Genomic DNA, 144,179 nt, shown 5'->3' with positions numbered 1-144,179 from the left:
AACATGTTTCTTGCTGTTTTATGGAACAGATGAAGCAGGAAACAATCTTAGCGTCATGCCATTGGCAGTTTCAGAAGCAGCCACAACAGAAAATGTCTGAATAGCTAATACTTTGGGGATGATTCAAAACTGCCATTAAAGTCTGCTTTGCATTACGGTGTGACAACAGTAGGCATGCTATCCCATGCAAAGGGGAAAAAAAAAGGTGGGGGATGAGAGTGGATTTATCTTGTGTTATAAAAACTGACACCTTCTTTATATGCTGGGTTCCTTCATCAAGGCATTCCAGAATTGCTTCTGCCATGCCAAACCTTCTTCTATTTTGTTATAATTAAAATATACACAGACTTAAAGAATGTAAACCTGCTATTAATAGTATGACTTTGGGAAGTGTTCTCTCCTTCCTAAGCAGCATTTAGTAGGAAAGAATTGACATGAAGGAACAGCCAATAAATGTTACAGCATGTTGATTCAGAAAGGTTTATATAAAACATTTTAAAGGTCAGAGAAAGGCATGAGTACATTTCACCGCACAAGTTATGTACCAGGTAATATTTAGTGTCAATCATCATTAAGCTCATACAAAAGAATCAAAATGAACAGTCACCCTCGCCAGACACCCCAAAGTGGAGGGTAGGGCAGAGGTCCCCCAGGTGAGGGAAATCTGTCTGTGAGCCACCTTGTCCCACTGTCTCATTGTGGTTGATGGAGGCTGTGACTCAGTTCAGCCTTCTGGCATTCATAAGCTGCCTGCTTTCCCTGTCTGCTTATCCATCTGTGCAAATGGGATTCAGTGTGACTTTAAATCTGTCTGAAAATGAAATTCAGTTGCAAGGTAAGAACTGTTAATAGAAGTGAGCAAATGGAATAAAAAGGTGTTGATACGGTAAATTGTAAGTTGACTTCACACAAATATCTCATTTTAATGTGAAATTAACCTACAGCCACAATAACTCTCCTATAATAGGTGCTTTCCCATCACTAGTTTACCTGTGACTCTGGAAACTGCTTATATCTTATGCAAAACCAGATGCACCTCAGGTCACAGTCAAGGTGACGGAAGTTTTAGTAGCTGTTAGGCCACGTATCTTTGCCTTTTTCAACGTAAGGAACATACTGTACCATACTGTTTTCCCTCTCGTATAAGATCACCTTGATTTCAAGCACAAAAAGCAGCTACCTTTATTTTGCTGTAATTTCTTAAGTTGTACATTAGGCTGCCCTGGTTGCAGTTGAGTTTAATTTCATCTGTGTATCTGCCGCCACCTCTGTTGAATTAGATTAGAGGATCTTTTTCAAAACGATCTTGGGGAGTTGCTGTGCAATTTTCACACAGAAACTGGTAAGGTTAAAGACCCATCCCTTTTATTTGTGGAGGGGAAAAAGGAGAGAAAAAAGTTTACATATCTGACAGGCTGCCTAAATAAAACTTGTATTAGTTTAAATAAATTAAACCATTTAGAAGCTAACTACTTATGAGATCTTTGCAAAGAGTCACACCACAAAGTTATCTGAAGCCAACTAACTTTTATCCACTTTGCTGGCATAGCAAACATCTCCAGGAGCCTAACTTAATTTGGTTTTTTTAAAGTGCCCGATTTTTTCGATCTTATAAATAAAATGAATATTAATGTTTATAGCAGCAGGAGCTATATCTGATTGTGCAGAGGAGCACCACAATGAATATTTAATATGGTGTCCACTTAGGGTACCTAAATATAATTACTGGCATCTGTCCAGCTGAAGAAAAAAGAAGTGGGGGAGGAAACTACATACTGCTTATTTTAATTAGGTGAAATTATGTGGTTCAATAAAGCATGACAGCCTGCATAATGAGAGGAGAGACCCATGTTTATGGGAGAATTATTGGTGACAAAAATGTTGGCAGTATGCATGTTTTACTGAGGCAGTTGAAAGCCACTGTTTTATCTTCTCACTCATAATTTCCTGTAATGCCTTTTAAAAATAAACTGATATTAAGCAAGAGAAAAAATATAGGGATGTATGGTTTTTCTTGTTTGTTTTCTCTGTTTAACAAAGGTGAAGATAGTATGTTTGGAGTATTTCTGAAGATGATCTAAAAGTTGCCAATGACTCTCTGTCTCTGTCTCTCTCAATCTCATCTCACTGCCTCTCTCTCTGATTGTTTCATATGTATTACATATACATATGTATTATATATATATATACACATAGATAAGTATATATATAGTTGTTTTTCCTTTCTTAGAAAAAAAATCTTTAGGAAGGATTTGAAACAGAAAAAAATGAAGTAATAGGATGTATTATAAAATAACAATGATTATTGCTCCATTTTTTTTCTTCTTTCCCAATCATTATTTAGAGAGATACTCAAAATGGTTAGTTCATATTTATCACTCTATAATTTTGATTAAAATTATATTTAATTTAAAGCATATTTTATAAAGGTAGCTTTATTTGGTAGTATTGAGACTGTGTGGGAATAAAGCACTTTTTTCCCAATGGCTAGCTTGTAATCTTGCTTTAAAATGTTACTCTCTCTCTCTCTATATATATATATAAACACAATATCATAGGCTAAAATATGAATATTGATAAATACTGCTGTTTAAAAAAATTCTGTCTGGAAAAAACATCATAATCAACAGTTTAAAAAGCATTAAACAAACTGAAGAAGAACAGAAGAAATATGAAACTATTTCTTTATTTGGTTAATGTGTAAAATTTTGTAAATCATTAAGAAGAAAGCAAGTATGTTCATAGAAATTGTATAATGAGAGCATATGAATCACAAAAAAAAGACAAGGCTCAGTAACCAACTGATACGAAGAGTTATATCTAATTACTCAAGAAATACAAATTATAGGAGGCGATCAAGATGGCTGAGTAGGAGGATGTGGAATACACCTCCCCCAAAAAACACATCAAAAATACGACTACATGTGGAACAGCTCTCACTGAAAACTAACTGTAAATTGGCAGAAAGGCTCTTGTCCAAGCAAGTCTGTAAGAAAGGGCCACATAGAATCAGGTAGGAAGGGAAGAGAAGTGATGAGGTCAGTACCTGTGCCCATGGACGGGACTCAGAAAAGAAGGGAAGTAACACGCACAGAGCTCCTCCCTCGGGAGTGAGGAGTTTGAGCCACAGGCTGGGTGCCCCAGCTCTGACCCAACAGTGATGAAGGGCATGGAAGATGATACAAAGGAATAGAAAGATACCCTGTGCTCTTGGATTGGAAGAATTAATATTGTTAAAATGGCCATACTACCCAAAGCAATCTGCAGATTTAATGCAATCACTATCAAAATACCAGTGATATTTTCCACAGAACTGGAACAAATAATCCCCAAATTTGTACAGAACCATAAAAAAACCAAAACTTCCAAAGCAATCTTGAGGAAAAAAGAACAAAACTGGACATATCTTGCTCCCTGACATCAGACTATACTGCAAAGCTGCAGTAATCAGAGCGGCATGGTGCTGGCATGGAAACAGACAGGTAGATCAGTGGAACAGAACAGAGGGTCCAGAAATGTAAAATCTGAAGAACCACCTTGAATAAAATTTGAAAATTAAAAGGAAATAGGACAAAAAAATGAAGAAATTGGTTTATTGAACGCTAAAGAAATACATAAGAAAGATAAAATTATCTCATCACTGACTAGATTTCAAGACACTTGAAAGAAATATCCAAAAGCCAATTCAAAAATAATCATTGAAGAAAAGTAGGAAGCCAATCAAGAGAAAAAGAATGTGTTTTAAAAAAATCAAAACTCTAAGGAGAAAGTGGTGAAAATAGAAGAAAGCCAAAGGAGGGGTATCACTCCTGTAATCTGGCATCCTTAGGAAACAGGAACAAAACAATGGAGAGGAACAAATATTTAAATCATTAGCTAAGAAAACTTTCTAGAAATAAAAGAAGACCTAAATCATTATAGTGAATGACCCATAAGGTACATGGAAAATTTAACTCTGGTAAGGAATCTCTGAGACAAATTTTTATGTAACTATTTGATTTCAAAGATAAAGCAAAACATCCTTAAGACTTTGTAAGGGTAAAATTTTAATGTGAAATCACAAGTCAAAAGGGAAAGTTCTAAGGAAAAAGATTAACAACAGGAAAACACAAACTCATTTTCTTGCGCTTGTAAATCCAGATTCTTCCCTTCAAGCTTCTATGTCTTCTCAATGTATTACACTTCAATGTTGGTAGGATAAGGGTGTGTTCAATAGACTGTTTAAATGACTTTTCCATATTAATAACTTCTGATTTTTTTATTCATTCATTCGTTTTCTTCTTTTTCGTCTAAGAAATACCTATAACTGATATTAAAGGGTATTAAAAAGATAAAAATAATTCTGCATAAACATCAAGTTACCAGTTTTAATACCTCTATCTAAATTTGTGATTCATATGTAATATTGTGTGAAGTACATAATTCTTGAGGGGGGGCTTAAAATTTGAGGTATCCAGAGATCTCTATAAGATTTGTTGTATTAAAACTATCTGTTTTCTGTGTAAGTAAGATGGTATCCAAGGTTATTATTTCTGACGGAGGTGGGAGGGAACTATATAAGCGATCCTAATGACCTCAGAAGGTCACCATGACAGGGTGATCTTAAATACAATTCGCCCCAAATCTATCCTTGCTAAGATTATACATTCTGCTTTTTCTCTAGTATCTGAAAGATCTGATGTCTAAGTTGAAAATCATGCTTTTTCAGCTGGTACTTAATTTTAATCGTAATCATGATTAAAGATCAATATAGGAGACTCATAATAAATGACAGCAAATAAATCATCCCTTAACTCTGCTACAATTAACTCCACAAAACATGGATGAGGGACAGAGTTTGTAAATAATGATAATTTAGACTGGCCATTTGGGATCCCATTGCAGTTTCTGTGCAATATTTAATTTTCTTATTATATTATTAGTTACAAAATTTGAATTTTAACTTAAAAGAGAAAAGTAAACAAAAAATTTTAATTGTCCAAATTTACTGTGCATGGTGTTATTTAAAAGTCACAACCTAGGTGATTTACATTATCTTACATTTTCTCTAAACAATATTACAACAAATTCCATACTGTCCGCCTCCCTACACATCACTTACCCTCTTCACCTACTCACCTACCTACCTACACACACGCATACATTTACTTAATTTCAAAATATTAGAACTGTCTTCAATGGTAATTTGGCATTCTAATTAAAAATTCATGTTGAAAGAAAGTGAATCACTCACTGGACAATGTAACACCCATAAAGGATTTTCAACCAACTCGGTTAACCTGACCCCTAGATGCATTCTGTTTCATACTAGCTGCTTCTTGACTGTTAGAAGCACCAACTATTTTAACATACTTAATAAAAATGCATTAAAAACTCTGTGTCCTATTTTGAGCTCAGCTTTAATTTACACTCACATAAACTCTACGAGTTCTTCTCCAGAATTTTATAAGAAAATGTTAGATTTTATAAAGCTTTTCTAGCGAGTCACGTATACAGGTTATCAAAGAAACTCAGTTAATGCATGTGCTCCTTGACATCGAAAGTATCAAGAGAGAAGAGAAGCTAGAAATACTAGTGACTGACACTTCTCCTTTTTAAAAAGATCCCCCTGTAAGGAGCACGAATGACCTTGCTGATTGGGAAGTTGTCTAAAGCGTCTAAAACTCCTCAAAAGGGAATTGGAACACAGCTTGTTATTCCTCTTTTCGTGTAAAAATTCTTTATTGTTGGTAGGTGTCAACGCCTCAGATCTCGAAAGCCTACAAAGTAACCTTTCACATTTCACTGTATTTAGGTTCAGCCAGACAATGAGCAGAACGTGACTGTACTGTACCATAAGGGCACTGACTGTTTCTGGTCTTCCCTGAGCACCGTCTCTTTATCCCCTACCAGACTGCCCAGAACACTGTAGAAGCACCATACATATTCATTGAATGATTTCAATGATTTCCTTCTTTTTTCACTGCGCACACACGTATTCACATTTTAATTTAAAACAGTAAAGCAATCACCTGCCAGATAATTACAAAATGTTTACTCTTCATTTGTAAAAAAAAAAAAAAGTAAAAAGATTACTTTCCCTATTCTAGCTATGTAGGGTTTATATCATACTTAAGGGCAAACATATTTATTTAATCTTGACCTTTAAAATCTACTGAGCTATCAATAGTTTTCCTTCCCTGTAATTGTTGTTACTAATTTTAAACAATGTTTTATTCCATCAATCACAGGTAATAGCACGACTAATTGACGAGAGATGCTTTTCTGAAAATGCTGTTGTTCAACTTCTTTGATTGGGCTAATTATCCTTATTTTCCTTGACCGCGTCCTTGTTAATTCTCAGCTGACAGTAATGACCACTAACAGTGAGAGACGGATGGGCTGGTAGTGGATCTTGTGCCTGACTCAGCCATTAGAATGCTGGCGATTTTAGCAGATGCTTCACTTCCTTGCACCAGTGAAATCCATACCAGCAAACACCCCCTTGCTTTTAATGATGGGGTGGCTGAAAATCAGCATGAGAAAGTTTCCACGTGACACCCAGGTTAAAGTGCTAACAGATTTCAGTTCCTGTGCTTATTTTTGGTGCTGAGTAGAGCACCCAGCAAAGCAAGGCAAAGAACCGGACTCCAGCCCAGCGTGTTAGTCTGCGGCGTCCCCTCCGTCCCATCCTTAACATTTGTTTCTTGACCTGACCTCGCCTAGCCCAGGGCTGGGGTTCTGAGCAGTTCAGTGGTGGAGGGGGTCTGCCCTTCTCAAAGGACCTGCTGGGTCCCTCTGGGAGAGGCGTTCATTCAAGAGTTCTGAGAACAAGAGCCTTTTCATAACCTCAATTACCACAGGGTCAGTATGCAACCGGGCGTTTCCAGCGGTACTTGGCCTGCCTGGCAAGCAGCTGTGGCCCAAAAGCTACTCTGAAACCAAGTTAAACTGTCATCAGCGTCTGTCTCTTAATGACAGCAGCAACAGAGGATATTTTCTGATAATTGGCTTTTTGAGCAACCAGACCCGGGATCTGACTCTTGAACAAATAAAGCCTTGTCAGGATTAAACCCCCATTAGTAATTCATAAGAAATTTCTGTCAAGTTTGTGTGTGTGGTTTTGATAGAACAAAAGAACATTAATTTCCTGGCTACAAGACCTCATATGCTTTACATTTATTCATGCACTTTACCAAAAAAGGTATATTGCATCTTTCTAATAAATATATTTATGGTCTGCCATGAGATTCATGCATAAGAATGGAAAATTAGCCTGAAGCTGATGGCATCTTGTCAATTGACTGAGGATCGTTCGATCTCCCCAGTGCGTGTGCATTCAGTGAGGTCTTGCTGTAGGTCAAAACTGCGGTATGAAAAGTTCATGAGGATGAAACGAATCAAGGCATCCGGTTAGATTAAAAACAATGTTCAGCTTGGCAAACACTGGGTTGGACTGTTTCAAATCAAAAGTGAAAACTTAACCAAATGGTTTAACTTAAGGTCTACTATATAGCCTTATTAAAGAACTGAATGTGTTGTAGTCACATCCATTTGGATGTTTACGATATCTCATAAACATACATGTTTTATGCATTATGAAAGCCTCCTTTGATCTCTCCCGAAAACCACAGCCTCACTGACGATTGCTTTAGCTTGACAGTGTTTTGGAGAAAATCCATTAAGGCACACAGAAAATCACATGCTATCACTTTGAGATAATTTATTCTGGAAAAAAATTGAGTTTTGCCTAAGATAGACAATTTAAATAGTGAATTTTTATAATGCTATTATTGCTAATAATTGTACATGTGTGTCAAATTTAAACAAAATGTTTAGTGATATTACCAAACATTTAAAACTCCAGTAGCACACATACAAAATACCAGTCCATTCCTGTTTTTAGTATACTGGCATTTCTGCACAGTGAGAAGTATGTCTTAGTATATAAAACTCCCCAGGATTTTCCATCCTTCTTTCCCATCTCGCTTATAGGTTGTATCTTGTTCTTTCAATTATTTTTTGTAATTGAAGACCTCCTCATAGGCCAGGCTTACTCCCAGGGGTCCAGGCACCACTTTAGGCTGTGCTATGTCTCTAGTGCCTAGAACAGTGCCTAATACAGACAGACAGATGCTCAGTGCTTGTTAGAAAGTGAACGCGTAACCTGGCGGATTAACAAGACAATGACAAAGTACTGGTCAGTGTCGATGGCAATGGAAAGGCTGAAGAACTCCTGGGAATACTTGGAAAAGTTATAACAAGATTGTTACCCTTGTAAGTCTACAGAATTTATAGTGTAGGATTATGTTTATCTAGTCATATATATGAAAAATATTTCCAGGAAGAATTGTATAGGCATAAACCATTTCTTAATTTCAAGCAAATTTTTAGGTTTTTCAGCTGCATAAATAAATGCAGTTTGGACCAAAACATGAATGTGCGTGCAAGTAAATTTATCAATTTATTTCACATAAATGAGCTTTAATCTTAGATTAGGGTCAAGCTCATATGTCTCTATCCCAAAAATAATCCATAATAGGACCTTGCCATAGCAGAACTTCAATGACCATCACATAATTAATTAATTCCACCAGTTAGTTAGCATATATCATTTTGATGTCAATGAAAAAAAAGCAAAAATTGAGAGTTTCCTATGTAGTAATTAACCATCACATGGATTATTTAGTTTAATTCTCACAACTACCCATGAGGAATGAACTGAGAAAGGAAAATCACCTTTATTGATCACATTATAAGGGCAAGCACCCTGTTCTAGAAATTATATAAATGGACATATGCAGAGGGAGGGAGAGGGAAGGAAACAGGGAAAAGGGAGTGAGAAGATAAAGGGAGGAAAAGAGGGAGGGAAAGGAGCAGAGAAGGATAAGGTGCTCGGAGAGGGGGTCCTCATGAACCACAAGACTGGAGATTAGAAGCAAAGGGACAAGAGATGACCTTGACCTCCTGCCGTTAAGCTGGGATGGTGAGCACAAAGCGATGAATTCAGATGGCATGTGCCAGCAGATACTGGTGAAGCAGCTCAGCGTGTAAGCAGAGAAAGAGCATTCGAGGTGTCACCAGGACCACTCCAGACGCTGCAGCTGTCTCCTCTGTTGGCCACTAGTGGTGGAGAATCTCCGCCAGGGACTCGCATCCTGAGCAGGTAGAGCTCTGCCCCACCCCATCGCTGGCTCACCGCAAGGCTGCAGGGTAGATCTGTCTTCATTTTGCAGATGAGAAAACTAAGGCTTTACAAGATTAAAGCCAGGCTAGCCTATGACCCGTCCTCGGGCAAGCCGTACACATTGATGCAAGATCCAGGCTCATGAGGAGCGCTGACTAGTGCAGGCCCAGGGCACACGTGCGTGTGCGTGCGCGTGTGTGTGTGTGCTGGCAGTTTCCGTGACCAGAATACAGCTTCAAAATGCAACTTACATAAGCAGGTATTGTGATGTTTGTGTTCATTTTCTATTGCTGGATAACAAGTTACCACTAGCTGAGTGATTGTAACAACAGACATTTATTGTCTCGTTTCTGTAGGTCAGTGTCAGGGCGTGATTCAGTTGCGTTTACAGCCTGTGGTTTCAGGAGGTGCAGTCGAGGCGGTGGCTGAGACTAGGTGTCCTCTTCGTGCTCACTGGCGATTGGCAGAATTGGGTTTCTTGTGGTTGTAGGACTGCGAGCCTCATCTTCTGGGGACTACCCGCTGTTCCCTGCCATGTGGCCTCTCTACACCATGCAGTTTGCTTCTTTGAGGCCAACAGGAGAGTTTCTCTCTCTTCTTTGATCTCTGACCTCTTGACCCTGTTTTGAAGGGCTCACCTGATTAAGTCAGACCCACCCAGGATAATCTCCCATTTGATTAACATAAAGCTCATTGACCAAAGACCTTATATCTGCAAAACCCCTTTGTCTTTGTCATACAGGAAATATAATCAGGAAAGACAGTTCATCCCATTTTTGCCATATTCGCTTAGGTGGAAGCAAGTTAAAGCTCAAAAATAGGGACTAACAAGGGCACGCCACATCCAGAGCTCTCTTAGAACTCCATCTTGGACAAAGTATGAAATACAAACAGCTTGGGGCTTATCTTCCTACATTAGCCTCTGTCACGCGTCCATGTCTCCTGCCTACTTCATGGATGCATTTGAGTTTGTAGAAACCTAGTCACTAGTTTAATACAATAAAAGTACAGCTAGGACCTGCATCTCTTAAAATTGAAAGGTATTGAAGAAAAATAAGCGATTTTTAAATACATCCGTAAAGAGTTGTTTATTCTTATTATAACAAAGTAGCAATCTGTGTAGCAGTGGAAGAAGGCATTTACTTTGTCTGAATGAATACTTGCCTCACATCTCATAGCTGTATTTGGCTCTCAAAATATAGCAGAGATCAGGCAATTCCCTCAAATGCTTCTAGTGGATGAGTGGACCTCCCATCACCTGCATCCCCTGGAAGCTTGTTTGAAATGCAAAACTGTGGGCTTCATGCCAGACCTACTCCTTCAGAGTATTTTTTGTAACAAGACCTATGTGATTTTTTTTTTTTTGCATGTTAATGTTTGAGAAGTGCTATCTGGAAAATCTTACATTAAGTTTACAAATTCTTTCATCTGTCTGTGCCTTTAAATAGTCTTTACTTGTTGATTTAAAATAGAATATATAGGAAAAATTTAAAGTCCCTTTTAGATATTTAGTGGTTTCCACATAAACATGCTGGACAAAGTTTGGAATCATAACGTTGGGGAAATTAGGAGAACAGAGAGATGAACGTGTCTCTTGTTTCTTCTTTTTCTCTTTATTCTCCTATTTTTCTCTTTATCTTCCTATTTTTGCTGTCCCCACAGAAGCCACAGACCTCACTTCCTCTTTTCTACTTCATGTAGAGAGAGAGAAAATTTAGATTAAGCAGTAACATCAAACTGGAAATGCCAGACTGGCCAGAGGTAAATGGGATGAATTAAGGGATATTTTGAGCTTGCCAAGTGAGTCTTTTTAACTTCATTACTCATTAAAAGAAAAAGAAGCAAATATCATGCCATAATACATATATCTTCTTTACTATTGCAAGGGAGTGTGCACTTCACAGAGCTCAGCAGGAGCTATGAGTCATCTGGGATGTGGCACACTGCAATTACTTAAAGTTAGAATTCAAAACATAGTTTTGCATTAAAAATTCCTCTAAAGCTACAGAAAAATTATATAATAAGTTCCCCAAAGATCCAGAATCTCTGATCTTATGAACCATTAAGTTCAATAAAATTTCTGAACAATAAAAGAAGGAGGGGGAACCTTAAATTTAAAATACTTTCTTCCCACTTTTGATACTTGTCGAAGAGATGGTTTTTGCTTTATTATCTTCTACATAAATTATATTCAAAATTAGGAAGGATTCAACACAATAATATTGTTTTCATTTTCGCATTCTAGAAGATAAATGTATTCAAAATCAACTGTGTTTTACAAAAACGTACTTGGCTTCGTCAGAAATCCTCAATGGTCTGCTTTGCTTGAAGTTAGCAGATGAAAGTCAGAACACCTTCGAAATCCGCCACTGGTGGGCTTTTTCCTTCGGGAAATTACTCTGACTGCCTCCACCTTAGTTTCACGGGGTAAAACATCAGTAAACCTTTACCTGGTTATGATAACGGAATGGCTGATCAATGTGAAGCATTTAATGCGGTGCCTGACAAATAGTAAACGCTCAATTAACGTAACTGTTGTTGTTAGATACTGATGAATGCACACCTCAAAACCTCATCTTCAGTGACTATTAAGATAACTAAAACCATGGGTAATCTGAGTTTTTTCTTTGTGAGCAGCTGTGACAATAATCCAGGTTAAGACTTAGATGCATATTATCAAATCCCCCGATGCTGACGTACTGAAAGGAGCTCACTCAATTCCCGCTTTCGCATTTTGTATGCGTTGACTAGCATTGAAGTTATCATATGGCAGCCTCTGTATACCATCATTCTCCTATTTCACTTTATTAAGATTGTCTAAAAGAATAGAAATAACTAACTGTATTATTGAATTATACTTATTTTGTGAGCTGTGAGCAATGATTTTTATTTTGTGAGCAGTGAGAATAACTTAGAAAAATTATGATTTCACCAATGATTTTCATATCTCTATTCCCATTAAAGTGAGAAAATACAGTTTTCCTATTTAGTTTGCTCTGGTTTTGACCAACAAGGGTGTATTGTACATAGTCTGCAATCTTAGTTCTGTAATAGATTGCAAGGAGCAGTAATAGAAGTTTAAACATGATCTCTACCCTAAGATATGTAACGCCCCATAAAGAGCAAATTAACACACATCAAACAACAAGGAGTCAACAGAATATCTTAAAAAAACTCATTTTAATAAACCACATCATTGTGTGCCAAGTTTTATGGAGTAGACAGAAAAATTTGTGGAAACACAGAAATGAAAACTTAATGGAAAGTGGCATGATTCTGGTGTTATTCATTCATCCGTCTACTCACTTGTTAAGTATCATCCAGGCTTGGTTAGCCACTTCAGAAGACCTTTGCAAGCTTGCAGAATTAAGGGAGGAGGAAGGTGTTACTTGTTGTTTAAAAACTGGGTACTGGGAACAAATACAATGAGGAAGGGTAGAAAGTGTTTGGTTCCTGGTTATGGGTTGAGACACCACTGAAGAGCGTAGAGTGTGTTCTGGAAACTTTTACTGGATTCTTCACTGTGCCCACCACTGTCATAATCATTTGTAGAGGTTCTGTTAGCAGTCATTGTCTGAAGAGCCCACTGTGTCTACCTGCCACCTCCCCAACTCTGCCAGTTCTTCAGCTGACAGGACCAGAGGTAGATGTCGAGTTCAAATCTGGTTTACTTCTCTGAAAGATGCAGAGGCTGTAGCTGGTTGTTGGGAATGGGTGAACCCATAGAATCATGTTGGCTTGAGCTGGTGGTTATGCATTGCCATTCTCAAGCAGAAGGGCTTCTGAAACAGAGAAGGTGGGAGGTACGTGACAAAGATGCATGATCCTCAGCTGCTTCCCAGCAACATTCCAATTGAATGTGACGGTTTAGCTCTTGTGTTCACCACAAGGGCTATTGCGCTATGAAAATTGTTATTCCTACCACCCTTACTTGGAATTTCTCAAGCGGTTTTGTGTGTTTTGTAACCAAAGACTCTGGACTAGCCCTGATGTGTAGGATGAAGCCAAGTCATGGTGAGTCATGAAAGCTGAGCAGAGAAATTGTGTTTAGGTATAATTGGGAATGACACCATCAAAGCTTTTGTACAGGAACCTGAAGTGATCAAAGTCATTTTAAGAAATAGGGATCTGGCAGCAGTATTCAGGGTTGATTAGATGATCCTAGAATCACGCGAGCCAGCTCATACCTTCATGCAGTATGTGGAGAATCAGATTTGTAAATTCGTATTTAGATACATCTAAATATAATTAATATTATTACAGAAATAATGGCTACCATATGATGAAAATTTATTAAGCATCAAGCACTGTACTTGCTAAGAACTTTATACATATTAATACATTCTGTTTTTACAGCCAATGCAACCCTTTTAGTTTATAACAATTAAAGTGTAGCAAGAACAAACATCTGGCTTAGTTCTTCAGCTAGGACTTAAACCCAGTTCTATCTGATACCAAGAACCATTCCCCTTTGTTTTCCATCATTATTGTAGCATACATCTTGTACCACATTCCAGGACCTGAGTTAGATGTGAGGCATGTAAATGTGAACAACCTTAGTACTCTGAGAAGTTCATACCAACTGCAATATTTTTGCAAAGAACATTACCAAAAAATCTTTTTGTATAAAGTTTTAGTCATTTAAAGTAAAACAATAGAATGTCTTGTGATAATTGTCACAAAGAACTTCGAGTGTAATTATCACGTGTAATTATTACATCTCCAAGGGAGAAGAGCATTTACAAAGAGAAACACTTAAATACCCTTATTTAAAAGATTTTCTTGAAATAAGAGCAAGATTACAAAGTGAAAACAACACTGTGCGAAAGCAGGTTATCAGGATGAAGTCAGGAGTCCAGCTCTGGAGAAGGTGGCAAACCCAAAAGCGGTTCTCGAGTTTTCTCTGGAATGGTTACAAACATGAAAGGAGGCAGGGATGAGTCTCAGAATCTCATATGAAATTCTACGAAGAGGCCCTTAAAAGCCGAAGGTGAAAGGGTTCCAGAGTGTTCTGTGGGTGTGGTGGGTGGGAGACAGGAGTGTAATTAAGTTGGGGAATGGAGCTATGAGCACAACAGTGTCCAATGACATAGGTCACAGTGTCCCTTCACATTGACCTGAGAGGAAGTTTTCCAGCCCTGTCACCTTCAGGGTAGGAATATATAGTCCAAAGCCAGTGTCAAAAAGAAATGGCATCATAATTTGATATGGAAACCCATTTGGATGAAAAATGGATAGAATAAGAGATAACATATACGTTCCTTCTTTCCTAAACTGCAAGAAGCATCTCTTTAAAAAGAGAATTTTCCAATACAGAGATTAGTTAATATTATCCCAATATGTGTGTATGTGGGGAGAGTCCTTGATGTCACACCAGAAAACCTCTTGCACAAAGTACATTTCCACACCTCCAATCTGCCAGAGTCAATACTTAGGTCCTGGGATTTGATCTCTCCTGAAAGTGTTCCAAACACAAAATGACAGGAGATGCTAAAAAAGAATACGTGTTTAAAATAAAAATATTGAGATAGATATGGAATATATGCAACATGAAAAAGAAACCAAAAATGGACAACCTATAGAAGAAGAGGCACAACTAATAGACCAGAGAGATTACAAACTAATACAACCCTATAATAACAAATGCCTTTTAGTGAACAGACTTAGACATTAAAAAATGAAACAAGAACAAATATTCATGAAGAATAGAAACAGATATTCACAAAGAAGATTTCAAGTATAGTAAAGACTCAATAGATAAGATAAACAACATAAACCAATGAATGAATGAATAAGCATTGAAAGAATAAGTTGAAGAAAACTCCCAGAAGGTATGAACTGTGAGAATTAAAACCCAATGGGGTGCAGTGGGCAAAAGAAGATGTGTTGACAGTTGTATCATAAAATCGTGGAAGGAAAGAAAGTACTAGTCCTCAGAAGAAGAAATATTTTAAGAACTGAGCAAAGTTTTCTTACTTGTAATTTAAATAATCAATTACAAGCTCATACTGAATGGGTCCATACCAGGATATGTGAATAACAAAGAAAAATACAGCTCAACCCATTTGAATAAATTTTGAAAAGATCAGAAACAAAGAATTAAATCTAGAATCTTCCAGAATGAAATAGAATGTATTTAAAGAACTAGGAATGAGATTGACATTGGTCATGTTAATAGCAGCACTATATGCAAGATAGAGATATTCTCAAAAGATGAAGAAAGAGCATGTGAAGCCCAACATTTTATAACAAGCTAAATTTCTACTTAAATGAAAAGGTAAAACAAAGGCATCTTTCAACATAGAAGACCCAGAGTTAGACACTATTATTCTAGGGAATACAAATGAGTCATTAACAAAAATTTTCAGATAAAGAATTTACAGTTTAACAGAGATAAATCTGAATACTTATCATTAAAATTGCAAAACACACATGTGCCCTACTTTAAAGAGCACTTAAAAGATGCGAAACCTGGGTACCTCAGTATCAACTGAAGAACTTAAATTGATACAGGTTCTCAGGCTCTGCTTCTAGTCATTAAGATGCTAGAGACCCCTAGTAATTATGGAGAAAGACAGATTAAGACAGGCTTTCTCAACAATGACACTATTGCCGTTTTGGGCTGGATTGTCAACGTTTTGTTGTGGAGCTAACTTGTGCACTGCAGACTCTTCAGCAGCATCTCTGTCCAATATACCCTAGTTGATGGTACCATCCCCTCTTCCTGTCCCCTCTCCCCCAAGCTGTGAGAATCAAAATGTTTTTAGGTATTGCCAATTTGTCTCTGGGACAAAACTACCCCCAGGTGAGAACCACTGGATTTAAAAGTGATGTCCTCTCTTCTGGACACTCTACATGATTATGGCAGGTCAGCATTTCCTATTTCATAACTCCTGCCTTCCTAATGTGGAAGTCATATACTCAATTTCCTGTCATCCCTCAAAACAGCCATGTGCATGTGACCTAGCCTGCTCCGGTAAGAGGATCCACCATAGGACTTGGGGTCTGCAGCGGGCAAGGCTGGGAGGTAGCCTTCAGTAAGGATCCACAGTCCATCAAGGGTGACGGGGGCAGGGATGGTGCACACGTGCTGTGCTGCCTGGTGTCTGACTTCCTGGTGCAGCTGCCCTGCCGGCAGCAGCAGTGTGGGGGTGACGGAGGCATCTTGTCTCCTACGTAGGGTGTGGCTTGGGGATCTAGATACTCCAAGCACTGCTTTAACTGGGTCCCTCAACCAAACCATACCATGTAAAAATGACTTGAGTGATTATTTTCTCAACTGCCCCAAAGACGATCCATAATAGGACCGTTCCACACGCACAGGAGGGAAGTTCGTGCACTACGTACAATGGCGGCCTTAGCAGATTAGAGCTCAATCATCACAAGGAAAATGGGTTGAGGGGGAAAAAAAATCCCCATTCTGCTAAAACCAGTTATTTTGATTCTGCTTTTCAAAACTTAATCGCTTACTGCTAACAGCATTCAACTGGAGAATCATAAACAACCTTAAAATGGAGGTGATTTTCTTTAGCTAGACCTTGAAATATGGTTTAATAAGGAAGAATTCGCCTATTCCTTGTGTGTTAGCATTTCCCTAAGTGCTTTTACGAGGACAATACAAGAGATCGTATTCTAGGGTTTTGGTGTATTGCATATTATATTGTGTTGTTCACTCTTTATGACTCCTTATCCAGGCCTGGCTGAGTAATCTGCAGGGTCCAGTGAAAACTCAAATACAGGGCTCTTTGTTCAAACACTGACAATGTAAGATGGCAACAGCGGAACATTGAAACAAACACGCGGTCCTTCTCAGCCCAAGACTGTGTGGCTGCTCCGGTCACATGCTCATGAAGCCAGCTGAGCCCTTGTGAGACCGACAAGTCACATGACATCTACCAGTTTACACGGGAAGAGACCAAGGCTCCATGGTCCCCATTGTGGTCTTGTGGCAGTTTATGAAACAAATCCTGACAGCTTATTGTTGGACACGTCAAAAATAGCCCTGGAAGTGCCACTGAGCCAGCATCTTTGCACCCAAAAGATCGTGGTGCTGACTTACGAGATGTCTGTGGTGTGACACAGACAGTATTTTATTAAATATATACAAATGCCTTAAGAAACAGAAAAGGTTATGCACACACACACACACATATATTTATAACCAAAACTTGAATTATGCTAGTGTTAAGCCACTGATTGCATAATAAAATTTGTTGACATCATTACAACTAACGATCAATATAATATTACTTATTACAAAAGTGATAAATCTTCTTGGCATAAGGAGTGGATGCCGTAAACTGAATGCACTGGGTAGACTCAGTGAAGCAGCAGTTCATCAGAGCAGGCTGCACTCGGTCCTGAGTATTTTTCCAGGCTATAGTCCCTTCAAGCATGACTCTCCCTTCTCAGTGGGATGCTTCAACTGAACCACACAGTATTTATCACAACACCCATGGTTCAGCTTTCATTCTCCACACTTCTATCCTAATTTGAAAGAAAACAATCATTAAGTTAATTTGGATGAGCCCAGCCTTGTATGTCACTGTACTCTAACAGTATATTGATATGGTAATTGTGCAGTTATTGACAATTTTAAGTTAACTTTTTCAAGGAGTAGGGAAAGTTTTTAACACTAAAAGCTGTATGGTGATTTTTCAACTTTTGGATGGCACAATAATTATGAAATAACCTCTATGCACACAGTGATTTCTTCTATTAAATCAGGAAGGGAATTGCCTTAAATTACAATTTTAACTGTTTCTTTGAACACGGGGTTCTAATTCAGAAGCAATGACCTATGTTGTTTTCCAGTGACAAATACATTTCAAAAATCATCACTTGAGCATTAGTAAATACATGACAAAATAGTGTAGTTTTTAAATTATTGATGCATTAGAGTATTTTCTAATACACTAATTAAAACATGATGCAATGCTCATGGTTTACTTGTATTTTATTTATTTTTGATCTGAAATACTGTATTTAATATATAATAAAATATTTAAATACTGTACCAGCCTCACGCTTGAGATATTAGGATGTCTTAGGCATCTGTAGAGTAATATGGAAGGGTAAGAATGATGTCAATTTATAGATGTTTATTATGATAAGTGATTAACCTGCTACTGCAACTCTTCATCTAATAGATTTTCCCCTATTCCACTCCCCAAACACACAATTGTATGCCCATAATGATCACAAGAGAAATATGTAAGAGTTTGTTGTACTGAATCAGGCATGACTATGAAAAAGTCAATAAAGCCAAGGATTTTTTTAACTATGATTTCAATTGGGTTTGGAAAAAAAAGTCATCTGGGACATCTTCAATTCTAAAGTAATTCCTCCCCTGGAAGGACTGCTATGCTGACACACCAAACATTTGCTTTCTGTATCGATTGGCCTGTGATGGCCCAACTTTGATTTATGGTCTTCCATCTGAACTGTTTGTCCTTTGAAATAGGTGTTGGTCATTTTCATTGGTACAGACGCTTTTTTAAAAAAGATGTAACTGACATGTAACATTGGATTCGTTTTAGACATACAACATAATGATCTGATGTGTGTACACATTATGAAATGATTACCACAGAAAGCTGAACTGACATCTATCACCACCTATGGTTACAGATTTTTGTTGTTGTTGTGATAAAAGCTTTTAAGGTTTACTCTCTTAGCAAGAATAAAACCATGAATCTTGATATACTCACCAATCGTCTAAACTATTTCATTCAAAACGATGGAATTTGGGTGTCTATTTAAAATGTTCCTTCTAGGGTTCTCACCAGTGATCCTGATTCAGTCATTTGGATGAGTGTAGAGAAATTTTCATTTTTATCAAGAACCCAGGGAGACTCTAACTTGTTCAAACCCAACACAGAAAGGATGGCTGAGATTAACTGGATGTGAAGGCAGTTGTAAAAAAAAAAAATCAAACCAAAACCAAAAACAAACAAACAAAAATGAGCAAATATTAGAGGCAAGGGGCAGGCAGGAGCAGGTGGAAGTGGGCGGAGAGGCAGGGCTCGAGCGCAGAGGAACCGCGTTCACTGCCGGCCGCCTAGCAGGAGTCTACACGCTGGTCTAAAACATGTTCTATTGATGATTCCTCTACATTGTTGCCTCCACAGTGAAAGTGTCTAGAAAAAAAAAATCCTCAGATATTTAATAACATTTCCTTCAGGTTAGAGAAACAACAGTGCAAGATAAAATAAAACATCTTATCATGTCAAGAAAGCCATCCGATAAGAAATCACAAGGTATGTGAATTGATTACAAAACCAGAATATGTTTTTCTTGGGTACTTTCCTTGATTATTTTAAAGTGTATAGCTTTGGTTTTAGTTTAAAAGTACACGATGCAACATTCTTTTGCTTATCACTCGCAAAGGATAAGAACTTTCAAAAGAATAATACGGCGTTTTGTTGTTGTTGTTGTTGTTAACTGGCAATTCCCCCCCCCCCCGCCTTGGTTACCAGTTTTCAAGATGGAGAGACACAGAAAAGACAATTGATAACCACGAGCTGGATAAATTGTGATAGCCGACTCAAAATTCTACTAAATATAAATAACTCAATCTTTACTTTCCCCGCTTATGACATCAGCAGATCCCCTTGAGTGAATTATTACTTGATATCTGACTCTCAGTCATTTTTCACTGTATCTATTGCATTTATTTTGCACTTTGTCATTACCATTTTGGTATTTGGGGACAGAAGTATTGGAAAACCAGGGTACCCAGAATGCTTCTTGTTAGCTCAGTGGAAACTTGGAATGTGTATTAAAGCATTTCTAAATAAAGCGATGAAGAAAATGTTGAAATGAATTACCTCATTCTTTTAGTTTCTTCTAATGCTGCTTGGATTTGCTATTAGATTCTTAAAGAAACGCATTTGGTTATCAAGTGTCGCCCTGGGAGGCAGGCTATGCAGGTGCTGCTTATTTCTGCAGCAGTTTAACTACATATTCAGTAAGTGCTTGGCGTAGCCGGCCTGGCTGCTGAGGGCACCGGAATACAAGTGGAGCCCCAGGGCATCGCTGAGAATATTGAAGGACACCTGATACTTTTCACTCGTCATTTGTCTTCTTTAGTGTCTAAAATCTGTGAATCTCGGAGAAACATGGGGAAACAAAAGTTAAGCAGTTGTTGTCAGGGTCCTAGGGTTTTCCACTTCTTTTTGTCACAAGTCAGTAGAGGCATATTTTTAAGCCCAGCTATGGCTGTTTTACTTGATTTTCATCCTTTATGTGGATTAGTTGGCCTCCTTTTCTTTTTAGAGTTAGCCATACCTAGAATCTCCCGAAAAAGAAACTGCCACATGTATGTCTCAGAAGGCAAAAAGTATAGGGGGTTAAAAAGCCTCAGTGTCTGAGACCTTAAATAAAAGGAGGTCATGAGCACAGTCTTGCCATGCACAACCCCCCCACCCCTGATGAAGCAGAAATAGTCATAGAGACATTGGTCAACATCACTCTGTGGACAACGAAAAGAGATGCTCTGCTGTCTGTATCTGCTCACCCAGGGCTGCTGTCGGCTTTGATAATTTGCGTATTTTCCAAATGCCAATGGAAATGTTGTCAATAATTCACTTTTCTCTACAAATTCTGTAACTCAGCAATGTTTTGCATGCAAACGATTATGATTTATGGTTGCATATGTGGTTAAAAGGTGATAATTAGATCTCCCAGGGTAGGAGGTAGCTCAGAATCTTTTGGCATCAAAGCCCTCAGAACCCAAAGGGTCCACGTACAAATGGATAGATGTATAAATACAGTGATTAGGAACCTGAGACCAGAGTGTCCCCAGCTTACCTCTGTGGCAGGAGGATTCATGACGTTTGTTGTTATCTCAGATGACAATTTGTGTGCGAAAGTGTATGTGGGCTCACAGTGTTTGTGAAGCATCATGGTACTGATTTGTCAGTCCCTCTGCAGTCAGCTGATGATGGTTGAGACGAGTCTTGATAATCCTCAAGTCTGCATTGTGTTCCCTTCATTTCCTAGACATCGAGTTGCAATTTTCCCTAAGGAAGCAGTTTCCTTTCCCATAAGTTAACTATTTTTTTCAGAAGTGGGGGGAGTTTCAGAAAGGAATGGACAAGGGAAGGACTTTCCTTCTCAGTGGAGCGAATTCAAAGATTTTTGTTGTCTCTCCTCCTCCAACTCTTCTTATTGCTAAATATAATATCTAATTATGTTTAACTAGTTTCCAGTCAGATGTAACTTGAGATAAAAAATATGTTAAAACTTTAGCCCCTGAAAAAATGATTTCCAAACTTTTAAGAGAACACACTTTAAATCTATCCTTGACATTATCCAGTCTGAATGATGGATAACTTTATTTAATAAGAACAACCAAAGAAAAAATATTCTTCACAAAATAACTTTTAAAATATTTCAAGTAAAGTTAATTTTTTCCAAGTGAGTGCTTCAAAAATACTTGTTAGTGAAGATAAATTATTTATAAATTCTTCTTACCTCTTATTCTGTTGGTGAGTGCATAAAGTACTTTAGTAGTTCTAGAGGGCAATTTGACAGTATGACCAAAAGACCTCAGAGTATGAACACCTTTGCTTTTTAATTATCTAGCATCTTTAAACTGGAACATATTAATACTTTTTGATAAAACAATCATATTTGTGGGATTTAATGATGACAATTTACATAGAACCCTTCAAAGATAGATATATACATAGATGGACATGGGTGTTCAGCCAAATATAATTTATAGTGATTAATTAATGAGGAAAACCACATATTCAATACAGAGGAATTCAAATAAATTTTGAAATCACTGTATCATAAAGTCTTGGCTGCCATTAAAATTACATTTCACAGATTGGCTTGTTACTAAGAAAAAAAATGCTCATAAAAATTAACATTAAGAGCAAGTTAAAAAATATAAAATGCATGTATGTATATAAAACATACTTGTAGGACATGCCACAATGTTAAGGGTAATTATTTCTGAAGAGTGGAGTTGCTTGTGAGTTCAATATTCTGAGTGCTTTTTTCTTTCCAAGACTTTTTGCAGTGCAGTTAATATTTTTGTAAAGCATTGTGTATATATATATATATATATATATATATATAAACCAAAGTCTAAAGTAATGTTTTAGATTTTCTGTTATATTTTCTTCAGTTTGTATAAATGGGCATAGTAAATAATATAAAAATACTAGATTTTTTCACTGAAAAATCCTAACTTTAATTTTTTCCTCCTTGTGGTAAATAATTTCTTACTTGGACGTTCACTTCCTCTATCCTTTAATTTCAATATGAACAATTAATCAAATTGCTCTGTGTGTTTTAATGAGACACCTGTGAACAATGCAGTGGCTTTTGGTTGTTGGTCTGGCATTTGTCTCCCCCAAATGGATCATCACACCTTTGACTGTTTCTTTCAGGAACTAACAATTGTTTAGTATGTTTTAGAAATCTTATTTCTAAGGAAGAATATATCATATACATAAAACTGCAAATTCTCAAGGATGGTGTGAAGATGTGTTAGGAGGTACATGGTGAGAATGACTCATGAAAACTTTAGGCAAAGGAAATCCTTTCTAGAGAACTAAATCATAAAAATGCTTCTTGGTGAGAGCCGTCAAAATATTCCACAGTCTTGAGACAGAATGCTGGACTGTTAAATTTTAATTATTTTAATCTAGATGGAAAGTATTGTGGTAGAAGCCAATGCTGCCCCAAGCCAAGGAATGGTCATGGTTCAGTAATAAGATGTTTTGATCTCTAATCTCAAAAAGTCTCAACATTTTGGGCTTGATCCAGCAAAGTGGTACGTTGTGGTAAGGAGACAATGGAAAAGGTTTGATGATGAATCATTTCTCTTTAATGAGTAAGATAAGGGTAAAATGTCTCAGATGCTAGTTATGTAAAGGCTGAAAAACAGCTAAAACAATAGTTTCTTAATTATCATTCCATATGCCTCCTAGCATTTCATCTCCACCATAGCCCCTGAGGAGGAGGATGCATATAAATATATAAATATACTAAATGGGGCAACACAGCAGTCATCCTTTCTTCCTCCTTCCTCCTTCCCTCCCTCCCTCTTCTCCTCTCCCTCTCTCTGCTCCCTCCTTCCCTCCTTTTCTCTCTCTCTCAGCATTTAGTTACTCATTTTTAAGACTGAAATTTGTCAGCTCAAAACATGTCAATTCATTCATTTTGAAAAGTTTGCAATAAAATTACCACTCAGATATCATGTCAGTGAAACAATATTCAGTTTTATTGAAAACTGCTGTCTTCATACAACAACAAAGGGCAAAAGGAAACATGGACCCACAATTTAATAAGGAGTAATATAATGAAATATTCCACTGAGTGAGGTGGTTGGCTGATGTGTCTTGCACTTTGAACATATAACCTTGTTCATATTTATTCCGTACATTAATGAGCTACTTATTTTTCATATTACTTGTTGAAAATGGGGGGGAAAGCCTTCTTCTTTAATCCTCCTATGACCTCTCTTCCATCGTAATGTTAGAGGGCAACGGAGTGTTAAAAATTGCGTTGTCTCTGCTAGTAAATTGTGACAGCAAGATGTATGACCAGAAGCAGGGTCCCTCATGTTAGTTAAAGAATATTTTTACAGTAAAATCACAGCTCTTATATAAGTATGTGATAAGGACATATCAAAGATTGGATTTAATTAATTAATGAGGAAATCTGTAAGCTGTTAGAACTAAAGGAAAATTTGTAAAACACATACTTATACAGGCCATTAGGAATGCTGAAATGAATGTGTAAGTTGGTTAAAGTTGATTATTGTCCTAAGACAATAATCAATTGAATATCCACCTTAAATATTTGCATTTTTATAGGTGAGAATTGCTTGCATTACTATCAGTGTTTTATGAAGATAAACTGATAATATATAGTAAATAGCACAGTGTTTATACAGAGTTTTAAGAAACTGAAGGACAATGAAAGACGAGTTGACTTGGAAAGTTGTGCTAGGCAGGACATCCAAGATCTTTTTTATCCCTTTCAAAATCTTTTAAAATCTTTAGTGACACCTTCTACATCTTAACAGCAGTGACTTGTATAACTGAGACCACATTAAGTTTTTAGATATGTTGCTCTTATGCATTGCATTATTCAGGATGAAATAACCATGAGCAAGTAGTCACAGGATTATGGAACTTAGTTGTCAAGGAAATCCAGGACATCACTGGAGCCGACAAACTCTGTATTGATAATTTGTGATCATCGTCATTCAGAGGAAAAGAATAGCGCTCAGGGATTTTGCTCCAAGGACCGAAAGTCAAAAGGAAACTCACAGAGGTGTGGATTCAGATGGGACTGCCTCCATGTTTACGTGAGTACTGTCCCCAGCTGTACCTTAGAGAAGTCTTGGAAGTCCTAAGTGTGATGTGGACACAAACACTCGTACCAACAACACGCTTCCCAAATTCTCCCAGAGCACTTGTGATAACGCCCCCTGCCAACCTGTCTCTGACAGCCACCACATGTTCCCGCTTACCTAGAAAGGAGGGGAACATGAGGCATTGAAAGTGAATGGGAAGAAAAAAATGAAGGAAAGATATCAAGAATAACTCACCACCCGCTGCTCCCCCCCAAACCCCAGTTTCCCCTGACGCCACATCCAGCTATTTGCCCGACTCCACTCCTCAAACCTACACAAGACCTACTCTCCACATTCTCAGGCTGGGACTTGCATTTTAATCTCGCATTTACTATCTTGCTATAGTTCCTTGGAATGTTTTCTCCCTCCTGTCTGCCTGTCACTTTCTTAGCCAGCCCTCAAGATTCATTTAAAATTCCATCTGCTCCATGATCCCATGTTCCGACCTCTCAGATGTCCCCTTGCTGTAGTGTGACTGTCAGTGCTTTGCAGTAAGGGTTTATTCAAATTTGTCTCACTCTGCATGTTTGCAACAGAGTACTTGGAATACAGAAGATTGCTAATGGCTAAGAATATTAAAATAACTAGCAGTATAATGAGTACAGAATACATAAATAAATATGTGCCTGAATATGTGAAACTTTCCAAACTGCCTTCTCAACTTGCTGATGCACGCTCACGTTCTCAGCAGAGTGGTTTACAGTATAAAATATATTATAATTTTAGTAAATGAATAGTATGACTTCAAATGTAGGCAAGCGCCCCTTTTCTTCCTCAGGTACGTGAGTCCTGGGCTCTGTTGGTAGCTCACCCTCAGACTAGGGACAACGAGGAAATCATCCAATTCATCTTTCCCCCCAGTTCAAGCCCCAGTCTAGCCTGCCTTCTGAACTGAGGCATATTCAGTCTTTTAAAGTACTTTAGGGATGAAATTCTGTCATGCTCCTCAAAACATTGAATCCTTGAAAAGTAGAGCTCTTAATAAAGAGTAATTGCTAGAAATTCTCAGATTCTCAAAAATTCAGCCATGGGCTGAAAACAAAAAACAAAAAACACTCCCTCAGAAGATTACTATCTTAGTGTCAATTGTTACTACTTCATTAGGTACAAGAGAAGAGCACAGGAAATTCTTTAGTCTTTTTTTTATCACTATCATCAAAATAAATTCTGGCAGGTGCATGCCTTAGCAGTTTCTTACTTGCATGCTATGGGATAAATGGAGACTTTGTATTAGAGCCTTGAAGTTTAGCTTCATTCTAGTAATTGAAAGTGAATAGTCTCTGGTTTCATAGGTGAACCCCAGACCCCACAGCTCTACCAGTGGGTGCTGAGTTAATGTGAAGCGATTCTGAGGTATTTGTTTTAGGGATGACAATGGGAACTGAGTGGGTAGATGCCTTCAAGCTCTGTTCGGAAATGAGGCTCCACGCTCTGCAAGCACTGATAAGTTAACTTCCAAATATTCAGCTGCTTATCCAAAACTTGCCAAGCTGCCTTCTCAACTTGCCGGCGCACGCTCACGTTCTCAGCCGAATGGTTTACAATATACCTTTTGTTCCTCATCTTTACCCAACGATTCTCCCCAAATGACAGTATTGGCTACTCTTTGGAAACTGTGTTCCTATTTTGACGTTTTGGTATTCTGTGTGTGGGGGTGATGGACTATAAATTTAGAAACTGTGATCCTAATTCCAAATATACATTAATGTATAAATAACTTTCACATATGCTTTAACACCTCTGGGTGAATGTTTTAGTGTAAACTGAACATTATAATATCATCTTGATTACAGAAGCACTATGAAAACAAAACAAAGAAAAAAGTGAGAAATATGCCAAATCCTAAAAACAAACAGCTCACAAACTGCGTCTAGGAGGGTTTTTTTTTCTTTTTTTGAATGAAATTTTGCAAACTATGCCCTTTATAAAACAGTCTTATATGTGAAAAATGGAGACAAGAACTCAGTGGGAGGGTCAGTTCTAGAAATGAGAGCCAGGACATGGTTGAAGCTAAATGCATTAGAAATTATAGCGAGGCAAGGCGTTGAGAAAGGTGATTGATTTGAACTAAGCTGAAATATGGACGTGTCCAGGCACTTATAAAAAGGGATTGGATTTTGATTTACTGGTGGCTCAGACTTCACATAGTTTACATGAAGTGGCAATCAGGCAAGTTCGACTTAGGATCACTAAGCATATAGAATACATTTCAAACCCATAAAAAGTTCTAACAATAAAGAAGCTGTTACTGGATAAAAGTTTTGTGGGAACTATAGACTTTAGCGGTAGACTGGGGCCAAGTATTCATAACTCAACACTAATAACAAAATTTTGCCTCTAACAAGTATGCTTTTCTTGTAAGTTACTGATTTATTTTGAAATTTTCTTTTTGGTATAAAAAATTATATTTGATTTTTTTTTTAACTGGGCAATACTGTGACTTCTGTTTCCTTCTTTTTCCCTGCCTCTTAAAATTAATTCCTTTGGGAAAGAAATCATCTGAGATTCCGTACTGTCCAAGAATGAAGAGGGGAGGTTTTCAATTAACTGCCCTGGGGCCTGTCATTGCAAGATGGGAGTACTTAGCTCAAGTGCTGTGAAGAGCTCTTAAATTATCCTAGCAAGTGAGTTTCCATCCTTTTTGTTCTATTTTCTAAAATCCTCTAATGGCTAAACACACCCAAGAACTTGGACTTTAGACTCTATGAACAGCAGGGGGGAGACGTGTAACTGATGTAATGCTCACTCCCATGTGGGCAGAATCTTTAGACTTCCTGGGATTCCTGCATATTCTAAAAGGCTGAGTGCGAGTTAATCAGAATGGCTGTACTCAGGGAGGCCAAGCTCTTTTAGTTCTCAGAAAGAACGCGGGCGGGGGTGGGGTGGGGAGAGACAGGATTAAGAAATTGAAAGCTGAGATAAAACAGAATCAGGCAATCCTCTAAGTTCTTGCACACTAAATGAGGCCAAATGACAATAGTTTGATTTACAATTATCCGCAGCAAGTTACTGTAGAGACAAGGAAATGTGTCTGACGTGGCAGGGGCAGATGGATGGTCACCTGACCTCAGTGGCCATTCATCACTGAGCCGGGGGAGTTGGTTCACTTCTCTGCACTTCAGTTAACAGCCCCTAAAAGGATGAAAGTCAAGACTTGAGATTGAATGTCAAGGTCATTCTAGTTGTCAGGCCAAATCCTGAAACTTTGACCAGTTTACTCTCTGACAATACACGTCACTTAACCTCTCTGTATATTTAAGCTTATTGTATTTCATTTTTTTAAATGAGAAATCAGAAGTCTTGAAACAACACACTGTCAGAATTCTTTTCCTTTGGCGTGGGTGACAGGTATTATGAAAGTAACATTCACCCTACACTGAGGTTCCTGGGTACCCTTCAATGTATCTCAGAAATGTGATTCATAGGAATTTTTAAGGCCATGCTACACTAATATCTTTCACAGACTGGCAGAAGATTGTTGGAAATAACAAGATCTCAGGTGCTGTCCTGGACCTACTGACTCAGAATCTCTATTGTCACCTAACCCCAGATAATTTAAATGCATATGAAAGTGTGAGAAGCACTGTTGTAACCATTACTTATGTATGAACCACAGCAAAGCAATGTTTAAAATGCTGCAATGTTCATCCTTAGAACATTACCGGCTATTTTTTTTTTTTACAAGGATGCAATATTTTAAATTTCAGCTTCTGAGCTCTGTGAGGGGGTGGAGGAATGGGGAATGACAATCTTATTTAATTATCTCCACATATCTAGAATGTTCTGAGTAACTATAACATAGCAGGAATTCAAGAAATGTGAGTGGAATTTGTTTAGGATATAAATTTGTTTAGGACAGAAACCTAAGTTTTGGTAACTTCCTTTTATTTTATTTTTTTTAAATACATTAACATTATGAAGCTGAAAATATAATGTTAGAAGCCTTAACCTGCATTTGGGTAATTTATGGGTAATTCAGAGGTTATAAAATCCAATCTTCTCTGCATAGCACTCTGGGTGTGTGTGGGGAACAGCAACAACAGTAACTTCCTGCTTCCAGGTAGATCAGTGGAACGTGACAAAGAGAGTCACTCCCAAAAGTGCAGCTAAGAGGCCAGCCTCCGCCCTCTACGGAAGGAGAGAGAGGTTTCATTGCTTCCCTTGCTCTAAAGCTAAGGGTAAGTGAAGGGGCATCAAATGCCATAGGAAGAGCGAAAAACCAGCCAAACCGAAAGGTGGGGTTGCATTATCTGATGAGACGCCTGCTTGTATTAACTACTGACCTGTGATGCGGAAACACTCAGCACTGATTCTGGACTCTCCCTGCCTCCCCACTCTCCCCTGTCTCCACCCTGTTCCCCCCAGTCCCTGCCACACACATTACATGTTTTTATGATTTTTCAGAGTTCTGGAAGATGCATCTGTACAAAGCTGTAGGTCTGATTTAGCCAAATAGAGGAGATGAGATCATGGGCTTGTTACTAAACCAGATAGGTCCACTCACCCACACCCAGTGAAGCCAATCTACTGACCCTGGGTTTTGGTGAAAGAAGGTACAACACTTAGTGCAGGGCACCTAGCAAGGAGAACGGGCAGCTCCTGCTCAGAAGACCCCCAACGCCCCCCTGGCTTTCAGGGAAGGGGTTTTAAAGGCAGTGTTGGGAGGGGCGACTGCAGAGTGCTCGACGGCTTGTGTTCAGGTTTCCAATTGGTCGGCATCAATGTGAAGTCTCACGCATCATCAACATTCTGGTTTCAACTAGTCAGGAGTCTGTGTGATTGTGGTCAGCAGTTTTCATCTTGTGGGGATTTGCTTCCTGTAAAAGTAATTTAGGAATGTTTGTCAGACCTGTATCTATATCTTTCAGGGAACTGGGCATTCAGTGATTCTGCTAGTTTATAGTCTTAAGTTGTTACCAATTTCCCTGCCCAACAAGTGTCCTTTGTTCCTGCATCTTCACACTTCCTAATCTTTAACTCTTGAGCCGGTCTTTTCAGATTCAAGAGATGCCTGGGAGACAAAAGCAGAAATCTTTTACTTCAAAGGACAGAGACACAGGGGCTTGTACAAGGTTTAAAACCTGATTTTCTCTGATACTTCTTCATCTTGAGGGAACAGTTTCAGGACAAGAAAGGGAATAAGGTTTTGAACAGAGAGATTAATCACAAACTTGACAAAGGAACTTGGTTTTAGGGGGACGCAGTTTCAGGCCATAGATTTTTCTAGACCCCTGGGACCTGGAAGTGGAATAGGTACACATTTTAGGAATATGTCTTGCGCCGTCAGCAAGGAAGTACCTCGAAGACATAGTTTATGCTGGATGAAAGGAGGAGAACTTGGCCTGGAGAATGAAAGAGACTCTTTAGAATGAACAGGGCAGATCTTGAACACAAAGATGAAACTGATCTAATAGCTTAAAGTGGCTGAAAAGTTAAGAGATTGTTCAGGAAGTTAAAGTAGCTGCTATGTAGCCTGAAAGGTAATTCTGCGTAGCACAGAGGAGGAACAGTCACTGGAAATAAAACCGTTCCACATTTCCATTTCAACAAGTGGATATCCATTACAAAGTCTGCTTATAACAATATATTCATAAGAATATATTCTGCAAACTGATATTCTGGTTTCTGTATGAAATCAACATTTATTGTGCCTGCCAATATTAAATAGTTTCATAGCAATCGTGTTGTTTTGTGTGTGTGTGTGTGTGTGTGGAACTATGTGGTCAGATTTATCAGGGAAAAAATTTTTTTTGACCTAATAAAAGTTTCTAACACCAAAAAAACTTGATATGAGAGCAGGCAATAATTTTTTAGTCCATCTGAGCCCCAGAAACTCTTCTGTAAATACTGGGATATGGTCTCTATTATGAGAGTGCTAAAAGTTGTATTTTTAATATTTGTAAAGAGTTCATAGCATCTAGTAATGGTCAGTAAAGATGTTGAAAGGAAACAATATATGTTCTGTAACACCACAAGATAAGGACAAGGGAGTCCCTAAGATTTAGGTGTGTGTATATATATATATATACTCATTTTAAACTATGAGAAAGAAAAAGTGGTTATAGAATTCCTTTCCGTATCCTAACTTCTGATGAGAATCAAAATTAAAGTCCCTCCTTTAATTTTCCAAGAAGAGGGGACTAGCATAGTTTTTAGCCTAGAAATGGCCGGACGCACAGATAATCCCGTCTTTGCATGGGAATGTTCTCCATCAATAGTAAAATCACTTTCATTTGCTTCTGTGAAACCACTTAATTCACAGCCTATTTAAAATAGCACCATCTCTGATAGCTGTAATTAGTTTCATAACAACTCTTCCTGCTGCCACTTTGCAAATCAGGCTGTGAGTCCAACTTTTAACACAGACATGTCACTAATTAGCACGGCCCAAAACCAAGTCCAATAGGGCCATAATGAATGCACGACAATTGGAGAACTGAGTTCATTTCTCCATTTGAATCTTGGAAGCAATCCATTTTAATCTGTATGCAGAGGTCGACTTTTGAAGGAATAATTGTACTTTGTTTTGGTCCATCTGGATTGGGCTATAAATATGCCTTCCAGGTTTTATAACAGTAAGTTGCACAGGCAGCACTCAATGTTAGAGTATCGTCCATGAAGTCCTATACGGGCGATTCACTTGAGAACATTCATCAAATCAGTGCCCTGATCTTAGGAGAAAACATGCATTTCTAAGCTAGAAGCAATTTCTGGGCTTTTGGTTTTGGTGAATGAGATGAATTCACTAAGGAAAAAGGTTCCCAGTGTTTTTCGTTCTCCCTTACAATCAAACCTAAAAAAAAAGAAAAGCAGATTTTTCTTCTTTCTTTAACATTTGCGTGTTTTTCTAGGCCAGAAATTATGTTGAAGTACTAGAGAATCAATAATAAAAAATCCCTTCCTGAACCCCTCGGCTTAAAGCCTGTATACCAACCCCCCATGATGATAGTGTCCATTACACTCCTGCACATGGTTTTGCAGGATTTTACAACACACTTCAAAAGCATTTGAGGTTTGGGATTTCCTCTTGTTACTATTTATGGTTTCAATGTTCACATCCCATTGTTTTTTTTTCTTTCTCTCCCTCTCCAAACCTAAATGTCAATTGTAATCTAAATTAATTTGCACTTGAAGCTGGCAAGGTGATAACTTCAGTCCACGTAGAGAAACCACAAAGCAGAGCAGGAGACTCTAACTGCAGTTCTTGATCCATCTTCCTGATACTTCTGACATCCCTCTTCAGTTACCCTAGAGCCAATTAGATGCTTGTCATTGTCATCTGGGAAGCAGATTTGCGAGAACTGATAACGTAAGTACGTAAGTTGATTTTGGGTTTAGAAATTTTATGTCCAGATTTCTCATAGAAGAAAAATTATGATGAATTTCCCATTGGTAAACATGCATAAAACCAATTTTGGGAAGCAAAATATATACTTTTACTATGAAAAAAAATGGACATTGAAAGTTACAGGAATTTATTGGGCACCTGGATCTTGTGCTTTTGGCATCTTGAATCTCAAGCACATGGCAGAGTTCCTGAAGCACTGAAGATACTTGGTAAACAAGTTGTAGACTATGTGAAAAAAAATAATAATAGATGGAAATAAAAGGTGTCTGTCTCTTCAAATCCGAATGTGCAGTACCCAAACAGACACTGTGAAATGGTATCACACGATCTCTTCAGAGACCAGGGGAGATACTGGAGACCAGGAGAGGGTCTTTGGACTTGAGACACTTCGCTGTGAGACAATGACTAACAAGGGAAGATTTATAATAAGCTCCAAAGCATGTAATATAAAATATAAAGAGGCTAGGATGAATAAATTCACAAACAAATGAGATTGAGGAATGCAAATGAAAGTAATATGAACTCTTGAGGCAAATGAGATGAGGATGATGACGTAGAAAACTAGGAATATCACATCCCTGTGTGTGTTGTCCTTGATTTTAGATATTTTAACAGAGCATGAAATGTTCACCTTGGTTTGCAATTTTTCCCGATGCCGCCTAGACACACTCACAACTGGTAAACTTAACATTTCAGCGGGGGCTTGCAGCTTAACCACTTCCTTGGGGAAGAGAGTGGAGCTGGTGAAGGCCACTGGGACAGAAGAGGGGAAGAGGGTAAAATAAAGAGGGAGAGAGAAGAACATGAGAGTGGGCTCCCTGAGAAGATCTGGGAATGCGGCTCCCGCACCTCTGAATAGTGTAAGAAAGCCATCCACCCACCCCAACTGAATTTAGTTTGTAGGCTGTAAGGAAAGCCTTCGCGCCTGCATTGCTTTTAAGATAGTGATACTGCTGCTGTCACAGTCAAATGCTGAAGGGCGGAACCCAGGCGAAGCAGGTCGATGCTGTCCATAAACAAAGTCTACGCGTTTACTTGTAAGATTCCAGCACAACGTCAGTGAAGCCGCAGACAGGCACTTGGCACCACTTCCCATCACAGATCCTTAAGTGTGGCTCAGTGATGGTTACATTCGGGAAGAGTTAATGATAATTTTCAGTCTGGAGGTCCCAAGGAAACCTCTGAAAATAAAAGTCAGGGTATTTTATAACACAGTGAAGAACAGGCAGAAAGTGGACAGGAAGGGAATCTTTTTTTGTTTCCAGTTGTGGATTAAAGTCTATGTTCTTCTGCTCTTCAAATAGTCCCCAGCTCTCATTCATATCTAACCAGACGTGAGGAGCTAGGTGAGAACAACGCTCCCCTGCGCACCAGGCTGCACCCCTCGGCCTCCCCAGGGTGCGTCAGTAGCAGCTGCCCTCTGGGCGGGGTGGAAATAAAGGCTATAACGTTTGTCATTTGCTATCTGCACGGGATGGACACCTGAGGATTTGAGCAGAAGAGTCTGTGATCTTCCCTGTACCCTTGTGTGTCTTCCTACTTGCCAACGAAAAGCCAGTTAGACAGTAACAAAGAGGAAGCTTACCACCCTCCTTCTCATGATCATCAGTGGTTTCTGAAGCACTGGCATCCTGGTACCACTTTTCTTATGAGAAATTTCTCTAAGACAGATTTTATTGGCCTAGTGAGAGTCTCAAAAATGCCATCTGTGGAGGACCATACTCTTTAGACCCCATGCTTTTAAACTCAGGCTTCGGTATCTGAGTTTATGTTCCTTAGGTTAATTTAGATAAGATAAAGGTTGTGAAAATGGTTTGTAACCTGAGGAGCTCTGTAAAATAGAGTTTTCATGGGTTTTGTTTGTTTGTTTGTTTGTTTGTTTTTGGTTTGTTTTTTAATGAAGAGGACAGTTTCCTCAAGGACATCGGGGTACCACACTGAGTTGCTCACATTCTACAGTATCATCAGTCTAGACTGAGATTGTCTCTTATTTGACTTGATTTCCCTTTCTTTATTCTACATATGCAATCCTATCATCTTCTCTGTCATAGAAACACTCCCTAAAACATTTAAAATATGTCCTTCCAGTCCAGATTCCATTTTTGTAAAAGTTTGTGTATGTTTCAAAACATCCCATGGCTGTTAATTTTTCTGTCATTGGTGCAATGCATAAATCTGATCAATTCTCTCAATCAACGTTTTGCATTTTGTTGATATGTATAGATCCAGTCTATAGCATCTAATTACTGTAAAGTATCTCCTTCAATGAATATATTTCACTCTCTGTATTAGTCTCTTCATTTCCATGTCTATTATCTAATTTTATATATTTTTTCTAATCTGATAGTTAACAAAATTGTTTGATTTTTAGTTTATCTGTTTTATCTTCTATTTCTGACTGTTTTCCTAGGAATAGGTCATGAGTTGCCGAGAGATAAGTGAGTTGCATGAGAGGTACCCCCTCTGTTCTCTCCAGCATTCCTAGCGTTTTATTAAGGGGTAGGATCCAGGAATCTGTGCTGACTCATCACCTCATATAAGTGGAGAAAGTAGTTAACTTAAAAGCACCTAAGATTCATCAGTATGTGCTGTGATAACCTCCTGCTTCCTAAAGATCATCCTTCAAATATGCCATGTTTGTACTTTTCCCCAAATATCTGCTAAATTTAAAAGATTACAGTACAAAAAAATATCTAATGTGTTGACAAGAACATAACTAAAGTATTAATCATTTGCTTTGGATGTTTACCCAGATATTAATTCCTTAGAGTGTACCCTCTTCAAATAGACATGTACACACTTAAAATAGTTATTTACCCAATAAAACACACATGCATCGATGCAGAGGCCTTCAGCTGGGAGTGCTCATTAAAACGACTTTTGGTTCTATTTCCTAATGCCAGTCCCAGTGACACAAGTGTCATTGCCACCACTTGTGCAAACTAAGCTGAAGAGGCTCCCTCAAGAGAGAAATAGAAAATCGGGCAGGAAATGCTGTCAACATCACCAGCGGCCCTGTGCCCAAGGGTGTGAGTGGCTGAGACAGCTTCCTTTATTATAATTGTAATTATGGTCCTCACCCCTTTCCCACGGTGCAGATGACTTCTCCGCCCCGCCATATTTGAGAGTTCCTTCTTATCCTTGATAACTGAATACTGAATTATACTTGGCCTTCCGATGTTTTCTGTCCTCTGTCTCTACTTTGAGAAGTTCTGTTCTTATAGTTAACCACTCAGCATGAAGTTAAGGGCTCTAAGACTTTATCTCAAGGTCTGACCTCTCCATCAGCTCTGAGTCCAAAAGGGCTTCTGAATTAGAACTCCCACCGTAAGTGCAAATGAATGTGTGCACAAGTCAAACCCATGAGCTTATTGTCCCAGTTTCTTGCCTTGGACAGTGACTCTGCTGTCTTCACTGTCCTTCAGTCTCAATATTTGAATATATTTTTCTCTTTGCTCCATCTCCTTAATAGAATGCATCATTTTACCCTTGAAATGTATCTCAGGTGCACGTTTTCTTCATCCTGACCACCATTTACCTGCATGGTTATGCTTGAACGAACATGATGTATTCCTACATGTTATCAACAATTCTTCCAAATTCTTTATTGCGAAAGAAGAAGCAGGATGATATAGTGCTTAAGGCTGTGGGCTCCAAGGAAAGATGCCTGGATTCCTATACAGTTTCACTTCCACAACACTGTGGAGATTTGACAAAGTTAGTTAATGTTTCAACACCTCAATTTCTTCATCTGTGAAGAGGGGGCAGTGATGTTGCGGCATGGGGTTACTTGCGGGTTTATCCACATAGCCCGCATTCGGCTAAGAATAATTCAGGGTCTGCTCTAGAAGTGACAGCGATGATATTTGTGTGACTTTGAGACAATACACAGAACAAAATGCCACCCTATTTCCTTTAATATCTGATAAAATTCCTTCTGCCAGCTTTCATGGCTTCTGCAGATTGGCCCCATCTTATACTCAACACCAAAATTTGTTATTTTGTTTCTGATTTGATTAAGTAAATTATTAAAAATCTAAAATAATTGCTTACATCTTCTTAGCCATGCTAGCTAGCCTACGTTTTTTTTTTTTTTTTTTTGCATAGTTGATCTCATTTGATTCTCACTACAGCACGAGCTCATGTTGGGAGAGGAAAGAGATTAGGCCAATTACAGGCAGTTAAAAGAAGATCTAAGTCTTTAATTGAGAAACCCTAAGTATTTGATTTTTCTTCCTACAAGAGCACCCTCTTTTAGCAGAAGAATTTTTAAAACATTTACTATTATGAGTTTTGAAAAAAATATATATCATTAATAAGGGAATTCCAAGAGCCTCTGTTTGGAAAATAGTGAGTGTAGCAGTCTGAATTGCATGCTCCGGGATGAAATAAATGCACTGATGTAATTCTTATGAATATGAGGTAATATCATGCAAAGAAAGACGTGCTTTCTCAAAACTTCAAAACAAGGAGAAATCTAAAATAAAACAAAAATTAATTGAAAAGAGAGATTACTTTTGTTTTCTGGGGTGGGAAAAATAAAAACACTTGCACACAAATAATTTTAACATAATGTATTATTTTACCAGGTAACTTGTGTATAAAATGTGTTTTTTTTTTTCAATTTATTTGGCTGCATACTCCTGGCCTCTTGATATAACAGCTATTTGTAACTCATTTTTTATAGGGAGATGGAAATGAAATTCAGTCTTCAAAGACATTTTCACTCAATTTATTTTTCAAGTTTAGATGAAAAGCTGCAGTGAAATTTTATTGTGACATTGAAAAAAACAATTATACAAGTTTTTAAAGAAACAAAGTGATAAATACAATTTTTAAAATAAATAGAAAAGAAAGGTGAGATGCCAGATACTAGCACATGTCATAAAGAAGATGAACCTTACAGAACAAAAGCATGTGTTTAATATTTCTTTATAACATAAAGTATAATGTGGTCTCCTGGAAAGATATATCATAAGAATAATTGGTCAAAATTAGACCTTATTATATATATAAATATAAAAATAGAAGTATCACTGATACTATAATGTGGAACATTAAGCAAACAATTCTCTTTCAGGTCAAGTGGCTTGAAAAAATTTAGTCAAATTAGACCCTGAATTTCCGTGGTAGACCAAAATGTATTGCAGCTCTACTTAATTCTTTTAAAAATAATGAAATGCTATATAACTGTTAGGTCTGTTTTAATAAAGAAAATTAAAGGAAGTAATGATGGAAAAAATCCTGTCTGAAAATATTTTACACAATCATAAGCAAAATAGAAAAGCAAAGAAGAGTACAGGTGATACAAATGTAATAAAAATCTATTATTTTTATTACAAAAAATCAGGAAAATTAAAGGAAACATGGTAGATGGAACATGCTTCAATTCTGCTCAGGCATTAAACCCCACTAAAATGTAAAAATACTTACAAAGCAATCAAATAGGCATGAAACTATAAGGACAAAAGAGACAGTATAGCAGATAGCAGAATCCAAAAGAAGTCAGCAAAACTTGGCATTACGGAAAGTGGTGGCCTAGAGAAGGCAGAGAGTTGACCTAGAAAATGCAGGTTGTAAAGGGAGAGGAGGTGGAGGAGGCGAGTCTTTATGGAGAAGGTGGTGTAGGAGAGAGATATGCTCAAATCCAAGTCTTGCGCCTTTGGTGACTGCCTGCTTCCTGGATCCCACATCATCCTTTTCATGGTATAACCCCTCGGTTTGGTGTAGAGCATCCTCCAAACACCCCAGAGGTAATGACCTCTAAATCTAGGGTGAATGAGCTCCCATTATATCTGCATTCAAACGGAGGCCAATACTGTACAAGCTGGTACGTAATTTGGGGGAAGCCTCTATTCATCTGTATCTGAATATTTGTCATATACTAGAAGTATATTGTATTTTATAATTAATTTTATGTCTCAATTTTAATAAAAGCCAAAAGTCAAGATAAAATTATTTTTTCCCTAAGTAAACATCTTCTAGAAGTCAAACAGTGTGCTCTGAATTCTGATGACTTTTAAAACTACAAATAAAATGCACACTCTTTGCTTTTATGAACATACATTGATCAGAAACTATTTATATCCTGAGGGAGAATGGATACTAAGGAGTCTAATTCTCTGCTTTTTTTTGTGTAGACACTTTATTCTTTCTTTCTTTATTTTTTTAGCTCAAAGGAACTTCATGTGATATTTCAAATTAGAACTAAAATTAACTTATTCCAATTAATTTATATTTGCTTTTTTAAATTAGTCTGATAATATGTAAAGTAAACTCACATTCCCCAAGTGCTCTGAGACATTTCAGAGAGATGCACATTTCAGGAAAATACTGAACAGACAGGCTTGGATCACTCACCATGAAAGCATCCTGCCTTCAGAGAGAAAACAGAGCTGGAGAGATCTTAATACAAGGACATCAAATGCTTTCAGTAATTCATTATTTGAATATATATTACTGAAAGCAGTTTCAACTGTATCTTACCTTTTTAAACAATAAATGGATGCCAAAGAGAGGTCCTTAAGAATAGGCCTGCTACCAGAAACCCTGACTCAGTGAGGGCACAAGGTAACAAAAGGAAATTCGATTTCCCAAATGCCAAACAAAGCACGTCTCCCCGAGTGATCGCACACATCCACAACAACCCAAAGAGTGAGAAGCAAAATGAAAGCATCGTTATGGAGAGTGCAGGCACCCTCATCCGTGTGCTCTGGAGCACAGCATCCTCCAGTCCAGACAGCCGTGTGTTTCCCTAGTCTATCTCCCAGGACAGAAGGATGTCTGGACAGCAGAAAGTGGCACCTCAATTCTGAGTCTCCTTTAGGCCCCTGGGTTTGGACATCTCAGAGCATCGTTTACCTCTCGTCATTATCTGATACGGCTTCATCATTGACCTTGAGCCAATCCACCCATCCATATTCTCTATCTCTCAATCTTTCTTTTTTTTCTTTATTTCCTGCAGGTATTGGCTTGCTTAAAAAGCTGTCATAAATTCATTTCTAGTTTGATCTCAAGGGGAGAAATGTGCTCATCACATCCAAACCCGTTTCCTTAGCATCAGATGGATAATAGCAATAACAGAGGATATTTACCCCAAGGCTGCTTCTGGGAACTTCAACAAAGTCATTCCTAAAAAACATGTCAGACAAAGACATGTTCAAACCGAGCTGCAGATAAGATGGGACCCACCCTCTCTGTCTCCCACAGAGTGAAGTCATGCAGCTCCACACTCAGCCAATTATTAGCGTTAAAGCTTGACAACCACCCGCAGTAGGAAAAAGTAAACAACGGTGCTTAACTCATGTGGGAGAACATTGTCTACCACTCCTGAGACGACACCTTGAGAATATCCCGCCCGATGTGCCCCACACACAAGGGCACATCGTGTTACAGAAAATGATTCCTATAACTTGGCTATGTTTTAAAAAGCAATTTTTCCCCCACAATTTCACATCTAAATGCTCAGTGTATTATTTGGCCTGAAAGATTTCAGTGACCTCTTTTCTTCTTTAAGCAGCTTTCTTAGAAAACATCCATTATATCAATAACAGATTGCTATAAATTATATGCATTTACTGAAAGCAAATGAAACAAAATTTATTGCAACTCACATTGTAATTTCACTATGTGTGCTCATAATGTTTTCTACCATATAATCTTCAGTTACAACCTGGTAGCTTATAAAAGTGTATAGTTGAAAAATAATCTTGACAGTTGAAAGTGCATTAGGTTTTTCTAACCTAATTTGATTGGAGTATGTTTTTACTTTCTTTTAGAAATTCATTTTTAAAATTGATCCCCAGATCAGTTGTGGGTTCTTTCATTGCACCCTAAATTCAAACTTCAAAACATTTGCTTCTTCAGTTGGCCTTATGAGGGCAAGAATCATATCACCATGATACCTTGAAGGAAGTTATCAAGTGTCATAAACAACTTAATTTAGATCTTAAGCTTGACTGTCAAAGAGAACGAGTGATTCAACTTTGCTCCCACTTGAAAGCTCCCTTCTAAGACCCTGGAGATTTATGTGGGGCAGGTTATTATACTTCACGTACTAATCAGAGCTCTCATTCCCTTGGCAACCTGCATACTTTGTTTCCCCCACACCAGCATTCCTAGGTCCCCCCTCCCCAGATGATTTATTTCCCTATTGCTACAGCCCATGGGCACGTTACATACTTTAAAACAACACATTAATCTATAGTTTTCCAGCCCAGACAGCAGACACCGCCATCCTTCTTGATAACCACCTCTGTCTGTTACAAAGGACCATTCCTGATTTAGGCCACAGTCAAGAAACTGGAGGGGAGGACGTGTCACACGCCAGTCCCCAAACTTAAGTTTAGGCATACTGCCAGATGAGTGCAAAAGCCACAGCTGCAAATTTTCATTGAAAACACCCTACACAAGTCTCTGATGCCTAATTTTGACTATTTGTGGCTGGGCCTTCTTGGGAATTAATAGAAAATAAAAGGACCCACATGCGTAATGGTTCATGTTTATCAGATACAGAGGTGGATATGATTTAATGTGTGGTCCAGACCTTTCTCTCTTCGCCTCGGCTAGCATCAGTGAATCTGATCCCTTGGATCTCTGGTCTTCACCCCAGGTACATTTTATATTCACAGTAAAACCTTAAACTAATAACTTTGGATTTATTTTCCATTTTCCATGCACTAATTTGGGGGGGAAAAAAAACAAAAACCTTTCAACTTTTTGCCAGAATAGGAGCAAATAGAGTTAGTCTGTCTTTAAAGTAAAGCAGACCCACTCCAAGCACAAAAATTCTTCTATGTTCAAATCGTTCTTTAACGTGTTTTATTCAGAATTATTTCATTGCCTAGAATGTAAGGTACATGCTCAGGGTCTCACACAATTCTCATCAAGCACAGATTCATATTGATTACAAGAACACACGGCATTTAAAGGAAAAAGAATGAAGACATTTTCACTTCTAAGTTTTACTCATCCACACTATATCCACTGAGTAAAAGCAGCATGTGTGTGTGTGTGACAATTGATTTCATTCTGTTGATATATATTTCTATATTATTTTCAGAATTCTGCAATTTGGCTCACCAGCTTTCTTTTTTTTTAATTCCTTCTTTATACATGCATATTTAAAAAAATGAAACATCATAATAAATAGCAAAAATGCTGTTATCCATCACTTGCTACCTTCTTCCTCTCTCTGCTTAGAAATAATCACATTCTTAAAGTTTTAAATATGTTTCTTTCATGTCTTGAAGTTTTTATTTTATGTTTGAAGTATATATGTTTACACGTGTGCATATTTGTATATCCATGTATGCACATCCATATATACATATAATTTTAAATGTTTTAGTGTATATATATATATATAATTCTATTCCTTATTATTCTTCATGAAATGCTATTTTTTAAATTAAGCATTCAAATCTAAATTCATTTATTTTAATTAATTGCTGAATAAATGGCTCCCAAGTTCAGCCCTTGTAATCTCTATAAATAAAATTAATTTCAACAATTATATCTAAAACCAAAACCCTACAATATTAGGTCTGACCTACTTTAGAGGATTAAGGTTCTTTAACCAGGAGTCTAGAACTTGACTTCCAAGTTCTAACCACGTAAACCTCAGTGTAATCCAATTAATTGAAATGCTCTTGTAACCTAGATTGATGACCTAGCACTTACCATTAACTCTAGGTGGCTGACGGTGAATGCTCAAGAAAAATGAGGCTCATAATTCACCTAAAGTATGTAATCCTAGACCAGAAGGAATTTTTCCTTCTGACCACACGTACCCTAATTTTTCACTCAGCGTAAATTGTGGGAACCTTCTTAGTCGCTCAGGCTGAGCCACCGCTTGACTTACATGTTTCAGTGTTTAAGGCACTAAAAGAGTCATAGTTTTGCTCTGACTACAATTTTCTTTTTATAACTAAATTTCCCTTACCCAAAATGGGCTTGTGTTAGTTTCTTGATACTTTCCTGTGCAGCGGCCTGTCTAGGAAGCTTGTAAGACTGAAAGTGTTTTAAAACACCTAAACTCTGCAGCAAAGGTGCAGTAAAAGAACATCCCTTACTGTTTATACCTGGAAGAGTCTCTCTTTGCAATGAGGGCTTTGCACAATCAATGGGTTTTTTCAAGTTATGCAGGTGGAATAGGTTCATAGCTTACTTCCCATTGACAAATCACTCAAACAAGGATGTGAAAGCATGAACACACAGACACACCACACCAGCCAGGATCGCAGTGTGTCGTGTGTGTGTGGGTGTGTGTGTGCATGTTTTGTAATTTCTACTTATTGGAAACCCTGCAAAAGCATCTTCCGGTGAACAATTAAATATATTTGCAGTGTGATTTCTTTCCAAATTTTGGACATTTCTTCTATTGCATCCATCCTAAGCTAGGCAGACTGGTAAAGCATCAACAAACATCCTTAAAACTTTCCGAGGCTGGCTTCAAGCTCTGCCTGATGTACTATTTATGGCTTGAATGGCGTCCAGTAAATTGCTTACCAAGTAGCTGACTATCGATCCCTGCCCAGCCCACTCCATGCAGTGGTTTCACCGACGACGTATTGCTCAGGCCAAAAAAGAGCGTCATCCTTGACGCAGCTCCTCCCCTCCTCCCCCACCCGCAACTCATCAGCTCGTTCCTCCTCCCAACTGTTGTGAACGCGCTCACTTCTCTTCACAGTCACTGCTAAAACCCTGGCCCAAACCACAGCCATTCTTTGCCTGGACTACTGACTCATCTGTTCTCTTCAACGTTTCCATGCCTCCCCTTCTTCAAAGATAATTTCTCCATCCCACAGACAGAGGGAGCTTTCTTCAGGCCACATGACGGCCCTTTTGAAGAACTCTCAACATTTTCTCATTGATTTAGGAAGAAAATACAGTCTCCTTTCATGGCCCAGCTGCTCAGCTTCCTGCCTGTGTCTCTGGCATGAAGTGCCTCTACTTTTCCATTTCTTATTGGGTGCAGATAACACCATTTCTGCTGATCCCTTAAGCCTGACAGTTTGTCCTCCTTTGAGGCCATTTCTTTTTATTTCTCCACCCACTGGCATTATCTGAGCGCAGACTTTCACACTGCTGGCTCTTTCCATTCAGGTCTTAGCTCCAAAGTCTGAGACTCTGAGTCCCAGGATCACCCAGTCTAAAGAAATCCTCCCTGCTCTGACACGATCACAACACTGCTCTACGCTCTCCATCATGCTAGGATGCATTGAAACATTCACTTATATGTTAATTATTATATATGTACATGTCTTCCCACATTTATATGGTACGCATCATATTTATGTATTATTCATACAGTGTGTGTCTTAACCCATTAAGCTCTATGAGAACAATTACTTAACATTGTTCCCACAGGGCCAGAATATAGGAAGCGTTTAAATATTTCTCAAATACATGCCGCTTTTGAGTCCTGGTGCCTTCATTTGTAACATGTGGTATAAGAGCCTCAGTGTTATAGCATGACTTGTAAGAGTGGCTCTGCCTCAGAAGTACCTGCTGTAAGGAGATGCTGTAGAAAAGAGGTGCTACATATAGACTCCTTGTTCCACAGTCTTCAGCATAAAGTCTTTACCAGGCCGGACCCTCCGCTCCTGAAGGCTGTCAGTCTTCCTCGGTCATCATAATCTTCATATAACACAGTAAGCGTACACAATTTGAGTGGCAAAACTCAGGCTATATTCCACATTTCCTTTATTTTCTATTAGTGTGGTAGAGTTTATTTATTATTATCTGCCAGCCTTATCTCTAGTGAGCCCCGTGGGAAGGTGCCCTAACTAATGCTATTTAACACTTTTATTTTTACAATTGAATAGAAAGTAAGTACTTTAAAATAAACATTTGCTTAATTTATGAGAAAAATAACACCTGCAAAATAAAAAATCGACTAATGAAAAATTTTACGCCAGGATCTCTTTGAAAGGCCAGCTTCATTAAAGCATGTAAAAAAAATTTTATGAAATACAGCAATGCAGTGATTCTATAAGAAAGATATATTTGTACTAATTAAGGCTCCAACATAGATAGTAGATCCTCAGGAAACCAAACTAAGAGGAAGATCATTGGACCGTCAGGAAGGTATTTCAATCACTCAGAAAAATGAGGGTAATAAGTGTGCCCATCCCCTAAGGATTAAGAGGATGACATCAAATAATTTTTTTGTACTTTGCTTAGCACAGTGCGAGCTCATGGTAAGAAACCAGAAATCCAGCAAGATAATTTAGCCAAACTGAAAACTACCAAAATGTCAAACACATGGGCATATAAACGCTGGGATGGTATTAACAGAATCTCCCATTTCTTCCTGATACCCATCATCCCTTTTGCTCTTTTCAGATAATAAAGAAGCTTCCTATATATATTGATCCAGGGTAAACGAAAGAAAAGATAGCTGAGAATAAATATTCCTATTTTATTTATTTTTTTGTTTTGTTTTATCTTTCTATGGGGTAAACATTCCAAGTAGGCACCAAAACTCATCACAAAGGCAACGCAAACACTCTTGATGTGACAGAGAAGTTTGTGGTAGAGACTAGTACTTTCCTCACTATCCCTGTCTCTTCTTCTTCCTCTAGCCTCCCTTGTCATTAAGTATGGCCCGGTGACTGACAGAAACCATCTGACGGCTGGTCCCTAACCATGTTTCTTGCGATCCTCTACTCTGTCTTTATCACATCCCAGCCAGCAGGCTGGATGGCAACACCTGGGGCAAAGATGGAAGCCACATGCTGAAGAAGGGAGAGCTGCCACCCGCTGAGAGCCTAGACCCTCTCCGTGATTTAGCGGCTCCCTTGCTCCTGGACCCCCTCACTTCCCTCATCCTGATTAGACTTGATACAAATTAGAAACTTTCTACGTATCTTAAGTCATGGGGGTTTCTGGGTTTGATTGCAACTGTTGGTCACATTGCCTTGTGCACTGGGACATAAAAAATCTGTTTCTCTTGGGAGAGTTAAGCATTTTGGAGAGCAAACAGCAAAGCTTTGAGTACTCAGAAGAAGATGTTATTGATAAGATGGGAATCTATGTGACTAGAACTCAAATACTAGTTGGTGAGCAAGACCTGGTTTAGTATTTCACCCTGCAGAGTCAAGCTAAGAAAGGAGATAAGAATGAATTTTCAGAAAATTTGGGTGGTTCTATAGTATAAAAAAGCAGATATTAAATTTGTGAGGTATAGCCAAAAGACACAAGTTACTTCTAGGTGTCCCGTTTCCAGCACTCTCCAAGATGGTAGAGGATCAGTGGCTGGGGAAGAATTTTAGGTGGATGGGTCCTACCTAGGGTGGCTTCTCTATGCCTCATGCCCTCCATAGCAGTGGGAGAGGCTGGTTGGAAGTGTTCTATGTCCTGAGCAAGGTGTGAAGAGAGAGGTGTGTTGGCCAGATGTGGCTTTGCTGGAGGGGCGGACAGATTGGGACGTTCTCTATGTGGGAGGAGATGGGGGTGAAAATTCTGTGCTGCGGTGCTTTGAAAGTGACGAGGAGGGAAACACCTTTCCAAACAAAAGGGAGCGTAGCCTCCTGCCAAAGTGAGAAAGTGTGTAGTTAAATGAAATTATTCATGTAGGGCCTTTCCGTATGATTTTTTTTAATATGTTAAATCATTGGGATGACCATGTGTTCATACTCTTTGCATTTCAATTCTTAACTGAGGCAACACTGGAGTACTTTACAGTTTGTTTAAAAAATGAGAAAAGACTCCACTGCCCTGTTACATAGTATGTGGTTTTCACTTAACAGTTCATGGAATACATGGTACCTATTCCCCTGAATGTCTTTTATCACTGAAACATGAATATATTCACTTCCTAAGTAAAACCACAGGTTTGGGCACATCAATATGGGGAATGGAAAGTCTCTAAATTAAGCCAGTATCTGTGGAACAGAATTCTTGAACCAAGTCCTAAAGTTGCTTAACATGAGCTCCTGGAGATTGCCAGAAGGAAGAGTAGACATAACATGGGGGCCTTACTCAAGATTACCTTTGTCTTTATTTAGTAAGTCTTGGCGAGCCTGAGTCAGCAGTTGCTGGAAATTCTTCCAATGTGAAGCAGAGGTTTGTGCGTAAAAATTAACCATATGCCAGTCTCAGCAAAATTCTCTTGATCCACAGTTTATTTTTACAAATAAATTGTATCTCAGAAAATCAGGGTTTCTAATTGAGAGTTAATTTTGTGTCATTTTAAGGGAGGAAAAAAAGCCTTTCATTTGTTAAATGATGAGCATTTGGAGATACCATTGCTCAGCAAGGCCCTAAGTGACATGTAGACTTCTCTCCTGGCGAAGTGAGCCCAAAATGAAACCCCGAAGAGCAGATGAGCATTGTTAGGGGTAAATTCTTATAAAGGGGTAAGTTTAAGGGGTGAGTTGGCTGAACATTGAGACTGGAAGGACACTTGGAAGGTACTTGTTAGAATTAAATGATGGCAAAGAGAGAAAAAGACTAGACATGACTAGATTTTGAAAACAGAGAAGCTCTTTCTTATGAAAGAGGGAAATAAAACACAAAAAGATGAGCTGCTACCGAAGGAGACAGACTTGATGTACGGTCACTGTGTTTTTAAGGGCCGAAAACTAAATGCCCATCCTGTGGATACTTCTGGGAGGTGGAGGGCCAGAAGGGAGGCTGATTTCTGCTTCATCCTGAAGCAAGTGATAGTTTGCATAGTTCTAATGGAAATGTCTATATGTGCTGGTTTTCCAAGTTGACTTTATTGACAAGCCCTGTGTTGATTCTTCACTGTGACTTCCTACGCAGCAGGTTACAGTTGGGAGAAATAAAGGTGACAGGTGAAATATATAAACTCTATAGTGTTGTGCCTGGCATAAAGTCAGTGATAAATACACAGTGGTTCTCTTCTCCCCACCCCCAGATTCCGCTGGATCCTGTGTTTGTAATTTCAAATAAAGAGAGTGATGGTGATTTTACACTAGACCAAACCAACATTTAAAATCTACTTATTTCAAGTGGTCAAGTAATGATCTAAAGACTTTTCTAAACAACACTTGGAGTTAGCCACTTGTGTTTACTGAGCCTTCTCCAAATCCAAGCCTGCTGCCTTCAAACTTGATGACAAAATGAGACAGAACAGTTCACCCATAGGTTGAGTGAGTCATCCTTTCTCATTGAAGAAGCTACTAGGTGGGAGTCTTTAGGTATTTTGGGAAATTATATCTACGCCTACCTTCACATTTAATAATAAAATGTACTAATTTCTTTTTTCCAACTGTGCATCAAATAGGTGCAATTTTGGTGGAATTTTCCAAAGGATTGTAAAGATCTATTTAATCTGACACTGAGGGGAGGATAAAACTCTAAATTAGCTGGGATATATTTTAAATAATTGACTCCCCAACTGTTGCAGAAGAGCAGCAAATTCTGACCAACCCAACAAAACAGGCTGGGATTACCAAACCCAATAAAAATGCCCATAGACTTCCAATCACCGCCTTCACCACTCACAATGCCTGTAAACATTATATACCCAATGCTTTTAGAAATAATAGTTTTAGAAGTTGTTCTGTTAAGGATGAATTCATTTTGTCTGTGTATGAAAAATTAAATATTTATGGATCTTTGAACTTAGTCAAAGGACATTGGGGTCAAACTAGAGGCAGAGCCATGTACCTTACTAAGTTTCTTTCTTTCTGTGGATTCGATTATATCCAGAGTGATTTGTGTAGATATTCCTGGAGGATTTTTGTTTTTAAATAAGTAACGAAGGACAAAGAGGTGTAGGAAGAGGGCTTGCAATGGTTCTTTTATCTACACCCATTACCCACACAACTGAATTAGAAGGCTGTATTATAAAAATTCGCTGTCAACTATACTAATAGTAACCAGGAAAGTGTTGATTAAAATGTTTAATTTTCCTTTTCTCATCAGGATGGGTAGTTTTCAAAATACGGTTGCTTTTTTTTTTTTTCCCCTATGTCTATTTCTTTATTTTCAGTCTTAGTTGATCTGTTCTGGATATTTTTAGATCATAAAAAAAAAGAGAGAAAGAGAAAGAAATTTAAAGTGCTCGGCAGGCAGAGAGCTCACACAGCGGCGTCTTACTTCATCCACTTCTTTACGTAATTTTTAAGTTAGGTTCCTGCTGCTCTCGTAAGTGTTTCGACTTTAGAATTCCTGCCAACACAGACAGACTATTGACAAGGAAATACAACAAGAACATTTCTTCTTTAATTTACTTCCTAATAACTGGATTCAGGGTAGAGGCTGGAAAAAAAGTGAAATATGGGCAGAAACGGTGCCCAGTAGGGAAAGAGAAGTGAGAGAAAAAACTATTTTTTGCAACTCTCTAGCTTTCTTTATTATATATGCCAAAGATTTTAGTCCTATCCTGGCTTCATTTGGCAAACATGGACCTGTTGCTCATAACAGGAAGATACCAGGATAAAGTTCGTCTTTCTGTGTTCCTGGGAAATTCCCTAACTTGTTTCATTGTTGTAAAAATGTGGTTATTTACTCCGTAGGAGTGAGGCAGAGATTATTAGCTGTTGTTTGGAAAGCACTGTATAGTTATTACCCTAAAAATTCCTTCTTTGATTCCCTAAGTCAAACAAAAAGCTTAATAGAATTAGTTTAATACCCTGATATTTAATACACTTACTATTCTTTCTTCTACTCAATTCATAGTTGAAATGACAGCAAATTAAAAAGAAGGTCATTTGGGGACCATGTATACACTAAGGGGAATTTCCAATTTATAGCCATTTGTGTTTCGTAGCTCAATTAATTGAAACTTGGAATATATAATTTTAAAAATGAAGTGGTGTTATTTCACAAAAAGTTAGCTTCCCCTTAATAAATCACAGCATCCACTCCAAAGGGAATCTAATAAAGGGAAAATGTCTCTAAAATGCTAACACAGAAATATCTGATGCCATTCCAACGTGGCATTGGGGGCCTCACTCTAACATAACCTTTGTGAGAGCTTCTGGGTGATGACCTGGGGATTTGGGGTGACCTGTGGATTGGAACCAGAGTTTGCAGAATGCTAGCAAATCAGAGAAGAAAATCCACACCTATTTTGCAGAGGAAGAAACAGCCCTGGACCACCTGGTGGCTTTCCCTCTCTCTCTCTCTCTTTTTTTTTTTTTTTCTTTTCTTATTTATCTTTTATTTCTTTAATGAAGGAAACTGTATTCGTTTTTCACTGCTGTTGTATCCCACTGTCACAAGTTCAGTGGCTTTAAACAACCACCATTTATGATCCTGCAGGTAGGCAGGTCAGAGTCCAAGATGTTGAACCTGGATTCCTGGCTGAGAGTCTCATGAGGCTGAATTCAGGGGCCAGCTAGCGGGGCTCCTCACGGGGGCCGCCAGCCTTCTTACAGCTCTTGTGTGTTACTGTCGGGACTCAGCTTCTTGGGATTAGAGGGCTGAGACCCTTGTATCCTTGCTGGCTGTCAGGGAAGCGCTCGGTTCCTGAGACTGCCCTCTTTCTTTATCAAGTGGTCCTCTCCTAACAAGGCAGTAGGCAAACGCTTCACCCTTGGAATCCCTCTGATTTCTGCAACCGGCCGGGGACAGTCTGGTCCTCTCCAGGGGCCGCCTGATGGGGCTGTGCGCACTTGGATCATCTCCACACTTTAAGATTAAGTCACTTGGGACCTTAATTATATACGTAAAATTCCTTTCCAGAAACACCTAGATTAGTGTTTGAATAACCAGGGAGAACCTTGGAGACCATTTTCAGGTCTTCCCACCGCAGGAAGTTAGCTCCCCCTGTGGACGACAGTTGCCTTACCTGCTGACCTTGTAAGTGTCCTTGCCTGCTGTTCCCTCTGATCTTTTCCAAAGAAGCAGTATGTTCTCTGTCCTCTAATCTTGAAAAAAAAAAAAGCATAATCTTCATTATATCCTCTAAAGCTTCTTTTTTTCCTGGAAAAATCAATATAAACCTCCTAATAAAGGCTGTCCTTGGTATTTGTTAGCACATCAATAAAAATTTAAGTAAATATGGTTAGAGTCTAGCCTTTCTTGCTCCAGTCCAAGATTCCTTAGGCTCATTTTCCAAATTCCCAGAGGCCTTGCTTTTCTCTGAGTAGCTCTATACCCTAAGTTTATCCAAGACAACTCAGGTTTAGAGAACATTCTCCCTTACCTCATTTTTGCATTTCCAACTTTTTAAGGAACATCTGCAATGCAATAAGCAACATGCATCCAGAGGCAGGGCCAGAATGTCTGACTCCTTTCCTCACAGCTTTTCTAACTTTTTTCTCATTCCTTTTTCAGGGTTTCTTCTGAAAGAGCATGTGGGGGAGGAGGCACTGCCCCTATTCCTGGAGCAGGAGAGCAGCTGGATAGACTTTATAACTCCAAGTCCATCATCTTTAGCTCTTGTCCCTTCATTTACAGACCCCCTGCTTCCTCTTGCTCAAACTGAGAATTAGAAGAAGAAGAAGGGAGATGGCTCAGCAATTATTAGGCCAGAATCTATTTCAGGTTGAGGGTAGATTAGGCTAATTTTATTGACATTTTTGGCCCCCAGCCTTGCTCACCCCCGTTCTGGACACTTCTCTAGGGCAGCCGCTTATTAATCATGCTGTTTGAATAACCTTTGTCTTCAAGGGTGAGGCTTCTAAGGCAGGTGTGAGGAATTACACGCTGCCCCACCTACACCCCCTGCTGAAACCAACTCACCATCTCCTGACACACACCCAGCATGACTTCAGGAAAGTGAAATGGGAGCCCACACCCTCTCCACACGACCACCCGAGCCCAACACAACACCCCCAATAGGATCCATTTAAAGTGGGAACTAGAACAGTTCAGAAATTTAACATTTCCACGTATGATTCATCTCTGCACACCTCTTCTCTTTTTTTCTCTATTTCTGTTTTTTTTTTAATCCCTTACTTTCCTTCCTGTTCTCATAAGTCCAAAAACAAAAATTCTGAATTTTGATACTGCGCAGTTTGAGTAAGGGAGCTTCCCCCAAACTCCTGGACTAGAATAGGATAAAAGTTGGAGGAGGTTAAAAAAAAAAAAAAGAAAAAGGCTTCTAAGAGGGAGAATGAAAAAGAGGGTGAGTGTGAGTCATATGCTGTCCTGAGTGGCCTCGGGCTGCAGAAAAGCTGCTGTGAGGCCCTTTTACCTCCAAGCGGCAAGGACCCGGTTTTGACAGTTAGGGGAGAGCTTGGGGGTAACCTTAAGTTAGTTTTGTAACATGATCGTCTCGGGAGATTGCCATTATTACAGCCCCTGCTTCTTTGGCTGGCAATATCATTCCCTTCTGAATGTCTGTGCTGTTCTTTCAATACTTTTAAAATCACGTAAGGGCCCCCCTTACACACACACGCACACGCACCGGGAGTTCTGCAGAGCCCTGCCCCTGCACTCCCGTGGCTGGAACTCGCTGTGGAGCGGAGTAACGCAGGGAAACGCTTAGGCGAGGAGCTCCCACTGGTGGCGGAGAAAACCTCGCCGTTCTCATAGGACGCTGCTCCCGGTTAGTGCTCGAGAACGTGTCTCTGAGTCACAGATGAAGAGCGTGCCAAGAGTGCTCTTTCACCCTGTGCTGAAACAAACCCCAAGAATGCCATTGTTCTCTGAGGCGGTGGCGGGGATTAGTCACAGCTGATAACCCCCGGGAGGCGCGGGCTCCCCGGGCGCCGCTGCCGAGCGGCTCCACGGCTCTCCGGCTGCGAGGGCTCCCCGAGCAGCGCCGCAGGCCCTGCCGTGCTCCGTCCGAGCTTAGCACGCCCTTTGCCGCTTTTATTACTCGTTTGACATTGAACCAGAGAAAGCACGGCTTTTCCAAGTGCAAGCTTCCCTAAACTGCTTTTGGGGAAGAACGGGGATTTATTGCATTTGAGAGAAATTGTCAGATATTCAACTTGACTATGGAACCGAGCCACGTGAATTGGCAGGAACCGGCAGCCTGCTTCGCTGAGGCAGACATAAGCGGCTTCTTTGTTCCAGGGCCCTCCCTTTACATCATACGTTCCCACAAATATTTCAGCAGCCGCATCGCAAGTGACCGTCGTGATTGCAATCCGAGAATGTGTTCATTAAAATCTGTGAACATACGTGGAGCCCAAGTCACCCAAGTAATAGAAGGGAAACGGCGGTGGTGTATGGGAGGAAATGCAGATTCTTCTTTTAGCCGGTGTCTTAGATGAAGGTATTTTGATACACCTGCGCAAACAGACTTTGCCAACAGGGAAAGCTGGGGCTGGTACAGACTGAAAGTAACAGGAACCATTTCAAGGAAAGAGTGAAGCATTTAGGTAATTAGGCCAAAAGTGAAATTCCATATATATTCAACTTACTCTCAAATCCAGAGCGCAGGTCCTTCTGTAATCAGAGCTCGATACAAAATTTCAGTTGGACAGCCTCGTGATCTGGGTTGGGTAAACCTGGGATTTCTGAAACAACTAGAGAACTAAACTCCTGCCCTGCATATCACACTCTGTCAGCCTGTGATAACACCTGCAGTGACACTTCATCAAATGCACAAAGTATTTTGCTGTGTTATTCCTAGTGTCTGAAAGTCACAAGTCTGGGTTGCATAAGTAGTGGCTTAGTTAAATTAACTTAAGGTGTAGTTTTAAGGGGAACTGCACCAGCTCCTTAATCATCACTAGAAATTTGAGCGCTCGTGTCCCATACCAGTTTTTATAAACACCATGTCTAGCGCCTTAAATCACTTCGACCAGAAAAGGCAAATCAGGAAGACAGAAAAGGCGAGGCAGACCACGGTGAGGAGAGATCTGTTGGGAAGACTTCACTGGAAAAAGAATTTTTTTTTCTTTTAAAACATATTTTCTGGCACGGCCTGGTGTTTAAAAAGCACCGAATGATGACCTTGATGCCCTCCCCTTTTTTAAGTCGGCTCATTCGCTCATCGCTTAGTTCAAACTCCCGTGATGAGTGCGATGCTCAGCGTGTCCGCGCGAAGCTCGTTACGCACCACGCGCAACTGGCAAGGCTGTTCGGAAAACGCTGCCCCAGGACTGCGAGCAGGGCCCTGTAGAGAGTCGGAAAGGCCAAGAAAGGTCATTTCTTATTCTTTGATTCTTCCTGTAGTCACCGAAACACAAAGGCGAAAGCAGCTGCAGAGGCACCAGCTCCTTTGCCCCGGCGGGCCTGCTGCCGCTGGGTGGGACGCCGGCACATCTCCCCGCGTTGCGCGCTCCCTGCCGGCTGAAACACGCGGCCGAGGTCCGAACTGTGGGGAAGTGGGTCACAGGGCAGGCTGGCTTTCCCGGGCAACTGGCTTTACTCTCAGCAGTGCCCTCTGTTACCCAGAAAGGGCCACATGGTCGCAGCTTCAATATCCGTCATACAGCTGTAATTCTGGGTGCCTTTTTTATGAAATGGTACATTTTCTGAAGGTTTTAGGATGTACGAAAACTTGATTGAATCTGAACTGGGGTTTGTGGACATGCACACACGCACACACGGGTATTTTTCATGTATGTGTTATTTTAATAACTGTCACTTGAGTTCTCAGGAAAGAGATGTCTTTGTTTAGGCAAATGCATTGCCAAGCACTTAGAAGTTGGAAAGGGTGATTCTAAAATTAAGGGCTTAAGGGAGACAAAAAAGATGGTCAAACTGAACAGAAATGAGGGGGTGCCAGAGAGAAAAGTGGAAAAAAGGGGGTAGGCAGCATGGCAAGAGACAGGAAATTACAGAGTCAAGTGCCCAGAAATAATGCCCCCTTGGAGGAACAGCAGAGGGATACTGAGAACAGTGAACCCTGCAACATGGACACGAGGCTTGTGTAGAATGCTGTTTACAATATAGTTTGTAACAGGCAAGGTATTATGTTTCAAAGTAAATGTGAAAGTACTACTTGTTCTGCTGTCTTGGAGGCAATAGAGGAAAAGAGGCTCAGCCCCAGTTCTGGACTGGGAAACAAACAAGAAAATAGCTGGAGAGAAGCTCAAAACCAGAGGTTACCTTGTGCACGTCAGCTTCTGGGAAGCTACAGAATTCTTGGGCAGGGCAATCCACTTGTTCCCAGAATTGGGGTAGTGGGTGGTTTCAATTAAATTGACCTGAATCCCAAAGGACTAGAAAGCCATTGCTGATATCTGGATAATTAATGATTTCCTAATATAGACGGTATAAATATTTTAAATGAAAGCAGAAACCAATTCATCATTTTATTGAGCATAAAAGTCACTCCCACCCTCCCCTCCGAAAACCCCCACACCCCTACACCCTAAATTGATGGCGAATGCTGTGCTTCTTCCATCCCCTTTCATTCTTAGGGCCATGAGGTGGGTTCATCTGACGTCCTGGATGTTTAGCCTATTACATGGCATAACCTAGAACACGGCGCTGCCAGAACCAGCAGAACAGGTTGCCAGAAGGTGGTGATTTCTACACAGCACGTGGGTTTTTTTTTTTATTTCCCCAAAGAGGTCAGTGAGATGGGGATAGACTTTGTAAAACATTTTTCTGTTTAACAGGAGAGAGCAAACGGATTATTTTCTCTGCAAGTCTTTTTTACATATAGTCAGACACATCCATAAAAATGGAAAAGTACTTAAGAAATTATATGGCCAAACCTCCCCATGTCAGCGATGAGAAAGCAAAGGCCAGAGAAGTTTACTAACTCGTTCATCCCAGTTTGGGAGTTTGAGAGGATTGTATAGTGAGACACGTGGGGTACTTTAAGTTTATTGTGATTTATTATTTTGCTGCTTTGACGTTTTTGTGAAATACAATATAGCTGTCCAATACAAATTTATTTGTGGTTGCAAATGTAATTCAACTTGTTTCACAACAGGGTTTACTATAAAGCAGGGTCTGTTTTTCACAGGGAGGTAGAGACTCTGCTTTCATACGCACACACTTATCCACACGACTACCCACGTGTGTTCCACCTCCCCTGCCTGACGATCATTATCTCAATGGAGTAATTTAGGAAGAACAGCTTACAGAAGATCTCAGAGTTATGCACTCTACATGGATTGTGATGGATAAAATTTCAGGGACGTACAAAATAACTGGGGAAAATACAAGTAGAAGCTTTATGAAATTATATTCTGGAGCTTTAGTCAATAAAATTAAGAGGTGGCTCATTTATTCCCCATTATGAAAGTCCCCCTCTGCATGGGACTTGTTTTTTGTTCATGCCCCCATGAATGTTACAAGAGCTGATTTTTGACATCCGATGTACCTGGCTGTTATTTAGACTTCTCACATTCCAACTTCCTCTGAGCATTTGTTAAATACTGTTTACTTTTCAAAACAACAACAACAACAAAAATAAAAGCCACCAAAACCAAAAAGACAAAACAAAACACAACAAAATCTACTTCCCTTGTCTCAATCAAGTCCTTTTGCTTTAAACCTGGAACATCACAGTAGAATTCCCACCAGCACACTCATCTCTGCATTCTTCCTCCTTTAGTTGATCCATCTGGGAATGGGGATCACTTTGTGTTATTCACTATTAATTCCTGGGTCATATACACTGTCTGAAACAGGTGGAGAATCATTATTTCCTTAACGTGATTTTATACACACTTGTCTGGTTAATTCTTCTAAATGTCTATAGCATCAAACTATAGATTTGGTGCCTACAAACCTCCCATTGGTCCCCACTGTGGATGTCATAACCGACATACTTTTTTATCTTGGAATTTTCACCATCCCCTCTCCTGTCTTGTCAGGGTGCTCTCAATTCACTTTTCCTTTAATTGTTAACATGCGCTTAGTCCTTGCTTTCAAATATATAGATATATATTTTTTAACTGAAGTATAGTCAGTTACAATATGTCAATTTCTGGTGTACAGCATAATGTCCCAGCCATGCATACATACAGAAGAAATTTGTTTTTATCTGTTTTTGTATATAGTGATTAAGATTTGCAAATCTCAGACTCACAGACATAGTAAACAATCTTATGGTAACCGGGGGAAAGGGGGTGTGGAGGGATAAATTTGGAAGGTGAGATTTCCAAATATATCTTTGATGGTGCCATTTTGTGCACAAGGAATGCACCCCTTATGCTTTACCTCTCTCGGGTCGGGTCTGGTGACACCAGCTACCTCCAAACTTCCTCATGCGCAGGCCCCCCAGGCTCACGCCCTCCACCTCTACTCTCCCACAGGTGGCTTTCCTGCTCCATCTCCTTTCACTTCTTCCCATCCTGATGTGTTTCTTCTCTTCCGCCCACTCCAGCCACCGACCAACGCTGCTCTTTGCTACTTAAACTTTCACTTTTTACAGTTTTGACACCAATTCCAGTCTAGATTCAGGGACTCATGGTGTGCTGCCTGCAGTATCAAGCTATCTTTAATCTCTGCTCACTGGGGACCATTTCACTCTGTGCTGCTTAGCACAGGTCAGGCCCTGGGAAACAAAGAATGAACAGAAGTCATTGCTCTGCCCACCAGGAACTTAGGTGCTTTTATCACACAAACAGCCAAGTGTGCTGTTAGGTGTTAGTCACAGCCTCTCCAATGCCAGCTCCTGTCCTAGCCCCAGTGCTAATTTCCTTCAGTGAATGCACTCTTAATGATAAATGTGTCATTTTCTGCATCTAGACGCTGGTGGAAGGTGGGTATTCACTATTTCATAGTTTGAATACCTATTTGAGATCATAATGGGTGCATTTTTAAATTGACAATTTTTATGCAAATTGTGATTACAATGTTAACACCTGGAGGCAAAAACTTCATGATATAATGAAAAAGAGGGAATTGGAAACGCCTCCCCTCCCTCAGGAAACTTTCAGTTGGATTGCACACCCAAAAAGGTGTAGCCTACAAAATCTAATCAGTGATTTATAACCATTAGATCTTGGTTTTTTTGTTTGTATGTTTTTCCACACTTAATTCTTTCAAACAAACAATTATTGATATATTCCCTGCCAGTCTTTTTTTTCTTTCTTTCTTTCTTTTTCTTTCTTCCTTCCTTCCTTCCTTTCTTTCTTTCTCTCTCTTTCTCTTTCTTTCTTTCTTTCTTTCTTTCTCTTTCTTTCTTTCTTTCTTTCTTTCTTTCTTTCTTTCTTTCTTTCTTTCTTTCTTTCTTTCTTTCTTTCTTTCTTTCTTTCTTTCTTTCTTTCTTTCTTTCTTTTCCTTTCTTTCTTCTTATTTTAAATAAGCTTCAGCAAAACATGCTTTTTCACTCTCATGGAGAAATTATTTTCTTTTTCTTTGCTCCAGCATCTGGAAAAGTATGGCTAGAAATCTGTATCAACTGAAAGAATTATTTTAAAAATGCCAAACAGTAAACAAACGAGAGGAGGAATGTCATGATATCTTAATTTAAAGGTTCCGGGGCAGAGTTCTGCGATCTCAGACGAGCAGTTTGAATGTAAGGAGAGTTAGTTACAGTGCACAGTCTACTCAAAATCTTGCCAACACAACCAAACAAAAATTTTCTTCTTTGATCCTGAACAGGGGACAGAGTTTGTGTTTAACAGCTATGCTACGAACTGATGGAATTCATTAAATATTTAAGCCCCACCTGAAGCTATCACAAGACAAACAAAATCCTTGTCAGTGGTTCTAAAACAGAACTAGAAGGCGATGGAGAGGCATTTCCTTTTACAAGAGAACACATTTCTTATTACAGCTTTAGCAATGTTGGACACCGGGGCTGATCAAGGAATGAATATCCCACCAGTTATTGTGGGACAAAATCACAGCAGGTCACACTGAGGAAAATTTTCTGAAACTTAAAAATGTAAAGTAAAATCAAAAGTATTAATTTTAAGAAAAAGTAGTAATTATCACATGCCTTAAACACTTACTTTAAGGTGGTAAAATTCTAAATGTAGAATCACATTGCTATGTATGAAATTGTTCAGTTTTGTTTTACTTTGTGTTCAAGTCTGATTTCCTTAAGGTAGAGATGCTCTGAAGAATCTCATAATACAGAGGAATCTGAAATCAGAAACTGCGCGTGTGAAGATGGCTGGCTTCACGTATTACAGAGTATTTTTATATTATTTTTCTATTACAAGATTTTATATCAACCCTTACCTCACAAACCATTCTCCATCTAGAATTTTCTCATGTAGAGCAGTTTGGTTCAAATATAATTCTACTCATGTCTCCTTTCCATTTTCAATTTGTGGATCAGAGGCAGTACTGCAGAACCACGAGAACTATATTCTATGAAAAATACATGTGAAAGTTTTAACAGAAAGGAAGAGGTTAATACCTGGGGTGAGATAAATAGGAAAAGAACGTTTGTTTTAATGAAATCGTCCTGGACGTTGGCAGACCCAGCTTGCTGCTTACTGATTCCCTGCCATACAATGCCAGGCTCTTTTGCTCTTATTTTTTTTTTAAACAGAGACTATTGAGGGTAAAGTAGGATTCTACCCTCTTTCCTGTTGCTTTTCCCTTTAGTAATGGGAGGGGTTAGCTCAGGATGGAGTAGCTACTTGAAGAAAGTCATACATTTAAATCCAGTATTCCTATTTTCCTGAGAACTCTTCTGTCAGTTGAGTGTCTTCTACCATGAAATAAAAGGGGAAAATAAGTAGATAAATCTTCACACTGACTCCGAATGGATTAGAATGTTTTCTCACTCTCCTGTGGATAATTTCACGGGAAGAGAAGATTGCTGTGCAAAGAGGAAGATCAGTCCAGAAAGGAGGTGAGCGGGACCACTGCAGCCAGTGCCTGGGTGCAGCAGCTGACATCAGAGAGGCTCCCAGGGAGGAGGGCAGAAGGCTACATACAGGAATTTCATGTCGTATGACACCTACCACTGATTCTCATGTTCTTTCATTTTTCCATCAAAAGGAGTTGGGTATTTTTAATGTTATATAATCTATGTATTCTATTTGAGGATGCGAAAGAATTAGTCAATATTTCAGTAAAATTTCCTAATATTGCTTAAGTTTTAAATTAATAATAATATAGTCTTAAATTATTGAGTTCATACCATGTGTCAAATACTATCCTGTGTGTTTTGCATGCAACTTCTCATTTATTTTGTGAAATAAACCTGATAACTAGGCAGTCATAATATACTTGTTTACAAATGGAGAAATTGAGGCTTAGAAAGGTTCGTTAGCTGGAGACAATACAGAGTCAGGATTTTAAACTAAATAGTCTAACTCTGAAGCCCATCCAACTAGCCATTAGACCCAGGGCTGTAATTTATTTTTAATCTTTCTTTTTAAGTGTAAATTGGTGTTCATGAGAAGTGCACATACAGGGCAATATTGAGATTTGTAGAGTCTTTATTCATAAATTCACCTAAATTCATAATGATTGAAAAAAAATACAAAATTTGAGGATTGGGTAAGAAAAGATTTACTCTTCTGGAGTAAATTCTATAATATGGATACTTTTAAACACCTATTTTAAGCAGGGTGGTTTGGCACTGAATAATTATTTAAGTTAATTAAAGCAGATTAATAATGGATCCAAGTTACCAATACCTGGGCTCTGATTATGTGCAGCCACATATAAGCTATGAGTTACACAGGGCTGTTGGGTTTGCATGAACATCTTGTGCACGACTCAAGGGCTCTTGACTCATGAAGCTGGCAGAGCTGAAACCCAGCCGCCTCTCTGTTCACCAAGCCTCATGACTGAAGGTCTATATCCACTCCAGCAAGGTGCTTTTTGTTTTGCAAGAGTACCGGTTTGGCTAGTAGCCTCCAAGGTCACAAAAGAGCAAAGCTGGTGCGTTACAAAGGGTAACGATGGTGGTGATATTCAAGAAAGCTCTCCAATGGGCCATTTGGTGGGTCAGCTGAGAGACAGGTTTTTACAACAGCAAGTATAAGACAATGCATGAATAAGAACAGAGCCAAACAAAGGTTAGGTTAGTAAAGGTAGAGGAGGATGAGTCAAATTGAAGCAAGGGCATTCATACAGTGGGATTCGGAGAATAATTTGAACAGAGTATTTCCTAGGGTCCAGTCTTTACTACCATAAAGTTTCATTATTGGAGTAGCTTTCTCAAAAGTCAGTACTGAGATAAATCAGGTTTTAGTCACGTATTGTCATAGGTTCCTCATTAGGACGGCTGTCCAATGACTTTTGTTCAGGGAATTCTGTCTCCCGATATCTAAGACTTTCTAACAGTCCTTGAAAGCACAGTGCTAACAAAGGAAACACAATTCATTGTAAATGTAAATGTATATGTATATGTATATGTATATGTATATGTATATGTATATGTATATGTATATATATACACACACACACATACATACACTTAACATAGTATTAAGGTTAGACTCTGAAATACTGCAGTGTATTTCTCAAGCCATCTCTGTATCCTCCAATTGGAGTGTTATAGGTAAAGTCGAAGTGTACTAGACAAACACATACACTGATTTTCTACTCTTAAATTCACTTTCCATATTTATATTTAAATAAATGTTTACCAGCTCTGCTGTATATACAAGAAGGCTAAATATAGAAGCAGTCAGTAAAATAGAAAAATGAGTCTTTCATGTCCTTATATTCTGCTGTAAGTAAATTCAAGAAAAAAAAATAACACTGCAATATGTGTCCGATAAAATTATCTAAACACTGTTTAAAATCATCTGTTTAAGAAGAAGGGATATGAGTACTCCTTAAATTAAAGAAGAATAATTGATGAGAAAGTCCAAGGGGACCTCAATTTGGAAATGTGCACAAGGTAAATGACTGTTCATTGATTTTTTTATTATAGTGACTCCCCGGTGGTCTGGTGGCTAGAATTTCTTCTTCTTATTAAAACTCCAGGATATTGCAACTTTGAAACATACATCTCAGCAAATAACAGTAATTTCAGGGAGAATCAGAACAAGTGATTTGTTAAAAATCAAAATATATCACGTTTGTGCTTCATTTTTCTGTGTCGCTGTGCAGATAATAATTCTTTTCTCTTATTATAAAACTGGCTTAATTCCTTTAATAAAATTAGTACCAACTGGGTTCCCATAGGGAAGGAAATCTTTTTTCTATATTTTTTTCATGTTTCTTTTTCCTGTAAAGAGAGAAACAACAGAGTTTGTGATACATATATGTTTTTACTAATTACGGCTTGTAGAGTCAATTCCAGCTGTGGCCCAGCTGGATTTGAAGCAATGTGTGGTTCGTTAGGTTCTAATCGGCCTTTCTGTATCACTTTCCAGGAAAGCCCGGTATCGACATACCTGATTCCCCATGGATGCTTTCAGTTAAATAGGTAAGCAGACAGAAGTCATTAGGTAGACTGAAAGTCAAATATTTTATTTATCTTTTTATAGCTGAAGAGTTGTGTGATTTTTATCAACTTCAAAGAGCAACCTTTTACACTAACCTTTGTATAAACTTCAACAAACCTAGATTTTCTTGACTCAGAGGAGGGAAAATATGTATAACCTGGGATAAAATGTCTCATTAACCTTTTAACAAATTAAATATCATGTATTTTAACAAAGAAATGAATTGTCAACTATATAAAACTTACAATATTTAGTAAGAGCTTAAATGTCTATTCTTTAATAATAACTAGTATTTTGGAGGCATTTAAAATGAGCTAGGTCTTGTTCTATGTAGTTATATGTTTAAAGTCATTTCTTCCTCATAAATCTTGATGAATGAAAGAGGAAACTGAGGCACAGATGGGTTAAGGGATTCATCCAATGTTGCACAAATAGTAAATGATGGAACTAGGTTTAGATCACAAGTCATCCAGGTCTGGAAAAGAAACCCTTAGTCACTCCACCCCAGCAGCTTCTCATAAGGTAGAGGTTTTCAAACAAAGTTCTAAGAGTCAAATTCTAACTTCTTATGTTGTTGGTAGCATGGATAATACTAAACAGTCAAGAATCCTTCTTCCGAAAAGGTAAACACCAAATGTATAAAAATAGGGAAAACATGAATTACTTATTGAAACAGCATTCATCATTTAATGAACAAATCTGAAAAGCGAGATTCCACTTAAATTCCAGTAGGGAGAGGTAGAAAGTAATCAATTGAACAACCCATCCATGGTAAGCATGATGTGGGAAATAAAGGAGAGCACTGTCAGAGGGAGAGGAATTCTGGGGAGGTGAGGGGTGGGGATGGCGGAATAGCGGCTGAGACGGCATTCCCAGTCCCTGAGATAGAAGACCCCAATGTGTGTCATCTGAGTTTAGTCCTGAGAAAGAGCAAGAGGACCCAAGGCTGTGAGTGAGGTGCAGGCACTTGAAGAGCAGTGGGGAGGAGAGCAGGTCTAGAGCATTCCAGGTGACCAGGTGTTGTTGGGGGTGAGGTTGGAGAGGAGGTCTGGGCCAGATCCCGTGGACCTCACAGATGATAGCGGAGAGGTGAGGCAGGCTGGACAGGGGCACAATTGGCTGTATGTTTTAAATGACCACTCTGCTTGAGGGGTATGGAATGCGTGGGGCTGAGCCAAGAGCAAAGGAGAGCCAGGCTGGGAATCAGTGCCGAGCGATGGGGTCAGGACACACTGAGATGCAGAGTGTAGCATCTAGATGGCACTTGACAGTTCCCAAAGCACTTTCCATCCCACACAGCCGACAATCAAGCTGTGAGATGAAGTAACATCTCACTGGGGGGAGCAGTTCGCTCTTTGAAAGTGCAGGACAAAACACCCAAAAGGTCTGATTCAGCTGGAACACTACCTAAAGATGGAAAGCAAACGTTGCCTGGATTCACCGCAAGGGCTAGCTGTTTATTCGATTAGCACAACAGTGGAAATAGACGCATTACTGTTTCTCAACACTCAACACCCTCGAATCAGAGGGCCAGGGTGCAGGGAAAGCGATGCATACATATTGACAGGTCTCATTACAGAGCACACTTTGGTTTTTCTCCTTGTAAGCAGCAGGTCCCTGGTTTGGTGGCCTCCGGAGCACGTGAAGGAGATCAAGGCTGATAAGCTTCTCCCTAGGCAAAAACACAAATGGGAAAAATGTAGCCTGCACTTTCACAGAGCAGAGAAGGGACAGAATCAAAGTGTCTTGTGCCAGGACATGGGCTGGCCCTTCCCTTCTGAGTCCAACCCGCCATTAAAATATTGATCTCCACAGACTCCTAGTCATTTCATTTCTAACAATAAATGTTTTCAATTTACTCTTGTTTTTTCTACTGTAGGCAAGGGTATACTCTAAGCTCTAAAAGTAGAAATGGCGATGATAATAAAAGTGGTGCTCTGGGCAGGTGTTTGGAGAACCCAGATGATCTAGGTGACATGAGCATCACCCGTGCTCCTCTCAGGCAACTCTTGTGATGTGGACATTTGTCTTGAGATTGATCATGTAAAGATACACAGAAGTTGTCCTTTATCATATCTATGCTTAATTACAAATATCTTTCCACATTTCCTGACTCTTCACTCTCAAACAACATGCTTAAGACGCGTCAGGTAGAAAAGACAACCAATTCTTCTCTTTGCTGTTACGTGCATAATGTTTTGAACCTTCCTTGATTGTCCAGTGTCCCTTCCCTCCTGCTCAAATGCTACCCTATCCATTAACATCACTTCCACATCCTCTAATGTATTCCATCCCTTTCTTTTGTGCATCCATAGACCTTAGTTGAAGAGTTATTTAAATTTGGGTTAGAGTTCTCATACTAGATTACACGTCACCATTCCCTATATCCACTACAAGACTTCTCATCATACTGTCCACAAAATTATTTCCTGACAGATGTCCATGAAATCAGATAATGTGAATGCAGTGCTTAGCTTAGTGCCTGTCACAGGAAAACCCTCAGTAAGCCATACCTGTTATTATTGCACGAATTGATGGTTGGGTGGATAAATCTGTTGTAGATACATGTTTTTCATGTATATGTAACGAAACTAGAACCTTTGCCTTGACCAGCAATAATCTGCAAAAAAACCTATAATAAGGGAGCAGGGCTTTTACTTTGAAGATTTCTGGGGGAGAAAGAGGTGTTGTGATCGCAAGAGAAGCAAGAAGATAGAAAGAAGCTCTTGAGGAGAGAGACTTCGCCAACAGAGGGAGGCTGGAAGAGCGGATATAAAAAGCCCTGCACAGTGCCTGGCACAGAAATAGCTGTAGGAATACTCCTGTCAATTGAATGTTCTCCACACAGAAGAATTTAATTAAAATTCATGAATTCATGGATTTTTTTTTTATTTGAGTTGGAGAGACCATAAAAGTGTTTGGAAGTCACAGAAAGAAAGAGCCTTTCTTCTTACATGGAATATTGGAGCTGCAGGGATGAAGCTTTTGCTTAGTGTGCGGGTAGAATTGGCGCAGAGCTAGAAGAAGAGAAAGGGGACTCGGGCAGCTGGACGCCTCATGCCTGGGACAGGAGTCGGTGCCATCGCTGCTTACTTTCAATTTGGTCACTGGGTTGCAGATATTACACTATAAATCTGACTTTGTAGGAATGTGATCTACTAAACTCTCAGTGCTCATTTCAGTTGCACACAATGGAGAGGTAACTGAAGAGACTGCAAGGGGCAGATCTGTGTTGCACAGGCCGCGGCTGCTATTATAGGAAAACTCTAGTGCCGCTGATGCTGTCTGCTTATTTTGGGTGGGGAATGCTTTGTTTTGTTTTGTTTTTGAAGCATTGATTAAGGAGGCTGATAATGTCCCTTCAAAGATACCCTTTCCTAATTCCTGGAACCTGTAAATCTTATAGATCAAAAGAAACTTTGAGGTATGATTAAGTTACAGATCTTGAGGTGATGAGATTTGTCCTCATTTAACTTCAGGTGAGCCCTGAATGTTATCACAAGGGTCCTTATGAGAGGGAAGCAAAAATGTCAAAGGAGGATGTAGATGATATGATGGCAGAATCATGAGACTGCGGTGATGGGAGGGAGGGGTCATGAGCCAAGGAAAGCAGGTGTTCTCCAGAAGCTAGAAAACCAATGAAAGATTCTCTTCTACAGACTCCAAAGGGAACCAGCCCTATCAAGACCTTGACTTTAGCCCAGAAAGACTGATTTGGGGCTTGCGGCTTCCGGAACAGTGAAAGAATCAATGTGCATGGCTTTAAGTCACTCAGGTCGTGGTCATTTGTTACAGCAGCTATAGGACACTAATACAAATGCCTATGGAGGGAATCACATTAAATGCCGTTCTTGTGTTATGAAGAGTATGGTGAGGAATTTAAGGACGCTGCCTTTACACAACCAATCTGAGTGGTCTGAGATCGAAGGAAGTCAGTGTCTTGGGTGGAGTGGCCTCATAGTTTTCCGTGTAACTGGAAAAAGAGAGGATCTAGGTGAAGAGAGCATATCACCACTTTTCCCGTTGGATGCAGTTCTTATGACTTGGGAATTTATATTCAGAGTAATCTGGTCAAAATGCACAGAAGTAGCCTCGTCACATACCTTCATCTATTTACTGATGTCTTACCAAAGAGGCATGAGGACATGTGAAGGTTGACAGCAAATGTTTCTCCTACATTTAATTCAGTTTTAAGCTGGCCCTACAGATGTTACTTCAGGATGGAGAACAGATGTGTTTTGCGCACCATCAAGACTACTGGAATATTCCGAGAACAACCTGAATTCCACAGTTTTATTACTGTGCAAGTATATGCTGCCAAGTTTTGACTTTAACATACATTTAGGATGCGGTAATTGGGGTATTTGATTCACCTTCCAATCAGATGTGTTCACTCTATTCAATAAACAGTAGCTGTTTCCTGCCTCCTATAGGGAACCTCTGTGCTAGGTTCAGGAATAAGACACTCCTTATTCTTAAGAATCTCAGAGATTAGGGAGGGAAATGGATAAGCATATGGGGATATTCAAGGATGAAGGCAGGGTGTTGCAGGAGCACAAATATGAGGGCTGGGGGAAGACTTAAATTAGATAGACTCCCACAGTGATTGAAGGGAGGGGAAGAAGGTTGTAAACAAATTATACAAATATAGCTTAAACATAATCAATCCTCCTGCTACTTTTTAAAATAGCTTTCAGAAGACGTTTATTTAATGTGTGACTGTTCAAAAAGCACACCGTTCATATGTTCAATAAAACCCTGGGAGGTTTTCTGCCTGGCAACCATCGATGTTAATGCCGTCCTGTGGTTAAATCTGCATGTGTTACTTTGACAAACTACCGTGACACACTAAATGCTGTATGTTGGATTGTAGGATGGCAATTGCTGATTTCAGTGACCTGGAGTAAACAGTTTTAGGGAGAAACTCTTCCCTATTCCACTTCTTCCATTTCACATACCGAGAATTAATACCAACAGAAAACTGTGGTGAACTTGGCATACTGAAATAATTCTCACCTTCAAATTTGTAAAGCCACAATGTACTTCCTTTAGGAAGCTTTCATAACCTCAAAGAGAACTCTAAAACACCAGAATCCCTGAAATCCCGACACAGTGCACAGAGGAACATGTGCCTTCCAGCAATCTTTAGGTTTTGCCAGGAATGTAAATATGACAGACTTTGGAGCCATCCCACATTTTAATTCAAATTCAATAAATCCTATGCCAGGGCCTCTGTGTAAATAGAAGTCTTTCACGGGGGAATCAAATATAGAAGTAATTTGAAAAGAAACCTGAATTATTCCTTTAAATAAACTCTGGAAGTGAAACTAAATTAAACACTAGGGTCTTATTTTCTCACTGAGGCTCTAGATTCTAAGATGAAATTTAAGGAAATCACATGACAGGTTATTGTGACGATGGTTGATCATGGCAGTTTATTTGAAACCAATTTACCAGCTTGTTGTATCTTCAACCTAAATTGACCGGTTCTTGGAAATGGCTGCATCTACCACATATTTCCTTGTCGTTAACTTGTAGCTTTTCCAAATCAACTCAAATGGCTGGGCTAATTTTATGGAAACCACTTTAGAGGAGAAAATATAAATTGCTATTTTTCAATGTTGCCATTTGTTCTGAGATCTTTAAACATAAAGAATATCCTGAGAACACCAAAATTAACTTCTAAAGAGATTTATGTATATTTTATGTCTTTCGGAAAATATTTCAAGCAATTTGGAAACTAGAGATTAAGATGATCATACACATGCTGAGAAATCCTATCCATATAAGACATTTGAATGACTTTTAATTAGGTAATTAAGTGTTTTGGTGACTTCAGTTTCCCTCCTGTACGAGTTGTACAGTTGACTTTGAACAACATGGTTGTTAAGAGCACTGATCCAATTTGATAAAAATTCACTCTGTTTTCAGGGAGGGAAATGAACTAAAGGCAGTAAGTCAGCAGGCAGGAAAATGAATTGGAAGGACTTTGATAAGGTACAGTTGACGCTTGAACAAGGGTTTGAACTGCATGGGTCACTTACACAAGGAGTTTTTTCAGTGTAAATACTACAGTACCACACTATCTGTGGTTGGTTCAATCAATGTCCAGCTAGCGAAGGAGAGGCTCCAAGCAAGAGTTCAGCAGGCAGAGGGAACTGGATCAAAGATCACTGAAAACAAAGTGCAAAGATGAAAAACTAGCACAGACTGATTGAGATGCTAAGATACATTTCTGCCACATGAAATGTATTCTTGAGCAACAAAGATAGTTTTTTTTTTTAATTTCTTGGAACCTCTAGACTTCTTAAAAGGAAGCAATATAAAGTCAAAGGAACTGGACTGTGAATCAGGAAAAAGCTGGAATTTGTAATTTGATTTGGAGCAATTTAGTTACATTTACTGGGTTTTTATCCATCTTTAGTTGAAAGAAAGAAAGGAAGAGAGAAAGAAAGAAAGAGAGAAAGAGAGAAAGAGAAAGAAAGAAAAGGAGGAAGGGAGGAAGGAAGGAGGGAAGGAAGAAAGAAACAAACAAAGAAACAAAGAAAGGAAGAAAGAAGGAAAGAAAGGAAGAAAGAAGGAAAGAAAGAAAGAAAAGGGTTCTGTAACTCTCTGAGTCCTTATATTTCTGATATAACTGACCATCCCATCTTACTCTTGCAGTTGCAAAGTCCTCCTCACTCATTTTCTTGCCTACTGACTTACTGCCTTTATTGGATCCTTTCCTAACAACTTTCTTTAACACCCTCTACCTCCCCTATTATTTCATTCTCTGCACTTTATTCCAGAACTTTTCTGGAAGTTCTGTTACAGTTGGAGGTTGTCTGCATCACTCATGGTCACTCCAGTGCTTAGCACAGAGCGTGGCACCCAGAGAGCTTTCAATACTTTATCGTTGAATATGTGAACAAATGAATAGAAAAATTACATGACTTCTAAGGAGTCAAATAAGGAGTAAGAAGCATGGATTGATTCCTATTATTTCCTCATTGCTAAAAAACAAATTCTACTCTTTTCTTACCTTCTAGACCAAAGAATAATAGTAAGATTTTAATAACTACTTACTTTGCTTTTTCCAACAAGATTCCTCCTGAGAGAATCTGACAAAAAAAGAAGGAAAAAAAAAGTATGATTGGTACATTGCACAAAACCCCAGTGAAATCAATACATGTTATAGCCAAAGTTTTGGATAGAGTAGCCTACTAATCTGATGGGAAAAAAAATGGATAGCTGAAAAAAAAAATCTACTCAGATTTCTTCCATAATATTAGTAAATATTAAAGGCATTTAAAACTATATTCAATATCTTATAGTAGCTTATTTGCGAAAAAGAATATGAAAATGAGTAAATGTATGTTCATGTATGACTGAAGCATGACGCTGTACACCAGAAATTGACACAAATAGTAAACTGACTATACTTCAATCAAATATATATATACAAAAAACCTAATTTTAATAATAATTTAATAGAACTGATATAATTGACTATAATTGACTAATATAACTGATATAACTGACCCACCAAATAACCATAATAAATTATCAATCTAGATGAACAATCTGACTTGTTCAAAATTATATAATTGCCGAATATTTCTAGTTGTTCATTTGGGGTAATAAGGCCTCATTAAACTATTGTCTTCACTTTATATACATTTGAAATTTTTCATAATAAAAAATTAAACAATATGTGGCCAAACTTTTAAAATAAGACAAAAATATGAGAAGACAAAAAAATGACCTTTCTCTTTATTTATATTTGTCTTAAAACTTGTATTTCTATATGAACATCCTGAACATTTTCAAGGATCCATCCATTAATATTCAATTTTAATTTGAGATTGACCAGGTAAAGATAGACGAGATTACAACATATCTGTGATGTTTTTCAGTATTTTGACAGTGGAGTCTGTCAAAATGCTATTAGTCTGAAAACACTACGTTCATTCTTACTCTGTGACTCTAGCAGAGATGCTGCAGTCTTCAAAGGGCCCAGCTCACCACTAGCACATGGCTCACCTGCCAGTGAGGTTTGGGCACTTAAAATATAATTACCATAGCTTTTAGCAGTGCATTCTTTTCATTTATTTTTACAGAAGAAAAATGTCAACACCAAGAGATTATACATACAATGCACTGAAATCTATGGCCTATTTTGCATGGCAGCTTAAAAGGTAACCCAAGCGAAATGCAGGCAGTAACTTGACTTGTAACTCGGCTGGATGAGAGCAAATCTGCTCTTATCCAGAATACATACGGGAGTGTTTGTGTTAGATATGCCTGGTCCAAGGAACGTCTCTGACCAGCAATTTGACTTCCCATAATAGCAGCTCGCTTGAGGCATATATCAAGAAAAATATGCTTCCTGGATCAATTTAGATATGGTGAAACAAGGCTGTGCACTCAGTGCTACGAGGAGGGAGCTCAGCCTCCGTAAACCACGCGGCCTGGTAGCGTGATTACTGCGCCGCAAAGCGAAGCTGTGGGGAATCATTCACTGAGGAGCCTGCGTTTGTGGGGCTCAACCCCAGATGCTGCCCTGGGTACAGTGTGAATTGAAGGACATGAGTTGCTCTCTAGTCCCTTTTAATCTATTTGAGAGCTGTCACACATAAATGAAATTAACAGCCCTCATAACATGAAATAGGTCAAGTGGAATTATAGTAACTTTCTGTGCTAAAACCATGTTTCCACTATAATATGGGGTTGGTGCTTATGCAGCAAAAACCGATTTTGGAGTCCAGGGTGATTAGCCAAAAACTATGTTTCTGCTTTGTTTGGTTTTTATGAAAATAAGGGTTTTAGCTTCACCAGCATATAATAATGAAGACAAGATGAGATTGGCATGTGAGATTGTGCAGTCAAATAGTGGAAAAGATATGCCAAAAATTATGAGATACAATCTCAATGCGGAAGGGAAAATAAATGAAGTGGATTCATGGTAAGTGTTATCCTGAGATGGATCAGATGCAGATGAGATCTCGGGTTACACATACTGTGGTTTATTATTCTTTGCTCTACTATTTGTCTTCATGAGTTATCTTCCTAACTACTACAAACACAAAAATATCCAACAGATATTAGAACCGGATTAAATTCTTGAACACAAACAGGGCCTCTTGCTCCGTAAGTAATTATTACGAGGTGATTGTGCCCTCTCAAATTTCTATGACAAAGTGCTAACCCCCAGCACCTCAGAATATGACTGCATATGAATACAAGATCTTTAGATAAATTATTAAAATCCCAAGTCCCATTTGCCTCCTCTCCTTATAAGAAGGGAACATCTGGGCACAGCCATGGGCAGAGGGAAGATGACATGGAGACGCAGAGAGGAGACAGCCATCTACAAGTCAGGGACGAAGGTCTGAACAGATCCCCCGGTGGCCCTCAGAAGGACTCAACCTACAGACACACCCCGATCACAGACTTCTAGCCTCTGGGATGGGAGAAAATAAACGTCTGTTGTTGAAGCCATGAGGCCTGCAGTACATTGCTAGGGCAGCGCTAGCAAACAAATTCAGGAGTCAAAATACATACACCTGCCAACAACCGGAAAGCAGGTTAAGATGTAAGATCACACATCGCGGGTTTCTATCCCATCTATCTTTGTACGTTACTCAGCACAGCACAGTGGAGTAAACTGAGAACTGACAGTGCGCCATCTAGGCCCGTCCATTCTGCTGAGATAAGTGCCTCGGTCTTCCGCGCTCAGTTTCTCTGAAGCACTATATTAATAATTGACCTTCAGCACAGGAGGAGGTACCTTGTCAGGCTGTGTGTGATGTGCAGTAGACTGACGTAGAGAACACGCACCCACGTGCGGTGAGACTGCACTCTGCAGGGAGGCAAAGTTCTGCTAACAAATATTTACTTTTTTTATGATAATGAGTTGATGTTTATTCACTGGGAGAAGAAAAAACGAACTTAATTGTGCTGTCTTAAAATATTAAATGATTTTCCTTTCATTCTGTTGGGGAAAATACGGGGTCAGCTGAATTTCTGAAAGGTACATTGAACATACTGTGTTGGATTCTTGAAAGTATCGTATTTGATGACAAACTGAAGATGCAAGTGAGCCTAGCAGCCATGTTCACTGCAGGAATGGTATCCTTCTGTTTATATTTATTGCAAATGATTTTTTTTTAAATCAGATGGGACATCTGCAAATTTTTAGGCACTAATTTTCAAAGACCATGAAGCCCTCTGGGTGGATTTTGCATTTCCTTAGCAGATAGTTTAGTTTTAAACCACATGCTTTCCCTTGGCAAAGTGAGAGATGAAAAGCCTGTTATAAAATCGATTTGGCATCTGCAGTGAGCCCCCCTTATCTGTGAGGCATACGTTCCAAGACCCCCCAGTGGATTCTGAAACCATGGCTAGTACCACACTGTATCCTATGTCTTTCCCTAGCTATGTGCACCTATGATAAAATGTAATTTATAAATTAAGCACAGTAAAAGCTTAACAGCAATAACTAATGATAAAATAGAATAATTAGAACAATATCCTATAATAAAAGCCATATAAATGTGGCGTGCATCTCTCTCAAAGTGTCTTATCGGACAAGGCAGTGCCTTCTCCATCTTCGCAAAGCACTCACTGTGCACCGTGGCCGTCCCTTTTGCAGTTTGAGGAACAGCAACAAAACTAGTACAGGCTTCTTCTTCCTTTTTCACAGTTTCATGGATGGGAGATCGGTTCTTCACGTAGATTTTAGCAACTTCCACACAGAATATTTTTTCTTCCTTTATGACGTTAGGGACTTTCACTTTTTTATGTAGAGGAAGCATCTTACAGCTTCTCTTTGGCATGTCCACCTTGCCAGCATCACTGCCCTTGGGTTTGGGGCCATGATTAAGTAAAATAAGGGTGACTTGAACACAAGCTCTGCAATCTGATAACCAAGCCATCTACTCGGTGTCCACGTGATGGGTCGTACTGGACAAAGGGATGATTCAGGACCTGTCAGAACAGAGCAGAGCCATCTGAGAGCTCATCACGCTACTCAGAATGGCTTGCATTTTAAAGCTGATGAATAGTTTATTTTCTGGAATTTTCCATTTAATATTTTCACACAACAGTTGACTCAAAGCCGTGTAACCTAAGTAACTGAAACCATGGGACGTGAAGCTGAGGGTAAGGGGTGGAGGGTAACTATACCTCAAGGAGAGCTTTGGAAGCAGCAGGACTAACCAAGAAGCTCTCTTCACAAGCAAGTGTCCGAAATTATACTGTCACTCATATATGAAGAGACTTCCCTGCCCAAGCATTCCCAACCAGACTACAGTCACACTCTTAATTGTCATGTTTTAGAAAGAAAAACTATATACTTTTACTTGTGGCATTATTTATTTATTTATTTATTTTGCAAGACTCCAAGTTCCTCAGATTGTGTGTTGGGCGCATCCATTTTAACCTAATAAAACATGTAGATGTTTTCAACATTTTTCAATAAATTTTGGCTGTTCCTCCAATAAATAACCAGGGACGTGCCCTCACAATGTTTACACAAAGAAGAATAAAATATTTGGTCATGTGTTCTTAGTCTTATTCTCTAGACGTGATCTTAAACATTTTAACTGGCAAGATGATTTATTAAAAATTAATTAGTTAATTAGTGTCTAAATTTAGCCCAAAATATAGCATCTTCCTACAATAAATGCAGATAACATCTATATATCTAATATTAAAAAAAAGAGACAAATCTTTAGATAATATAAACTATACCTTAAGGAATTCAAATATTTCAAGGAAAATGTGCTATTTTATTTTTTAGGAACACAATTAGAATCCTTTAATCAAAATTTAGTTAACATGAAATAAAAAGCAGTTAGAAAGCATATAATACACTATATCATTCCATCTTTTCTTATATGTTTGAGCCAAGCATGTTTGACCCATAGTTTAAATGGTTCTGAATGCTTGTTAACTTGTCCTGATTTAACAGTGATGGTTTAAGGGTAAATAGGAAAAAGGATGTGATTCCAAGGATTTTAGCTTCGTGAAATTTGCTTACAAGTATTTGCTTCACTGAATGTTGTTTAAATGGGAGTTCCGTACATCGTGAGCAATAAAAATATTTAACAAGAAAGGAAACTGTCACTGAAGAGCATTTCAAGCTATCTCTAGAGACTAAGAGCCAAGCTTCCTTCAAATAGCCAGTGACAGCTTTTTAGCTATCATGCTAGTCAAGACTTGACCACATGTGTGCAATTATAAAGCCTGAAATCTTTCATGATCTTTCCGCTCCATACTGAATGGATTCTGCAGGCATTTCAACATAGTGTGAGACACACGTTTCATTCTTCTCCAATTAGTTCATTCAAGTTACTCATATATAATTTTATTATATTGCCTTTTTAAAAAGTCTCGGCTACCTAAGACCCGTTTTTTAATTGATAAGTCTTGTTGTATATTTTGACGCTAATATTAATTACAAGGGTAATATATCCAAACTTTAATTTGATATATTCTATTGACTTAAAGATAGAGGTTCATATTTTGGAAAAAGCCATAATGGTGAAACCAATCTGCTTAAAAGCGTGGACTCTTAGGTTTGGAGAATTGCCCTGCATAAGTAAACATCCTAACCTCCTACTGAGGGCAGTCATCTGTGCTGTCACAGCTTAGCAGAAGATCATTCTGACCCTGCTTGAATTCTCCTGAACTCAGTCATTTCATAGCCAGCAAATCCATTCTTGGAGTATTCTCAGGGCTACAGAGCATTTCCTTACATGAAGTTAAATCCCGTCTTCCTGTAACTCCTGCCCTTGGTCCAATTTCTGAAACTTACAGCTGCAGAGTTAATCTAGTCTTCCCTCCACATGACAGCTCTGCACGCATTTGGAGATAGTAGTATGAAGCAGTTTCTCTTTGATCAGGTCACTCTTTCCAGTGCATTGAGTCAGTGCTAATGCAAATTGATAGTAAACTTTCTTTCTCACTAGTGTTATAAGCCCCAAGCGTCAGGGTCTACTTTGGTCTATTCATAGACTATTGGAAATTGTGAATGCCATTGGATCTGTTAGACTACTCAGATGAAAAGCACATTCTTGACCGAGTTGTACTCTGGAAGACCAGCTGGACATGTGTGCAGAGATTGAAGCAGCCCAAAATCTCAAATGGAGATTTGCAAAGAGTTTTCATGCCTTAGGAGATCAGCCAGTATTGCGTTCTGCCAAATAGGCTGAGGATTTCTGCTGGGTGGAATTTTTTTTTTTCCAGCAAACTTTTGACATTCTGTCCTAATTTTTCCATGTTGCGTATGTTTCTGTGCTACCATCATTTTATTCCCTTTTAATTGCCTTATCATATCTTTGATTAGATACACTCCCAGTATAAAATAAGGCATTTACTGTCTTTAACATTGTTTTCCTATATTTTGAAATTGTCTTTCCATCTTTCCAAAAACTATGAATCCTAAAGCCATCATCATGGACAGTCCAGACTCAGAGTATACTGAAGATTGTTATCAGTGAGACAGTCATAATGTGATTCCTCTGATAATGTGATGGAAATTTTAGAATCTTAATATTTCTTGGGCAGTATTATATCAAAATTCCTTGGGAAGGAATCATGTCACTTGAATACTCTTCCATACATGCAGCGACATGCAGCTAGTAAGTTATAAAAGAATGTGGATTCCACAGATGACATGTGCCACCCTCTGTGTCTATATACGTATGTATGTGGACATACAGATACAGGTATGCATATATCATTGTTTGTTTCTCCATTTTCAAAATATTTTTCTCGTACATTCTAGTATCTTCGGTTATGATCATACAGTATGGCAATTAATTGTAAACTGAAAAATTCAGTTGTTCAAGGCATTACTTGGCACACAGTATCAACTCATGACAGATGCATTTTCATTTCACTTGATTTAAATGGTCTCTTATTTGAGCACTGGGTACTCAATGTTTTGTTTTTTTCCTGAGATTTCAGCTTAACTGATTAGGATGTTTACTATGTGCGGTATTAGTAGCCTTATCTGTTTTTAAGATATTTTATTTTTGCCCAGAATTTACTTTTTAAAAAGGAAAAGAAAAAAGGAATTCCAGCATGTTCTTGTTTACCCCGTGCTATCCCAGCAATGCTTTGTTCTTTCTGAGTCACATAATCATGAGATGAGCTAATTAATTTATCAAGTTCTATGAAAACAGCAGATTCTGCAGTGCCCGCACAGTCCCCGGCTCTTAATCAGAATTATTCATTCAGCAGCAGCTGAGACTGGCTGATGAATAGCTCTACACATTTTCAGAATTATTTTCTAGTAAACTGACATTCTGCTTTCTAAATGTAAACTAGACAGTATATAACCATGACGACATTTTAGAAGTCATGATAAGGGTGTATAACATATGGAAAATTGTTTTTACCTGCAGTGATGAGATAAAATAGGTGATTTCATTAATGGGACACAAACAAGATTTAGTACTGCTTGGTATTGAAAAGTGATTTATCATATGCAACCCAGAATGGGATGAATGGCTTAATGCCCTGGGGAATCATGTTAAGGGCCAGAAATTCAACATCAAGATGTGCCGGAAGTAGCAGGTGAAGGGGAGAAAACTTGGCAAGATGAAAAAGAAAGAAGGGGCTGTGAAAACACATCTCAGCCATTGTTTTTTTCAGTGACATCACTCCAGCATGCTACGGTCAGAGAGAACACTTTTTGAAAGCAGGCACTTAAGCTTTACAGCTTCCTTCCCTAGCTGGGGTTACACTTAAATTATTCTTTGAGCCCTCAGCGAAAATACGCAAGTCGCTCTTTTTAATCTGGAGTTACAGTAATATGGAAAGAAACGTCACAAATGGAGATATCACAAATGATGCTGTGTTCTTACTAGTGGCAACAGAAAGAAAATCAAAGCTATGTTAGTAGCATCGGTGACACTGAGGGGTGCAGCCTCGAGAACGTCTTCAGGAAGAAAGAAAACAAATCACCCTAACTCCATGGAATTCTGATCAACCCAGGACGGTGGGGAGAAATAAGTGGTGGGGAGCAGCTGCGCTACCATCAAAGTCTGCTCATGAGAAAGTCCTACGAGGGCGATTTCAAAAAGTACACATTCTAAAATTCTTTGATCTACCCTCTGCTTAACTTTTCTTCCTTCCTTCTTTCCACTTTACCTCTTGTCCACCAAGATATCTAAACACAAAATCCACCAGGATTGGCCCTTACTGCTATTTGCCTGGAGAGAGCCCTTCCCTCAGAACTCTGTGTGACAAGCCAACTAGTCTCCGCAGAGAAGCTCTTTCTGGCCATCCTCTCAGTCCCACTGCCTGCATCCTCTAAGAACATTACCCTGTCACCTTCCTTATCAGGCTTACAGCTCTCTGAGATAACCTTCATCTTAGTTTCCTATTTAATTGTCCATTTCACTCCACAGAAAAGGCAGTTCTATGAACACAGGGACACCATGTTTTGTTCCGCCCTTATCACCCCTGCCTAGAACAGTGCCTGACCCGCAGCAGGTACTCCATAAAAATGTGATGAGCAAATAGGCACAAGGAAAACTAACTACAAAAATGAATGGTGCTTCTGTCTTTTTTTTTTTAACCTCGAGTATCTTAAGAACAAATAGAGCGAGCTGTTCCCTCTTTAAAAGGAACAAAATGTTACGGCGCTACACCTGGAGACATCACAAATGCTGTATTCTTACTAGTGGCAAACATTAGACTTTATCATGTAGTTTAATCAGGGAATGCATGGCACTCAAAATATCTAAAGGCATGAAAATATGGTTTTTAAAATAATTGCATGCCACAGGTTGAAGCTCAGCGAGCAAGAGTCACTGGAAAACGTGTTACACATCACTGCGTTATCCAGGCTTTGAATTCAAGAGTAGGGGTGATTAAGGTGTATAATCTTCTTCTTGCCTTTCAGTGAAAGACTAGTCTGTTAAACGGAACAATGGTGGCTGAAGTCAGCACTTTCTTAAGAACCAGTTTTCATAAACACTGCTACCCATCCATTCAGTCAGAATATGGGAAGGCAGAACAATGTTTAGGTTCTTTGTACAAAGGCCTCCTGCAGCGGCACAAAAGTGGTGGAAGGGAACGTACGATGCTCCCTCCCTTCACCAACTGTGCCTGATTCAAGTGGGGCCCAAACTCTCTCCCCAGCTGCAGAGGCATTTTCTTTATTTTGAAAGTTAATTCCACTCACAGCTGGAACTCAAAGCAAAAAGTGAACACTGGGGGAGGCAAAAAAAAAAAAAAAGCTTCCTTGAATTTGATCTTGTACTCGTTACAATGACAAAAAGTAATATTCCTCAAGCCAAAAGGAGCCTCATTATTTAGTTTCAGATTACAGGCTTGAAAGCAGTGATCTGAGGAGGAGCGCCATGCTTTAATGCCCGCAGAAGCATTCTCTATCTGGGCGGAGTCCCACGGTGCCAGACAACTAGTGTCATTTTACAAATACGCTGCACCCTTCATGGCACAGAGAATAAAATAGGATGAGATCTAATCACGATCAGAACCTCACTAGATACATTATCACCCTTCTTTCGCACTTGTCATAAACCAGTTTGAATGTTTCTTTCACCTTTAAAGCACCAGTTAGACACCATAAAGGTGAATGCAGTTTAAGCCTGGTCTTTGTTTTAGTAAATTCTATGAACTACGTGAGTTACACTCCTAAAATAAATGAGAGAAAAGTACATACTGAATATAAATACTAATCTAAAATTAATGTTCTCTAAAATCCTGAAAGGGTAATTTCAATTGATTGCTTTTTCAGAGGAAACTATTCTGTTTGCTTCCAATCATACTCCTTGAAAGCTATGATCAAATTGTTTGTGTGGTGGATATGCATCGAACAGGCTCCAAGCAAAACCTGGTTCTCCTCTTCCACCTCTAGAGAAGAGAATTAAGATTGTTTGTTATTACTTCTTTTTTTAATATTTTAGAATTTCATCCTGTCTTCTGCCATATTAATACAATTTACCAGGTGTATGGTTCCTCTTTTCACTATAAAAATTACCCCAACCTTAGTAGTATAAGACAACACGAATGTATCTGTTTGCAGTTCTGGACATCAGAAATCTAAAATGCGTTTTATGGTCCTAAAATCAAGGTGGCCGCAGGGCTCTTTACTTTTGGAGTCTCCAGGAGAGAATATATCTGTTCCTCACCTCTTCCGGCTGCTGGCAGCAGTCGGCCTCCTCTGCCTTAGGGCCCCATCATGCCGATCTCTGCCTCCTTTCTCACGTGGCCTTTCTCTCTGACCTCCTGCTTCCCTCTCTGATGCCACCAGGCCTGTCCAGGACATTCCAGGACATTCCAGGATAATGTCCCCATCACAAGATCCTTAATTTAATAAAATCTACAAGGACACTTTTACCACATAGGGTAACATAGTCACAGGTTCTGGGAGTTAGACATCTTGGGAGGGTACACTTTTCAGTCTAGCACAGCATGTAAACTATAAATATAATATATATGTCACCAAATAATCTTGCAATGCTGGGAAGATCAAGTTGTAATTGTTAACTGTCACTCTGAAACCATATTACTAGAAGAAAGTAATATTCAATTTCTTCCATAAGTCCATCATCACATACATGCTTTTTTGGCAGTATTTCTGAATGATAATTATCAGATGCAAAATGCTGATAAGCATGCTAAATATGAATGACGTTATTTAAATTCTAGATATAAAGAATATATTTTATTTTGTTAGGGAATGCTTTTGGAAAAGAATTGGATCCTTAAATCTTTTAAAAGATTGTCATGTTATTATTTCAAGAATTTTCAAAATTCAGCATCTATACTGAATATATTTATATGTAAAGAAAGTTATAGCACACACTGAAGTGAGTTTTCATATGCAGAAAATATTAACCATAGGTCTGTACGTGCACATACAGTCAGTAGAACTATACTGTTTATCTCTCATGAAGGAGGTTTGAAAATTGAATCCTAGAGCCATGTTCACATTCAATGTAATATAACATAGGTTAACCATAGCAATTAAACTTTTGGAGAAGCACTTAAAAACTATGTGTAGATGGAGCTTGAATAAGATTGCTGGAACTAAATTTTTAGGACCACCTTAGAGGTTTCTCATAGAATTTTTGAGTGAGTTGATACGATTAGCTATCTATTTTTCCCTTAGATTTTTTCGTCCAAAGACAGATCTCCGGATCTGTTTGTATCATGCACACAAAGCCTGCATTGCTCAGTGGCACCGAGAACACTGCGTCTTATTGACACTCTAGTCTTACAGCTATCGCCTCTGATTTGTCATTCCGGGTGTGTGTGGGTGTCTGTGTTTGTGAATTCAGCAATGCAAGAATCGTTTCTCTCCTGTTGGTGTTCACACACAAACCACACCATCGTCCTGTCCAGTTACAGCTCTCCTGTGGCTCCTTCACCACGACCTGTGTCTCTGTGTGAACTGGTTCCGCTTCCCACTCAAGTCGTATATGCTCCCGCCCCTCCTCCTTTTAATCATACCCCATGACACCAATACACTGGCCTTCATTTTGTGCTTCAGAAACATCAAAGCTGTTGGTGACAGAGGGTCTGTGCCCTGGCTGTCTCCTTCGTCTGTCATTCTCACGCCCAAATCTTCCCATAGGCAGTGGGTCCTTTAACCACTCAGATCCAGACCCTGAAGACACCCTGCGTGCTTTCATTCTCCTTTCGGTGTAGTGCCCTAGTTTCGTTTCTTCCTAGCCCTCCTGGCCCTCCGAAGTGATTTCTTATACTGGTTGTCATCTGTCTTCCTAACTGGAAGGAAATCTCCAGGAAAGCAAGGACATTACCACTTGCTTCATTGTGCTGTCCCAGCACGCGGAGCAGTGCTTAGCATGTGTGACACTGAATATATAGCTTTTAATAATGATTTTATATTGCATCCACAAGCTCTCCTGCTGTCCCTAAGCACAAACAGCTTGGCCAGTCAAACTGCCAAGTAAACTTTGGAAAACACACCATAGAATAGGTCTAAATGGTTTTGAGAAGAAGGGAGTATCTATCACTTCTTCTCTTGAAGTTATGCTTCCAATTGTTCTACTACAGGTGGAAATATTTGATTTACCGTAACTTGTATCTAAAACGTAAAAGTATATGGAAAACATTATATGGTATATTCATGTACCATATAAACAAGTATAATTTCCACAACCTCCAACAACCCACAACCCACAATCTACTACTACTACTACTATTATTATTATTATTATATAAAATTTAACCTCAACTTTTTACTTTTCTGCTTGTGTTACCAGAACAAAGGCAGATAATCTTTCTAATCAAGGAATGAGAATTACAGCGTGGCTCTTTCTGTCCTCCCCTCAGGGCCACTGATGAAAGGAATAGTGTTCAGCATGACTAGGAGACAAGGGAGTATCTAAAATTTGGCATCGATAGAGAAAATGTCCTTTGATTACTGGTAACTCAGGAATTCTGCCCATCAGCCTCTTTGAGTTACTCTTGTCTTCATCTCTTGAAATTTGTTTGCTTCTGAATGGTACAATGTTTGTCTCTGAATTGAAGTTTTTTTAAATTTTTCATCATAACATTCAGTCATAATGAAAAAACAAAAAGAGGATGAAAAGGAATGTGAGTTCTTGAAAAATAATCTATTCCCTGTTGTTCAGTAAATGCACAGTTGTAGTAAACAGCACGCTTCATTTGCACTAGGCATTTTTCTTGTCCCTATTTTAAAGGTGCGAATAGTGATGCATAGGCATCCAATTCTGCCCTAAAAGGATGGTAACTTTGACTTGAGTGAAACACATGAAAACACTACCTTTAACTGGAGTGAGTGGGAACCCATGAAGGCACTAGCTGGCTGAGGGTCTGTGAAAAGATCGCCCACTCAGTGACCTGGAAAACACCTGCATGACCTTTAGTTACTCCAGTTCAAGGTTATGATGGCCAAACAGGTAGACCGGCCTGCAGCGTGAACGGAAGGATGCTGCCTGCATCTTGACAAGGCTCAGTTCCTTTCCTGAAATTGAAAGGGAAGTAATTAACCATGAAAATTCACCTGTTTTTCAAGTTAGTAAATTTGAATCATTCTTCTTCCTTAAGACCCTTTCTTTGAAAGCAATGACCCTGAAATAGGAAAAAAAATATATTTTTTAATGCTTAGTTAGTGTTGAAATTTAAAGGCTTCTTTTTTGAAATTATGTGAAAAATGTACTAAATGAGCACTGAGAAATAATTTTGGCTAAGGCTTTTAAGCTTCCTTTAAGCTTGATATTTTTTCTGCACTAATCAAAAAGCCCAGAAATAAATCTATCTGAATAGTATGAGAAAGGAAAAATATGTAATAAATAAAGAAGCAGAAAATTAATTTTTAGACTACCCACGGAACAAATTATAATCATCCTTTGACTGTCACGTACAGAAGTTGAGATATTAACTTCAGACATTTTCCCCCCACTATGAATCCCAGTTTTATTAAGTTTTCAATAGTAGATGAAAGTTTCACATTTTATTAAGTCTTCAGAAAATATCCCAGGAAACACTGTGCTTCAGTGAGTATCAAACAGAGGCACGTGTAAACACTCACACTGTGCATCTAAAGCAAATTAATTTAATTTTATTTTAAAATACAGCTTGCTTCAGTGCTGCTTGCAAAAGATATGCTTTTCATTTACTGGAAATTAAATGCGAGTCTCCAGAAAATAAAGCACAATTATCTCAACATCGCAACTCACACACTCATCTGGAGAGGAACGTTTCTCATAATTAGAGCAATCGTGAAGAGTACCTGTCACATGCAGATGCCTTCATTGATTCGCTGCTTATATAACATAAAGAAAAATCGTTACGAGGCTCCTATGTATGCACCACAACTGTGAAAACTTCCAGATGTCACTTTTGCTAGGTCTTTCGCAATCTTTGATCATCAGTTTTGTCCACCTAGGCAAATTTTTTATTAAAATATTTTCTTTCTCATTTTACAAGGGACCCTGGTCACTTATATGAAAAAGAATAATTTCAGGAGGCTGTCAGTGTTTGGAGGGAAAGTGAATAAAAGTAAAGAAAGTGATAGAAGATGATAGATTTTTTGTTGAAAACAGCAAATTGTGGTAAGTTGTCCCTAGCAATTTAGCCATGAATTCTGATACTAAATGCAGCCTTTCATATTGAATAAAGAAATTTAAAAAAAAAAAGGATGAGCGTGTAATGGTAAACACTTGTTTTATCACAACAAGAATTCTGTCAGACCAAATCTTACCCAAAAAACCTGATTAAAATTGCAAATAATAAACATCACTGCTTTGAAGGGATAGCATACTAGTAGTAAAATATTTTGTCCCAAGTTTGTACAACAATTTGGAATCAGACCTAAAACATGATAAAAATAACTTACATATTAATATTGGATCAGATTACTGTCTTTTTAAGGAATGAGTCTGGGTTCATGCATCATAATTTATATAAATGAAGGTAATCATGACATAACCATTTCTTAGCTTTCTTTTTTATACGGGTGATAATAATAAAAATGTGAAGTGTGAAACATTTCCTTTGTCTCATGTCTTGGGTTCCTGAAGATTAAAATTAGCCTGGGAAGCATTGCCCTACCTCAAAGCTGAGATCCACACATTTATTTCTTGGTGACTCTGGAGTCAGAGGAGCGTTTAGTGGAATTGGGGAATTGCTGTCCTCATAAAGGGCGCCTGGCATAGTCTGTATTTGGGCTTCCTCCAGGTGGGGACCGTGTCTAAACTGTCGTCAGGTCCCACACAATCCTTTGCACCTCTTCAAGTAGAACTGGACATAGAGTCTGCCCTCCATAACCGTCTGCTGAAGGATGATTTTAATCGCATGCATTAATATGTATATGCACTTGTTCTGTTCATGCCTAGCAAGATTCCAAATCTAAGAATACGTGACTGTAAGAATTTTAAGTGAGTTCATTTCTTCTAGCCAGACTTAACATAGTACCTTTGAGACAGGAATAGGGCAGGGCACAGCCATTCAAGGAACAACACAATGATTAACACCAAAATGGCGAAAGATTCAACCCCCAGTAGGCCTTGAGGCTCAAGATAGTGGGAGATTTGACTTCCCTAAGCTTCATTTTATGCTCACTGTAACACATTAGCATGGTGAATAACACACCCCCAGGCACCATGGCAGTCCCAAGGCTAGCCACAAAAGGTCAAAGAGTGGGAAATGGCCAACTTCCTGGGAATCCCAGCCCCTTCCTCAGGCTAGTTAGACTGGTCCTTCCATTCATTAGCATATGAAGCTATGAAGCCCATAAAAACTGGCAACACTGCTCCTCAAGGCCCTCTCTTTCTCTCCTCCTTTTGAAATGACCCACACTCTGTCTATGGAGTGTGTACCTACTTTTACTCTAATCTGAGCACCCAACCCCCACACCTTGTGGCCTTTCTCTTGCCTTTTGATGCATCTAAATAAATATACTTTTACTCAATTGTGGCTCACTCTTGAATTCTTTCCTGTGCCAAGCCAAGGACCCCCACTTGGCAGGGCACATCCCAGGGGCTCAACTGAGGCCTGGGACACTGCTCTCCTCGTGTCCCACACCTGTTTTTCCTGCATCACCTTTATGTAAAATAACACCACTATCACCCAGTGATGTAAGTACTAAGTACAAAGAAGATCTATAATCACTAAAATACCTATCATTATGATATGAGCCAATAAATACCTACCAAATACAGCTATCAAAGTCAATCTCTACCTCAAAAGCCTCATACCAGCCATGTTTTAATTGAAATCATATCTTCCAAAGCCAATTGTGTATGTTTTTTACACTGACATAGTTTATTTCCACAACTGTTTCCTTTTAGTTATTCTATGAAATAGGATAAAATGTTAAGTCAGATTTGGCACCACATTTTGGACTTAGCCACATTTGTTGCATAGTTTTTGAGCTCTTGCATTTGTAAAAGTCATACTTTTGCACATAATTCAGAAAGGGTGCTGAAAATGAGCAATAAGGGTGCTTGGTGCTTGGGCCCTAGTGTTTAAAACGTCTGTTTCACTAAAAAGAGTTACCAAGAACACATCAGATACTTCAGCTTGAAATTAAATGAAAGCTCTCTGCCTCACATTATCACAGCCAATCCAAACAGGCTACTGTGGTATCCATAAATCCCTCTGAATTAGGTCAAACATGCATAAAATCAGGCGTCCTTTGTGATAAAAATTTCTTCCAGCTGAGCCCAAGGAGAAAATAAAAATTTATCCAAATACCTGTTGTTAAACTGAGGAAGACTTTACAAAAGAAATGCCATACCTCTGCTGGAGTCTTCCTGACAACTTCCTAATTTTAATAAATTGTCTGTGAGGACTGTCATCAGCCTTGTTTCCATTCAAAAGTGAGGAGCATGGCTGCCAATGTCATTGTATTAGCCTAAAGTAGTGTCAAGATGTTTAGTGTTTTAGGTGGGAGTCTATTTGCTTCATTAAGATTCAGGTAATTCACACTGAAGTAAACAAAAGGCCTACAGTCTCCAAAAAGGCCTGGTGATCTCTTGAAAGAAAAAAGTACAATTTATTATGCTTCTATGAATAGAAGATGAATATGGTTTGCAAAGACAAGGTCCATTCCCCTAAATATATAAAAGATGATGTTGTAAAGTTATCTAACATATGATTATTTAAAGGAAGCTGTGTTTCAATTTTGGATTAGATTTACTAGGAGAAAAGAAAGGCTATTCTTAATATAAAATTTGAGAGTGAGGACAAAAACAATTACAATTGTAAAAACAACAGATATGCAAAACGTAAAGGTTGAGGAAGCTGTGTATCCATTTCAAGCCAATAAACAACCACCAAACTTCCTACTAAGACTGAGGTAAAGATAAACAAGATGTATTTTCCATTTCCAGATATTATGTTATTGGAACTGAACAGAACCCTGTAGGGCCCCCACCCAAGTACGGAACCAAGCAGTTGATGACTAAGACAATAGAGTCACAGACTCAGTGTGTGATACACATTTCTGAGTTGTTTTATAGATACTGCCACCAGAGGGGAAAAGCTAACTGTATGAAGACCAGACTGCAGACATGACATTAGCTGCTCCATCTTGAGCAGGACTTAACCTATGGCTAGCATGATTCTAAGAACTGGCCTCAAGAGAATTGGATTAACACTATTGCTCACAATAATCTATATGTTTGTGGACATCAAAATAATTGTAGCTTGCTCTGTCTATACATGTAAGGAGGCAAGTAAAACTGTCAGCAAAAAGGTGGTACAGACCCAGGTTGATGTCTTCCACTCTGAGAATACAGTGCCCTATGTCAGCAAGAAGTTACAGAAGACAGACCTTCATCCTTAATCCAGTAGAAATGGAATGATGTTTGACAGTGAGGCATTGAAAGCAGCTCTTTTGTCTCTTTCCTGTTTGCTCATTTCTGTCTCCCTCTAAACTAAGTATAGAAATGAGGTCACTAAGCAATTGAAACTAACTCCTGACTTTCCCTTTCCTGAATGCACACCACGTCTTGCCTAACCTGTTGATTCTTTTCCTATATTAAAAGAAGTGAAGTAAGAATGAAGAATTCAACAGTTAAAGAATGATTAGCTCTCCACCCCCAACAGCCCCCTTGGCAATCCTGCAGGCAGATCACACAGGCAAGATAAGGGTCAGCCAGTCTGCACACAATGGAGAATGAGTTAGAGCTCAACTTCCTCCTCAATGATTTACTGCGATTCTTGCCCCCCTCTCCCATTTTTCCCTTTAAAAACTGTCATGGCTGAGCAGAATTTTCAGAGTTGGTCTCTGGACCACCTTTTCCAAGATTGTCAGCTTTTCTGATTAAAGCATTTTTCCTTTCTACTGACACTTGCCTCAAATTATTGGCTACTGAATGACAAGCAGCCAAACCTGCAATTGGTACTGGCATCTGAACATATGGCTTATCTAATGGCACTGAAGGGAAGCAGAATTTGTCACCCCAAAATATATCTCTTTGGCATCAGAATTACTTTAAGCTGATTATTTTTAAGAAACAGCAGACACAGGGAAAACTCTTAAAATCAAGATATGCTATCGTAAGAGATATCTGTATTTATAAGGGAAATCTCCATTTGTAAGAGTGTCTCCCTCTCTGTACCAAGACAAGTGTGACTAAATCTCTAGAAATTCTCACCAATGGAGAAGGCACTTAAACTGGCATAACAACCATACCCTTGATTATTGTATTTTGCCTGATAATCTCCCACAAATGGCCTCCCTGCATCTGCTTTTGTCTTTAGCTGAAGATGATATTTAAGGTGGTGGCTTGGCCCTTTCAGAGCATTACTCAAGTTTTCCTGGGTATCTCTCACATATATAGGAGGTATTTGTGCTATTAAAATTCTGTTTTCCTTCTGTTAAGCTGTCTTTTACTACTAGAGATTCTTAGCCAAGAACCTAGAAGGGTAGAGGGAATATTCTTTTTCCTCCCCTACATCACTGATTGTATCTTTTCATTTCCCTAAGTTACAGAGGAGAATAAATGATAACCCAGTAATTTTTTACCAAACAAACTGAGTTTGGGCTTTGTAGAAGGCAGCCTCCTCATTTCAGTTATATGGATCACAATCAACTCCAAAATATTTTGCCAATGCAACTTTCTGATAATCTCAGAAATTGTGTGCACTGTAACTGAACATTTAATTCAAGTCTTCTTCATTTTTACTTTAGCAATTGAGATGGTAATTTGAAAGAATGATTTTTCTGTAGAAAGATCTGTCTTTCTTATAAGAGGTAGTACTTTGCTAAAGGTTAGCAACAAGTCTTTCTAAAGTGTTTAAATTATATTTTACATTCTAGTAACCTCATTTCTATCTTGTGGTTGCCATTCCTTTTAATATTCAGTAGGGCTTTATAGGAGTGGGCTATTTTATAGCAGAACAGAAAGAGTAAGTATTAAAATATTTGTTAACATCATCTGCATGATATATGAACCTTCCAAGTTAGAAATTCAGATTTTTCACAATAGGGGAAATTCCACTGTGGAGTATGCAATGGAGTCGATTAACTCACAGGTGAGAACTACAACTCCTTTTATATAAATGTTCTTCACAGTCTAAGATATATGTTGCTGGCCCACAAATGAAAACTATATAAATCTACAAATGGAAATATAAACTTGAACCAAGAGGAAAAAAAAAAAAAAAGAAGTTGCTGACTCAGTGTTAAAAATCCCAGGGACTATTACTCCACTTGAAGACTCATTAGATTCTTTTGTCCAGGGATGAATGTTGAGAAATTTTTCCAAATTGTAGGACTCTATTGAGTTGATTTAAAACACAGTGGTACTTAGAGACTTCCTTCCTTGAACTCTGTGATTAAAGGAATGAAGAAGTCAATTAAAGGACAGTGTGTTGAACAATTAATATATGCAATGTCTCGAGGAAGAATTCAAGATTCTAAAGAACTAGTAGCCCTGTCTTGTAGAGGATTGTAACATAAGTTTGCAGACAGATGCATAAATCACTGACATAAGAAACACTTTTAAGGGATGAATAGAATCTCAACATTGCTCTCAGCACAGTGAATTAAAGATATATTTGCTTATTTGCAATAGATGCATGTAGGTTGAGTCTCTAAAAGTGCAGAGCACTTATAGAGCAAATCAAAAAGAAGTTAAAGGTTCACCACATAGTGAGGTGGGGTGGGTGTTACTGTTCTTAAAATTGTTCTTAACTCAGGTTGGTTTCTTTCCCCTCATTCTCAACATTCAGTCCACAGTGCCCTGGGCTCAAGAAATTGCCTGGTATGTAACGTATTTTAACAGTTACTTTTCAAGTTTATGGTTAGAAGTCATGTTATGTAGAAACTCAAGGGTCTCAATTTAGGGTATATTAAAAAAGCAAGGAAGGAGGGTATAGCTCAGTGGTAGAGCACATGCTTAACATGCATGAGGTCTTGGGTTCAATCCTCAGTACCTCCATTAAATAAATAAATAAACCAAATTACCTCCCTCCAAAATAGAAAAAATAAACGTTTTTAAAAAGCAAAGGTATTATGTCATCAGGGCTAAAAGTTAATTCTTAGCTATTAGAGAATATTCTGGAAAAGTAGAGACATGGAAAAATGTATTTCAGTCTGGAACTCATTCTGAACATGGAGGGGAAATAGTCAGAGGTTATACAGCAGTGTCATAACCAGACATACATACATTTTGGAACCTAGATCTCCTTAAAGCAGATGAAAGGATTTAGGGAAAAGAACTTGAGAGAAAGGGTCCACTTACAAAGGAATCACAGTCACAGAAGTGACTGGAGCCAGAGCAGTGGCAACCACAGCAAATCACGTGGAGAGTGTCTCCTGTCGCCAACAGCTACCAGAAGATAACAGCTGGGGTGTTGAAGAGAAGAATGAGTCCAAGTTAGGACATGTTGAGTTTGATAGAATGATCCATTGAAGTTTGGGAACTTAGATCTAGAAATTAGTAAGTCTGCAATACTACTTACAATAAATTTGGTTCTCATAGTATATATACGGTGGTTAAAAATCATGGTGTTTAAAATCATAGGCATAAAATGAGTCAATGTTTTGAACAAGGTGATGCAGTGTTGTATAAAGAAAATGCCAAAGATGAAAATTTGAAGAGTGTATTTAAGGGACAGGATGAGAGACAGAGTGAGGTTGAGAGAGAGAGAAACAGAGAGACAGAGAGAGCAAGTGAGGAGAGAATGTAGACAGGAGTTTATTTCACAGAATCCAGAAGAACAGACTATTTCAGGACGAAACAGCTTTGAGTTCTATAAGGAGACTTCTACAGCAACTTACAATCCTTCACTTCCCCTAAGTCTGTAATGCCGTTCTGCATACCTGTTCAACAGTCTCCATGCTAATAACAAACAAAGAAGCTAAACCAGAGTAAAATTTATTCTAATAAGGATAACCAAGTAAGCCTGTTATTTTTGTTAATTTGTTAATATTTTTGTTAATTTCTTTCTTTTCCTAAATATTAAAAATAATAATAATAACAATATATCTACACCCCTCTCTAATTCCGTTTCTGTTATTCATACTTCAACCCCTTTCAAACTGTCTTCAGTCACCACCGCTCCAATTTTGAATGGTCCTCCTGGTTAACAATAACCAGCAGCTCACCGTGTGCAAATTCCTTTTGTATAAATCATCTGCCATAAAATATAAGAAATGCTTTACACATTTTTACAACCACCTCCTTGAAATTTCTCTCCCCTGACTTGGCATTATACTTTTATGTTTCTTCCATTGCCTTTATACATAATCATTCCTTTGGAGTTTTTTAACCTGTCTTCCACCTTTTTTCCTTTTTTCTTATAATGGTATAACAGAACATGGATTATACGTAGATATTTTAAGTAAGGACATCTTCAGTGCCTGCCCATGAAAAGGTAGTACTATACTGTAGGTTGAGGTATAAACCTAAATCACTATAATATGGGACAGTCATTCTTGAACCTGGCCGAATGTTTGAATCAATGGGTGGCTTTAAAATGACCAATTCCTGGCCCCACTCAAGATAAACATAATGTGAGACAAGTGGATATTTTATATTTTTCAAAGTTCTCCACATGATTCAAATATGCAGCCAGAGTTGAGAACCACAGATTTTGTGGGAGAAGATTCTGATATAAAAACCTATGCTGATGGTTATGAGTTAATTTGGATTAAAAATTTACCTTCCTGGGAGGAAAAGGGAACATTCTAGAAAGGGCTAAACATTTGAGGTTGCTGTTTAAATCTAGAAAGGAAAGGATTAAAATAATAAGTGATGTGTTTGGGTTTGGCAAGGATTCAGAATTATAATCTGTAAGATGATTGGGTGATACAAAGGAATTTTATAGAAGTGGATGGACCAGTGGCATAGTGGGTAAAAAAGCTCCCCCCCCCCAAGAATGAGTGCAGAGTATGATTTCCCTGATTTCCAAGTATCTCCAGACCTTGGTTCCAGCATACCCACTGCCTTTCCTTAGGACAGCATGCTCTTGTGCTGGAGACTAGCTAAAATCACGCTGACTCAGAACCCCCACATCCTGAGTCTTGGTTCTGCTTGTTTTTTGGTTTGTGATTTAAGGAAACTTATTTCATATGTATTATTCTGAATTTTATTATCTGTGAAATCACAATGACTGTACCTAAGGTCATTACCATGACTGAGTGAGATAATTTCTATGAAATTACTAGCGCATATTAAGAACTCAATATAGAGTTATCTTTTCAGTCATTTGTTTTCCACTAGAAGTGAAGCACTTTGCCCATCTAATCCACTGGCTGTCTTTGAACATAAACTGTGCATTTCCATCTTTCTAATTTTATTCATCTTATTCTCACCTCCTTCTTCCAGTCACCACATACAGACGCCTTTGTATCCTCAGAGACCCAAAGCAAGTGCACCTTTCCTGGTTGCACTGTGTTCTGGCTTTGCTAAAGGTAGACATAAAAATTCTAATCAAAATTATTTTTTTCCCACATAGTAATTTGATAAATTCTTATTGGATATATGTTAAATATTTCATTCATGCTAAATTATCTGAAAACCACAGAGTAGGTGTGTGTAAAACTATAGACTATGAAATAGTTGTATAAATAAAGGTTTTAAAGAATAACAATTAATTATACTGCATACTTCTGCAGGGGCAGCTGGCACGGGGAAAAAAGAGAACAATGAACATCCACCATAAGAATTTACCACAGTAAATATAAATTGTCATACTTTTCATTTTAAAATCCCCATTATTTTGAAAGGGGGAGCAAAGGAAATTGGGTTCAGAAACTTGTTTAAAACATGCCTTCCAAGGCCACCCACCCAATATTCTAACCTCAAACGGACTAATTAGGTACCTTGCTTTATGAGGCATGTGCTTCAAGAACTAGGCTAATTTTTAATAGCACAGCCAGGAAAAACAACCGAAGTAGAAAAATATTTTTATAGTTGAAAAACTTGGCACCGCTTTTTCTGCAACTGAGAACATATTTTGGCTCTCCTTATTATGAACGGCTGGAAAGACAAAAAGAATTAAGATGCACACAGAAGGCTTTTGAAATGAAGTTTTGAATAATTTGCATATCGGCACAGAAATGAGACCATACTCTTGACTGCTAATTTAAATAATCAAACATATACAGCATAATAAAAAAAGGAACAATGAGCCCTGAGGGATGTATAATGCAGCATAAAATTAAAAAGAGGTTGACCTGACTGACACTAAATTTGATTGAGAAGCTTCTCTCAAAGGGCACCTGCCCTTTCATTCTTACAAACAACTTACAGGTCAAGTGAATTCCTTGTATTAGTGGAAGACTTTCATGTCAGGAAAGATCCACATTCTCTGATTTAGCCCTCAAACCCATATATTTATTTGAATTGAATTAAAACCTAAAAGACTATGATTATGTCATATTCCAAGCCAGCTGTACATAGCATTTAATTACTATACACTTTACTTAAGATTAAAATTATTATGGATTTTGATGATGATTGGAGGTTTACAGATGTTGGTCAAGTCATTCAGAGAGCAGAATGAGATTTAGATTTTAATTTCATTTTTTTTAAACTTTAAGAATACAAACCTTAGTAACATAAAAATAGGACATTTTATTCTAGTTGTAAAAGAAAGTTTATTTTTTATTTAAAACACATACATTTTATTTCTAATATCTATTTGTATATACAACTTGTAATGTATGAGATAGACATGTAAATTCTAAAAATGTTATTTTTCCCACATAGTAATGTAGTAAACAATTGCTAAAGTCTTATTGGATAAATACTAAATATTTTATTCATGCTGACTGTCTTAAAATTGCAGAATAGGTGTGTGTAAAACTATGGGCTATGAAATATTTGTATAAATAAAGATTTCAAAGCATATATACACATATAAAATGATACATCTAAATATATAATATATCTAAACATTGATGTACATAATATATATGTCACATATATGATATATTATATATTATAATGTGTACATGTTATGAGCATAAAATATAATACATAAAATTTGTGTTTATATGCAGAAAATCTGAGAACACAGACGTTTGTGTGTATGTAAGAGAGAGAAAGATGCAGAGAGAGACCTTGTACAGAATCGGCCTCACCCTGTTTGAGAGTCATTGCTTCAACAAGATAGAGATGCTCTCTGTATGGGGTGACAGACTTTGGGCTGTCTGTGTCAGCACAGGGGGATACTTTCACTGTCTCATGGAGTGTCCTGTGGATTGGAGACTCAGGCAATGCCACCAGCAAACCTGGGGCTCAGAAAAGAGGAGTGTCAGGAAGAGCACAGCCAGCTCTGCTGAGAACACATGGAGGAGAATTAGGGAACACCCAGGAATGCTACTGGGGTAGGTGCTCTGGAAGAGGGCGCTGAAGCCCATCAGTTATAAAGCTCAGGGACCCGGAGCTGGCAGATCTGAACGTTATTTCTAGCCGCTGACGGATGTGTCCTGGCAACATATGAATTGCTTTAGCAACCAAGTCCCTAAAGGAAGAAGTGAGAATCCAGGATGAGACTGGATTAAACTAAAACTGCTTGGAGCGGAAGAATATCTGGACTGGACTAGAACAGACCCTGCTCCCTGAGCTACTTTGATGAAGAATCATCATCACTGCCTTAGCCGTGAGACTCCTGAAATCATTATTAAAACTCAGAATCCACCTGCTCTGTGTTCTGAGTCTGGTGGTAAACTGTGTCAATAGTCCCCTTTCCAAAGGCCTTTTTTTTGGGTGGTTGTTTCTTTGCTTGCTTTTATTAAAATATAAAAGTATGTCAGTCCACATATAGTCACAGTTAATATAGTTTTGTGTCTATTTAAGTGCCTTATTTTAATAAATATATTTGTAAAGCAAAACATCAAGTAAGCTTTTTCTATTATTTTCTTGTATATTCTATCAAATTTACTTTTTTACCAAGAGGTTTCATTGAAAGATTTATCGATAGTTTGAAATATTCTAAATGGCAACATTGGAATTTCAAACTTAAATATTCAGTGCTCAAATGGAAATAGTTCAGCTTCTCTCTTACCTTTTTTAAAGTATAAATTTAAGTATCATTTTGTTTGCAAGATTTATTTTATTAGTTGCAATGAACTAATATTAAATTGTCAAACAGTCATCTTTGGGCACATTGTTAAAGTAATCATTAACTTTTGGCAAAGCAGTTTATAAAGAATGTCCTGGTTTTATGGTCACCCCTCCTACCCTCGAAAGGTAGGCTGCATCTTACATCAACCCCAAAGGTAGGCTGCACCTTACATCCAAAATAGGTTCCAGTATTGAGCCTAACGATCCCACACCTGCAACAAGAGGCTATGAATATATTTACCACTACTTGATAAGGCTTTTTGGAGAGGGCAGGGTCATTTTAAGAAGATCCTGAAATGGTCTGAGGATTTGGGGTGGTTAGGAGGTAGGACTGGGATGAGGGTTTCCCAGTAAAGGCTTGTGTGGTTGGAACATTCAGGATTTCTTATGAGCTCACAAGACATAGGACAGAAAGAGAAAGTGGTGGGGTGGGGAGAGGGCTTGAAAGCAGTTAGCATCAAACATGAAAACTGCAGTCTGATTCTATTATGTTTCACTATTCTTACATAATAAAACCGTGCTTGGGTTGTTCTGACCTTGCGTTGTAGCATGACTTGTCGTCCCCCCAAATCTTTATGTTAATGCCCTAACCCCCAGTACCTCAGATGGGACTGCATTTGGAGACAGGGCCTTTAGAAAGTTAAAATGGAGTCCTCAGGGTGGGGCTTAATTCAGTTTGACTGATGTCTTTATAAAAAGAGGAGATCATGACAAAGATGACATAGACAGAAGAATGACCTGGGAGGTCAAAGCAAGAAGGTGGCCAGCTGCAAACCAAGAAAGAGGCCTTGGAAGAAATTAAACTTTCTGACACCTTGATCTTGGGCGTTCAGCCTTCAAAATTTTGTGAGAAGTGAAGTAAATACCTATTCTGTGGTGTTTTGCTGTGGCAGCCCCAGCAAGTGAATGCACCAGGACTGTTAGGCATGGCGTCCTGCTAAAAATCAACAGCATCCATCAGTTCTTTGGGAAAAAACTTACCACTTCTGGGGGGAGTCTATGTGGTTCAAAATGCATTCCAGGAAATGCAAATGAAAGCCATGATGAGAGACCACTGTCCACCTACTAAGATGGCTCAAATTGAAAACCCTAACATACCAAGTGTCAGCAAGAATTTCGAGCAACTCGAACAAAGGTTCATACACTGCTGGTTAAAAGTAAAATGGTATAGTCCTGGGCAATTAGTATACATTTACATACATATACATTATACCACCAATCAAATGCATCCCTGGATATTTCTCTAAGAAAATGAAACATTTGTTTTACAAAGATTTGCACTTGGATTTTTACAGTAGATTTATTCCATCAGGAACAACTGAACTGTCTACCTGAAGACAGAACGTAAGGCTGGGAGACTGGAACGTGGGACGGAATGGGCATCAGATGTCATCCCTTCACTCTTACAACTTCCTTGGAAAGAAAAGTTTGTGTGTAGGCTTTCTGTCATGATTCAGTACGTTCTGTCGATGGCCACCTCTGCTTAGGCATCGTGTGGTTAGTAGAAGACACTATAGTTATTTTAACAATGACCATTATCTAATCTCTTTTTTACTTCAGTAGTAAGAAAAGGATTATCTGCAATCGATAAAAGCCATGTTAGAGAAAAACAGAGCATTTTACAAATACATTGTATTACGAAAAGGGTGTCCTGGTCACAATGTAGATCTTTAATTTGAGTCCTTGGACAAGACAACGTACCAAAAGTTCTTGATTCTTATCTTAATTCTGTTTGGTTCTATTTGTTGCCTCACAGGGACAGTTTCACAATTTCTCAAGGCCATTATAATGTCAAAATGTAGCTTTCTAGGCTCCATCTGCTTTTGCTCCTACATCATAATAACACAACTGGGACCTGTTTTGAATGCTACTGACAGTTTGAGAATTCTGGCATATTATTTTGGATATTTCTGCTAATTTATGTCACCAAAATTACTGATTTGAGACTGAGCATTTGCCCACAGGCATTGCATAATTAATGTTTTATCAGTTACTTATTGCATTTATAGATTGAACTTGCTACCAAATTTTGAGATATACTATTTGGTAATTAACCATAATCCCCTTAAAATGTAGTGCAATGATATAGAAACATTGTGGTTTAAGAATGACATTGAATCTGCGACTTTAATTTTCAGAGTTAACAAGATATATTTTAGATAAAAGATTGAAACTGAGTTTAGATAATTCACATCAATTCAGATTGGTCAGCTATTTCTAGATAATAAGTTAAGACAGTTGATAATTTTTTTCTTAAAGAAATATTCTTTAAAATGTATTTACATAGTATAGATCTTCCAGGTAAAGACTTCATTAATGGATTTATAATGAAAGTAATGGCTGCAAGTTAGACTTGTGTTCATATCTAGCCTTTTCTATTTGACACTTCTATTTTGACAAGGCATAGGATTTCTTGGTTCATTTGTTGTCTTCTAAAAATCTGAATATAGTGATAGAACCTCCATCTTATGGGTTTTATGCAATTCAAATGAGGTATTACATACAAAGTTTGCAACAAAAATTATAGTAACACTATTTTTTTAAAAACTCCATTTCAGGTATTGTGATACAGACAATTAGACATGAAGGTATTTAAGCAAATGCACTGGTAGCTAGATAAATCTATAGCAAGCTTCAAAACAAGGAGACGAGGATGAACAGCCCTAATAAAGTGTAAATTAAGTACTAAATGCAGGTCAGGGTAGAGAGCTAGAGGTTCATCAAAGCTGAGTGCCTGTGTGATGTGAGGTGAGATGGTCAGGGGTGAAGTCACGAGGCAGGGAGCCAGACACACGGGGTTAGGGGATGATGACTCATGGAGTTGTTTATTTTCATGTAGGGTATTAGAATATGGAAATAATTTGAATCTGTTTTCTGCTTTCCCAAAATTCTCCAAATTTTGCAGAGTAACATTGGGTTACATGATGGAATTTGAAATAGATATACATATGTACAGAGAAATAAACATACATATTATATATATATATATATATATATATATATATACACACACACATTTACACATACTCTATGATCTTTGAGCATTGGAATTTATCAACATCACAATTTCATAAACTTCAAAAATATATAGCATTTTTAGACCATTCTGCAATGATAACATAACCAGAAAAAAGTTGAAAAGTACTGTCTTTATGGCTCAATGACAATATATGTTATTTTCTAGAAAGTGGGAAAAATGCATCTTAGCTACAAATATTTATTTCTACATGATTGCTGTCAATTCCAAGGGATGAAATTTTTTAAAACAGCTTTTGTCACAGGATATTTGGACAATATTATTTTAAAGATCAATATACTTTAAAAATTTATTAATCATTTAGAAATGGATATATTTGAGTATGTTTTAAAATATAATATTTGGAAAATAAAATTAATATTTAATGGTTAGTAATTTTATCATTGTCCACACTTGTAGACTTAATAGATTTAATGACAATTAAAGAAGTTTTGTTAAGGTAAAATAAAATTTGATGAAATAAGTAAACTGGTCTGAATACTTCCTTTAAAGCATTTAATGATACTATAAATTGAATAATTTTTGAAGCTACCCTATTTTTGTGCTTTTTGTGCCTTATGTATACTAAGCTTATTAAGTTGTAGGACTGATACAATTGTAGGTACAGATTACATATTTTTGAAATAAATAAATGACATGTTAGCTGTGGAACATGTATTTCAGGAAACAAGTGGTGCAATTGTTTTCATTTTTTCATGAGAACTGGGTTGCAAAACCTACAGCATTAGTTGATGCATTTTTGCAGCCCTGTGTGGACATCAGTACATTCAGTACATATCTTCTGAATCAAATTGAATTCAATTAAATTTAATTCATTATTTTAATTGAAACTTTGTGTGGAGTTAGAAAGTAAAACAATTCTATAGACTGAGAAACTCAAGCTTACAGTTTGGCTGGGTCCCAACAACTAAAACGATGTCCTCTAATTATTAAGGGAAATTTTCTGATTCTATTGCCTTTTTCTGGGAAGTAATACTGTTTCTATTTTTCATCCAATAATAAAGCATACTGCTCAAGGAAAGTGAAACGCATCGCAATTACAACATGCGAAACTGAAAATAATCTAAACATTTTCTCATCTTGGTTTCAAACAGAGTCAACTTTCTTCAGTGGAAATATTCATATTAGAAGGATGATCCCCAAATGATCAAATCTTCAGAATATTCCTTATGTCAAAGAGGGTACAATAGGAAAGAAGTTTTAAAAACCAGATAACCTGAAATTACATAGAATAAAACCCACTCACTAAATAAACCCACTCAATAAAACCCACTCACTACCATAGCATTAAGTACCAACATATGACCTGATAATTAGTATTTTGGTCTATGCTAATTATATAACCTTTAAAAAATGGAAAGGAAATGGTTTATACCAATCTTGCCATGAACATGTCCACAGTTAGTATTTACATCCTAAATGATAATCACAGCTGACAGATTTTGTTGTGATTTTAGCCATAAGGTAATTCACTTACTGCAACAAGCACTAAATATATATTTCTATAAAAAAAAAGGAATTATATCAAAACATATCTGGAAAATTAAAACAATGTTCAAGTTGACTTAAGTTCCAAAAATATTACCGCTTGTGAAAATTTCACAGGATGTAGGCTAGGCACTGAAGAGTGTCTAGAATAGTGTCTTTTTTAGAAATTTAATTTAAGGGTCTAATTTACTTCTTTTTAAACTAAATATTTCTAAACTCTTATCAAGCAAAATAGTCAAAAACAATGACAAATATTTGCACGCACCCAGGCCACCCAGGAGAAGCAACATAATTGAGGTTTTCAGACTTCAGACTTACTTGTACAGCGTGGTGTGTTCTCCCAGAGGTCCCCCAATGAAGCGATACCGGTATTTTTTCTCTGATTCTTGAAAGTGTTCTAAATTAGAATGAGGCATTTTACATGATAAACCAGCAATTTAAAATGTTAAGTATATTTCACAGTTTACTGTGACTTCATGTGAACAAAGTCATTTCAGGTCACCCTGAGAATGACTGAGCCTGAGAGCAACTGGAGGCTTTAACTATAAAGGGTTTTCCCTCCACCAGCTTTATACGGAATAATGACTTTTCGCAGGTTGCCTTGGCAATTATCTAACAGTTTGGCTCATTGACTTGAAGCTGGTCAAAAAGCTAATTTAATAAACTACAAAAATGTCTTTGGCTAAATGATGGCCTTAGATGAAGGCAATGGGAACCACTGAAGTGGCTCTGATGACAGCCCTCAGTTCACGGTGCTTTGTCCCCAGTCCAGCACAAATGCCCTCCAGCGGCAAAGCTTCAGGTCACTCCGAGCAAACCCTTGACTTCAAAACAGGTTGCTATTTACCAAACAGTAAGGCTTAAAGCACTTAAAGTATAATTGTTTTCTGTAGCCTTAAAAATATACCAATCACTTTTCCTGCATACAGTTATATATAATGGTCTAGAATCTAAATATATATATATATATATATATATATATATATATATATATGCATATACACACACAAATTATATATATTTGTCCCCAAGAGGGGAAGTCTATGCAATAAATAATACATGTTCCATAAAGTGCTAAATTATGGTAAATCAATCAATATAGCAATCCATAACATCAATACATAACATTTGATAACTTTCTAGATTGTTTTCAAATGAATCTAGTTAACTGACACTGCATAAAAATACATTCCGATTCAGGGTAACTTAAAATAGCAATGATGTGTAACTTCTCACCATTCAGCAACTGCTGGGGCTTCTGTGCTGTTTTCACCTGCCCTTCCTCATGCAGTTTTGAGGTGACGGGACTGGAAGCCAACACCTTTTTCTTGTAAATCTGGCAGTAAGTGTAGATAATTCCCTGGCAGTCTTCAGATCTCTTTCCTGGGGCCTCTCGCCCTCTGGGAAGCTAGTCCAGTTTCCCCCTATGGGGTTTCAGGGAAGTGTTCCAAGACAGGAAGACTGAAAACGGCGAAGCTTCTTGACACCTGGGCCCAGAACTTGCACAGCATCTTTTCTACCGTATTCTGTTAGTAAATCCAGCCACTTGTTCAGGCAGATTCAATGAGAAGAGAAATACACTCCAAATTTCATGAGACGAGCAGCAAAATCCCATTGCAAAAGAGAGTAGGAACCACTGGGCCCACTTTGAGAATACCGTAGTCTTCCTAAGTTTGCTCATAAACTGAGAAACAAGTGTACCTAATATTTTCCCGACTTCTTTATCCATTCATCCGTCGGTGGACACTTAGGTTGCTTCCATGGCCTGGCTATTGTAAATAGTGCTGCTGTGAACATGGGGATTCATGTATCTTTTCGAATTAGAGTTTTTGTCTTCTCTGGATATATGCCTAAAAGTGGGATTGCTGGATCCTATGGTAACTCTGTTTTTAGTTTTTAAAGAACATCCATTCTGTTCTCCATAGTGGCTGCACAAATTTACATTCCCACCAACAGTGCAGGAGGGGTCCCTTTTCTCCACACCCTCTCTCCAGCGTTTATCGTTTGTATACTTTTTGATGAAGGCCATTCTGACCCATGTGAGATGATTCCTCATTGTAGTTTTGATTTACATTTCTCTAATAATTAGCGATGTTGAGCATCTTTTCATGTGCCTGTTGGCCATCTGGATGTCTTCTTTGGATAAATGGATATTTGGTATTCTGCTCATTTTTGGTGGGGCTTTTTGATATTGATATTGATTTGTGTAAGCAGTTTGCATATTTTAGAAATTAAGCCCTTGCTGGCCTCATCACTTGTGAATATTTCCTCCCAGCCCCTAGGTTGTCTTTTAATTTTTTTTGTAGTTCCCTTTGTTGTGCAAAAGCTTTTAAGTTTGATTAGGTCTCATTTGTTTATTTTTGCTCTTCTTTTGCCCTGGGATTCTAACTTTTGGACTATCTACCCAGAAGCCCTAACTAGCCGATTACTTCAAGTTATAATACACCCTTTCTCTGTGTGCCATCTAGTTCACAGCATTGATCTATTTCAAAACACTTTTCGCCAGTGCTCTCTCTGCTGATATTTTAGGTGATTTACTGGAGTAAGCAGCAATCTATCAGTCATTAGATTAATCCTGTTTGATCATCTTTATAGACAATAATCCATTCTGTCTGGTCTACTTTTGTTTATAAAATGACTGGTTTAAAATGGGTAAAAAGTCCACGTAAGAGCAATAGCAAATTTAAATGCTTCTTTCAGGGATTGATACTGCACTCCCTATGTTCACGGTTAATGATCTAAACTTCATTAAAACCTTGCTGTAACCAACTGAGATAAATAACCAAAGATAATCAGTTTTGGAATGATATCCATATACCGCCCATGAGAGGCGACTTCACATTTCCATCCAGGGAGATAATTGGCCCAAGGTATAGATTTTCCACTTTACCCTAAATTGGAATTAACATTAGATTAGGAAACAAAGAAAGTAAATTAAATCATGAAAGCAATTGCGCTGAGATTCTACCACAGCAGGCAAAACGGAATATGTCATCTCACTTTCTCTCTGAGAATTTGTTTTGTTGCCAAATTGTGTCCCCTTTATCCCAAAGAGGTCTTTCTTGCTTTGTGTACTAGACATAGAAGAAAATAACAAAATTACTTGCTCCCATGTACAATCCAGAAATGGGACATACATATATTACTGAGTGGCTGGATATCCATATCAGTTTAATTATTTAAAATTTTCCCCATAAATAGTTATATAAGAATTCAGGGGAAAAAACATTCTAGACAATTGTATTTACCTATTTATTTTTATTTAGTTTCAACTGAATGAAAAATTTTCAACAGTATATTCTTGACATTGGGCTAAGCCTGGTTTTCAAAGTATAAACTGTTTCCCTAACTTCTATTGAATCACTTTATTTCTTTTTTATTAACTATTTGAGTCTGATTTGAAGGTGAGGTTCACAATGTTGGGGGCTTATGTACATATTTGGTATAGTTCCAAGAAATCAATTTCTCTTTCATTCCTCTGTGCCCATAGGTATGTCCATACTTTGAAGTCATTTTATAGAGGAAGCAGCCACCATTTTCCCTGATATCTCTGAACCAGAGGGCAGGTTTTATTTGCCTAGAAACGCTGAATGTTTTGCTTGGGATCATTTAGCTAGAGAAATAATTTGGCTTTCTAACTTAATAACTATTCAAAAAATTCAGTTACACTTTTTAAAAGATGGTGTATAAAATATAATTTTTCCTTTAAAGAACTCTGTTATTTCCTATGGGACTGTCTCTAATCACCACTAAACACAGGTAACCGAGGTTAAAGGGAATGTTTGACTAAAATGGAGAAATTTTACATATATACATCACTTTATGTAATTGATTCCACCCACCCCCTGAGTGAGGTTTTTAAATAATGTGTATTTTAAAAATTAAGCTATGTTTTTAAACGGCAATAAAACCAGCTTTCTCCCTGCCAAAGCAAATAGAACAGAGACAGCAGATAACCTAGCATTTGTTTTTTTTGTATAAAAAACTCTCAGTAATGTCTTAAAAATAGCCATTGTTATAGAAAAACAGAGAGAGATCATAGAAGATTACCTGTAAATTTAATTTGACACTTAAAACTATTATTTACTTTAGATTGTTAATAGGGTCCTATGAATTTTAGATTCATAGCAGGAAACATTTAGTAGCTTGAAATAAAGACTACTATTATTATTTTTATGGAGACCTTTTTATTGAAGTACAGTTGACTTATAATATTAGATTAGTTTCTGATATACAACATAGTGATTCAATATTTTTATAAATTATACTCTACATAAAGTTATAAAATATTGATTATATCCCTTAGCTAAACATTACATCTTCGTAACTTTTTATTTTATAACTAGCAATTTGTATCTCTTGCTCTCTTTCTGCCTTCACGCTCCACACCCCACACCTCTCCACTCTAGTAACCACTAGTTTGTTATCTGTATCTGTGAGCCTGTTTTGGTTTTGTTATATTTGTTCATGCTTTTAAGATGTTTTAGATTCCACATGTAAGTGAAAAAACACAATATGCTCTTTGGCATTGGTTACCAATATATATATATATATTTTTGGCTCCTTCACCTCAGAAGAGAGATACAAAAGGAAAAATAAACAAATGAGACCTAAGCAAAGTTAAAAGCTTTTGAAAAAAAAAGAAAAAGACGAAAAAAGAAAAAAATAAAAGCTTTTGCACAGGGAAGGAAACCATCAACACAATGAAAAAGGAAGCGAACAGAATAGAAGAGGATATTTGCAAATGACATGTCTGATGAAGGATTAATATCCAAAATATATAAAACCCATGTCATTCAATAGCAAAAAACAAACAACCTGATATAAAAATTGGGAAAAGGCATTTTCCCAAAGACACAGAGATGGCCAACAGGCACATGAAGAGATGCTTATTTACCATCACTGGTCATGAGGGAAATGCAAGTTAACCGACAATGAGGTATCATCGCATACCTTTCAGAATGGCTAATATCAAAAAGACAAGAAATAACAAGTACTGGAGAGGATGTGGAGAAAGGGGGGCCCTAGTACACTGTTAATGGGGGTGTAAATTGGTACAATCACTATAGAAAACAGTATGGAAGTTCCTGAAAACATTAAAAATAGAACTACCATGTTATCAGCAATTCTACTCCTGATTATTCAAAGCAAATTAAAACACTAATTTGAAAATATGTGCACCCCAATGTTCATAGCAGCATTACTTATAAGAGCCAATATATGAAAGTATTATTATTTTTTTTTACAGTAGCTAGACATTTAGTGTTTCTCAACTGGAAATGGCTATCTTACATTTCAATGTTAGTAATTCTATGTATCATTTTCTGCAAGGTTCTCTTGACCTGTTATGCCCTCTATTTGGTGGAACAGCCATCTGTTGTGTTCTAACCAGTCTCCCTGATGCCTACTGTACCTGCCTGGGCTTCCTAGTACAGTCATGGGCTGATGCAGCCCAAGAACAGTAACAACAAGTATTTAATATTCAAGATCAACAGTAATGGCCTGCCTTTACGTGCTGTATTAGAGCTCTGTAAAGTTTTTTCATAGCATGTTAGCCAGCCCGACACCTGCCTTTGTGATGCAAGTAAAGCGCTATGAAAGCTTTAAAATTAGACTGAGTCTCAGCAAGTTAAGAGAACTTACCTGGTATCACAGGATAAAGTGGAAAAACAGAGAGTCCACTGAAATTCTCAGATGAATTTGTTCATTCTAAAACCCATGCCCATGCTGTCTCTGAGAGAAGAGAGAAACAGAGACAGAGAAAGAAAGGGAATTTCAATCTGGCTGGCTCTCTTATTGGTCATAGTCCATTATTTAAAACTGGTTATTATATGCATATAAACACGCATTCACAAACACACACACACACTCACACACTCACAGAATAATCACGTAATTACACAAAGAAACCATCCATGGACCTTACCCCCATAGCCTTTTTACTTATTAGATACAACAAACTTAGATTTTGGAGCTCCAGGGAAGAATTACAGATTAAATACATTGAATTTTGAAAGTATAATGGAAATACACAGTGAATATACAATTACTACAGAATGCAAGATATACCAGAGGATCTTTAGAAATCGTATTTGAAGTATGAAAAGTCTATTTGCATAGCAATGTAGTAAGATATGTGCTGACATGAATTTTTGAATGATAGCATCATATTATTGATAATATTATTAAATATCACCAATGTAGTGTTCTGTTTTATGTTTTAGTTTGCAGTGATTTATTCAATCTTTCAGAGATATTAATTAGAAAGCCAAACCAAGAAAGAAACATTGCACTTCTACTGTGGCAGAATTCTATATAAGATCATTTTTCAGAAATTAGTAACTAAAATGAGCTACCAAGTGAAAAGAAGCAAATTCTAAAGTATGCAAAATTAAGTGATACATAAATATTAAATGCATTATGGTAAATTATTTTATTATTTTCCATGAGACTGTATCATATCCAATTGTATAACTAAACCACATTTGCCCTTGCAAGTTTTTTATCCATAAGTCACTATTCACATGATAAAAGTGACAATTTAATTTTCTTGAAAATAAATATTCACTGATTTTAGAAATAAAATAATATCAGAATCCCAGTCGCTGGTTTAGAGATGGAAGCACGTGAATATATATCTAATGTCTAAGAATAACATTTGTTATGTTTTCAGCTGCTAGTAGATTAAAGAAAATGCCTCAGTACATTTTTAATCTCGACTCTAAATAATGCATTTTGTTATAAACAAAATAAATGAGCATGACTCAATTTGAGTATCAAACAAAGTAAACAGTTCTCATAATTTATATTAACCGCAAACCAGATGTTACTTTAGTAATTAGTTAAATTTGTGTCTGATAGATCTTCTCTCTATACAGAAAAATCTTCAGTTAGCATATTGTGTTGTGGTTAACATCCAGGATTAATTTTGTTTTCCATTTGAAGGTATATGAGTTTGTTTTTAGTAGGCTATTCCCATTTAAATTATAGTCTCATTACGCTTGTAACACTGATTTTTTTTTAAATACAGATTAAAATCAACAACAAAAACAAGCCAACAAAAGAAAAGTAGGTTCATTAGGTCACTTGAAAAAATATCTGTTGCCATTAGTAGCACAACTAGAGACCACAATGAATAACAATCATGTCCAGTGTTTTCAGTGTCTCATGGACCTGCACACTACACACACACACACACACACACACATACACACACAACAGCCATTTGATCAATTTATGGTGGCATTTCACCAGTCTGATGACAAGTGTACTATAAGGTAAAATGTTTCTTTTGCAAGATAACCTATGAATAGCATACAGCAGTGCTTTGTGATTTTAATAATAGACATAGACTTTATTTTTTGAGCAGCTTGAAGTTTACAGAAAAATTAAGCAGGAAGTACAGAGAATTCCCATGTCTCCTTTTGCCGCCCTTCCCAGTGTGCCCTATTATCAACACCTGGTCTTAATGTGGTGCATTGTTACAATTAGTGAATTAATACTATTATTGACACAACTCCATGGTTACATTAGTGTTCTCTTCTTATGTTGTTCATTCCACGGGGTTTGATACCTGTATGATGACCAATATCCACCATCATCATATCACACAGAGTACTTTCACTGCCCTGAAGATCCCCTCTGCCCTCCCTATTCATACCTAACTTCTTGTCCCCCAAGTCCCAGACACCACTAATCTTTTCACTATCTCCCAGCTTTGACTTTCCCAGGATGTCCAAGAGTTGGAATCATGCAAGTACGTAGCCTTTTCAGGTTGGCTCCTATCATTTAGTGATATGCATTCAAGTTTCCTCCATGTCTTTTCATAGCTTGTTAGCTCTTTTTTTCTCATTTCCTTTTAGTGCTGAATAATATTCTATCGTTTAAATATACCACAATTTGTTTATCCACTCACCTATTGAAGTACATCCTTACAGCTTTCAAGTTTCGGCAATTATAAATAATCTATTAACGCTAATTTATAAATGGTGTGGAGCAGTGCTTTTAAAAACCTTGGAATGGCTTTCCCAATCTCCAGGGTTTGTTATTCACCAAATGACTTTCAACATATAATCAAGATTTTATTATGTTCATCTAAATATTATTTCACATTTACATTGTATATATTTCTTCACATATTGTGATGAGTAAAAGTATCACAAAAAAAAACACAAATACAAATACAAATACTGGCTTGAAATCTTCAACAGTTGGCACAATTATTATGTTATGAGTTACTAGAAAGTTAAGCCTTGAGAAAAAGCTATGAAATCTGAACTGAGTCATACAAATGTTTGTTAATTTTTTAAAAATGTATTATGATTAGTTATGCAGAGCATGATTTCATATAGTTGTTGACCATTTGTATGTTTTTGAAGAAACGTCTATTTAGAGTTTTGGACTGCCTTTAAATTTTTTTGGATTATTTGCTTCTTGCTATTGAGTTGTGGGAGTTCATTATGTATGTTAGGTTATTAAATCTTTACCAGGCTTGCAAATATTCCTTCTAGTCTGTAGGTGGCCTTTTTACTTTGTTGTTTCCTTTGCTGTGCAAAAGCTTTTTGATTTGATGTAATCCCATTTGTCTATTTTTGCTTTAAAATTTGCTAAGATGTCAGATCCTATGTTAAGTGTTCTCACTATACATACTGAAAAAAAGTGTAAAGAAACATTTGGAGGTAATGGATAGGTTTATGGAATTGATTGTGGTAATGGTTTCATGTGTGTAACTTATCTCCAAACTCATCACGTTGTGGACATTAAATATATACAGCTTTTTGTTATGTCAATCTTACCTCAATAAAGTGATTTTTAAATAAATAAATGAACAAATCACTAAACAAAAGACACCAGGTGTCAGCCACCTCCCCCTAAAGCAGACTTTCTAAAGTGTTTATTTCTAAATATACCATTTATTTATTCTATGCTCTGTTTAGTTTGAGAGAATTGAAATTAAACCGTTAATGTTTATGCCAAAAATTAACACAGAATTTTTAGGATTTCAGGATTAATAATAGTATTGTCACTCAAACCCAGTTTATCAGAAAACTATCATTGCAAACTGACACTTTACATTTCAAGAACTATGTCACATAATTACAAATTCTTCTAAATATACACCAGTCTAATGGACAAGACTTAAATTACAGAAAACTCTTAAAATTAGTTTACAAAGCTACACTTGCTAGATTTTTCAATATCTAAAAAAATACATCCTGCATAATTTTCTGAAGTTACTGATTCCCCATCTGCAGATTCAACCAACCATAGATCAAAAAATATTCAAAAAAATTCAAGAAAGTTCCAAAAGGTAAAACTTGAATTTACTGTTCCAGCAACTATTTCATGGCTTTACATTTTAGTTACAACTAATTATAGAAAATTTACGTAACATTAGGTATTATACATACCACACCATTTTATATTACGTACTTGAGCATCCTCAGATGCTGGTATCCACAGGGGTCTTGGAACAAATCCCCTGCAGATACTGTACTTTCCCTACAGGAAGGCTGTTATAAAGGTGTCAAAATATGTTTATAGATTTTTAGATAACCTAAGCAAGTAAATTAAATTAGGAAACCAACTGTGCTTAAGTTTAGTAAAATCTAGTCTGCTAGGCAAAATAGACTGCATCATCTTCCTTCCCCTCTGAGGACTTTTTGCTTCACTTCAAAGTGAATTCTTCACAGGTTAAATTCAAGTTTCAAAACGATGTATAGTAATTCTTGCCCTGATGACTGAATGTGATGAAATGCTCTTTCCCAAGACATTTAACTCACTTAAGCATAAGTGATAAATGACTCTTCATTATATTGAAATCTGCTTTTGGCGGGAAAAGAGAGATTATTGATAAACCATTTATTAATGTACTACCATTAAAATGTAACCAATAGGGTAAAATGAGATATAAACGTCTATCACCAGTATATTCTTACATCGATAATATGAAGCCACTTACCTGCCTTTCTCACCCTCTTTATCCCCAGTATTTTCCTGTCTCTATCCATTAGTAAATAAATGACAGAAAAACAAGGGTTGTGACTTGATTATCAGGCAACCTGGCTAAGCCTAGACTTCTAAGGACTGTCACGTTGAGCTTCACTGAGCTGATTTCTGAAGTCATGCTCCCCCTGAGGTCCCAAGGTCTCCTGTTTATATGACCAATGTACAGCAATACATATATACAAATGTACATATGTATGTATATAAAGCATGGCTTGCTCACAAATAATCCTTTCAATAATTCATTATGAAATGCAATTTTAAATGCTCTTTTAAGTCACGTTCTCTTGCATCGTAGGCTGTGTTCCATTTTGCTGTGTTTTGTGCATTGTCCAAACAAACATATTCCTCTTTAACATAAATCCTATTCTTTGTAATTATTAACTTTCAAGCTTGGTGTTTCAATTTCTGATTAGCTGTAAGACATAATAAATATTGACTAAGTCAATGACTAAGTCATAAATATTGACTAAGTCCACAGAATGAGGGTTCAGTGAAAGCGTTAAGAGTCAGAAAACAAAAAGATCGAGTTAGCTGTTGTTAAATTGAGAGCATTAATCCTAAAGGAAAGCATGCTAAAATTGAATGTATTGGCCACGTCACTTAGCATGGTGCCTACACTGTTGGTAGATTAATTATAAGTGTAAATCCACAAAAGGATGACTTAGTATTATTGCTAACTCATGTCTGGGGCAAATGTTTGGTCATTGTTTTCCTCTCCCTTCCTTTCTCCCTCATTCTTTCCTTCCCTTGCTTCCTTCTTCCCCATGTGACCTTCCTTGACAATATTTTTACATTTTCTGTCTCAAGACCCCAATTTCACACTGTGGCGCTATTGTCATTTTGAGCCAGATGATTCTTTGCTGTGGTGGAGTCTGTCTTGTGCATTACATGATGCTCAGCAGCACCCTTCATCTCTATCTACCAGATACCTGTAGCATCCATTCCCATTTAGGGCGACCAAACATGTGTCCAGATACTGTCACAGGTCTCATGGGAGGGGGGGCAAAGTCTCCCCAGATGGAGAATAACTTCTTTAGGGCTTGGTGTTACTTGCTTCACCAAATGACAGAATAAAGTGCTCTTAATGAAAAAGAACCAAGGGAAGGTAGACTTCGGAGTAGAGATGGCTCTGGCGTCCAGTTATTTGGATTCCTGGAGGGTGTAGCTGGCTGCCGTTTTTAACGTTCGACCAAGGAATCAATGTTACAGACGTAATGCATTGCTTTGCGTCGGTGCAGACAGTGCCTTCCTCTGTTCTTGCTTTGGGTGGAAAATATTGCACACACGCAGCATGGCAGCAGAAAGCATGGTAAGGCAATCAAACAAACTGTTGACTGTTCACAGGAAAGAAAAAGCCTTTGAAAAATAGTGGGTAGAAAGGAACACTGGCGTCATCTGTTTCCGTATCTGTGGTTCCGCATCCGCAGATTCAGCTGAGTATCAACTGGGCGAACCCCGCGAGACGAGCCCGCAGATACACAGGGTGGACTGTGCTGTGCTGTTTCATGCGTAAGAGTCTTGAGTGTCGGCAGATTTTGGAAATCACGGAGGTCCTGGAACGAATCCCGGGCAGTTACCCAGGGAGGGCTGTATTTACCCTTCCTTCTTCCTGCTCACCCTTAGAACATTCTTCTAAACCGCAAAGTTCCTTAGCACAGTCCAGACACCAGCCAAGCATTAATGCCGTTTTGATTATGAAGCTGTTTCTGCAACTGTCATCAAGTCCATTAAATTTCATTTGACTTGAGAAGTCTTTTGTGGCAAAGTTTTTACCTAAGAATCTTCGCTAAATTTGTTTTAGAGAGCACTGGAATACTTATCTAACCAGTTTATTCTCTTGAGCCACTTTGTGGGCTATTTCTATACACTTTGGAAAGAATAGATTGTACTTTTCTTCCAAGAAAAACCTTTACCTTAGGTCCCCTGTGAAGGAAAGACCGATAATTGGCTAAATATATCCTACCTAGTGTGAAAAGTTCCTTACAATATGCATAAAAGATCCCTGTGTAAAATCAGTGGGAAACGAGTGCATGGCTCAGAATTAATTCATCTCATCCAATGAAGTCTGGATACAAATAGGATTTGTTTCAGGTAATGAAATCAAACCTCCATATTCAATGTAAGGATTGATAATGAAGACTTCCTACATTTAAACATGTAATGTGTGTATATGTACATATGTGTTTGTGTGTGATGTATGTTTAAATTTACATACATAGAAAGATCAATTCTGTTTAGACTTAATGAAAAATAGCAACTGTACACTTCATAAAGTTACATAAATTCAGTATGCCTAGAAAATGCTACAATTTATTTGAGAATATCTCTCAGAATAAAATAAAAGATTATCCCCTGCTACTGTTTTGAAATATAGGGAAAAAATATAATTTAATTAGGCATATTATGGCTGGGAGACCCATAGTAAAAAAAAAAAAAAAAAGCATTACTTGAAAAACAGCATACTAATTAAAATAACTAAAGAATATACTGTTTATAAAATTAATAAAGTATCTTTTTTTCTTTTTCTGATATGGCACTTCTTAGATGAGATCAAAATGTAACAAACAAGTTGCCTTTACAGTTGGAAAAATGTGTATAGTGCATTTTATTAATGAGCTGCATTAGTGATACTATCATTACCTCCAGAGGACAGGTAAACAGATTTTTGTAGGGTGATTTAAATAAACAAAAAGAGAAAAAAGTCTTCTCAATCTTTCCTGGCAATAGTCATCTGAATAACTCTCCCATTTTCCACTGACTGCATCTGCCTTTTTCCACCAAAGAATTTCATATCCATTGCTGTAAATCATTATTTAACATCAATTCCTTCACTACAGGATACAAATTTCAGGCTCTGTGCATATAGAGTGCTGACATTTATTTGCTGAGATTTATATTCATTTAAAAAGTGTAGCTGTCAACATCTGAGAATCATTTTGACTGCATATCTGACTTGAGATTTTGTTTCTTCGCTATATAAAAAAGCCCACGGCAAACTAAGAAATCTGGCACTTTGTAAAAATGCATACATAATTCTGTCTCTTTTTGCTTCTGAAGTCTTAGTTGTTTTTTTAAAGGGGATGTGTGTATAATGTCAGTGGAAGAAAAATTGAATTAGAGATCGCTATAATTATCTATTAAGAGGAAATGGTAAATTCATTTTTTTATTTGAAATGCACTTGCAGTGATCATTAAGAATTGGTGTTTAAAATTTTTCTTTATTTGATAGAACACTAATTATTTAATAGACCTAAAAATAGCACCACTTTATGTATTGAAGACTACTACATAAATTTTTTAAAATCAAAAATAATGAAGGCATCGGGTCCTTTGTAAAAAATACTTGGCAAGTATCTTAAGTTTTGTAGATATTACATACTAAGCAGCAGAACTGAAGGTTCAGCAGCTCATCTACAATTTATAGCATATACTTGGATCAGAATTTTTAATGTCCCCTATTTCTTCTAATTTTGTTAGCCCTATCAGAGATGCTGTATTTTCAAATATTCTTTCTTCAAAACTCCCATTGACTTGCATTCAAAAGGCACCTGAAAGAGAATATGGACATCTCGGTAGGGAAGTTAGGATTCCTTGAGCTGGTAATGTTGTCAGTGGTGAGATTCGGGGTGTTTTCTGCGTCTCATTTGGAATGGAAGTGGTTGATGGAACAACTAGAAATAATTTTATCTTAGAAAACTGAAAATCAGTAATAAGAAAATAATGAGTAAGGATGACGTAAGTTCCCACTGGTAGTGCTCAGCATTCACTATGCCCATCTTAACGGTGGTATTTGCTAATTTTAACCAGTTATAAATATTTAAAACCCTTTTGTATGTAAAAGGGTTTTTTTAATACTATAAATTGGAAAATTTTAAATGTAGTGGGTTTTATTTTGTTTGTTTGTATTTCTTTTACTAGAGTAATGTTGTTTTAAGAGGAAGAAATAAAGAAAAAAAAAGACGGGGTGTGGTCATGCTAGAATATTCTATTTAGACCATGATTAAATTGTACCAAGACAACATGAAATGATTGTATATTCAGATATAAAAATCTTTCATAAGAAAGGCTATCATAAAAAAGTTATTTTTAAATGACAATGGATGGAAATCAATGAAAATAAATCGATTGATATTTCTATGGGATATACTTAGGTAACATAATATCTTTAATATCTCATACCAAACTGTTTATAACATTAAAAAAAAATATTTTCCCAAAGGTGGCATTACAAATAAACCAAACTAAGATATGTACATTTATTAGATATCAAATATGGAAATTCCCGCATTACAATTGCATTCTTTTGCAATAAAATATTTTATACTTCATATTTTTTAAAAGATAAGATATTTCACCAATATTCATAATACCCAAACCATTGGTTTTAAGCTCTAGATGGAGAGGTGACTTTTTAAAATAGTAATAAAGAAATGTTGGAGGATGTAGGGGTACTTTAACACCTGCAAACATGTTGAGGGAGGAAGGAAATCATTGCAAAGGAAATTCCTTCACAGTGCCTAGTCCCTTCAAAGCCTTCAGACCACTGTCTTCACAAAGCAACCACCCAAGCATCGCCAGCTTTAAAGACTACTTCTCACCACTGGTTTAGTTCACCCGATCAAACATGGCTTTACTTTTATGCCTCTCCTCTCTTTATAATGTATCTAAAAAGATTAATTGGTCTATAGTAACATTCATTGAAATGCTGGAGTGCTAATTGCAAATCACATTCAAGAACATCTTAATGGTTGGTCTGGCCAGCGCACGCTAATTGAAATTTAAGTGAAATGGTGGGAAAAGTAATATGGTCTATTAAAAAAGTGAAATTTGAGACCACTCAATGCTGACTGGCTAAGTATGTCTTGGCACTCAGAAGTTGAATTATTGTGTGCCATAATCAGTCTATTTCATTTTTTTCTAGAAGAATATTGAGAAGAAAAATTGAGAAAGCTGAGGGATTGGGTGAGTCATTAATGTAGTTCATTTATATACATTTAGTCACTTATTACTGATAACTTCTGTTCATTATGTATTTATATAGCATCTGTTTATCTGTTTAGAAGTACATCTAACAGTTCTTTCCGGAACTCTACCTCTAGCTGTATACCAGGCTCGGTGCTTGGTGCAGAAGTTGTCTGGGTGAACAAAAGTGACACACTTTCTGTCACTGCAAGTTCACAGTCTTGTGGCAAAAAATGAATGCTTGATTTTAGTAAAGTGTAATAAATTATTAAAAGAAGAAGGACAGGATTTGCTTTATTCAGTGCGAGTGGAGACCGAGTCTCTTAACAATCTAGTAAGAACTACAGTTCGTTGATTGCCTACTTTACGCTGTAGTTGTGATAAATAATTTTATTTCAAAGCAAACAAACAAAACACACAAGCAGTGTGTCATTATTATCCCCATTTAATATATGAGAGAATTGAAGTTTACGTGTACAAGCAACTTTTTCAAGATGAGAAAACAATGAAGTGGCAATGCTAGAATTTTAATGTTAGAGTGGCATCAAATATAATTGCCTATACTTACAGTTTTCGAGTTTGTCTCTAAAAAAGATGCATCAGACTTCCTAATTTCATTGTTGTTTCCTAGTAAGTCAAAGTCTTATTGTACATCTCTTATTTATTTAGTGAATTTAGCTATCAACTCTTGATGAAAATATTATGCTGTGTAAATTCTTAACTCAGTCTTCTCTAAATTCATAAGAACTTAACTATTAAAAATACTGTGCATTTTCTTTCCTGCATTTCCGTCTACTTTGTCATCCTTCTTTCCATCTCAGTTAGTTTCCTCTGACATACCCAGTTTTTACCTTGTCAATGCCTTTCTTTTTTAATGCATTTATACCATGCAGGGTATATAAATATTAGAATGTAGACTCAGCTTTAAGAAGTTTATGATTGGGGGAGGAGGGTAGAGCTCAATGGTAGAGTGCATGCTTAGCATGCACAAGGTCCTGGGTTCAATCGCCTGGTACCTCCACTAAAAATAATAACTAAGTAAACCTAATTACCTCCCCACCTCAGAATATAAATAAATAAACAAATAAATTAAAAAAAGAAGTTTATGATCTACTAAAAGGAAATATATACATACACACACACACACATATACACACACGCACACACATAAATACATATACACATATTCATAAACGACTATAACATCTAAAACTGTTGGTGGCTTTGACAGGGAGTCAGAAACAAGAAATAGACCTAATAGGAAGGGAAGAGTTAAATCCACTTGGAATGTGAACATGACATCATGGAAGAGTAAGATGGTAAGAATGTTGTCAAACCAAGGCTAAATGGAGAGTTACTGAGGCATATGCAACAGCCCAGGACAGTGCAGAAGGCAGTGACAGGGCACAGGATGTCAAGAAAAGGATTTTTTGAAAATAAAACAATAGGCTAAGTAAATGAAGGTGAGGGACCTCTAAAAACTCAATCCTGGCTTAATTGATCAAGTATTGGTGCCAAGATAGAAATGGGGTAACCTGGAAGATACTGGATAGATTTGGTAAAAATAGCATGTTTTATTTTGACCCAAATTGAATTAAATTGAAGAAAAACAGACCATGGGGCTTGAGAGAGACTAAGAGCTGGAGTTAAGTATTTGGTTTTCAACCACACTGGTTGTATTTAAAACTACAGGGATGGAAAGGAGTGCTGAAGAAATTAGTTTAGATAAAGAGGTCAAAGGGCATTCTAGGGGAAAATATCTAAGAGGTAAAAAAGAAATATTGCCAGTAAGGAATATACAGTCAAAATTTAGGATATTAGGGGGGAAAATCCTTATTATAGAAACTAGGGAGGAAAACAGTTCAAGAAAAAAAAAGGATGGTCAACAGCAGTACATGTAGGTTGATCAAGAAGGATGAGGGCTTGGGGGGGGAAGGAATATGTTGGTCAGTAGGTCATTGGTAATGTTTGTGGGTAATTTCAGTAGAGTTATAGGGCCAAATGCCAGACCAAAAGTTATTGTGGAGTGTTTGTATGACAAAGACAAAAAAATCAAATTTATAAGTAGTAAATAAACTGAATGAATAGTCTCATTAATTATGCATGTGCTATTTTTTAAGTTAAAAATTATTTTCCAAGGAAGGGACCATGCCTGTCTAATTCAATTTTATGGTGTCTCTAACACGATATTGGACTACTAGGTGCAATGGATAATCATGATAAATGACATTGGGGAAAAAATTAATATGTTTGGAGAAAGTCTTGTGGAATTACTGTGTTGACTATCCTAGGGGTTAAGGGTTCAAAACCCAGCTGTTTGGCAACTGCCAGAGCCAACCATCTATGAGTTAGGGTTTAGAATTTGCATTGCAAATAACCACCTGGTAATGATAGTTACCATTTGCCATTTCTTACACATTACACATAATGGATTGCCTGGGAAAGGCCAAGTATTCAACAGGCAGGAAGCTAAAACTGTGTCTGAATTTTCAGGCCAGAAGGAAAAATGTACCCATATTTTCAATACAATTTTAAATTATGGAAATGTCTCTCCTATCACATATTTTAAATGTTTGGTTTTTCTTTATAACCTTAAACCTTTTTGAGAAATTTCCCAACTCTCTACTAAAGCCCTTTAATAAAAATGTTGCTTTTAATCATTGTTCCAGCTAGGTTTTTCTTTCTAATCATCCTCTTGCCAAAGAATCCAAACAAAATTAATTTCCCTTGAAACTCTTCCTCTCGGCCTTCACTGTCATATTTAACTCTGAAATGATTAACAGATGCCAATTATGGAAGTTCTTCCCAAATGAAACTTTGGATGCATTTTAAAATAAATGAGAAGAATTACTTCTCAATTCAGTAAAAACAAATACTGACACTTGTTTTCAGGTCTTTCATTAATTTAAAAGAGTCTGTTATATTAAGAGCAGCAATGAAGCCAATTTGGGGGACCATGTAAGGCAAATTCTGATCTATCCCATTTCCCATTTCATACTTGTATGATGTGATTGAATTTAAAAGTGATAAAAAGGAATACATTGAGATTTAATGTCTCAGGATTTTACTGATAAATCTACACAAGGTTGAGTACTCATCTGAATAACTGACTCAAAACAACATAATTGATGCGTGAAAAGGTCTAATCCACAATATGTCCTTTCACGATGCTCATATCGAAAGTCTCTTCTAATTATGTTTAATGACTCCTTTATATTCATTCACAGGATTTAGCCACTTAGTAACATGTGCAGTAAATTTGAAGAAACATAGCAAAATATTGTGAGCAGGCTGTTTTCTAGAAATAAAATATTCTTCCATATTTTTAGGCTAAGGGTATTATTCAAGGTTCTGTCATATTTTATTTCCCTAGTAAGTTTAGGTAAATTAAATATAGAGATATTATGAACTCATATGTGTCAAACAACCCCACTGAGAAATAAAGGAGGTTTCCAGAATTCAACTTTATTATTATCTGGCTATTGGTAGGAAAAGGAAAAAAATATGAAAACAGTTATCTTCTACTTTATGACAATGTCAAGTGATTTGAAAAAAGCAATTAGGTGGTTGATTGAGAGAATCGTATAGAAAGAACAAAGTAAGAGAGAGTTGTTTAAAAACCAGAATTCTGATTACTTATAGATAAGCCATAATCTCTACTCATGTCTTAGTGCAGTGCTAACAACTTGAAGAAATAAGTTAAATAAATTTAGAACTAGAAAATATAATTTTGTATGAAATATTATTAGCTATTTAAGTAAAAATTTTGATTTATATAAACTTAATTTATAGAGCTATTTGTTAATTTATGCAGATTATCAGTTAGGAGGCCCATAGAGCACTTAAACAACTTGCCTTCCTACATTTCATTTCCGTTAAAAATTTCATTAGAAGACTTAAGTTCTGGGAAGTTCAAAATATACTTATTAATTAAAAATTATTTATGGAGACCCATTAATATATAGTCATTTTGCTATATGCAGAAGAGAAAAAAATATGGTAAAAGATTTTGAAGTAGTCTGGGGGAAAGGCAACATGAACAGTGCAAAACAGAGTATAATCAAAGCTAAATATAGAGCATTATGGCAACGTAGAAAAAGGAAAAGGCTCCTTTTGAAAACCCAGCCATTTGAGGTTTCTGTGCACATTTCCTAGTATAGTTGCTTAATAATTCCTCTCTCATTGAGGATTTTCTTCCATAGGTTGACTTTGGCTTCCCTATTCTATCGGTCAGGGTTCTGCAAGAAAGCAAAACTCAAAAGAGCCATCATGGGCACATGAAGCAATGCCAAGTTTATTTACTGGTTTAAGATGCTACTAAACAAATAGAACAGCTGATGTTCCTGGAGGCCAGAAGCTACCTTCACAAGTGGGAGATGGAAAATGAAATTATGGTAGACCTGACCACAGAACAAAGAAAATAGAGAAGGGCAGAAGTTCCTGGATTCTCTCCTTCTTTTACTCCAGTTTTTCAACAGTGCCTCCCATTTACTGAACTTTCCATTATGAATGGAAACGGAAAGAAGGCGAAGATCAGGGTGGACAAGGAATCAATTAACTTAAGCACAAACAAGCCAATGACTCTAAATTTGAAATGTGGACTTGGTTCTCTGGGAGAAATGATCTGTGATAGACTCTGTTTCCTAGTGATTGTAGCAAATATAGAGTATGTTCTTTTACCCATATATATATTTTTTTCATTTCTTTTTCTTTTTTTTAGAATTGGTCTTAGAGAATCTAAAAAAATTTCTTTTGAGTAGTTTTAAGTTCACAGAAAAATTTAAAGGGTGCTAGAGAGATTTTCTAAATAATCCCCATACCACATATGCGTTGACTCCCCCACTGTCAACATCCCTCACCAGAGTGGTACATTTGTTACAACTGTGTAACCTATGTTGACACATCATAATCACCCAAAATCCACAGTTTATACTAGGGTTCACTCTTAGTGTTGCACATTCTGTGCATTTGGACAAATGTGTAACACAAGTATCCATCAATGTAATATCATACAGAGTATTTGAACGGCTTTAAAATTCCTCTGTGCTCTGCCTATTCATCTTCCCTCTCCCCCCGCCAAACTCTGACAATCACTGACCTTTCATTGCCTCCATAATTTTGCCTTTTCCACAATCTTATATAGTTAGAATCCTATAATACATAGATTCTTCAAATTGGCTTGTTTTATTTAGTAGTATGTCCTCCTTGTCTTTTTCTGGCATTATAGTTCATTTTCTAGCATTGAATAATATTCCATTTTCTGGATGTATCATAGTTTATTTATCCACTCACCAGCTGAAGGACATCTTGATTTTCCCCAAGTTTTGGCAATCATGAACAAATCTGCAATAAAATTGGTGTGTAGTGTTTTGTGTGGACATAAGTTTTCACCTCCTTTGGGAAGATCTCAAGGAGTGTGATGGTTGGACCAAAGAGTAAGAATAGGTTTAGTTTTATAAGAAGCCTCCAAACTGTATTTTTTACAGTGGCCATACCATTTGGCATTTCCGTGAGTAAAGAATAAAAATTCCTATTGCTCCACATCCTTGCTAGCATTTAGTGTCATCAGTGTTTGGAATTTTGGCCATTCTAATAGGCCTGAGGTAGTATCTGATTTTTTTTTATTTTCTTCCCTAATGACATATAATGTGGAAAATATTTTCATATGCTATTTGCCGTCTGTACATCTTCTTCGACGAGATATCTGTTAAGAATTTGGCACATTTTATAATCAGGCATTTTGTTGTTGTTGTTGAGTTTTAAGAGTTTTTTTTTTTATTTTGGATGAAAGGCCTTTATCAGATTTTTTTTGCAAATATTTTCCCTGAGACAGAGCTTATCATCTCGTTCTTTTGGCATTGTCTTTCACAGAACAGAATTTTTTAGTTTTAATGAAGTCCAACTTATCAATTATATCTTTCATTGATCATGAATTTGTTATATTCAAAAAATGATCACCATAATCAACGTTATCTAGAATTTCTCCTAAATCATCTTCTAGGAGTTTTATAGTTTTGCATTTTACATTGAGATTTATGATCTGTTTTGAGTTAATTTTTGAGAAGAGTGTAAGGTCTGTGTCTAGATTCATTTCTTTGCATCAGGGTATCCAGTTGTTCCAGGACCATTTGCTGAAAGAGCTATCTTTACTCCATTATGTTGTCTTTCTCCTTCATCAAAGGTCAGTTGACTATATTTTTGTGGATATGTTTCTGGGCTCCCAGTTCTATTCTATTCATCTATTTGCCTATTCTTTTTCTAATACGATATTGTCTTGTTTACTGTAGCTTTACATGCAGTCTTGATGCAGAGTAGCATCAGTTCTCCAACTTTTTTCCTCTCCTTTAATGTCGTGTTGATTATTCTGGGTCTTTGGCTGCTCCATATGGACTTTAGAATCATTTTATCAAAATCATAAAATAACCTGCTAAGGTTCTCACTGAGATTGCATTGACTCTAGTGATTAACTTGGGAAGAACTGACATCGTGACAAAACTGAGTCTTCTTATCCAGGAATATGGGATGTCTCTCCATTTATTTAATTCATTTCCTTTTTACTCATTCATCAGAATTTTGTAGTTTTCCTTAAATAGACTTTGCACATATCTTGTTAGATTTATACATAGATAATCATTTTGTGGGGTACCAATATAAATGGTGCTGTGTTATAACTTTAAATTCTACTTGTCTTGCTGTTATAGAGGAAAGGAAATGACTTTTGTATATTAACCTTGAATCCTGCAAAATTGCTATAATTACTTACTAGTTCCAGGAGTTGTTTTGTCAATTCTTTAGAATATTTTTTACATAAATGACCATGTCATCTTGAACAAAGACAGTTTCATTTCTTCCTTATCAATCTGTTTAACTTTATTTTCTTGTCTTCTAGTGTCCAAGAAATGAGTAGGTCAAAGAAGATATATAGAACTTTCATCATTTTTAAAGTTTTTCACACTTTTGATATATAGCAACACAATGGTTATATGGTTATAGCAATAAAATATAAAATAGCACTTAGGAAGAAAGGCTACATGACTCAAAATGAATTAAAAATGCTACCAAACTTGGATATATAAATATTAAGGTTTATTTGTTGTTTTGTAGCACATTTCACAGCAATTCTAAAACCATGGATTATATATTAGGTCATATGTTCACCAGCTTAAACTGCAAGGATGAGTGAAAACACTCTGCTAAGTTTGGCCTCTACCCAAACCTAATGCATTTTATATGTCAGATGGATTCAGTGCTTTCAAGGATAGAATGCAATTTATTTTTTGGCAAACGTATGAGTTTCCAGTTTGAAGAAAATACTATTGGAAAAAAATTTTTTCAAAACTATATTTTGACGTGTGAGTATAAATCAATCAACCAATATAGTGTTTGATTTAAACACTCAGAAATCTTTTTAACATGAGCTAGAAAAGCATTTCAGTAAAATGCATTTAGGTTTGATGTTCTTGCAGTAGTTCTTTTCTTTATGATTTCTGAAACTGTTCAGCTAGATTTGTTCTAGCACGTAGATGTTTTCTTTCCAGACTTCATCTAGAATTCACTATGAGATTGGAGGAGTAACTGATGTATCTGAGTATTAAAATAAATAAATTAACTCACTGTTGTGGTTGTTGAGCATAATCTCATGCTCCTTGACAGAGTGCTGAATTTAGGTTTGAACAGAAGGGTAGACCAGTCCCTGTATTGAATCCTTGGCCACGGTTTAGTCAAAATTGCCAGGTGATTTTCAAAAAGACCACTCGAGTATCCATTTATTAGGAAAGCCTGGTTCATCTCAACAACACCAAGGACAGTCCACCTTGATGAAGTCTCAGCAGCATCTCAGTAGCATCCTGAAATACGGTTTAGTGCTCAGGGTTTGAGTGGCAAAAATCTGTCCTTTTAATAGAGCGATTTGAGTAGGATGGAACAAAGTGTATGAAATATTAAGATTAGTGCACAGAGTGAGGTGAGGATCCCAAAACAAGCCTGGACAACAAACAATGTTTTGGTAAGTGCATCATTTGCTCAGTTATGTTATCTCTTGTCCCAAGAAAGTGGCTTGTAGCCCAAATGAATGAAATATTGCCTTGAAAGGTAGCCATTGAGTAATGTGTCATCAGTGATGTCACTGAGTGATCACAGAGTTATCTTCCTGGGCAAGTAATTCCAAGGTAAAGAGTAAACTCCTACCTGGGGAGGCAGCTTTCTACACTGATAGTTGTTATATGAAAGCAGGGTGTCTCCACTTTTGGAGTAGAGATGTAGGGCACTTTTGGTGGCTAGAGGAGCGCGCTCCTGCCCCCGAAGCTGTCATTCAGTGAGGCAGGGTGGTTGCAGTGCTTTCCTATCGTGAAGGGGCTCAGCCTGAAGTCCACACGTAATGAAGAGGGAAGATGGGAGAATCGCACAGAAGAGCAAGAGCACTGACAAAACCGTGACCTAAGGTGGCCATGGCCCTTGACTTTTCACATACAAAACCCAATAAATTGACTTTACAGCTTTGGGCATCTTACACTGGCATGTCTGCTGTTTGCCTCTGAAAGCATGATAATTGGCAAACACACTAAACCATGGATAATGGTTCCCTTGGCAGGTAGAACTGATGAGCGGAGATGGGAATGTTCCCTTAAAAATAATGGTTGTAGAGAATATTCAAAGATACAGGGAAACCCTTCGCAATGTAAGAGGGAAATAAGGAATATGCCAAACTTCATTTCATTAATTCAATAAGTTTTGCTGGCTACTTATTATGTGTCACATTTAGTTCCAGGTGCTGGAGATATGCATGAAAATAAAACAGAAAAGAAAAAATCTCTGCCCTCATAATACCACTTTATTTTTAAATAATATATTCATACTAAAAAAATGAAGTCCAAGGGATTATTAATGGTAGTTACCTACAAATAGTGACATCATGGCTGACTTTTTTCTTTGTATCTTTATATTTTAAAAATATGGATTCAATATTTTATATAATAAATGCTTATTATTTATATTCATAAAAATGACTCTAAAAAATACTAAAGAAGTAGAAAGGCATTAGGAGTTTGGAAAGAGATCTCTTTGGTTTTAACCCGATCTCTACACATTTCAGAAGCATCTAAAGCTACCCAGAATGTTACCGACTTAAGATACCAACTGGGGATTTTCAGTTCTCATCTCAATTATGTTAATCATGTCCAAAAAAGAAGTCAAGGAGTGTAGATACATGAAAGACGATTTAAAGTGTTCCTCCAGAGGTATTAGTGAAAATCAGCACCACTTTATAACTTTTAAAATGGCTGGTTTAAAATTTGTACTAGCATGTTCTTTTATAATTTTAAACCACACTTTGTTTACCACAGAAAACTTAGGACACAAACTGAAACAAAAGTGAAGAAAATTAGCAGATTATATCACAACTCACATAACAATTGTAAGCATTATCTGTTTCCATTTTTCATATCCTTGGATTTGATTTGTGATATCTAAATATATGTGAATAAATAAAAGAATTAAATGATTAGAGCCATTTATTTGAAAAACTGTTATTAAAAATATTCTGGCATATTGATTGCAGTCTACTTTTGTATCTGTATTTTTATTAACCATATTTTAACAGGTTTTATTCTATAATGGATATCTTGATTTGCATAATTTCAAAAGAAATTAAGATTTTTAAATGTATCTTTCATTCATAATTGAAGGTAGATTTCTTTTTCAGGAATCTTTCGCAGATTAACATTTCTTTGCTTTAATGAAGTTCACTTAATATCTCAAATATTAGAACTGAAAATTAAAATGTACTTATAGCAAGAGAATAAAAACAATATATCAATTATGATAGCAGGGATTGTCTTTTCAAACAGTACACAGTTTGAGAAAACAGAAAGGAACTTGACAATGGTATATGTATGTATATATATAATCAGGTAGAAGAAAAGGTCAGTATCTCTACCACACATCTAAAGCTTTAAGTGGTTTTACTTTTTCACTGGTTACATATCAGTTTTCAGACAGCAAATACAATTTTATGACAAGTGACCTTATCCCTGTCAGTAAGAGATGTGTCTCTGAGCTGTGCATCGACACTAAATATATTATTGTTATTATACTCTTACAGAAACAGAATAACACAACTTTATTAAATGTCAAGTGTTTATTTTATAAGATTTAGAGTTTATGGAAGTGTGATAGAAAATTATGTCACAATAGTTAACTGAACACAATATAAGTTTATATTTTAGGAAAATAAGCTATAATATAACATGAAGTATACAACAGATTTTTAATGCTTTGAAAGGTCTACTGAAGTTTTTGTTGTCTACATAGAATTATAGAAACAAAACAATATATATTTGTTTTACACAGTAAATCATTTTGGAAATATTTTCCACATATTTATCATATATAAGTAGATTCCTTTTTCAAACTATGAAATGAAAGAACATTTATGAAGCAAAGCATATTTTTTTCATACCATCTTGCTTTAGACTAATGAAATGGTTGGTTCTAAATCCAATCATTTGTTTCATATTCAGGTTCATGTTTGGTGGTCTCTGATTTTACTGATATGACAGCCAATGCTCATCTTTACTGGTCCTATCAAAATTCTATGTGGACAAATATCAGACAGATTTTTTTCAGTCAGATTTTGCTTAAATGATGTAGACAAAGCTAACTCAAACCATCTGAAAATGTGTTTTTGCACTTAAAAAAGAATGAAATGTTCAGAGTGATTAGAATATAAGAAATATAATACGTATGAATAACATCCATAGTAAGTCTTATGTTCAATATCTTATAATAACCTTTAATGAAAAAGAATATGAAAACAAATGTATGTATGTATATGCATGACTGGGACATTGTGCTGTACATCAGAACTTGCCACACAGTAACTGACAGTACTTCAATTAAAAAAAAAATATATATATATATATATCTCCATAGTGAGTCTTGTACTGAGAGTCCAAAAAGGGAGAGATGAACAAGATCACAGAATGAAACGCTTGTTGTTGGGCAGATATTCTTATTGTTATTTTTCTTCCCTCCTCCTCCCCACCTGTTTCTCTTTCACCTCCACCTCCTCCTCTAATCTTTAATATTAATGTTGGGAGAGACTAGTAGGAACCAGGTAGGAGCAAACATTTCCTTGGAAACTCTAACTCATCTCTAGATTTGCAGCCATATCCAGGTTATAATTAGATTTTAAGAATCCCTTATGAATTCAGAATCTTCCCTAACTTAAAATGGATCATCTACAAGGCTGGGATTCATTGGCAACCCACATTATCACCTTACCTTACTTATTAAAATTAAGTGATGGATAAAGCATTCAGGTTTCTGTTGTTCTTTTTGAACATGTTCGATGTGAATGTTTCTTAAAATTGATCTATGCCCTTCTCTTCCAGCTTCTAAAGGCTGCAGCATCCCAGGGCTCCTGACAGCTCTACTGTAATCTGTTTCTCTCCTTATGTTGCCTTCTGCTACAGCTTTTGACCCTTGATTGGGGAGGAAAAAGTTCTTCTCTTCCTTTTTAGTTTCTTTGGCTGGCCTAATAATCAAACTGACATAAGATAGATTAACAGGAGAAAAGCAAATCTAATTTTTTATGGGAGCCCCAAAAAGTCATGAAAGGATCTCCAACAGTCAGGTGATTGAGTCTTATATACCATCCTGAGCTACGGAGAAAGGGATAAGGATCGGAGAGTCTCAAAGGTAAGGAAGACAAGTCTAAGGAAGATGAGAAGAGCACATGTTTAGTAAACAGCTTTGCCAAACAAAGATACCTGTCATGCAGGTGTCTTCCTAATATAGCTATTTTTGGTATTAGCTCCCTCTTGGTTCCTATACTCCATCTAAATCATTTTAGGCAGTTAGTGGGGAGAAAAAAGCTCTTCCTGAGTCTCTTGAGCCTTGATTATCTTCAGCTGGAAATAATACACAGGCCAAAGTGTCCCATTCTGGGGTGGCCATCCCTGAACCCCATAACCTTCCTTCCTACCTCTTCAGGGAACCCCTGTGATTAAATCTGAGCTCTGCAGGTAATGCAGGACAGTCTCCCCATCTCAAGATCCTTTACTTAATCACTATGAGAAGTTTCTTATTCCATGGGAGGCACCAGTCACAGGTTTTAGGGATCTGAACATGGACACCTTTGGTGGACCATAACTCAGCCTACCAAAATAACATATAACCTAGAATAAATAAAAATCAACTAAAACAAACAAACAGACGACCTCAGCCCCTTTGATACTTAGAAAGATATTTGAATAGTGGTGTTTAAATGACTTGGGATTACATTTCTTTCCATAGGGGTCCACTTACATTACTTGGTGCTACAAGAAATTGTAGTAAATTATCAAAGTCATATAAATGCTTTGTGAGTCATGTAAATGCAAATGGGAGTTTGATTTTTAATTTATTAAATCATCAGCAGACATAATTAATGTTATTGTATAATAGGGTTATTGTTCACATGTAAAATGATATTATCACAAAATAAAAGATATGTGATATTTGCATATGGGACAAAAGGGAGAATTGGAATAAACATTATTATTTCTTTACCTTTCATGAACCAAAGTATGTTGTCCTTTTCAAAACTGTTAAATCAAGATAAATAGGCATGTATTTAAAGTTAAGGTTTTAAAGGCAGCTTTAGAGAAAGAAAAAATAATAGAAGAATCAATAAAATCTGAAGGGTTAATGGGGAGAGAAGACAGTGAATTAACTGTGACCTCATCCTTCATGGTGGGAGGGAGCATGTGATGACTAAGGTTGATAAATCCAGGAGACAAATCGACATTACCTGAAGTCATATTAGTAACTCTGCTGTTTATTTGCTGTTTAAATTTCAGATTGATTTCTGGTTTTTCCTTCGGCTTCCTTTACACTTTCGCACTCTGACCCTTTATAGTGCACTGCTCAGGCTCCCTAGCCAGCTGGCTTCTGGATGGTTAGAGCCAAAGGGAAGCACTGGAGAGTGGTGTAAGAATCAAGGGAGAAGCCCACTAGTGCCCCCTCTCTGGGACAATCTAAACGCTGCCTACTACAATATGCAATTTACCCCCCAACGAGAATCTAGGCTCATAAAACTGATTAACACGATTATATATGGGATCTGGGATCATATGATGCCTTGCTATTATTTCCAGATCTGTTCTGCTCTTAAAAGTCATAGTTCTTGTTAAAAAGAGACAAATAAATGAAACAAAAAAGTATATCTTTGAAGTGAGGGCAAATAAGATAGTGTTATTTGCCCCTGTTTTGTAAAGTGGTTATCAACAACCATTTATTAAGCACCTAATATGTTCTGGAAAGTATTGGAAACACTTGGGATATTTGGGTAAATAAGATGGAATGCTTGTCTAGAAAACCAGCATATGCCATATGTACATAAGTATAATCAAATTATCTACAAACAGTAATGCTAATGAATGCATTTGACACATCAAATCAAGTCAGCATCCATAGAACATTTTGCTAGAAAAACGAAACTGGTCAAGTTTAGATATTTCACCATATTTAAGACTTGTGTTATATCATTTATGTATTTTATATCCCATAATGTTGTACTATATATTTGTAATTTATTTTGTTACCCATAAGCACAATTTGGCAGTAACTTACTTAGACGCTCAGGGAATTTTCACTAAATTGACAGGCAAATTAAATAAAACAAACTATCAGTTCAGCTAAATAATTGGTCAAGAAGTCAATTCTGTCAAGAAATTGTTTTGACTGAAATGGCTTGTTGTTTGAGGAAGTTAATTTTTCAATTTAGTCAATGCTTTCAGAGTAATTTTGTGTGTGTGCTACAGCTTTAATCTGCTGAGGGATTCCGTTTCCAGTTCAAAGTAACTAATGGAACTCTTTTCGATGGTATTGCTTTATATTCAGAAAACCCAGTGGGTAGTCCCAGTAAGAAATGATAAACACAGCAACATGTTTTTGAAGCATGAAGTAGCATAATTTAGGAGCCTAAAATCCCAGGTACAAATAATTATACACAAAATTGGTTAATTACACCTCAGAGATAAGTGGAAAGTGTCCAGTTGCAACTGGAATTGCTCAATTGCCTGCACAATTATCCAATTGTAGCAGTAATTATTGGCTGCTAATTTTTTTCTCTCTAAAATAAATTCAATACTCCTATGTGTATTTTAAATCTCAAGTACACATCATTACACTTCTAAAATTTGCTTCAAAGCATTGCTAGTTTCTATCTTGCAAATTATCTTACAAAAATACTTCCAAGTATAATATCTAAAATTAAGTTTAAGACAAAATTATCAATTAATGGACTCAATATTATACCAGCATAATTAATTCTCTTGACCTGTGTATTATTTACTGAGGAAGTGTGGAGATTAATTTTTAGTAATAGAGTGCCTCTAAAATTTTGTTCAACACAGAACACTCATTTTCATCTGATGAACCAGCATTATGCAGACACTATTAAACAAAGTTATTTTTTACAATATAAATTATTAACATCATGCGTATTGCTCCAAGTATAAGAACATGCAGGAACATTGAAATATTCAGAAATAATAGGGAAAGTCCAGGTGTGATTTACAAATGTTTTACTCTTTTCAAATAGTAGATTCCCAAAATAGATGATTTATATATTTGACTTTAAAAATTTTCCAAAAAATAAGGGTGGATGTGAAATAATTTAAATTGAATGACTCCACAGAAGCATAAATTTCAGACCCACATTTGACATCCAGCATAACTCTACTTCTGATTGCATCTCCACCATCTTTATTTTGGGCATAATATTCAGAATCCAAGGAATAAAGGCAGCTTGATGAGGAATTGTTAGAGGACAGATTTGTCAGAGATATCTGTCAAAAGAATGAAGAATAAATACATTTTAAAAATAAATAAATAGACAGGAAGGGAAGGAGAGACAAAGGAAAGGTGGTTTTGCAAAGGTAGATGAAAGGAGTATTTTGAAGTGAGCATCACAGGTTTTAGGTTGTAATTACCATAGTCATTGATAATGTCTATTTTAATGCATTCTCTCCCAGGAAAATGTTGAAATAAACAATCCCAGCATTACCTATTAACCTCTGTTTGCAAACTTGACAGTTAAACAAAGTTTAGTCTTATTTCATTATCCAGCCGCTGAGCTGCTTTTGGTGAAAAGGCAGGTGGCCGCTGTGCCCATTTTGTCACCATGGAGGTCTCCTGCTCTGTTGGGATGTGTCAATGCTCTGCAGTGTAAGCAGTATCCACTTTAAATCTGAACATCTGAGTGACAGACTTGAACCCTCTGCCTCTGAGTCTGTAATCTCTGAGTTACGGAGAACGTCCTTATTATGGGTTGAGTTGCACCTCCCCCCAATTTGTATGTTGATGTCCTGGCCCCTAAACCTCAGAATCTGACTTCATTTGGAAATAGGGTCTTGGAGATGCAGTTAATTAAGATGAGGTCACCCCAGATTAGGGTGGACCCGCTAATCCTGTATAATGGGTGTGCTTACACAAGGAGAGATGTGGACACAGTCACGCGTACAGGGAGAAGGCCGCGTGACGATGAGGGCAGACATTGGGCTGATGCGGCACAAGCCAGGGGATGCCAAGGAGTTCTGGTGAGCCACCAGAAACTGGAAGAGCAGCACGGACTAGATTCTCCCTCACCATCCTCAGGCAGAACTTCCCAACCCTGCCAACCCCTGCGTCTCCAACTTCTGGCTTTTACAGCTGTGAGAGAATAAGTTTCCACTGTCTAAGCCCCCTAGTTTGTGGTACTTTTCATAGCAGCCCGAGCAGACTGACCAGTGGTTCTGTCACTCTCCGTGTCTGAGCTTCTGCTTCCTCACTAAGTAGGGACCGCGCAAGCTCCCACAGCAAGAAGGCCATCACAAGCGGTGGCAGTTTTTCATTTCCCTACCTCCAAATACATACTCAGGAAAGGTCCTCTTACCCATTTCTCCAGCAAAGGAGAGAAAAACTGTGATGAAGGATCTGTTTGAATAGCAGAATATCCTATGGATTTGACTAGTTGTTGCATTGATTTTTTTTAATATGCATATATAGTTTACTCTTGTAATCGTTTAATTACACAAAACTTTAAATTTTGAAAGGAAAATCTGGAAGAAGAAAAGTTCCTTGAAGGGACCGTCTCCCAAGCCATTCCGACCAACGTTTCCCCCATGACCCAACTCCACTGGTACTCCTGTTTCTGAAAACAAATTCAACAAGATGTGGAGGAAAATGTTGTTTAATTCAATAGCTCTCAGATAGTGAAAAGAACAAAGGATCATTTTAAATAGATCAAAAATCGTAACCAAACAGAATTCTTCAGTCCCTCCATTCAAAGCTCGCAGTCCGTATTACATAAGAAAGTCATCCTTTGAAAAGATGAATATTTGTGATTCCAATGTTTTCATTAAATATAGTTAAATTTCAGAGCACAAATTGATTTGACGCTTGTTTAATTTAATTTACTACATGCATTTGTTTGTCATACTTCAATTTTTTTTAATTAGTTTTGGTAGAGTTCCATCATTTATTTAGTGTAATCTCTAAATCCAAGTTTCAGCAAATGAGTTGAATACGTTTTGTTTTTGAGTCATAGACTCAGTGCTCTGGGTAAACCACATAAGAACTAACTGGATATTTTGTACAAAGGACAATCATGGCACCCACTGGAGGGCAAGGTCTCAGACCAAGACACACTGGTCCTCATTTTCTGAGATAACAGCCTAGAATAAACCAAGATGCTCACAGAAAATGAAAGAAGGAAAACCTTCTGTTTTCTCCAGGGAATGTTATTTCAAAGCTGCCACTTGTTCACATATTGCCACAAATCACTGACAGTTTCAGCTCAGCCATCAAGAACACATTACCTCTATCCACTGTGGGGAGAAAGCTGTCAACAATATTGATTACAAATGTTTTTATGCCAAGAAGAAGCTGAACACTGAATATGAGCCACCAAAAAGCCCCACGGTGTGTGGTTCCAAAGCTACCCTGCAGTCTTCTTAAGTTGCTTTCAAAAATGACACGAACCGGTTAATTCAGTTCTTGCTATTTCCCTAAATGTTTGTTGACCCCTGTGTGTCAGCAGCGAATGATTGCAGGAGTACAATGAGACCCATGTTTACTGCCAAGCGGCTCAGTTTTAATATAATTGAAGATGTACTTTGAAAAAATAGAAAAAAAAATTTAAAAATTCAGAATTCAATTTTCACCATGTATATACCTATATAAACACACATTACTTCATTATTGGTAATAGAAGTTATTTAACCCTTCGGTAAGCAACTACTCTGATGGGTATAAAATGTTTATAGTATTTAGTCAAGTATCCAAAATAAAGACTCTACAAGATGATGAGGCATATACCAAATACAGAGATATTCATTGCACTGTAATAGTATCAGTCTGGTGTGACAAAAATGTCTCATGACGGCAAATGTTAACAGCATTACTAGAAACCCATTTGAGAGAAAACCCACAGCAATTTGGTTTGCCTTTCATATTTTAAATATGAACATGGTGTTGTACTAGGAAATACAAAAAGAAAAGTAAATTTATCAGATTATAGCATTTCAAATTAAGTTATATTGTTTTTAAAATAATTTGTAAAACTCCTTCATTCATTAGCACAATGATTATATAACTTGATACACTGTAGAGAAAACATGAAAATCAAACAATATAAACAAAACCTATAAAGGCTGAGGTTGGTGACTTATTTTAGAGATTTTCATTTCCTAAGGGGTAGAAACACTTTACAGTTTTTGTGCAGTGTTAACGTGAAAACTACCAGTTTAAAACTCCAGTTTAAGTCATGGTTATTCATTCATTTAGCAAGTATTTATACACCATGCCTTCTGCCAGCACTGGATGAGGTGCTGGGAACCCATTAGCTGAAAGTTACATTTCTTTCTCCAGGAGCCCAGGACCTAGTAAACAAGGGAATTTTGATATAGAGTGATAGATTTTTTTTGGTGAATTTACACACAGGTGCTGTAGGAGACCACTGCAAGGGAGCTTATTCCAATCAGTGGGACTCTGAAGGCTCCCTGAGGGGGTACTATAAAAAATGCACTTAAAACACACATGAGTTTGGTGTGTTTCTAGCTTTACTAAATTGTGAGTGTATATATATATATATATATAGTATATATATATATATATAGTCCCACATATAGATATGGGATTAAGGATGTATTGGACAAAGAGATGGGGATAAGGATTCTAATTAAATATTCACAAAAATCTATTAAAATATCCTGAGGGTGTGGAAAAAGGGTAATTGAGGAGAAAGTCATAAATTCTCAATAGTTCCTTAGCTTTGACAGTGGTGTTAAAGGAAATACAAGATCAAGATTTGAATTTGGGATCCATTATCATGATTTTGAAAGAGGGAGTACTGAGTAACTTCAGATAACCTAATATTTAGAGATAAATAATATTCCATCAATCAGCCCCTAAAAATTTTAAAAAAACAAAAAACACTGAAGGTAGAGCTCTGTTCAAGGAAACAACTTATGCTAGAAAAAATAAGATCGCAAGGAAGCTTGCATCAAGATATAAAATACCTCATTTTATTATTAATGTTGCAATGGTATAAACTAAATAAATGGAAGAAGATGTTTGGAGAAAAAGCATAACAACCAACATTCTCTAGACTACAAAATGAAAATTGCATTTCCAAGAGGAAAGTAATTATGTGAGTGTTCTGACATTTTTTCCATATCTGTGCCAAATAGCTTTTATCTTGAATATTTCCTAAATATGAAAATTGGTTGATAGAATACAAAATAGATGTAGGAGTAGCCACATTTTCACTAAAATAATTTAAATGATTATTTTATATACAGAATTTAATATGTATGAAAGCATATAATGTTTAACATAATATATATTATAATAATTATAAAATTACTCTTTCCTTTCAATTCCTATTTAAACTATTAAATAGCTACACATAGACTTGCTGCTCCATAAATATTTATTGAATTCCAGGATCATTAGACTGTATGAAACACAAGATTTAGAGCTATGCCTGTTAATATTTAAGGTAAAAATCTACTGTTTAAGTGGGTAATTATTATCAACAACAAATCAAAAATAAATTGTAAAATATTTTTTAAAATGGATTTTCCATAAAGGAAATATATTAGAGATAAATGCTGCAAAGTAAAGAACAAAGATGGACTAAAATGCAGCATTCACAAAGGAAATACCAGTGAACCAGTTCTGTAATGTGTGAAGTGCTGAGTCTGATAAAGAATATACAACTGGCTCCCGATATGGAAAAAAGGAACACATTTTGAAAAGATGCAATGTTTTTGTAATTCTTTGCTACAGAAATGATTTATTATTATTAATTTTTACAATTTACAATCTTTATTGAGAGATAATCATTTATTATGGCTACTTGGAGAGATTTAAATGTAATCCAGGTAAACTGGAAAAGGGTTTAATTTCTCCCAAAGCAACCAAGAGGAGGAAAGACAACTGAATGATTGCTTTGGTGAGGGAACCAGAGGACCTACTGTTGTGCTGGAGCTGGATGGCGTGCCTAGAATTTGTCAAGATAAAGGATACATTGTGTTCCCAGAGAACAGAACTGGCATGAGGTCACCTTGGATTTTACTAATAGGGTCACCTGGAGCAGGGAGGAAACACAACAGGAAGAAGCCGGGGGTTGATACTAGATGCACTGAGAGGAGGGAAGGTGGCACATCTCCACCAGGATTGGAGACGCAAGGAAGATCTAGCTGGTAGAAACTGTGTTTGAGAAGAACAATGAGAATCCCTGGAGAGTCAGCAAGGTTACCTTGAGAGAAGGAGCTAATTTACCACCTGCTCGGCCCAGAGCCCATAGAGCCCATCACAAAACTAGCAAGACAGAGCTGCCTCTTTCCTCCTTCTCTGTCTTCCCGAGTTCCAGCACCCACACAGCTTGAAGTCAGGGTTTGGGGTTAGGGGAATAAGGAGACAGGAGGAGAGTTAAACCAACTACACCCCTACCCCTGAGGCAGAGGAGTGTCCAGAATATGCCCTAGCAGAGAAGGAAGTCTTCACCAGGTACAAAGTCACAGTTGTTCATTATTCCGACCTAAGTTTGATGAGGTCACTGAGCATTTGTTGGGCCTGACCCATGTTGTAGGCATGGACATCCCTATACAGACTAGATAGTGGACTTGCAAAATCTGATGTAAACAGATGGTCTAACTGTTACACAATAAGCATGTTAAAATTAAACTTAAACCGTTGAAACTAAATAGCAATTAATAGCCTGATTTTTATGGTTCAGTTTTTGTGACTTACAAAGTAAATAAATAAGAAATGTTGAAACTGGTAAAAATAAAAAAATAATTCTATCATAAAATAGTATCAATTTGAAGCCTAAAAATTTAGTCTTGCCGTTTAAACTCCTTAAACATTTCTTATAAGACAATATTTCAAATTAGAATTACCAGAGTTAAAGTTAACCTTATTCATTTTAAATAGTCACAGGGATCCAAGACCCTTGATTGGTCAAATTCTATTTATTAGGGGGTTTATCTCATTTTAAAAAGAGTATTAAATCAGTAGCTGATTCTGCCATTTAATCAATCAAATATTTTCATGAGATAGATTCAGTAATCATTTGTTTTCCATTAATTTAATCAACAATTCAACAAATAGTTATTTAGCATTTAATGAATGTAAGGCCTATTCTAGGCACTAAGGTTAAAACAAGCAATAGAGTAGATTAAATCTAACCCTTCGTGAGCCTTAGAGTGTATGGAGGGCAGGGTGGGGCAGGGTGGAGGAGAAAGAGGGAAACAAAGAAACAGAAATCACATAAGGAGATTGTGCTTGAAAGGAAATACAATTTTAGATCTGGTGGTCTAGGAAACACATTTGATGAAGTCACTTTTGAGCAGAAACCAAAGAGATGGGAAAGATCGTGCAGAGACGTAAGGAACATTCCAGAAAGAGACACAAGCAAATGCCAGCCCCAAGGCAGGAGCAGCATGAACGTCCCAGAAAAGGCAAGCAGGTCTGTCTGTCTGTCTGGAGCGCAGTGAGCGAGAAGAGGAAGGGTGGTGAGAAGTAAGACCAGAGCTGGGCAGGGGCAGAGCCCGCATCCTGTGAACCCAGGGCGTCCTGCTAAGATTTATCCTGAGTGAGGCAGGAAACCACTTCTCGCCAAGGCGTGACCAGGATTTGGGGGTTCTTCTGGGCTATGGGGTGGGAAGGAGCCCGTGAAGGGAAGCCTGGGAGCAGCCAGGCCCATGAGAGCTCTGCAGAGAGAGACGAAGTGACCGGGCCCAGCCCGGCGCTGCTGCAGGCGCTGAGAAATGGTGCAATGATGCAGATCTGAAGAGGGGTGTTCAGCAGCTGCAGGCTGCTCACCTGCGGGAAGTGAGCAAGGATGGAACCCTAGGTTCTGGGTTGCTGAATGGCGACGTCACTTATTGAGAAGAAAACTGTGGGACAAGCACGTTTGAGGAGAAAAAGCAAGAACACGTCTCTGGACCCCTTGTTTATGTTCATTACACATCCAAGAGCAATCACGGGATAGACGTGCTATTCCATTCAGTTTTCTCCTCAGGTAATGGCAAGGGCACTTAGATTAATAATGACAGAGGGTAGATTTATGAATAAATGAAGTCAATTACTGCAAAATAATTATTGACTCTGACTGGATGAAAAGAGCTTTAAAATGTTTAGAGTATATATTCTCATGCCATCCTGTGTTATTTATTAATAAATTTAGGCTAGGGCAAGTGCATGCATTCTGTTGTTTTTGTTGGTTGTTCTTTAAAGCGTAATCTAGAGCATTTAAGCACAGTTACATTCTTTCCCAGACTCCATAAAACTCACTTCACATGTGGAGAACACACTGAGTGTTAATTGGTGACACAGAAACATGGAATGGTGATAATTACTGCAGCTCTACAGGAACCCAAACCTACAAGCCACAGGGCTGTGGAGGTTGACATTGAAAGTCCATGGTCACCTGCCCACTTCCTGGGCTCAGACATGCGGTGACTCTCATGTATTCCAAGTCCCCCAAGAAGCAGATGCTGATACGGGACTAAATGAGCAAGGCTTTGATTAGGGGAAGTGCCTGCGGGGAGCAGACAGGGAGGGGCTGGCAGAGTGCAGTGTGACCCTGAAAGAAGGAGAGAGGGAGGGGAGGCAGGTTACAAGCAGGCTAAAGGAGTTTCAGCAAGGCCCTCATGAAGTGCTTGAGCCAAGGTCGATGTCAGAGTTGTCCCCTGTCTTCCAAAAGTGTGGCCACCTTAGCACACTCCCTGTACTCTATCTTTGGATGCAAGCAGCTATGGGAGTTTTGGCTCCAGTGTAAATGCAGTGATGGATTTCAAAACCCAGTAGGAAGGGCCCTGGGCCCATGACCTCCCAACATTGTAGAGGAAACCATTATAGGAAGATAGACTTGTACTAAGTTTATGCAAGAGGTACTATCTTTAGGTCAAGGGAATGGTCCATCAGAAGGATGCCTATGAGGAAAAGGTACCGCCCATCATCATATTAGAATTAATTGTCAAGAGTTAATATTAGAAAGTAAGGCTTTCAACCAAACATACTTTCAGGTCCGTCCAGGCTGCCATAACAAAATATCATGGACTGAATGGCTTAAAACAAAAAACATCAATGTCTCACAGTTATGGAGACTGGGAAATCCAAGATCAAGGCAGTGACAGATCTGCTGTCTGGTGAGAGCCTGCTTCCTCATTCAAAGCTGACTTTTCACTGTGGAAATAAATAAGGAAGCTTTCTGGAGCTTCCTGTATAAGAGCACTAATGCCATTCATAAGGGCTTCACCCTCATGACCTAATCATCCCCAAAGCACCCCCACCTTGGAGGTTAGGGCTGCTGCATGTGAATTTTGAGGGGACACAAGCGTTCACTCTATAACACGTACATGGATTATTTTGAAAGTATCTAGGCATTCCCCCATGGTACCAGGACACCTAGGCCAACTGCAATCATTTTGGTTCAAGAATAAAACAATAATAATAACAACAAAATAACATAGAGCCAGTATTAGGTTTTTCTACTGCCACATATACTTCTTAAGAATTAAGATATTTAGCTTGTTTATGGGGTGAGTTCTGTATTACCATCGATGTCATGGAAGGAGGCAGCTGAGGCACAGAGAATTTATGTAACTTCTCTAAGGTAATAAAGCTAGGAAATTGGAAGAGACAGTTTCCACACCAGGCATCTTGACTCCAAAAACCAGACTCCTAACCACTAGGGTACCCTGGCTATCCTTGGGGTTTTAGGCAATTCAGAAATGGTTCATAGAACCATTTCCCTAAATTGTGTCCTTAACATGATTATACATATCATTTTGACTATAGCAAATAAAATGAATTTTTTTTCAATTTCAAAATCTAGAGTTTTATAGAAAACTATCTTCAAAATATGAAACATCATACCTCTTAAAGGAGAAAAAAAAAACATTTCAGTAAACATAGTAGAGCCTAGGTGAAAATAAGCCTCTTTTAAAAAGCAACTGCCTAACATAAAATTGGTTTTGGCACATCACTTGGGCATAGCTTTGAAAATGGTTTATTGATAGCAGCCCAATTCACTGACTGTGGTAAGTGTTAATTTCAGAGGTTTATTAAAAATGTGAATCCTACTTTGTCAACCCGTTAACACAATGACAATATAAGCACTATACCCAAAGAGCTTCTCGCACCCTGGATAATTATAATGCTTTTTATTCTGGGCATGTCAATTATTAGCATTGATCTTTGCTCTGAAAGCATTACTACATCTTAGGAAGTCCATGAAGGGGTGTTAAGTATGGGTCTCCTGAAGTGAAGTATGTAACAGTTAATTAAGTAGCTTCTACTGTAATGAAAAAAAAATAGCTAGAAATATGACTGACTCAGATCTTTTTAAGAAAGATAATGATCCAGTCACTGATAACACTGGAAAGGATGGGAGCTTAGACATTTATAAAATCAAGAATTGCCCGAATCTGTTCACTTTAGTAAAAAATTCTTTCCAACTATAGTGTTTCTTTTGGTGAATTAAGTGACATTTATCTATCCAACAACTTGAATCCAAATAATTACTAACAAATCACAGAGTCATGAAAATAACCCAACATTCAGGGCTCAAACTAAGCACGTGTGGGAAAGCAGATGATTTGATAGGGACTTGCTGAGGACAGACCACGGTGAGCAAAATGCTGTCCATGTAGGGTGGCATTCTAGCTTCCAGGAATCATTTCTGTCTTTAGTTCATTTGTTTTAGGAGGAATAATAAATTCATCTATGAATACTGTGTGAATATATTTTATTAGAGGTTTTTAAGGTTTAAAGGTACCAAGGGAAAGAAAAAAAAAAAAAAAAGACAAGACATCCCAGCCAGGTAAGCTGAGATGCAGGAGGAGAGCAGACTGCTGGGATGTGGGTGTGCGGGGCGTGGTGGGGGAGGGGGAAGCAGAGCGGGTGTCTCGCAATATGGAGCGGGCAGGACCGCACTGTGATAGAAGTGATCAGATGCGGTGATCAAGGACCACTCCTGCACATTTCCGTAGAAAAACTCTGCCACAGTTGTTTGATTTAACTGAAAAAAATATATATAAATAATAAATAAGCAAGATAGCAAAGGCGTCATCTTGCTGCCGACAGTGAAGGATACAGGGCTCACGAGGACAGCAACTGTCTCTGTCCCGTTCCCTGCCACCGCCTCTGATCCAGGCCACAGGATGAAGTGGGTGGGCGTGCAGTGGGCATTACTGACTGGCTGCAGACATAGTCCTTCCCTGTTGCTCTAAAATGAAAAGAAGCCTCCCCAGTCTGCGACCATCCTCTGTACCAGGATTCAATGATCAGGAGAACACGGTTCACAGCATGTACACAGCTCCATTTCCACTTAACGTGTCCTCGATGATACAAAGACGCCCTTCTGTCTAGATGTTTAGTTATATTACTTTCTCTCATAGTCTGCTGCAGAAACAACACTTCTCGAGCTTTCTGCTTTTCAAAACCATAGAGACCAGTGTTCCATTAGGAATTTTCAGGTTATCAAACAAACATAATAAATCTATTTTTTTCAGCAGTACCATCAGAATGATGTCTTTCCTCCAGATTATCCTGATTGTATTGTCATTTTTAAGGGATCTCAGCTTTGCCAAACATCTCTTTCTTTTTTTTAGCCCCGAATGGACAGAGAAAACCCTAGACAAGCCTTTGAACAAACAGAAGGCCTCTGCTTTCAGGACATTCCGTTTCCAGTCTCTCCGCTGCCTTGTAGCTGACCCAGGCGGCCTGCTGTGGCATCTCGTTGAATCCTGACGTTTCTCACTAATATTCAACTTATGCCAAGACTGAGGATTCCCCACCATCCGCTGGTGTCCAGCAAACAAAACTAGTAAAACCAGGACAGAGAGCTCTACCTCCTCCTATCAAAACGCCGTAGAGAACTACATCTCATGACAAGCTTTCTTAACATTCCCTTTCTTCTGTACATGAATCTTCCGCATCTTACAAGCACTAGAAAACCATTTCCTTGCCCAAACTCTCCCTGAAAATCTATACCCAGTCCAAGCTGCTCTCTTTTATTTCTCTCTTTCTCCCCCCACCTATCCATCTCCAGGTTCTCCATATAGTATAGTAACTAATTTAATACTGACAACAATGCTAGTAGGGAGATATTATTGTTATTATTATTACTATCATTATCATCATCAACATCAATGTGATCATTAAAACTGTAGAGATTCAAACACCAAAACATAGAAGCCAAGAAACTAGCTCAAATATGTAACCAGTAGAGGTAAATTTTGAACCTCACACTCTGAGCCTAGAGAACACCCCCATAGCCCCATTCTTCTCTACCTACTTTTGGGGACACCCTCTGTTTCTCTTCTCCTTATGACATCCCCTGTTTCTATACACAGAAGAGACTCAATGCAACTTTGTTGAATAAAGGCAGACAAGCACAGTCTTTGTTTCTGTAGGATGAAAACAATCACAGGAATGGAAATCCTTCTTGAAAAATAAATGATACTTTCAGCTTCTGACAATACTCCATGTCAAGGTTAAATAATTGCAGGAAAACTAAGAGAGTCACGATAAGGAGGAAAAGAAGGAGATGGATGACGCTGATACTGGAAATATAATCCATCAATATCTACGTCCAACAATGTCAAAGGAAACATATTATTTGGGGTTGGATTTTGTCTGCTCCAAAAAAAGGATATCTTGAAATCCCAACCCCTGATACTTCAGAATGTAATGTTATTAAGAAATAGAGTCCTCACAGAGACACTCAAGTTAAAGTCAGGTCATTAGGGTGGGCTCTGATTGTACACATCTAGCATCCTTGTTGAATGGGAAATTTGGACCCCAAAACAGTCATTGACAGAGAGAAGAAGATGTGAATGCCACCTACAAGCGAAGGAACACCTGAAGCCCTCAGAAGCTCGGAGAGAGGCAAGGAACAAATTTTTCCTCTCCACTTTCTGAAGGAACCAACCCTTCCGACACCTAAATTTTGGGCTTCAAGCACCTAGAACTGTGAGACAATGCATTTCCATTATTTAAGCCAGTCAGTTTGTGGTACTTTGTTTTGGCAGCCCTAAGAAACTGATAACACATCATTGGAACATCATGCTAATCCTCTCCTCCCTGTTTCAAAATGCAGAATGATAATTCTTTCACTCCCAAGCCAGGAGAGTCTCAGAGCCTCAGCCAGTAGGTGCTGAGTTGGATGACTTCTTTAAGGAGAAGGCCAAGAGAAAAAAAAAAGAAAGAAAGGAAGAAAGAGAAGAAAGAAATGTGTATCCCTGGGCATTTTCAATCTTCCTTCTTTGCTTGTGCTACCCCACTCCCCTTTTACGGTGGAGCATTCAAAGGAACTCAGCTTTACTCGGCCAGAAGGCGGAGTTGGGTGGCTCATCCAAATGGCCACTTTGGGAGAAAGGAATGAAGCGCCTGGGAGGTTTGCTCTTCTAAGTAAGTATTTGAAAAATGAAAAAACAAAAATGGTTAGGTGGCCTTGTGAAGACAACGTACTTGATAAAACTCTTAATGAGCAAATTCAGAACTAGCATTATGTAGCCTTCCTTAAAATAAAGTATACGCATTCCATTTTAGAACTAAGTAGTAATACCCAAAATAAAGAAATCAAGCCGACCCAGCGAAGCGGCTGTTTGAGGAATGATGGTTTTCCCCCATGAATACATGTAAAAGTTTGCCTCATAAACCCCATTACCTCGCTGGAGCTTCTCGGAAAGTAGTCGCTAGGAAACACTTCGATAAAAGCAAGCTCCCGACACGGACAGCGCCGCGCCAGAAAACAAGCGCATTTCAAAAGCGGATGATGATGACCCTTCCCCTCGCAAGCCCAGCAACGGTTTCTCTGAAGTGTTAGGACTTTTTGAGTGAGACCCAAATTAATCTTTATTAATCCTCGTCACTGTGATTGCATAATGTCTAAACTTGAATGTCTGATGTGTGACTCGCTTTCCTCTTCCTCTGGAAATCAGAAGTGTGAAAATAAACCTTACGCTTTAAAAGAAACATCAAGTTTGAAAAAAAAAAAAAGATGCAATCATCTGAACCCAAAAGGGGAGGAAAAGTCTTCACAGGAGAGAAAATACACACCATGTCAGAGCTGCAGACGTGTTCTGTTACGTTAATATATTCACCGCTCTATGTCAGGGCTGTGAAAAAAGGCAGCAAAACAAGAGGGCAGGTGGCCAAGTGCATAGAGAAATTTTTAAAAATTTGTTCATTTGCATTTTTTGAGAATCTCTCCTTAGAGCCTAATTAATACCTTTAAAATGACTTCCTGGAATGATCTGCATAGAGGCCCAACTGGAATTGCCAGGAGGTGCTAATTAGTGAGTGAGGTCAGGTTCCATAAAAAAATAAATAAATGCAAACACAAACACGTCACAACAAGGGCAGGTTTCTGCCGTTCTCAGTGTTTTCATTTGCTAACGTGCTTAGTCTGGCTCCCGGCCTGAATGGATAATCGGACATAGGACCCACGCACACTGCAATCGAGGGCATCTCACGATGTCAAATTAAACCAAACGCCATGGTGTTTAGTTCCCCTTCCCTAAACTTTAATTCTACTCTGATCTCTGAATCCCAGACCTTACAGGCTGACGCCATGTCCTCTTCCGACCTGACTTCCAAGCATCAGTTATTATACAAAGCATCCCAGCATCTATAAGATTTTGGATTTGTTTATTTTTTTCTGATGTTATTACTTTCTGATATACTCATTAATCTTGATATAAAAATCAGTCTGCGTATTTTTTAAAGGTTAGAAATTGTATATCTAGTATAAAGAAGAACTTATGAGGTCGTATTTTTTTTTTTTTGCCAGAATTCCCTAAAGCAACATTAACATTAAGAAAAGAAATAGAGGAGATGTTAGCGGCCTGGGGTAGTCCTAATGAGGTTACCACACAGTTCTGGGAGCTGAAGGGGAAACTTTCCCAGCAGAGGGTAAAACTGCAGACTGTGGGCTGTGGGCTGCTGGCCGAGTCAGAGCCATAAGGAACTTATGGCTTCGACTTTGGGCGGTGACTTCCCGGGGCGCCAGTGGTCCGTGGGTGGTCAGCAGTGAGACCAGGATGGCTGCCCGACATCGTGATCATTCTCACGCTCTCCAGTCCAGAAGCGAGCACTGGAATCAGTCATTTTAGAGGGGGCGCATTATTCTAAGTCCAGTGGGCCAGGTGACTGGGGCGCTGGCTGAGGCGGAGCTGTGCCTTCGGGTGTGTCCGCAGGGATGAGCCCTGTTTTGGCACCTGTGCTGTGTCGCTTTCATAACCACACATTTCTGAAGTCTGAAACACATCCAGCTGCCAGGACCTTGGCCACCGAACTGAGGACCTCCATCCCACTGCCCACGTTTCCTTTCTACCCTCCACCCTGAATCTCTCCTTCCTTCCAGACAAACGTCTTCAAAGTCTAAGTTGCTGGGTGTCCCCCACTTCTCTTCACCGGCTTCTCTTCGTCCCACTTTTAGCACACCTTCATCTTCATCAGACCAGCTGGGTTGCTAGCAGCCCAATCAACAATGCCATCAGTGTCGCTGCTTTGAGGCCCATTGTTTCGTACGCTTGCTGTGACGTATGCGTTTCTTCATGCTTAGCTCCCAGGTTTCTCAACTTCTTACTCTGCTGATTTCACCCTGGGTGACCTGTTCTACCCAAGACTCCAGGCTCTGCCTGACGGCTCCGCCTGACAGCTCCCTGATCTACAATTTTCCATTGGAAGGAATCTCTGCCACACGTATTTCTCCCCCATTCCCCAAACCTCCACCCAGACACCACAGGAGCACCGTAACTTCTTGATCTTGGCCCCTAAGACTGGTTCTCATCCTGATGATCATTTTTCAAGGAATCTTACCAAACTCTCTCCAGCTTCACAAGCCATAAATATTCCTGTCCATTCCCACACTTTACATATCACCAATTTGACTTTATCTCCTGAAAATGGCGTACATCTGTATACTTCTCTGGATTTGCACTGCTACCACCTAGTTAGGAGAAATGATGCCCACTGAGAACTTAAGAAGTGCCAGGCTCTGTGATATTTGTTCTATGTGAATTGTGGTGTCTAAGCTGTACAGCGACCTTATCAGGGCATTGTTGTCACCACTGTTGTGCACATGAGGGGAGCGGACTTTGTGTGCTGTGTGAGTCCCATGGCCGCAAAGCTGCGCACAGACAAGTCTAACTTTATAAGCTGGGAGTATACTGCTCTTTCAAGCAGTACTCAAACTTACTCCTTCTTACACTTCTTACCCTCATAGTTGTACTGAATTCCTAATTGGTCTCCTTCTAACACTCTCTTTTATGTGTATAAATATATATATATATATATTTATTGAAGTATAGTCAGTCTACTGTTGTGTTCAATTTCTGGTATACAGTGTCATGTTTCAGTCATACATGAATATACATATATTCATTTTCATATTCTTTTTCACCATAAGTTACTACAAGATATTGAATATAGTTCCCTGAGCTATACAGTATGAACTTGTTTACCTGTTTATATATATATTAGTATCTGAAAATCTCAAACTCCCACCCCTTTCCCCACCCCGTAACCATAAGTTTGTTTTCTATGTCTATGAGTCTGTTTCTGTTTTGTAAATAAGTTCATCTGTCTTTTTCTTTTTTTTAGATTCCATATATTAGTGATATCAAATGGCATTTTTCTTTCTCTTTCCAGCTTACTTCACTTAGAATGACATTCTCCAGGTCCATCCATGTTGCTGCAAATGGCATTATTATATTATTTTTTGTGGCTGAGTAGTATTCCATCGTGTTTATACATAACACAGCTTCTTTATCCAGTCATCTGTTGATGGACATCTAGGTTGTTTCCATGTCTTGGCTACTGTAACTAGTGCTACTATGAACATTGGGGTGCATGCATCTGTTTGAATTAAGGTTCCCTCTGGATTTATGCCCAGGAGTGGGATTACTTGATCATATGGTAAGTCTATTTTTAGTCTTTTGACATTCTTATCATGTTCCTTTCAAAATATTCTCTGTCATTCCTTCATTCAGACCTTACAAGATTTCCTCTAGCTTCTGGGTGAAAGTAAAGTTCTGATCAGAAACCTACAGGCCTCTATTTGATGTGGTTTGGCCGTTCCCCCAACCACACAGGAAGCTGGCCCCCGTTTCCATCTTTCTCCCAGCTCTCTGCTACTCTTGAAAATCATTGCATAGTCCTTTCCATTCTTGCTATTACTGTGGATTTCTGGAATGTCATTCTCCTGCCAGCCTGATTATCTGATTAACCTTTGGATTCTACATAATGCTATAAAATACTAAAAGGCAAGAACCCATATCTAGTCTTTCTTCACCATGCCTACACACCATACTTAATAAATATTTGTCAGAGAAACACATTTTCTTTTAACAACCATACAATTCTAACTATATGATGGTACTCTAAAATAATGCATGTCTTTATAGAAAATGTGGGGAATTGGTATAGAGTCAAAGGGATAAAAAGAAGAAAGAAAAAGAAAGAATACCAAAAAAAGAAAATCACCTATACAGAAATGATAATATTTTATTAATATTTATCCCATTATTTTGCCATTGACAGATATCATATTACTTATATTTTATCTGACTATGATTTACTTAACATTTTATTTAAAAAGTTTCTTGTAGCACTAACAGCTTTAATGTTCATAACTGTAATGGCTATGTACTAATCCAATTGGGTTTAAATGTTGTTTAACTTACCAAATACTCATCACATAGCTAATTAGATTATTTCCAAGCCTTGGCAATATGAATGATGATCTAATAAACATCTCTGCACATAAAGCTTTTCTTCCTATTATATTTTTTTAGAATATTTACCTGATAGAACAATTAGCGAAAGAAGGATTCATGACTCTTTAAACAGCATGTGTGCTTATTGCTAAGTTATTTCTGAAATGATTTCCCAATGAATAGGAAAGCCACATTCATCTACTTGCTAAAATTTATTGTCCTCCATCATTTCATTTTTGTTAAATTTTAGACCCCAAAATACTATATTATTGATTAATTTGCGTTTCTTTAAATTTATTGATGAAATGTTTTATTATAATAAATTCTTATC

This window comes from Vicugna pacos, chromosome 14 (genome assembly GCF_048564905.1).
Source record: "Vicugna pacos chromosome 14, VicPac4, whole genome shotgun sequence".
In the NCBI taxonomy this organism is placed as follows: Eukaryota; Metazoa; Chordata; class Mammalia; order Artiodactyla; family Camelidae; genus Vicugna; species Vicugna pacos.
The sequence above is the reverse complement of the archived record's forward strand: the minus strand, read 5'-3'. Positions refer to the sequence as shown.